Raw genomic sequence first — 142099 nt, 5'->3', positions numbered from 1 at the left:
ATAAATACATTGAGCTTATATTAATGAGGATTTAATACTTCTGAGATTTTAGAAACTTGCTTAGAACAACTTTTCAAAAGAAGGTTTTTTTGGGAAGTTTAATGTTTTCACTAATTTTGATAAGATATTCTGTTAAGCATGTTTTGCTGCCTTCATAATGAGGAATGATGGAAAGGTTTTTAGCATGGCTTTGCCAGAATTAAACTGTGCTGGAATATTTATTTTATTAATTTCTATAGTGTCTATTGCCATAGAAATGAGGTTGATTAATTATAGAAATTTTCAATAAAATGTTACTTTTCAGGGAAAAAAACCCAAACTTTGACACACATAAAAGCAAAATATAAGGATCTGGTATGTGAAGGTGTAAATAAGTATTGCTCCATGGAAGCTTTGAAGTGACATTGATTTACATCACCAAAAGATCTGTCTCCTGTTGTCACTAACAAATGACCTGAGCATTTTCACAGGAGACAAAGCCATGCCTGGATGACCTAGAAAATAAGGACTGGGGTGTTGGGATGATAGAGGGGTGAGGAAGAGCAACAAGGGCATGGGGGTTTTGACCAGCCAGTCTTCAAAGGCATTTTTTAAGGACTTTTCAGAGTGCTTTGCATGACAAGGTCTAAGTTAAAGCATACAATTTCTGTATCTGTATGAAAATCATCATAATATTCCTTGAGCTGTGTTTGCAAAAACACTCTTCCATCACACACAGGGTGGTAGCACAAGATGTGGGCTCTGATGGAGGTGGCACGTGCCAGGTGTGCTGTGGTGACTTCACAGAAGTGAGACAAAGATTTACACTTTGCAGAAGGTGCACCTTTACAGAAGGTGCTTTCTGTAGACAGACACAGAGATAATAATTTTGTATTTCCCAAACTGGGGGATCCAAGTTACACACCTGAGGCCGATGTGTAGCACCTGTGGATGAGGATTTCCCTACCTGAATTTGTAAACAAGAATTTGCAAGGACTCTGAATACCTGAACTCACCCTGCCTAAAATCCAATCCCTTATCTATGCACCTTTCAGTGGAGCCGAGTCCTCACCTTAAATACCCCAGGTTGATAATCCTGCCCTCAGGAACCAAAGATCTCATCTGATACCCACTGAAATCAATGGAACAATTGACTGTGGGTGGCTGTCCCAAGGAGCCCCGAAGGCATAAAGATCACAGCCAGCCTGGGACAGAGGCAGAGCTCTGCTGCCACCAGCTCCTCCCAGTAGGCACCAGCATGGACCAGTTGCCACCGAGCTGATGAGCCCAGAGCACTGCTCCTTGTCTCTGTGCACCTCAAGAGATTGGGGCAGGAGATGGAGTTTTATCAGTTCAGGTAAACTGGAGCAGGAGATGAGAGGAAGGAGCAGCTGGAAAGGCAGAGACAAATTATACCTCCAGTGATGAAAGCCACCTTGACTGCAGCAGGGCTAAGACACTGCCAGGATGATTGCCAGGTAAGCATGTATTAAGCAAATATCTCTCCTTCCTTCCAGCTAGGCCTCCAGTGCAATTGCCTTCTCCTACAATTTACTGGATTGAAAGTGAATTGAGTGACAAAATTACTTTTTTAACGGCTGGAAAGAAAAAAAAAAAAGAAAGAAAATCACAAACAGTTGACAATTCAAGAGAAAAAGACTTTTAAAAAATTGATAGTGTTTTTTCTGTATCCTTGTCAGAAAGGCTTTCAACTTCCCTCTTGGAAAGCAAAGATGTGAAGGAGGTACTGGGAAAAGGATTTCTGCATGGGCACCTGCTGTTATTACCGCAAGCGGTGACAGGGAGCGGAGGCATTTAGGATTAGTCCCTAAGAAATGGTGATTATAGGACTTCTTTCTGCAGGACCTTTGCTCATTGGTCTTCGTGCCAGCCAGTAACAGGATTTGCACGACTCCAGCCAGCTGCTTGGGGAATGTGTCCCATTCCAGTGCTTTACCATATGCCATGGAGCATTCACGGCAATGAGCATGACTCATGAGATCAGCTCATGCCTGCATAAGGTTTTCCACAAATTTGGGATGATTTAACTCAAATACATGCAAGGCTCATGCTGAGCTCATATTCTAACCCAAATAGAAAGGAGCGAAGAAAGGCGACGAGAAGAAATTGTGTGGTGTCCTCAAAGCCAAAGAGATTGGTCTATCTTGGAGGTCCTTGACATCCCCCTGCTGTTGGAACCATCCACAGGTCTCCATGGGTCCAAGGCAGAAGAATCCATCCCTGCCTGGCTCAAGTAGCCCAAGAGGCGGCTGTGATGAAGGCCAGACACTCCCTGCAATAACGGCTCCTTCCAAGAGCCTCCCCAGCACGGGAGCCAAGGGTGCTCCTTGCCAGGATGTCACAAGACGGTGAGTCAGGGAGGATCACAAAGTTCTCTTCTCATAATGCAGCTTAATAACAGCCAGTGTCAAGGTAAAGGCACCTGTAAATGAGGCGGCTCAGAGCTTTACAGCCTGGCAATGGCACTGCTGGGCAGCTCCTGATCACGGGGCTCTGCTTTCATTCCATCCTGTCCTCAGAGCAGCTTTTTGGTCTGTTATTGCCAGTTTGCAGACCAGTGCTGATAACGAGGCAGATGACCAGCTCCTTCCTCTCCTCAGAGTGCAGGTTCCATTGGTGGGTGACAGCCAATGTGGAGAGTGAGGAAGCCCAGCTCTGCTGCCTGGGCTACCTGCAGTGAACACACTGTATGTCAGACTGGTCCAGAGCAATGTGTCCATGGGATCCACCTGGCACTGCCATGACCCTCTGGAATCCCACAGCTGGACCACAACTGGTACCTCTGAAGAGACTATCAGGTTCAGCCCTGGTAGATAGGCAGGTGAACCCCAGTGTGCCTTGTTTGCTGGGGTGAGGAAGACAATGCTGCAGTCACCAGTGTTCCCCTCTTGGCCTGACAGTCATGGTGATTTTAAAATGTCACCTCCTTCTCTCCACTGGTGGCCTCAGTGCCCATGAGCTTTCCTGATCTCCAGCAATTCTCTGGCTGCTCTCTCAGACTGCTGTGTTCACTTCAGATCCTGTGAGGGATGTCCCCTGCCCAGCTGTATTTGACACAGTTTACCTCCTTCCATCAGCAAATCCTTCTATCCTCCCCATCCTTCCACTTTACAGCTTCAGGAAAACTCCCCTTCACTCTTCTGACATCCAGGTGACACACCCAAGTGCTGCCACGTTCACCTGGACCCTTCCAGCCAGGCAGGAGGTCCATGAACAGCAGAAAGTCATCACCAGATAACCATGGCCAAAACTGCCCATTCCAGCACCTGGGTGAAGACATCTTGACTGAAAATTTTATTGCTGATTTCCCGGAGCTGATGGTGCCCTTCACTCCTCCCTGGCATGTTCAGGGCTGCATCCTAAGCATCCAGACAGTACCCACGAGATTTGGCACAAAAGGTGACCTTTCCCTTTGGAGTTGCTCTGGAAACCCACCCAGCTCACACCTCTGCCTTTGTTTGTCTCCTGAGCATCATTAGGGTTTGATAATGATCTCAGAGGTGCTAAGCTGATAATCACCTACCTCAGCTACTCCCAACACTTTGTCAGGCAGGTCGGTAATGAAAACACAAAGTGTAAAGATATCTCCTTCCCAAGGTAATGGAAAACCTGCGTGGAGATTGACATTAGAAACAAGATAGGCAGAGGGAGAAGCCAAGTCAAAAGGAGGAACATCTGGTTCCGTTTTCCTTTGTGAAATTATCTCACACTGACCAAGCAGTACCTTCTCTGAAGTATATAAACGCTGAAGACACACACACATGGTTGTTATCAAATGGTATTGTGCAAAATTAAATTGGCTACTTTATGGTGAAATGGAGAAGGAAAGCAGGCATTTCAAACACATGCATGTCTCTCAGCGAGGTCTGGAAGCGATCACGATGCAAGGATGGCTACTTTAAAATATCTACAAATAGTTAAGGCCATTCTGCGAGATGAATAAGCTGGGGCTGAATTTAATAAAGTTATCAAGGCCATAATAACACAGGGGCCAGTGCCTGAAACTAATAAGTGGTTTGGTGAGTATGAGATAGTTCATATGTGCAGAGCATTCCTCCAGCGTTGACTTGCAGAGGTAAAACACCAGGCCAAATTCCTCTAACCTCACCCAGATGTGCTGAACGTCTGCCCTTTGGCCAGCTGGGCTGCAGGGGACATTCAGCACATTTTTGGCCAAGGGACAGTCACAAGCCCTTCGCTGAGTAGAGCTGGTGGGTGCCCACAGCAGGCACGTGTTTGCCCTCAGCACGTGTGCTCCCCATGCCAGTCGGTAGCACTTTTGTGGTTTAAGAAGAGAATCAAAAAAACCCTCACCAGAAACAATCTGTTACTGCAAATTTTTATCTGATGTTTTTCATCAGTAGCTTCAGGGAAGGTTCCTTAGGGATTCAGACTTGCTGACCATCCCCAGCCACAGCCAGGGGATCTCACTGGTCCCTGGAGCTGGGAAAGACACAGGGACACGTCTGAACATTGGGTGTGGAGAAATGTTCTCCTTCGTGTTCTCCAAAAATGATAATTTCCATGAGTGGAAAATCCCACATCTCTGGTTTTATTTTTACTTTTGTTTTTCCAATTCCGAGGAATATTTTAGATATGAGAAATTTTCTCTGGATGAGAAATTCCATTACTGCACATGTCGGGAGGAAAGTGTTTAGTTTTTCCATCAGACAGGTGGCAGAGCAGGAGAGAGAGGGCTTGATTTTCCTAAATTTCACTCTGGAGAGTGGAGTTCACCAAGCCACACAGTGACTGCAACACTTTAGTTTAGATAAACCCACTTTTCCCACAGAGCTGCAAACCTGGGCAAAGGGTGAAGTAAGAACCCTACTTATTTAATTTTTTTGGTTTTAATTTCAGTTTCAGAAGCAGAGACCCACGAGCAGTGCTGGGGCTGCGCTTCAGGGAACACAATTCTCATTCCTTTGAAAATTCTTGTTCTGCTGGTTGGGAATTTTGTTCAGCATTTCCCTTTGCAGCTGGCATCGTGGGGCTGAACTTTCTCAAGGTGTTGACTGTGTGGAAAGAAATAAAAAGAAGGGCAGATTTCATCTAGCTTGGATTTACTCGGGGAAAGATTTTCTTCCAGAGATCTTAATCTGAAACCGCTTCTTCCCCGTGGTAGTTTACAACCCCTGACGGACATGCACAGGATGGACTCTGCTGCTGGGAGCACCAATGGGGCTGTCCCAGGCTCTGGGAAGAGGTGGATTGGCATTTTGGCTCATGAGATTAAGAACCAATTCTACTCCAGCCACAGACTGTGGAAACCACAGCATTTATGTAAAATCATTTGGGCAGAACTTACTCACCTATCACCAATTTTTCCAGAGTTTAGTTGAGATTCAGGACATCTCCCAGAGCTGGTTCTGTTGTGATTAATTTTAAAAGTCCTCACTACAGCCCTGTGGAAAGGTAGGAGAGGTGGCTGCAACCACATCCTTTGGAGCAAAGGGTTATTGAGGAAACTTTCAAAGTGTCTTGAGAAACATAACTCTGAGCCCCAAGTTTCAATGGAAATGCAATGAAGAAAAGCTCAAAAAGCAAACTACAAGCTCCTCTCCCAGATTTCCTTTTCCTTTCATGGCGCAAATTAGAGAATACAAACTTAGTGGAATTGCAAGCATCTAAGAATAGCTTTGATTTTCCTAAACATTTACAATTCTGTTTTATGTACATCGTCAGAAAAGAGCAAGGAAATAGAAAATGTAAATCTTTAAATGAACCTGAATACCAAGGAGACTTTACATATCTGCTTGGAACAAATGGGATGTTGCAGCTAAATATCAAACAGGGGAATCAGAGAGTTTCAATAGCCGTGGATGTGTGGAGTATGATCAGACATGGGATGTCTCGTGTAGGGTTCTTCTCTCCCTCCCTCCCTCCCCGCCTTGCAGGTTAAGAAAATTGTTGTAACTTGCTACAAATTTTGCTGCCTGTTTGGTTTCACAGCTCCCAGAGTCAGAATCCCATCTCCATTTCAGAGAGCAGCAACTCCATGCTAAGCTGGATGTCAAAATCCTTCTGGAAAGGGGCTGGGAAGGTGCTCCATGGATACTGTCCCCATTAAATGAGCACCAGGCAAGGTCTAATGAACCCAGCAGCTGTGGATCCGAAACACCTCCTGACATGGAAGATTTGCAGGAATTCCAGAGAGCCTGTTGGGTACCTTTGATAAAAAGTCACCTTTACAACAGGGATATTGTTCTTGGTTGTACCACAGTGCTGAGAAAAAAGTTGAATTTGGGGGAAGATATTAGCCCTTTCCTCAGCAGGACAGCCCTGATAGAGCAGAGAGCATTAAGAAAGCAATTTAAAAAACATAATGCTCAGGAAGCACACAATTTTACCACCAGCTGGGTGTTAAATTAATTGTGTGCAAGTCAAATGCGACACAAGATGGAAAAGTCAGGCTTAAAATGTGTGTCCTTTTCTGAGAGCAATTTTGTTTCTTGGTTGAAAACAAGGGGCAAATCTCAAGGAAAGCATCAGGTGATCAGTGAGTGATATCCTGATGGATTAGCCCAGCACACACTTGCCTGGAAATGCTCTGGGGTCTGCAGTGGGTTATAACTCTGTCCAACACTGAGTTCTGGGCACCCTTGGTGTGTATGGAGAGGAATTTTGGGATCAGGAAGGAGGCTGCCTATGGATGGGCAGAGCCATGACTCGCCTCAGCAGGCTGAGGGAGCTGCATTAGTGAAACCTCGGAGGCTGCAAAGTGTTACCACTCCCATTTTCTCACTAGGTAAACTGAGGTCAGCAATGCTTCTTGACTTGCCCAAGGTCATGCACAAATTAGTGGTAGAGCCAGAAACAAGACCTAAAAGACCCCGTTTCCTTTCATTGCCACAGTGCTTTCCATTGCAGATGCAGAAATGTTGTGGGTCTGTTGTTCAAAAAGAACCCATTACCCGTCTGCAGGGCTGGGATCAACCTCAAGGGAGATCAAATAGCCCCGTGGTGAAAAGGCATCCCAGAACAGCTGCCTGCTGCTGACTGGTTTTTAGGCTGAGATTTCCTCAGTAGCATCGTTTCTGGTTCCCACTGAACACTTAATTCAGATTGATGGAGCCATTCTGCAAAGCAAGAAACTTTCTCTTACAGATATGCAACTTCTGCACTTGTTCAAAACAGCCAGAAATGTTATTTATACCAAATTCACAGCTCAAAGCTATCAGCTGCTAGAGCCCCTCCCTGCCTGCTCCTTCCATCTTTTTGTTCTTCTTCTTTCTTTTTTTTTTTTTTTTTTTTTTTTTTTTTTTTTGTATTTTCTGGTCAGACCCTTGTTTTGGAAATACCCCAGACTGTAATAATTTTACTTGTACTGCATTGCTTGGCTTTGTTCATCTACTGATGAAGTGCCAGCTCTGAAGTGCTGCCAGATGAGAGTAGGCATCTTGCAGCACTGAAGGGAACTTTCCTGGGATTATTTACTGGTCGAGTCACCCTGCAAGTGCTCTGAACAAGGCTCTGCCCTCATGGGGTTAAGGTGGGAAGGTGCACAGAAAATCTCATGCACTGCACCCACCAAAGCCCAGGGAAGAGGATGCAGTTTCAGCTGGAGCTGCTCTGGCCAAGTGGATGAGAAAACGAGCAGCAGCAAAATTTTAGGGGTGATTCAGGTTCCCAAGCAAGGCCATCCACAGTGTGAAGCAGCAGTGGGAACAGGGGAAATCCAGCCAGCAGCTACCCATGGTCCCACTCCAGACTTGCCTCCCAGTTGCTTTGAACTCCAAACCAGGGTTAGTTCAGTTCTCAGGCCCAGATTCACTCCAAAGATCTGAGTCTTGATGAACATTTTAACTAACTTGGCCCAAACCCCCAGTTCATAAGAGAACACAAATCCAGGCACTTTGATGTGGTCTGAGGTTTTGTAAAGAAAGGTTCAGCTGGCTCTCGAGTTGACTTTGGGTTTGGCTGCTCCTCCTGGGTCACTCCAGCCTGCAAGGGCTGGTGTGGGCTGGCCCAGGGCTGCTGTCACTGTCACAGCTGGGGACAGACCAGCTCTTGTCACTGCCATTAAGGATGCCATTAACTCTTTGCAGGCTGCACTGTGATCTGCCACAAGGCCTTCTAGAATTTCATCCCCTGATGGCTTTCTACAAAGAACCCACCCTCTGCAACAACAGAATTTAAACAAGCAGATCATCTTACGTGCTTTTCTTGGGTTTGAGTAATTTTAACAGTTTAACTTGCCTCTTGGTAAGATCTACTGGACTATTACTGCAAAAATCAGAATGTCACAGTTCTCCCTCATTATTCTCCCCTGCACAGATTTCAGGGTGTAGGTGCAATATCTTAGCAAAGAAGAAGGATTTTTTTTTTTTTCCCTGGGAAAACGTGATGGACAGCAAGTGAAAATGAGCTCCTGGGGAGTGAAGTCCTTTGGGTACTTGTGGATGTCACTGCAGTGGCACCCCAGCTCACTGACCAGTAACTAGCTTGGTTGAAGTCTGGCTCAGCAGATCCAACTACAAAGACTTGCAGTTTTGAAGGACTCCTTTCTTGCAAGAATATATAAGAATCCTTTCTAAGTGCAACTGCTTAAGTCCCTCCTGTGATCTCCCACAGTAGACCTAAAAAGTAGATTAAGAAAAGTAATAAGCTAAAGGAAAAAAAAACAGTGCTTTGCTCATTTATTTTATACATTAAGGGGAACACTGACCTTCGAGATCTCTTTTTTCCCTAGAATTCATGGTGATGAATAGAATGTATTCTGACTTTAAATGAAACAGAGTGCTTTGAAAAGACAGAAAATTAGCAACATATGGGCCAAAGGACCCAAAGAGATGAGAAAAAAGGAGGGGGAAGAAAATGAAGGGAAGTTTCAGATGTCGCTGTGATCCTGCAGCAGAATATTTTAATGTTTGTGCTATGAGGGGAGGTCAGGCCCCCTTTGGACATCCCCTGGTGTTGTGATGAGGCCTTTCTGTGTGCAAGGCAAATAGAAATTGCACTTCCTCCACTGCAAATGCTCCTTTAGACCGAACCAGAGGATGCCACAGAGGAAAAGGACAGCAGGATCTTACAGACAAGGTGATTTTCCCTTCCTTATCCCCTCTCTGCTGTCACCCAGACATGGCTGATTGTGTGTGATACAATATCCCCTTCCAGATTCCACAAAAACCTTGGAGTCCTGGGGTTTGGTCCTGGTTCTTAGTCCTAGGCTCAAATGTGCTCTGCCCACAGGAGGACTTGGGCATGAGGCAGGAGAATGGATGTCTTTGGGTGTCCCTGAGTGTCCCTGGGTGTCCCTGGATGTCCTTGAGTGTCCCTGGGTGTCCTTGGGTGTCCCTGAGTGTCCCTGGGTGTCCCTGGTTGTCCTTGGGTATCCCTGACTGTCCCTGAGTGTCCCTGGATGTCCCCAGATGTCCTTGGGTGTTCCTGGGTGTCCCTGGATGTCCCTGGACATCTTCACACTGCAGAACAGCCACCACCAGCTTCCCCACAGGGAGCTGTAGTGGGTCAGCTCCAAAGGGTCACCAGTCCTATTAGCTGGCCACCAGCAGTGCTCACAATCCCATTTTCCACAGCCCCTTTTTCCATAGCCCAGCACTTCCTCAAGTATTTGCCCTATCCACAACACCCCTGACACTTGCACCAGGGACAGGCCCTGCTTTGAACTCACCACTGACACAAGCATTTGCTGATTTTTATTCAATTAAGTCAATTTTTAAAAAATCATATTGCCAATTATATTCCTACTCTAACTGTTCCTTAACTTGCTTTTTTTGGAGGGTCAATTTCCATGTTTTTCTCAAAAGTATGTTTGAAATATTCCATTTCTACAGGAGCAGGCAGCAGACTCTGTAAGGGGTGGTTGGTTAAAAATGGCTTATGAGCCAATCAAATGCTAATTACCTGAGCCTTTGGCATGGCTGGGAATCTTCATCCAGTCAGGAGTTAACTAAAGCAGGAGCTGCAGAATCAAACTCCTCACAGTTAACTTTGTGTAATCACTTAAGTGTCTTATTAATTGAGTCAATATTCTTAATCAAATTAAAAAGCACTCCCATTTTAATTAAGGTTTGATTGAAGCCAACCAGAGCAAGGGAACTTGGAGTGAAGGCTCCCAGCTTCACCCCTGATGCTGCTGCAGCACATGTGCTTGGAGAGGCCTCGTGCTGATAGGAAATCTCCCCAGTGGAAGGGAATTAGTGCAGAAAAATCCAACCTGGCCATTCCTGTCACTGCTGTGGTGACACTGGCAAGTGCCACATTTATACATTATGCAGACAACTATGAGAAACTAAATGTTATTATTTTTTCCCCAAGTGAAACCAAATCTGGGTAAAATTAACATTCTATCCTGTGAGTACATTTAGTCCAGATCCAAGTCTGCTTATTTTTTCCATTCTGCCTCTGTCATTTTATCTCATTTGTCTCTCAGCTGAAAAAAAAAAAAAAAAAAGTGTGTGGGGGGAACTTCCCTGCTGTTGCACAAGCATGAAAATTGTTCTGTGCTCCCCAAAACACCCCTAAGTCCAGGTTACTCCTTCATATACAGTAATATATATATATATACACACAACACTTAGGTATTTGCACAGACCTGCCATCATTTTGCTTCCCCCCATATATTTTGGAGTGTCTGGTTAAAAATTACTAAATTACTTTGGGCTTTGCTTCTCCTCTTGACCATTGTGAAGCTTTGCCTTTGCACAGGATGCACAAATATTACTATAAAAGTCTCTTTTCTTAATTTTTTTTTTTTTGCAAATGCTGCTCCTTCCTTCCAGAGCAGCATGTGCTTAAATCAGCAGAGTGTTAAAGCAGTGAAGTAAATAGGAAGCTTGTGAGTGAAATGCTTGATCCAAGAGCTCTTGCAGTAATAGCATAAACCCCTTTTGGCATTAACTGTGGCCCACTTTGGGGAAGGACAGGAGAGAAATTAAACCCCTCTGGGCTTTGGCTTCTGTGCCAGGCCTGCCTGTTAAGGTCCTGCTTTGTGTGAGGTTGTTAATGGCTCATGGATTATGGAAATCCTTTAGCAAATGGGCTCTCTGAGCAGGTCTTGGGTGTTTTTCAAAGAGGAAGTCAAAGTCCTGGGACGGGGTTGAAAATTACAAATGCCAGGCCCTGCCCAGCACAAACTCCTCCAGATGTTGGTGGGATAAGTCATGATTTGAACACTGCTGTCTCTTACAGAACTAAAAGTTGCTTCTCAGTGTTTTGTCTGGTCCAAGCTCCACCTGCCTCCTGCAGTGTGGAAAGAAAACCCACCTCAGCCCCTTGTCCAAACTCACCTGGATATCCACGCCTAGGATAAAACAAGTGAGGCAAGCAGCACCCTGAGGTCACGTTGTGTCACCCAGGTCGAGGGCTCCTGGTCCCAGCTGATTCCAGCAGGAGGACACTGGCAGCCTGGGGACACCAAGCCATAAATGTGACCACAAAGTGACATCCTGGGCCCTGTGACTCGGCCTGTCAGCAATGGCAGCCCCTGAGCCTCTCCCGGGGTGCTGTTGGACAATTTATTTGCAGATGGGCTCATTTTCAATGAGGTGCTGGCTCTTCCCACAGCCCAGTTCACCCTGCCTCACCCAGATCTGCAGGTGACCAGAGAAGAGACCTTAAAGCTCATCCAGTTCCACCTCCCTGCCTTGGGACACCTTCTACCCCAGGCTGTGCAAGCCCCATCCAGCCTGGCCTTGGACACTTCCAGGGATGGGGCAGCCACAGCTTCCCCGGGCCTGATTTTCCCCTCAGGCTCCCTCACAGAACCCGAGCACTGGGATTTCAGCTCTATCTGCTCTCCACCACTTTCTCCTCTGCCTGTCAGGTCCTGCCTTGTGGGCCAGGAGGGCTTTGGGCCCAAGTGCAATGGTGCCCTCACCCAGCTGAAGCTCCTGTGGGACAAATATCCCCAGCCAAGCCTCCTCCTCACCTTCATCCCCACACCAAGCACTCCAGGAGCAGAGGACACCAACCCCAGCTGGCCTGGGATGTGGTTATGTATCCCCTCTAAGAAGGGAGGCCCCACAGGAGCTTTTTTCCACTGGCTGCCTTCCCAGCTCCCCCCAGCCTTTCCACACCATGCAGCACATGGAACATGGAGCCCTGAGGGCCATGCCCTCAGATAATGAATTTTAGGGTCAGACAAACTCTGCCTTTTGCTTCCCCTTTGCACCACGAGGACCCCAGAGCCAAGAGTGGGGCCAAGAACACCAGCCAGAATCTCCCAGCCATGGAATTGAAGTGACATCATGACTTTGTCTGGGGTTTTTTTTGTTTTGCTTTGGTTTTTTTTCCCCAAAGGAGATCTTTCCAAGCTCACCTCTCGTGGTTCCTTGCACTGATGTTGCTGGAAGAGATAAGGCTGGGTTTTGGCCAGAGTCCAGCTCAACTGTTGATGGAGCCGTGCAGTTCAGCGCCAAGCTGCAGGACTCTTCCTCCAGAATAAAGGCTCCTTTTCAGTTTATAGACACAAATACGTGAATAAAAGCATATTTCATGCGTGATGTCTAAGTGTATCAATCAGATAACTGGAACTGGTGTGCGTGTGGAGAAATTTCTGACGTAATACAACTTGTACAAAGAAGAAAGGCGCTTTCATTAATCTGCTGCTTGGAATGTCACTTGTACACCAACGAGTGATTCAGTAAGAACTTGGAAAAACAAATGAAGCCATCGCTTTCAAATATGCAGGAGCCTCCCATATTACAAGAATGACTGAGTGTACAGGATTCACAAGCAGGAAGAGACTCCCAGATCCCAGAAAGGTCCAGAAAAATAACTGGAAAATGCAGAGCAGGTAGGCATAAATGATGCGGATGTGTCCAAGAGAAAATAAATCAGTTCATATTGTTCTCTCTTTTTTCAGGAAAGGAGGAAATCACCACAAAAAATAAGATCCTGAGGAACAGAGTTTGCAACAATCCTCATGCAAATTGCCTTTGTAGTGTGAGTACAGAGGGGACTTGAGGACTCCTGCCAAGATTAAGAGTCTCCTGCATTCAGATCCCATGTCCTGTTGAGATTTACAGCTTGTCTGTAAGATGAGGACAGTCTTCCATCATGTCCTTGGAGCCCCAAGAATGCACAATATTCAAGACTCATTGGGACCAGCTCACACAGATACAGGTGGATCCACACTGCCAAATTCAGCTCTGGATATGGATTTAAATGCCCTGAAGAATGGCGAGTTTGGATTTACTAGGAAGCACTACATTAAACTTATATGGAAGGTTTTATTTGAATTTTTTTTAGATGGAAATTCCACCATCAAAAATTTCTGCAGTGTGTTTCAGTGTTTTGTCACCTACAGATGGGTAAATATTGTCCTGTCCTTGGACATCTCCACTCTATCCTAAGCGACTTTTGTGTAGGCACAAGATTATATTTAATAATATTATTTAATCTTAAGTGAGAAACAGCTTCTTTTCTCTGAGAATGAATGATTTCCTATCATCTTTTTTTATTCCTCACAGGTATTTATAAGGTGTCTGTCACACAGGTAGCCAAGTGCCAGGTTTTTTTCTTGTAAAGAAAAGTGAAATTCTTTGATTATTTTTTTAAAGGTAATATCATACCATGCAAATGAAGCTTTCATTTAAGAGGTATTAAAGGAATAGTTGTAATAAAAGGAGGAAACACCTCTCCAGGGATAATGAGAAAACTGTATCTGATTTACAGCTGTTATGACCCATTCCAGTATCTTCCCAAATGTGGTCTTGCACCACTGATGATCCATGGAATATTTGCTGGAGCAAATCTTGGCAGATCTCGGCTCTCTTTTCCATTTTCAGCTCCTGAAATAAATATATATATATACATACACTATAAAATTAAAAATACACATTATTCCTTCCTAATGCAGCTTTCCACTCCAGCATCTTGACAGAGGGAAGTCTGTTGGTCCTAGTGGGGCAGGCATGCAGTCAGTTCTACTACAGGAAAGGAAGAAAAGGGCAAGGAAATCTGGAATTTAAGAGATAACTGGGGGTAATGGACATTTCCCCCACGACAGGTTGCTGTCCATACAGGAAAATGAAGCTGTCCCATTATTGGGGTCTGGTGGCACCATTGGCTCTTGGAGGTGATAAGAGAAAGGGACACACCCAACATGAGCTCAGAGTGTCCCATTGGAAAGTGGCATTTGCCCACAAAAAGGAAAAGAAACTCTTGAGTGCCTCCCCTGTTTTGCAGGGTAGGTGCAGAAAACGGGGCTCCAGCTACCAAAACCATCCTTGGTGCTGCATCCTTCTCCAATGAGGTGTGGAGTAGCAGTGACAGGATAAAGGAGTGCTGAGATAAAGGGAGCCGGTCAGCAAAGGGTTAATCTCCCAAAGACCAGCGCAAGCGATAACAGCACCCTGCTAATGATAGTGCTGGGATAGCAACTGATAACAGCGACACTGGCCATCCAAAAATATGTCAAACCTGTCGGTGCTTTGGGGTAAATTAACTGATTGTAGGGCTGCACCTCACACGTGGATAATGTTTTGGTGACTTTTACGCCATAGAGAGGGGAGCAGAGGAGAGGGGAGTTTGCAGCTTTAGTGCAGCCTTTCTTTTCCCAGGGAGGATGGAATCTCAGTCTGCCAGGGGCATGGATGGAGCAGCAGCTCTGGAGCCTCACCTCTCCCTCAGTCCCTGGTTCTGATCAATGCCACCGCAGAGAACAGTTTCCAGCCAAACCCTCCCATATAAAGGTTTAGCTCAAGCCCTGTGTGGTGTTGATAAACATCTCAGAGTCACTTGGGGCATCTGCATGGAGGAGGGGACATTTCCCTGCTGCTGCTCTGGGTTTGCACAGGCTGAGTGTGGAGTGCCCAAGGACCAGCCCAGCATCCCCACAGATTTATCCTGCCCGTGCCATTTTGTCCCCATTCACAGAGTAGTGACATCCAAAAAACCTCTGCCCATTCCAAATGGAAAGGTTAACAATCATGTTCAGCTAATCATATCCTGATAAAAACACCAGCCTCATTATTCCATCCCAGTTCATATTTTCACATCTAACTTCTGTTTATTCAAAGTAAACACCCTCAAATTATTATTATTATTATTATGCTTTCTTAAAATACAAAACACCCCAACCTTATTTTCAGGGATACATGTACATTAGAGATAAGGTGATTTTAAAAAAAAAGTCATTTTATACTGTTAATTGTAAGCAGAAAACAATAAGGTCCCCATGAAAATGCACAAATAAAGCAACACACAGGCCTCAAATGCTAGAAGTTCAGTAATTGCTTTTCTGATAAAATGTTTTCAACTTCTTAATATTATTTTTATGGCTGGAAAACTCAGTTTCAGACAATGGGCTAGGAGCTGGCATTCCCCACATGTTTTAGACAAATAATGCACTCCTGATCGAATGCAATGGAAGAATTGCTCCTGCCTTGTGGGTATTATATTTTTTAATCTACCAATACGTTTGGTTTTTCTTTCATTTTTTTTTTTTAGTTTTACGGAAAGTAATTCCAAACTGTAAGCCACGACTGACCTAACTACTTATTAAAAATGCTAATATGCTTTTGTGCTTTGATGTCTGGTGAACAATAAAAGGGAGAGAGTTACTCTGGGACACTGTAATCCTTTATTTGTCACTAAGTTATGACACCCAGCAGAGCTGTGTGACAGTCCAAATCAATCATCCCCCGTGCACTGCAGGCCTTCTCTGCCTCCTGCAGAGTCTATGCAGTTTAATTAGCTTTTTTTCACACTAGCATAATGTACATCTGCAGCTTCAGCAAGAAAAAGAAATGGAGGATAGTTCACTGGGATACGGTGCCTTAAAAAAAGTTCATATAAAAAAAAAAAGTCTGAAAGAAGAAACATCACAATCCTTTGTAGTTTACTTCAGAGGAGTTTGCGGTAGAAATCTACAGGACTGGGTACTCTATATTGTTAAATGTAGATTTTTTTTTTTAACCTAATAAAGGGCTTTTCAGCTAAAATCTCAGATGGCATTTAAAGCCTTGTTCTTTTCTAATGGTCTATATCTTTTATACCTTCTTCTCGCCGTTGATCATGCAGCAGCTCATTATCTGCTCCTCTCCCCCTCCCCACGGTGGGCTGGCACAATGGAGGCTTCAAACTGATATTTGCTGGTTAGAACTCACTGCCCCATTGCTGGCTGAAGGAGGCAAAGCCCTGCTCCCTCCCACCAGCACCGACCCCATGGCCAGAGCCCGCTGCATGTGCTGGATCCACAGTAAATAAGAATTCCCCACAATCAGCCCATGGGAGCGTGGGTGGAGAGGGGCAGTCGGGGGCTGAGCCCGCCTGGCATCCCCTCAGCCGCCCTGCCCGAGAGCAAGCGATGTCAGGGGAGAGAAAACCTTCAGATAAATGGGATTCCGTCGTCCCAAGGAAATATTTCTGGCCTTAGGCTCTTGGTCGGATCTGATGACTCTTGGTCGGATCTGATTGACATTCAATCAAATGAAACCGACTCAGGCTCTGCCTCCTTTCAGAAGGGCAGTATCCCTTTCCAGCCATTCCAGCTGAGCTGATAGAAGCTGGTAAATGATGGTGCAGGCTAAACTGCCTGGCTTTTATTTGTCTTTTCTCCCCTCCATGTACGCCAAGGAAGTTTAAAGGCCGGAGGGACCCTTCCTCGTGTTGTTCCTCCGAGCGTGGCCACAAAGGAGTCACCTGCAGGACTTGGCAGTTGCTTTATACAAATGCTAGATTACATTACCAGAGGCTTGTCACTCCTAATAACCTCCCAGCAGAGAAATGCATCTGAGGAGACGACGGGTTGGGTTCAAACGGGAGCGCTCCACAAGAGCCAGCGCTTCCCATCCGCGGTTTGAGGAGCTGGGCCGCGGTGGGAGCGCCTCACAAAGGCTGTGCCTGCGCATGGATGAGGGCCAGTGGGTCACCCTGGTGGAGACCACCACAAAGGCTGGGGAGCAGTCAAAGACATTTACCAGCCTCTTGATTTTGAAGCAGAACTCTGCCTTCAAATAGGAGCAATTTGCTTAAGATCTCTTCGGACTGCTGATGTTCCCCTCCAGCGCCTTCGCTCCTGAAATGCAGACGTGATGCACCAGTTCTGGGCTCTAATGAAAGAACAAGAGCACTGGCCAGACCTACTGTCAAAGACCCTTTCAGAGCTGTACCTGAAACTGTCTTTTTAGCAGCACCTCTCTAATCCTTCAGTGCAAAAATACTTTATCCTCTTGTGGGAATTATACATATTTCCCAGTTCAAAGAGGTATAAAATATAAATGTACGTCTGTACAATTCAGCATTAAGAAGAGTAAATAGTGTACAGTGCCTTTTCATCTTTAGATTTCAAGTTGCTTAAGCATTTAGAGACTACAGTTGGCATTTCTTGCTGTGCTGCTTCTTGGTCTAATGCTATTATTGAAAATACTTTTATCCTGGGCCTTGGCTGGGGTAATTCCTTTGAAAAATCTTATTCCACACTTACGCCAGCAATTCTCCTCTTTTTCCCCCTTCTAAAACAGATAATTCATTAAAACCATAATATGCAGTTTTAACATATTTCCAGTTTAATGTTTTATGGAGTGTTCCAGTTTGGGGTCTGGTGGACAAAAGCACTGGATTTCTTGCTCAGAAATGAAACATTTTGAAATTATGACAATAACCCAACTGAGCTCCCCTCTGTGAAGAGCACAGAGCAGCCATGGTCTTCATGAGAGAGTTTTTTCCCACAGGGCCCTCTCCTGGGTGTTTCAGTGCAAGAAACCTCTTCCCTCCCTCAGCATCCCAAAGATGGATCTTCAAGGACTTGGAGAAAGACAAGCAGAGGAGCAGCCCATGTCTCATCAGCCACGCTCTCAGCAGACCAGAGCACATTGGGCTCCTCAGAAACACGACCAGAAGGAGACACACACTCCTCCTGCTCTTTATCCACACACCAGGGGACTTGCAGGGACAATTCATCAGCCAAAACCTTTCTCCTGGCCCGTGTGCCCAAACCACTGCACTCCCAGCTCCTCTTCCCAGGGAGAGCCTGCGGGTTTTTCTTTTCATTTCCACCCCCATCCTTCCTGGCCAGAGGACAACCCTCACCCCAGAACACGCTCCAAGACAGGTAGTGCAGGGTGCCAGGGAGTGTTGTTTGATTAGAGGAAAGGATGAAAAGTGAGATGAAACCTCACTCCTTCCTGTTTCTTACGCCTTGTTAGTGGAAATCTTTTGGGGATGAGGAAAACTGAGAGCTTTAAGGCTTCCCTGGAAGAGAGAATTTAGAGCAGAAAAGAATTTTTCCTTGTATTTCAGCAGGTTATACATTGAAGTGAAAGAGTTCCTAATCAAATAATAAAAAATAATTTGTGAGCCATCTAATGCCTTGCCTTTTGCAGGAGAAGCATTGCTTTGGTGAAGAACAGCCTGAGGAAGAGGAGCAGAGGCTGGTTCTGGGAAGAAGATGAAGAGATTGATTCTGTTTTTGAGAAAGGGGAGGGTGGTTGAAAGCACTGCACTTCCACTGGAAGATGCCCCAATTACACATTGAAGACAAATCATGGTATTTCCCTCATTTGCCACACCATCATCTTCTTCAGGGAGATCCAAAAAGCAGAATTTTCCTTGTTAGGGCCTCAGCAGGTGGGATCTGCAAGAGCTTTCAATGCTGCTACTGCCCCATTCTCACCTTGCCCTGCCCCTGCAAGATGTTCCTGCTCCTGTGGCACAGGGGAATCAGAGGCTCAGCCCTGCAAAATCTGGGAGAAAACCCTCCCTCCCTCCCTCTCCGTGGAGCTGCTGGGCTTCCCCTGGAGAGCTCATGGTGCCAGCACAGCTTTACCCTTCCAGCTCTGCAGGGGAGGGTGGGCAGGGGTAGGACAGAGGGAAGGGGAAGTGGGGGTGTGATAACATCTGCAACCACCCCAGCAGATTTGCTGGGATTCACCTGCCAGCCCCTGAGTCAGACAGGAGGTCAGTGGGATCCATCTCAGTGGTTGGGTGATTGCCTCCAGCAAAGCCAGGACCTGCTGTTCCAGTGAGGGAGCAGCACAGGGATCCCACCCCGGGCCTGATTTTGGAGCTCTCAGTTTGCTGACACTGGAAAGGCATCAGAGAAGATAGGAGGATACTTATGCAAAGACTTCTATCAATGGGGAGGCCCATCTTCAAAGCTTTGATTTTACCAGGTGCTGGCACCCCTTCTGAGAGCTCTTCTTGCTTGGGGGGATTCCATCTCAAAGTCTTCACATCACAGGAAGGGGAGCCCGGCTTTGAAGAGCCTCACCAGCAATGGGCCAAACCTCCTATTTGCATTTCATTTTTGGCTGTGTGAAGCTGGTTGGCACCAAACAAGCATTTTGCAACCTTTTTAAAGCAACAAGGAGCAGTGTTTGCTGACACAACTCAACACCAGGACTTGTACATGTGCATACAAATGGGAAAGTCACCAGCAGTCTGGGCAGGTGTAGATGAGCGAATTAGAGCTAGAACAAAGCAGTGGTGCACTTGGAGTATGCCCATCAAGTTGCAACAAGCTGAAGTTAATGTTAAATTAAGGGATGTACTTCCAGCATTTGCACTTGGCAGCTGGTTTGATTTCTGAAGTGAAGCCATGAAGAGAACTTTAAATTGAGTTTATTTTAAGGCTGTCTTGTTTGAGTGGCTTTGCTGATGGTCCTGGGAATCTGTGTCACATTGGACTCCAGCAGAATTTCTGCTGGATGCTCAGCACAGCCAGTGGGGCCTGCCTGGGCAGGGAGCAGCATCTTGCAGTATTTCAGAAGCACAAAAGGCATTGCCAAAGGCCACTCAAACTTGTTTTTAACTTCAACTTTACAACTTTATCCAACTCAGAGATTCTTTAATTTCCTAAAGGTTCTTAGAATATAGGGCAGCACTGACATAATCAAAGCAGCCAAGTCTCCTGGCTCAGACACAGTCTTTGACCTTTCCGTGGTTCATTTTCCCTCTGTCACTTACTTTTCAGTGGAATTGCAGAGCTTCACCCTCTAGTGTCTGAGGAGGAGTTTGGAAGGCATTTAAGAAATGAAGGTCATTAGACCTTACCTTTCCTGCTGCAAGCCCTTGCATGATGCACAGAGAGGATTATTATGCCCTTGCCCTTTGGTGTAAACAAACCTTGGAGCTGTTCTCTGCCATGTAACCAGAACAAAGCCCTTTGCATCGTTAAACCTCCAACATGAGAGACTCAAGGAAAGCCTATTTACCATGCAGAACACAAGAAAGGTTCCCAAATAATCCAAGACAAAACGTCTGTGCTGGGAAAGTACAGAGGTGGGACTGCTGGTTTTCCTTTTATGAGGATCCCCATATTCCCCAGCTCCCCGCTGGGCTGGCACAAAGAACCTGGAGCTGCTGGTCCTCCCTGCTCTGCTCCCTGTCCACAGAGGACTTCAAGAAGATGCAGCAAATCTTACGTCATGCTCAAAAATACTTTGTGTAGTGGGTGATCTCTTGGTGCCTGGGGACAGGTTGACAAAAAAGAGGGTTCCCAGGGAGGCAGAGCTTTACACTGAACCCTTAAGACATAAGAAACTACTTTGAACTGTGTGTGACTTGGGTTCTGCTGCAGCACAGATTGTCTGGTTGGGCTGAGGTTGAAGCCAAGGACTTGGTTCAGGTCAACATACCCATGGAGGGGGTCAGAGCCAGCTCAGCTTCCCACAGGGAAGCCAAGGCCAGAATGTGGCTGCTGTGCCAGCAGGACTTTGGGAACTTTCCAGCCTAATGCTCATCCCAGCACCCTTTTCGTGCGCAGCAGTTGTAAGCACAGAGGTACAAACCAGAGCTCCTTTTGCCATTTCCCCAATCCTTCCCCTTGGCCATCCAAGCAGAGCTTGGCTGTGTGGGAGCACGAGGAGGCAGCTCTGTTTGGCTGGGTGTGGGATGTGGCTGGCAGGGACTTTGCAGGGCTGCTGCTCTCCCCATCACACGCGTGGCAATCAAAGCCCCGCGCTCAAAGCCCCGCGCTCGGCTGAGGTGCTGCCCGCAGGGTCTGCAAGGGCAGCTCTCCTGCTTCTTTGTTTAAATGCTGGCCCATTTGTTGACTCGGAGGCACCCACTCCTTAGCAGAGGCAGCAGCTCTGAAATCGTGGCTCGCTCTAATGAGCGTCCCTTCAATAACCATTGCCCTGATTTTTGATACCTGGAGAGAAGATGCACCAGCTAGGGAAGAATTTATCAAAAACACGCCACTGACTAGACATCAGAGGGAACCTCAAAGGGACAGTGAACTAGAACAAAGAACAAAAACATTTACAGAAGTGCTACGCTGAAAAAAAGGGAAAGGGAAAAACCGTACTAACAACAGTAACAAGGTCAGCTATAAAACCAGAATTAAAAGGCACTGCTGGGGAAAAGACGACGACTCAAAAAAGCACCAAGAACTAAGAACACAGCTTGCCAATCAGATCTACACAGATTCCCCTTGATATCTTCCCACTAACAGGCTTTCCTGCAGGACAAGTAAAAAGTTTAAGCGGCCGGCTCTGTGAAGGTGGGCTGGAAGCAGGAAAGCAGATTCACAGCTTTTAACACAGATTCAGGTTCTCCATCAATGGGATGGCTCAGAGGCTCAGGGGCTTGGCAAGTGGAGCTGTGCAGTGGCCAGGAATGTGAGCAGCCCTCCAGCAAAGCCCATTTAGGGCAGTTGGAAAATTTGAATAATTATTAATGGAGGTTGACACCTGAATGGATGAATGGACTGGCTGGTGCTGCCTCTGCCACTCACAGCCCAGGGCTGGGGGGACACTGCTGTAAATCAGTACAAATACAGGTCCAGCCCTGAGCTCCACTAAACTGGGACCAAAATTAGGATGGGTTGAAATCCTGCAAAAAAAAAAAAAAAAAGCACTTCCTGCAGAAACTGAAGTTTTCTACTCCACTGCAAAATTATTTAATTTCTTTTTTAAATTTCAGTCTCTGGTAATATGAAAGTTTTCCAGGAAAATACCCAGGGGCTTTTCTACACAGAAAGGTCTTTGCACAGCTGCTCTCTTTGTCTCCTGTCCAGATGCACTCATGCCACCTTCAGTGCATCCAACCAATGCCATCCAAAGGGAGGGCATTTCTCTCCCTCCCACCCTTATTGGTACCACAGAGAAACTCTGGTTCCCTATGGGATATTCCCAGGTATGCCCCACATTAAAACCAGTGGAAGAAAATCAGCTTGGGATTTCAATCCTGAATTTTCCCATTCTCTCGTTGCTGAAGGGATCAAAAAAGATTCATGGCCAATACAGGCACCAAATTGTGAATATATGAGCACAGATAACAGAAACTTTCAGAGCTGGATCAGCTTCTCAGTCTGGACCTGTACTCTGGAATCCTGAATGCTGCCTACAGAAATTTCAAGAAAACTGAGTGACCTTCCCCCAGAAACAAGAGATTTTCAGTCTTCCAAGGCCAGATGTGTCTCCATCACATCCTGCCAGCTCGTCCCAGCTGGGGTGGAGCTGTGCTTGCACAGAGATGAGCAGATGGAGCCCTTATAAGCCCTGGGGCACTTCCCTGACCTCTGCACACTCCACGTCCCACCAGCTGCTGTTGCACCCACCAGGCTGGGCAGATCTCCTGAGTGACCTGAGGAGTCCAGAATGGCACGAAACATCTACACTGAGGTCACAGAACAGCTCAGGAGATCACAGAGCTTGAACTGTCTTCCACAGGGGTGCTCACTGCACAATCAGGGGAGCTGGTTACCCAGGCTGATCAGTGGGGATGGACAGGTTCCTCTGGAGGAGAATGAGAGCAGGACCTGACCTCCATCCACTGCTCCTAAAGGAACCCCTCTCTCCCTGGGAAGCTCTGAACACCAAGACCAAACATCAGGCACTGTGAACACCCTTTAATCATATGCCTCCCACCAAGAGCTCTCCAAAATCAGAACGGCTTCTATGGGCTGGGCACTAATATTCCATTTTTAAAGCAGGTCCTGGCTGCTTTTTTCCCAGTCCCTTCCCTGTGAAGCTGTGCTTGTTAGTGAAAGTGAAGAGACTTTTGATTTCTAAAGCCAATGTTAGAATGAGCATTTCCCCGTGAGAGCACCTGGTTCTCATGTTTAATGAGTAAACACAAGGAAACACAGGCTTGAAGAATGATTGTTCCCAACATCATTACTTCTGAACCCGACATTAAAGCAAAGTAAAAGACAACAGCACAGCAGTTCTTTGTTTTTCCACCACTCTCCCTAAAAAATATCTTTAATGAGACACATTTGAAGTCTAACATGGGGCCGTTCTCCTAGATTATAATTGATAAATCTTCCAAATTGGTGTGGGGGGAAAGTATTGTGTAATAATTACTTGTTCCTTTTGAGGAAATAAATAAAATATGAAAAATGTAATTACTAACTGGCGAAATGCAGCGAGCGGGTTTCCCGCGGCTCCGCCGACCAGAGAGCGCAGAGCCGGGATTTCAAAATCTCTCTGCGAGTGCAGCATGACACACAAGGATGTTGCTGCTGCTCGTGTTTGTTTTCCAAGTGCCAACTTCTCCAGTTGGAGTCACTGGCTCCTTTGAAGTCCTCGCATTTACTCCTGTGCCACAATTAATTTCTCTTTAAAAGGGAACAAATTGCTGCTCTTGTCGGGCGGGTGGTGCAGAGCGCGTGGGGAGGGCTCTCCCGGCTGCCAGGGAGGGGACAGGGACGGTGTGCCTGGGCTTCCTGGGCATGTGGAGGTGCCAGGGCCCTGTTCCCCTGGCACGGTGGGAGATGTGAATCCCACTGTGCTCAACAGACACATGGTTTTCCCGTCATGCCAGCTCCTCCTTACTCCACTCCCTGCACAGCCCATTATTTCAAATTTTCGTGTAAAACCACATTGATTTCACCTAAAACCACCTCCAGCATGTCTCATCTGGGGCAGTCCCCCATCCTGCTGTGTGTTTTGGGGGCTTAATCCCTGATCTTGCCCTGGGAGAGATGTGCCCACCCACTCAAAGCCCATAACAGCAGCTGCCAGAAATGGTTTTCAGGTCCTTGTTTTTGCGCCTCTCCGTGAGGCAGCAGAGACCTGCTGGTCTTGGCAAGGTCACCATCTCCCTCTCCTTTCCCTGGAGCATAATTCTTGCTCCACCTGTTTAGAGAGAGGCAAAATTTACTGCAAAGGTGCCTAAAGACACCTAGACCTGAGAAATTCGCTGTTTCTCGTGAGACAAAAAGATTTTCCTTGAACTTTGAGCAAAGTGGATTCACTGCCTCGTCTCTGGCTCAACTGCATCCAGTATCTTCTGGGAATGACCCTCTTCTTCCCTCTGCAGCCTGGAAAGTTCATGCTCTGCCGCAGTCATTAATCATTCAGAAATTCTCAGCCAACCCACAGATAAAAGTTTCGTTCAGCCCTAAATTAGTTCAAGTTCCAGACTTCTGATTCTCAGATAAAGCTGTCAAATATATATTCAAATATCTATATTCATGCCTCCTAGACCTTTTTCTTTTCTTGCTTTTTTAACCATTGCTTTGAACAACAACATGAAAATTTAATGGATTTAGAAGATTTCAAGCCAATTCTCCCCTTCCTAATTTTGTAAAATGTTATCATAAATGTTTAATGATGTTTAAAAAAAAAATAAATCGCTCCTTAAAGTAACAATTTGAATTTTTCATGCACAATGAAGACCTTTATCTTATTCACAGTTGTCATTTTCTGTTTAGCATCACAACACAATACTAATAAAAAAATGCATTTGGATTGCCTTAAGCAGTTTTGCTGGTTTTAATGTATGGTACAGCCTTGTTCATGTTATTCCTTTCTATAGAGCATCCTTAGATCTTTGTTCTCCAAGCACATAATTTATTGGTTTTTAGGGAGGGCAGGTTACCTACAGAGCGTGCTTTTCCTACAAAATAAAGAATTTAAAAAAAAAAAAAAAAGGTGACTTTTTGATTCAAATACTAAGTGGTAAAATTCTAGCAAAGACAACCATCAGCACATTACTGTCATTTTCTGAATTATAATCATTCAGTTTGGTCATGAGCCTGCAAACTCCAGCCTGATTAATACCCAAGAGCAATTTTCAGCAAAGTGGTAGAAAGTATTTCACTACAAACCTAAAATATTTCACTACAAACCCAAAATATTTCACTGTAAACTCACTGCTGGCCTGACATGCTGTCAGCAAAGCAAACTGCTCTTGATTGATGTCCCTCCTCATCTGTTGGTCAAGAGTGTTTGTCCATGAATAAAGGTGGAAAGGCCCAGAAAACTCCTAATTTAAACCTGAACTGGAGGTGAATTAATCCTGGAGTGCCCTGAACACAGGGCAGGGTGAGCAGCACACCTGGCATCAGCCTCAGCATCCCAAATCCCCCTGCGGGGCTGAAGGGAAGGAACAGATCTGTTGGGTCTCCCCACTGAATAGATTTGCAGCTTTCCAGGCTCTGGGCTCAAAAGTGCAGCTCTTTCAAGTTCCCAGGCAGCAGATTTTTCTCTCCATCTTTTGCTTTTGAGAATTCTAGGAGCATCTTCCATTAAACACGAAGATGTTTAGCCTTTTAACCCTCTAAACGCGATACCACGGGCTCGAGTGATCTATTGTCAGTTAAATTCACCCTCTACACTCTCTACTCCAGCCTCTCTCTTGTATTTTCCTCCCTGCTGTGTGCTCTTATCCCTGCATTGAAAATATGCTTTTAAACTAACACACACTATTAGTTATTTTTAGGTATCAAAGACATTTTTCTCAAGATCTTTCTTCATTAATTCACTAATTCACTTTTTTTTTGTCTTGATCCCGTTTGCCCCATGTTCTTTATTGTCTCTTAACCCTGGTGCTCAAAAGGCATCAGCACAGATTAACAGGGAGCCTGAGAGCTTCTGGAGAGCAGCATTTCATGTTCTCCTGCATCCTTTTAATCAGGTTTAAACTCTTGTGGCCTTCTGTTTAAGTTCAGTTTGAAAACGGCTAGCAAGCCTCAAATGAAAGACCAAATAAAACACATCAGCATCCCTTTTTGTTCTATTTTGACACACATTCCAAATACACAGCAATGTAATGGGAGCCAGGAAAAAAAAATGTAATGAGAAAGTTTTGCCCTTTCTATTAGACCTGCAAATAATTTTGCTTGAGCTGGTCAATAAGAGGGAGGTATCATAATGCTATGACAGAGAAAATCCTCCTGTCTCTCCTCCTGAATGGTAAAATAAATACTGAGGGCAAGAGATAAGTGCTGCAGAAGATGTGCTGTAGACCTCTGGAACAGACATCTCTGGGAATCCACAGTAATAGATCCCAAACCTCAAACTGAAATGCTCCTCTGCTCAAACGCTTCTCCACACTGGGGTTTTCAGTATTCAATCCCAGCAGTGCCTCTGAATCTGCAGCCTGAGTCCATCTCAAATGGCAACCCGGTCCTAAATAATACATTATTGCAAAAACTGTAACTCTATCCCCCACAGACTGCCTGCCCCAGTAATAGCTTCTTATTCCCAATTGCTTTTCCCATACCAGAATGAGGAAAGGCTGAGCTGGCAGTTAAAGCAGGGGATTGTGAGCTGGGGGTCTGGGGTCTAATCCCTGCTCAGCTCCTCATACACTTTGGGAGAACACTTTACTTTTCTGACCTGAAAAATAAGGTGGCACTTCTTTATGCTGGGACTTAGTTCACCAAACTTTGCAAATGGATTTGAAATCCATAACTGAATAATACTCTAAAAGGTCAGAGTATAATTAGGAAATAGCTAATAACCTCTTCTCATTTTCTATTGCTGGGTCTGGCATAAGAAAAATAATTTAGATTAAAACCTCAGGGATCTCAGAAGACCCATGAAAAGCCTGAACTGGCACAAGTTTTTTCCCTATGGATGTCCCAGCAATTGACTTGGACTGGTGCAGTTACCTCCTTTAGAGTTCCAGGATGTTTCCCAAGGCAGGGAGAATGAAGAGATTGATGTGAAGTGGCTTTGCCTTTAGGAAAGGGACCAGCAATGGAAGAGATGTGCAGCCTTGGGAAGAGAGGAAATTTCAAAGGGAACTTCTGCCATTATTGCCTGTTCTGAGCAGGGCCTTGGTAGTGATGGCAACAGATCTGAGCAGACTCTGAAGCAGAAGGAGGCAGGAGGCACTCCGGTCAGCCTGGGGTCTGTGATCTGGCGGTCAGTGCACAGAGCCAAGGACATGCCCGGGCTGCAGGGAAAACGTGTCCTCAGAAAGCACCAGCAGCCTGTTGGAGCAATGGAGACCAGGAGTGACTTCATCCTCAAGCTCAGGGCTGAGCACTTTGGGAAGGCCTTGCTCCAGTGGGGTGAGAGAGGCAGAGACCTGCTGCAGCCCCGCTGTCCTCCCCGAGCCGCCGCCCCAGCTGCCGCTGCAGCTGGTTTGTTGGTATCCAAAAAAAACAGAAGAAAAAGTCTCAGATTATGCTAAGCAGCAGATCCTTGTCACCCCACCTCTGCCAATCACCAGATAAAAGGAATCATTATTTTAAGACCCCTGCAGATGTCTGTCTGTCTTTTGTAATGAACCCATGAGCAGCCGCGATCGCCGTGGCACCGTTAATTGGAGCACCCACGGTGCCGGCTGCTGGAAGGCTCCTGTTTGTGTCACACGAGTGATTCCTCCTCCTCCAGCAGCTCTGCTTTACAGGCAGGCACATGTCTGCACACATTTGGATCCACGGTGGCTCCTGAAAGCCAGACCAGGCTCCTTTGGGAGGGCAATGTCTTCCAGAAACCTGCTCTGTGCCTCCTCCGGGAGCTGCTGGAGACAAGGTGTCCTGTTGGCTTTATGGAAACCAGTGCAACTGGCCACCCAAGCACTCAGCTCCTGACTGCTGCCACCTGCAGCAATAAACTCCATCAGGTATTTAATCCCAGCCTTTGCTACCTGCACTACTAGATCTGCTACAAAGAAGACGGTTTTGTTACTTTTTAAAGAGCTTTCATGTGGTTACTGGGGCTTGTGGAAAAAAAAATAAAAATCCTCACTGCCCCCCTACAGCAGTCTGTACAAGTTCCTTTGTATTTTCCTCCCCCCATACCCCCTTCCACGACTTTGGGGCTTTCAAGTCATGTAATGTTTCAATGTGGCACTGGGAGAACAGTGCAAGAGCAGAATCATCACAAGGATGTTTGAAAACTCTACAAAACTCTTCAGCAGCAGGGCAAGGTTAGTTAGCAGCTTTGTTTAGTTCAGTTTCATTGTGGAATTTATTTACCAGAGAAAATTCAGGCTCAAGATGCCACATCTGCTTTTCCAGTGAGGGTGTTCCAGCATTTTTTCCTTTTCCAAGAAGCAAGGAAAAGGAAAAAGCCCAAACCTGTGGTTGTCCAGAGGGAGCTTTACATGGCAGCTGGCCTAGGTTACACATCCAGCCAGTGGCTTAGTATTAAATCAGAAAAATAAGAGTTTTCCTCACCCCATTTCCATCACTACTTTGCCCCTTTCTTCCACCTCAATCCCTGGGCCATCCAGTGCTCTTCTTGGAGAGCAGCAAGGCAAGAATTCAGAGATTTCCTTTCTGTTTAGGCCATGTGGTCTACTATTTCCTACCAGCCTTTGTGAGACCCTTAGAGATGTCTATTTAACAGGTAACTGATAACTCAGGGGCTTGGGGGACCTTCAAAGAGCTAAGCTGGACTCGAGACAGCCTCCTGTGTCCTGCTGGCCCACATGGACACAGCTCCTGGACACCTGGATCCCCTGTGGGATGGGGACTGGGGGACCTTTCTCTCATGCTGCAGCACTGAGCACACACCAGGCCAGGGAAAATGAATGGAAAGGTTCTGCTGCTGGCCCTGCTGCTGGCCACGCTTGTCTGCATCCAACACACTCTGAGCAGTGGCTTTAAATCCAGCCCAGGCCCCAGGACACTGTGCTGGGATCTCCCTCCAAGTGCAGGGACCTCAGAGTCTGGGAAAGCCAATGCCTGTGATAGAACTGAGATCTTGAACTGGAATATCCTCATTAATTATGACTTTGCAGGGACGTTGCCAATGGGAAAGAATTTCACAGATGCAAGAGCTGTATCTTACTCCATCCCTTCCTTTTATGCTTCAAAAGATAGGCCAAATGATCTGGTAGCATATGAAACTTCTAATTATTCCCAAAGCCCTTGGCTCTGCCTGCATAACGGGCCAGAGTTAAATTCTCCCTGGAAAGGTAACAGAGCATGGATCCTGGCATGAAAACTGCCAAGAATGCAGGATGTTTGGAGTCTGTGAGAAAGGCCTGAGACCCTGTATGTCAATATTTAGAAGTCCATCCAAAATCCTGACTTCTAAGCTTAGCTCCAAACATAGCACATCCAGATCTGGATCTGTTTTGTTGCTGGCAAAATACATGTCCTGCAAATTTTTATTATTTATTCATCTCATTTGTTTTCCTTGGTCGTAGGATGGGAATTATTTTTCAGACAGGATTCTGGGTAGATGCAATTAGGCTTTTATCATTACAGGAAAAGGGTGTTCTGAAAAAGGGAGATTTGGAGAGAGGATATGAAGGCTTCCCAAGGCAGCCTTGGCATTCAACTCTGGCTGAGCAGCAGCTCCCCAGTGTGAGGGGACAAAGCTCTGGACCTGCCCAGTACAGTGAGTGTAGAATTTCTGAGGTGAGACAGGATTTTGGAGGCTGGCAGCTCTGGGATCAGGTCCTTGTCACCTGCACAACACAGCTGCAGAGTGGTGGATGCTGGACAGCCCACACAGAACACAGTCTACTTCTCTAACATGGCATTTTCACAGGATTTGCTGCTTTAACTCTGGTTTTCAGGAGTTCTATGGTTCTATCCCATGGATTTGATCACTGCAGACATCTGCCCAATGGACTGATGTCTTCCAGGATGTTTGGGAAGCACAAGCCTTGTCAAATACCAACTCAAGACATCTCTTCTCTGCCCGTTATCCTTTGATTTCTTCAGCACCAGAATCAAGCAAACTTTGACCTGAGAGCAAAGAATGACCTCAAAGCTCCACTAAATCTTCCCAAAGAGAGGCTGGGCTGCTCCAAGGACTTGCTGGAGAAGGGGAAAGGACAAACACTGAATGTTGGTGGCTGCTTGCCCGGGTGCATCCAGAATAGCCCACAGCTGGGCAGATGCTCTGCCCAGGGGTGTGATGGAATTACAGGAGTGGCCACACCAGCCAGAGCACAGCCCAAAGCAGACAAGGAAAAATAATCTGGGCTCTGGTGGCTGAGGAAACCAACAGAGATCCCAGGATCCAGCCCAAATACAGACACAAGAGGAAATCCCACTGTCAGGGAGCAGGGGCTGTGCCACAGAGCACGGCCAGCATTGACAGCCATGGGCTGGACAGCCCAGCAGCTCCTGCTCTGCTGGCAACTTGTCTTTTCCCAGGCCTTTGGTACGAGGAGAGCAAGGGCTTGGTTCTGTTTTACAGTTCCCATGATATCAGGAGTTAATTGTAACCAGCACATTCCCTCTCCCAGTGCCTCCAAGGGCCCGAGCCAGGGCAGGGAGCGCGCTCGCCTCTCTTGGCTTCACGTTCCCAATGTGCCTCTGAAAGTATTTGCATTTCAGAATTTCTGTGCTCTGTTTGCTGGTGATGAGCTCAGCTCACAGACACCATGGGTCCAGGGCAGAGAGGGGAAGGAAGTCCTGGTGTGGTCACCAGGAAAAGCAAGAAAGCTGAGCCCAGTGTGCTCGAAACCACCCAAACCCAGGATGGGATAAAAGTGTCAACATACATTTGTGTCAGGAAAAAGTTTGCACTCAACACATAAAACTGATGAGATCCATTCAACAGCCACACATTCAGCATGGAAAATGTGGTGCTTTCAAGAGCTGCTGGTTAAAGCAAGTGGCCCATCCCATCAGATTGCAAGGACAGCTCTTCTGAGCCTTCAGCTCAAGGGGGAATGGAGCTGATAGGAGGTTGATGGACTAATATTTGTAATTCCTTTGAGAGTCTCAGATCATGAGTACCACTAGAGGAGGGCAAAACATTATATTAGCAAGAGCAGTTGTAATCCCTTTCTCTTGTGCTCTCTTGCAGGTGATGGCTGCTCCATGGATGGGCTCTTCCTGCTGCTCAGTATTTGGTTTCCTTTGGCTTTTACCCTGACTGAAATCTGGAGGCTGGAAATGCCAAGTGCCTGCATACAGAGGGATCCACTTCCCTGCTCAGCAGAGGCAGCGTCAACCTTCCCCACATCTCCTCCCTGCTCCCTTGTCAGTGAGCTCTACCTGCTTTAATACAGGCACAAGAAAGGGAAGAGCCTTGAGCTGGAGCACGAGTTCAGTCCAACACTTAGATCCTGAGAATGGAAAACTCACAGTCCCTCAAGAGGAGAGAGGCTGGGTTGTGGTTTCTGGAGGCAGAAATTTAATACAAGCTTGAAGAGTAAATAAACTGCAACCTCATCCCTACGTCTGGTGTGTGAGAACCTTTGGGCCAGGCAGAGGGAAAGAAACCCTGTCCCAAATGGAGCTGGAGTGAGGAGCAAAGTGAAAGCAGATGCAAGGCTGGGATGGGCCCAGGCTGGTGGGCATGAAGGGCACTGCCCCTGCCCAGGGACTGGCTGTGCTCTGCTGGCTGCTGCCCTCTGCTAACCCTGGAACAGGGAATGGAATAGGGAATGAGATGGGGAAGGGGATGGGGAACGGGATGGGCAATGGGACAGGGAATGGGAGGGCAATGGGATGGGCAATGGGATAGGGACAATGGAATGGGATGGGCAGTGGGATGGGCAATGGGATGGACAATAGGATGGACAGTGGGATGGGCAATGGAATAGGGATGAGTCTTTCCATGCTGTCCCCTGCCAGTGGGATCTGACCCTGGTGATCACTGTGGGTGGGGCAGCAGGCAGCTCAGAGGGGCAGGGACAGGAAATTTCCTAAACCCTCTTTTAATCACAAGGACACTCAAGTGTCACAGAGCAAGGATCAGCCTGCAGAGCATCATTGTTAACTTTCAAAATACCCACCACAAACTTCCCCAGCTAGAGAGGACTGAGCTGAAGTCATCTCAGAAGACCAGAGTTTTAAGTTGGTGGCCAGCTCTGTCAACTGCTGGTCCTGGGTTTAAATTTCCTGAAGTGTCTCATTTCTCTCCCCCACCAAAGGGAGCTGGAAAAAAAATCCTCTTTCTCCCTTTCTTTCCTCCCTCTTCACAGTTGCTCTTTGAGTAGGGCCATACCTAACAATTATTCAGGAAAACATTATGTTGACATTACTGCTTAGAAAATAAAAAGGGGTTTTTAAAGCTAGAGAGTAACATCGTGACCATATAGCACTAGTGAATGATTAAAAATTTAGATGACTGCCTTTGAAACAATAAAAAGCTTTCGAAGCTTCTTAATGAGCAGCTATCAGAAATAAAGCATTTAAAACTTCAGAAAGTGCCTCTGTGGAAATTTCATTGTCTTTGATGCTGTAAAATAACTGCAGGGTGGATTCATTTCAAGTTCTTTTTAGCATACTGGTCGTTTAGAAATATTGGGAGATATCTTTCTTAGCAATATGTGGGGAAAACAATGTCTTGGTCGCTTTCATTTATCTGCAATTTGACAGGAGTGCAGTTTATTAACTTGAAAAGAGACAGATACATTATCTGAAACACAGAGAGTATAGTGGGTATTGCCTCCTTTTTATACCAGTGGGAGTCCATGACACTTTGAACTTGCTCACCATTAAACGCCTTCCTGAGTTGTTGAAGAGGCCTTTAAAAAGGGAGCCTGTGCATTTATGATGTAAATTCGTTATTTTGACAGTCTTTGAAATCTGTCATATTCACGTCCAATTTAATGCACCGCAAAAATTCTTTTCTTTTAAAATACTTTTCTTTTAAGATTTCAAAGCCATTTTCATGTAGAAAACTATTGTTATACCTAATATATCCTGAAAGTGTTTTAGCAAAGGAACTTATATGATTCTGTTTTAAGTCATGTCAGGTTTTAAAACATGTCATTTCTTCAAATAAGCTTTGACCACACCATCTTTTTTTTTTTTTTCATTAGTTAAAGTGCACTTGATTTCCATGGATACAATTAGTCAGAATATCTGCTATAGGATCATCATTGGATCAAACAGGGTCCTTTCAGGCTGTATTCCACGGAGCAATTGCCCACATATCTGAGATCAATACAGCCCAGCACATGGGTAGGGAGATGCAGGGAGCTGAGGGCTGCTTGGGAAAGTGGAGGATTGTACTGAAGCACAGCACATTTAACGAGAACCTGGGCCAGTGGGAAAATTAAACAGCTCCTTTTAAAATGATGAGCTCTGAGTATTTACTCTGAATGTGGAGTGGGGCGAGGAGGAGCAGGACGGGAGGGGGCCAGGAGGCATCTGATGAAATCCAAGTTCAGTTTATTTCTGGTCAAACCCAAGCCTCACGCATTTCAACTCCATCTTCAATCCAAACAAACCTCCTTAGGCTTGCTAATCCTCATTACACAGTGGATTTTAGCTGTACCTGCACTTCTTTATCAGTTTGCAAGATATTTTCAGCCGGTACAGAGGTCTTCATGCAGCTCTGCTTCAAAGCCCTGTACAGAGGAGGTTCTGTGCACAGTTTCAGAGAGTATTTTCATTTACAGATGCCTTATCACTTTGGGAGAGGGGGTTGGTGGGCAGGGGAAACACATTCCTCCAAAGCTGCCCAGAATCATCCTAATCTAGGGAAACGATCAAATAAGAGTTTCAAAGATCTCCTACTACAAAGGAAGGCATTAAGCTCACTCCTTGCCTGCCCAGACTCCAGGGCTGTTTTGGAATACATGGAAATATCTCTGTAGCATGAAGGAACCTTCCACTGATGGTTTAAGCACCGTTTCACATGTCCCCAGTGGCTGGGTTTAAAATGCAGTGCACCATGAGGGAGATAAACCAGGAGAATCATTACTTCAGTGGCATTTAACCCTATAATTGGGTGGTTTTTTTGGGCCCTGATTTTATAAGGTCACCCTGTTATTTCCTTTGCTGGCTGGCTTGTGATGGTGCTCTCACATGTTATTACTCTCTTCCATCACAAGGAATGATATTTCAGGACTGAAAGGGCGAAAGATTTGTAAGGACTGTCCTTTCCCACACTGTGATTGTCTGAAAGCTTCAAACAGCCAAAGGCTGAGTGGAAATGTGCTTTAGATGGTGTCTCTGGGGTAGAAATCCCACCTGGTCTAGGGGTAGAAAAGAACTGTAAGGATCTGATTATTTCATGGTTAGATCGCCTCGTTCCCCTGCAAAGGGAGGATATCCTTTCCTGATAGAGCTTGTATCAGATATTAAACCAATACTACACTTGATCTCAGCAAAAAGGCCATTAAATCTCACAACTTGAAAAAGGCATCTTGCTCCTTGAAGCAGGGAATCCTGCAGTGCCTGCTGCCTGCTAACCCGATGGCCCGGCAGAATTCATTTCTGCTGTCATTTCCCCCGGTCTCGGGTTTCACTGGCACGAGCAAAACCTTGGGCTGCATGAGAAAATACTTTGAAATGGTGCCTAATTGACTTGGGCCTGGTTCAGGATATAGTACACCACACAAACCACCATAACATCAATCAGAGGCACAGAGGATGTCCCCATGTTTGGCTTAAACTACAGGGTATTTCCTTTGCCGAAAGCATTTTAATCACACTTAAGTATAGGTTTGCCGTGGCAAAAAAGACAGACCTATTCCAGTCCTTGATTTTTCCCACAGAAGGAAACTTCTGTCAGGCACCCCAGGAAACGGCCCTGGGTTCATTGCACCAACTGCACTGACTTCACCAGCCTTATCGTGCCTCTCCTCTTCTCACTCCCACAAAAAGTCCTGTTTCTGTGCTCTGCAAGAGGAATATTTCCATCCAAGTCTGATGGCATTAAGCTTAGCCTCTGGGATCTACTCTCCCCCATTTTCCTCCTGGGTTTTGTGCCCTTTGCCCTCACTCCCCCTCTCCAATTAGTGCTCTGATAGTGCCTCTCTGGTAGAGGAGAAACAGGAGCCAGTTGTTGAGGATATTAAAAAAGTTATTTCAAGGAGGCTACTGAAAACAGGCAAAGCCTGTGGTTCTCCTGGGCATGACTGCCCTGCTCAGCAGAGCTGGTCTGCACCCAAAATTACGGCATTTTCATGCCTCAGCACTGTCACAGATGAACTAATCACTTCTTGAACAACTATCTGTGTCAGACACGACTGCTGGGTTTAAATATTTCAGCTTTTGGTCATGCAAATGTCCACACTGAATATTTTCACTAAGCCTTGAGTAACCTCTGTGAAAACCTAATCTAAAGAATCACAAACTGTGTTTGGAAATCCAAACTGATGGGCTAGAAATAAACCAAGGGCTTGATCCCCTTTAGAGCAGCAACTCAGGGACAGCAGCACCTGTGTTTGGGCAGGTTCCAGGAGAAGTGAGGCTGTGGACTGTGCTACCAGAGAGCATTGCCAGAGCTGGAACTAGCAAGAAATTAAAGTCATGCCTGGGCATGCTGGGAACAATCATTAACAGCCATTTCAGTCACCATCTCCATTGCTCAGTGCACACAACAACCTCCTTCTTTATCTTTGACTTCATGTAAAACGGGCCAGATTTCCTTACAAATATCAGCAAGAGACAGAGGAGGAAAAAAGGGGGAACAAGCCCATGTTGAACCACTCTGAGAAATCAGACATACAGCAGGGGAAAGGATGAGATGGTGCATGAGAATAAAAGCAGCACTCTCTGAGAAAGCCCTCTGAAACCCAGTCCTGACAAGCTGTAACTCATTGTCTTGCACTGGTGTGCAGGGAGCAGAGCAAGCACATAAATGCCAATTAACATCACCAGCCTCCATTTCTGACCCACTGAGATGCCACCTTTGGGAATAGTCATGAAATCAGCGTTTTATTGGAAAGAGGGTTGAGGGGTAATTCCAGCTGGACAAAGCTGGCAAGTGAATCACACACACATGTCAAAGGGGGGAAGGACACTGCCCTGGCAGCTTCAGCCCCTGTTTCTGCTCTGCTGGCACAAGGGGGCTGGGCTCATATGGGAGGGCTCCACGGCATCCAGGACAACAGGAGCTGATCCTCACATGCCTGTCACAGACATATATAATGAAAAATTCTTTCGTTAGCATCTTTTCTCCTGAGAAGCTGAGAAGCTTCAGCTTCCCCATGTTTTGCTGCTATAGAATGTGATTTGGAGAATTGTTTACCCAACATGTGAAATTGTTTTTACTTGATGACCAATGACAGCCACCTGTGTCAAGGCTGTGGGGAGTCACAAGATTTTATTATCATTCCTTTCTATTCCTTTCAAGCCTTCTGCTGTCTCCTTTCTTCTATTCTTTAGTGTTGTTTTAATATATCATTTTCTTTTAATATAATATATGTCATAAAATAATAAATCAGCCTTCTGAAACATGGAGTGAAGATTCTCATCTCTCCCCTTCTCCTGAGACCCTTGTGAACACCAGCACACACGCCCAGCTCCAGGCTGGCTGGGATTGAGGAGCTAAACCCACTGCCCTCAGTACTGCATGAGCCTGCAAGTGCAGAGCCCTGCAGAGCTGTGACAAGAAGCCCTGCTCAGGAGGCAGGCCTGAATCCTGCCCTCCATTTCCAAATGGCCTCAGGCACAGCCAGTGCCCTGTCCTGAAGGGAAAACCAGCTGCTTCCAGGGACAAGCACAGGGCACAAACGTTCTGCTGTGGCCCTCTGTCCCAGACTCGCGGCCGTGTGTCCCCACACAGAGCCCAGGGACACAGGGCACTCCTGGGAATGGAAGGAACAACCACTGGCCCTCATCTGGGAGAGAACAGCTCAGCTCCATGCAAGTATTTCCCAATTATGTGAAAGGGCTCAGTGCCTCGGACGCACGGCTGCAATTCCTGAAAGAATCCAAGCCAGGCAAGATCAAGGAGTCCTGGTCTGTTGGGCAACATCAGCCAGAGAACAAACCCAAGGAGTCACTGAGGAGCACCACGGCACTGGGACACTCCAGGACATCCTGGTGGAGCAGCTTAACTGTGCCTAAGGGCAATGGTGGCAGAGAGGAAGCTGTGGAATGGCCTTGCACACACTTGCCACAGCTTTGTGCTCCTCTGTTTCCTGATCCCCACCTTCACCTGCACAAGGATGCACGTGCCCAAGCCAGCTGAGATGGTTTTGGTTCAGCCAGGCTCCCCCAACATCCCTTCTGCTAAAACTCACTTGATATTTTTGCTATTTATTTGTCATCTGGGGGCTTTTTAATGTCCCCTGAAACAGTCTGCAAATGTAAATCCTGCTGTTAGGATTGTTGAAAGAAATCAAAATAAAAAAGTAAAAAAAAAAAAATAAAGAAAAATCAGAAGGAAAGCATAAAAAGTAAGAGGCAACGAAATATCTCCCAGACGGAAAGGGAAGAGTAAAACTGTAACAGTGGGTTGCAAAAGCAAAATCCATTGAACTTCACAATCCTAGCAACACATCCCTTTGTTTATGAACCATCTGAAGCAAGTTCTACCCTGCAAACTCCATGGGGAACCTTGATTTCTCTAGCCAAATTAACTAATTTTCCTAACACACACTAAAATCTGCCCATTTGATCTGTCACTCAAAGCCTGTCCTCCAAGTACATAAAAACACCCCGGAGTTTTGATGCCACAGCAGCCCAGAAGGACAGTGACAGCATCCCCAGCAAACTGGGCCCTACCAGGTGTGTTCCCCACCTCTCTTCCAGGAGGGGCACCAAGAGCTCAACTGTGCAGGAAATTAAACACATTAAAATATACATTTAATTACAGTAAATTCAATTAAATACATTAAAATAAAAATTTAAATTTAAATAAATTAAAATTACATAAATAAACCCATTTTTATATATTAAACAGATTATATCTTTATACCATATATAAAAGAATTGTCATTTAAAGTCTCAAGTAGACTGAGGGGTAGAGTGGGACTTCACTTCCTTCACCCTGGAACCCCTGTGGCACCCAGGTGCTGTTTCTTCCTCTGCCCCCAGGTACTGAATAACTTCAGCTACAGCTGGAAAAACCCACACAAATGGTCATGAACACAGGCTGTGCCAGGGGTTTACATGCAGCAAAATCTGGCTGTAAATATCATGGAACCACAGACTCATCTAGGCTGGAAAAGACCTTTAAGGTCATCGAGTCCAGCTGTAAATCCAGCACTGCCAAGGATGGACTTCAGAGGCACAGGAACCCCACAGGTCTCACAGGATAAGGTCAACTCAAAGATAATTTCCCCCCCATTTTTCCTACCCAGTGTCTATTTACTAACCTTTGAGAATTTCACTTCTTTGATTCCAGATAAATGCTGTGCATCCCTGAGCTGCCCCAAACTGCCCAAAATAGCCCATGGAACCCACCCTGGGATAAGGGCTGCTATGGGGAGGAGGTAACCTCCATCCTCTGCCCCAAGGGGGAAAACCCTGGGCTATTCCTGCTCCACAGACTCAGAGCAGCCTTCATCCAGCTCCTCCCTGTATCCCCTCACGAGTGAGAGATTCAGAACTTCAATTTGATGCCCCACTGGGCAGGCTCCATCCCATTGCTTCACAAAAAATAAGGGAAAAAACCTGCAGAAAGAAGAAATGATGCTTTGGGGGGTCCAATGCAGCAGAATGACTTAGTGACACGAGAATTATGGTCCAATTTGTGTTTTATGGGATCTGAAATTCAACAGGTTCAGAGCTGCTTTCCCATTCTCACATGAGGCCCCCAACAGCTGTGAAGCTGCTGCTGGAGGTGTTTGCTTTCTCTAGGAAAGCTTTTGTCCACCAAGACCAGATGGAGATCCCAAACCTCACTTGCAATGAAGATAAAATGCCAGAGACAACAAAAAGCAATAACCTAAATGGAAATGCTGATGATGGTTTAAGTTTTAAATATTCACAACATCACTGCTGTCACTTCATTGTCAAAGTCTGCAGGCCCAGACAGACAGACAGACAGGGAGTACAGAGCTGTGAGAGAGCCTGGCACATTTTTTATTTTATAATTTCCAATTGGGTTTATAATGTTTCAATTGTTCATGAATTATTTTTATACCAGTGTTTCCCCAGCTCCTAAGACATGACTAACTACAGAAGAGGCCTGACAAAAGCTGCATTATTTTGATATTAGGAAAAAAATTGTCCCTGTAAGGGTGGTGAGGTCCTGGCACAGAGATTCTGTGGCTGCCCCTGGATCCCTGGCAGTGCCCAAGGCCAGGCTGGACAGGGCTGGGAGCAGCCTGGGACAGTGGAAGGTGTCCCTGCCATGGCTGGGGTGCTGGAATCAGATGATTTTAAGGTCCCTTCCACCCAAACCATTGCATGATTCTGGGCAGACTGGGGAATGCTTTGCTGCATTCACCCATCTTTGGGTGCTCTTAAATTTTGGATTAAATAAAATTAGATTAAATTTATGTAGATTTAATCCAAAAAATGCACAAAAATTCTGCCAGCTTTAAAGAGCAGTTCCCAGCTCTGCCTCTCACAGGGGCAGCTCAGCACAGCTCCCCTCTCCAGAGTCTGGGTGGGAGGCTCCCTAATACATTTTACAGCTTCATGATTGTTTAATGATGATTATTTTATGGGCTTTTAGGTAAAGCTGCTGCTCACCTGTTTGAAAGCCCTGCCTGTGACACACCCCAGGTGCCTGGTGGCAGAACCTTGCAGCCACTGAGTGCCACCAGCCCAGACAGTGTCCCCTGCTCCTGGCTGAGCCCCTGTGCCCTGCTGGCACCACAGCATGGAAAACTCCCCAGGCACAACTCCTGGGAGAGCTGCTCTGCTTTCTGCTTGTGGGGCCTCTGCTGCACAAACACACCAGCTGAGCTGGTGAACAAAGAGATCATTAGAAACAAGAGGAGGTGAACAGGCTCCTGCTTGCACAGCCCCAAGGAGCAGCCTGGGGTGGGCAGGTGCTGTCCCTCACAGCCACCCCAGCCTGCCCGAGCTCAACAGGCACAGAGGAGAAGTGGAGGCTGCAAATCCCTTCCAGTTCTGAATGGTCATGAATATAAATTCTCATTTCTGCTAAAGGCTCCTTAGCTTGGCAAAGTGATCAAAGAGGGGGGCAGTGGAAGGGGTAATCATGCTCATACTTTGCTGATCAGAGCAGGTGAGCTCATAGCAGGTTGTTTCTCTGCAGGACTGTGATCCTGCACAGGCTACCAAAGTTGGGAGCTGCCAACCCTGTTCTGTTAATTCTCTGGTGTTGGACTTCTGGTCACTGAGAATTCCAGACTTTCTGTGCTGCCAGGCACTGACCCCCAGAGAACACTGCACTGACCTGAGGCTGTGGAGAGGCTTCCAAAATGGAATGGCAGAACTGGGATTGTGGGTGTGGAGTTTGAATAGAAGTGTGTGATATCACAGGGTGGGAAACTCAGAGTTGAAGGGTTTAGAATATTGTAAAGATGGAGGTTTAAGGGTAAAGGCTGGTCCTTTTTCTTCACCTTCTTCTCCATGGGTTTGGGTGGTTTTGTGTCATTGGATTAAAAAGTCCCCATTGCAGGGCATGGGTGGTTGGTTGTTGAGTTAAAAGGAAATATAATTTAGGTGTCATTTCTTAATTGGACAGTTGATCCTTAAAAGGCCTTGCAGAGAGAGAGATGGGGCTCCATTTTTAGTTTGTTGGAGTGAAGTGCTGTAGAACTCAGGGTTTGTGAGACTGTCACATAGATCAGAACTAATAAACATCTGAGTCCCAACAAGAAATACCCTCCAGCACATTTAATCCCAACCCTGGCATAAAGAAGCAAAGAATCCTCCCTCTGGGAGCCACAGCCAAGGCACGATGCAGGTGCCTCCTTACAGGAGCAGCACCCTCCCAGAGCAGTGGGCAGAGCAATCCTCACTTTGCTCTTCCCCAGACAAGTGGAATGGATCATTTACTTCAGTACTGGGCAGTTATTCCAGTTACTCCATTTTATTCTATATAAGCAAAATTGTTTTCCTCAGTTCTGATGGTGCACCTGTGCTCTGCTGTCCCCACCCTGTGTCACACCTGGCTCTGCTCTCTCTTCTCCCCCTGCCTTTCTCTCCAGGTGTCTCAGGGGCTCCTCTCCTATGTGACACAAAGGGAAATGTGCAGCTCTGGGGACCCAGGGCACTCAGATCAGGAAGCTGCTCGTGTGCAGGTTGAAAAGGCAAAGGAGCAGTGCTGGTGGTGCAGACACAGCTCACAGCAGGGAATCACAGCTCCAAAGCCAACAGCACTGATCCAGCACAGCCCCAAGAGCAGCTCCTGCTCCCTCACTGCACCTACAGCCCCTTCCCTGAGCTCTGAGGGTGCTACAAAGCCAGAGGCATCAGCTGAGAGCAGGGACAGATTTCCAAAGGTGGCATTTCCCTGGGCAGGGGACAGCCCAAGGTTGTGACACTCGTGGCCAGGAGCTTGGGGAAGCCATGCCCTGCTCCAGAACAGCAAACAGGACCTGGGCATCCTGGGGACCAAAGGGTTTCACTGGCAAAACCAGGCATTATCAACCATTATCTATCCTTGCCATACAAACAATTGCATTTTCTCCCACTCCCAGAGCTCCAATGAGCCCCTCAGAGCAGCTCCTGTTTGATTCCAGTGTCACCTCCCAGTCTTATCCTTATTCCCTCTGAGCAATATTCAGGCACACAGTGTCCCAGCTTGCTCCCCTGTAATGCAATTTTATTTAAAACCTGCAGGTTTCACCTTGCCCTGGAGCAGGGACAAGCTGAGGTTCTGTCCCATCATTACCCCCAGCTTTTCTCAGGGGCCATGCACAGCCTTCTCCCTCCCATGGGCATGGATTTGGGAATTTTACAGCAGGCATGAAGGTACACAGCAAAAAAAAAAAAAAGAAGCAAAAAGAAAAATTGGATTTCCCTTTGCAAGGTCTCCCTCTCACCCTGCCTTTGCCAGGATCTGCTGAGATTCAGCCTCTGAGGTTTTCTTGTGGAAGGCATGAGGGAAGCATTTCTTTCCCAGTTCCAGATTTCCTCCTGCACTTACATGTTTGTCCATGAAAAAAAAAGTCCTCTATTGTAAAACTTGTCAAATGAGACCACCCAAGTGGCCAGAGGGAGGGAATTGGGAAGGAGGAAGAAATGCCTTGAAAACCATTTTCTTTTTGATGGTTTAGAAAGGGAATTGAATGTTATTGTCTCACTTTAAATATGTTCTTTATGAGGAGGTCATGTAGCAGGCACATAATTTTCTAATTACAACCATGCAGATAACATGGAAACAAAATATATGGAGATTTTCCAAAACAGGGGACGCTTTTTCAAACAAAATACTGTACAGTTCATCTTCCAAGGCCCAAAATAAAGCAGAGAGCTTTGCTCAGGAGGAACTAGATACAGTTGTAAGCTGCTAATCACTTCCTTTTACCCACTGTTTTATTGTCAGCAGAAAACCCAAACTCAGTCAGCCACCAGATAATAACTGGAAAGTGCTGTCTGAGCTCTGGTGGAGGTTTCTGAGGATGTGCTGGTGCCATCCTGGAGGAGCCTCCCTAACCCCACTCACAGCAGAGGAGGAATTCAGCCCCACTGTAACCCCTCCAAAACCCAGAGAGCTTCCCCAGCAAAACTTGCATGAAGGGAATTGCAGGATCACATCCCGTTAAATGGGCAGGAAATGAGGCTTAAGTGAAAATTGCTGTTCCTTTTCAATCATCTCTGGGAAAGGGTCCTGGGGCTCTGAGGTGGATCCAGGTGGGATCAGCAGCTCCTGCAATCCCCTCCCTCCGGCTGCAGGACACCCCAGCTCCTCCCAGGGGTGCTGAGATTTCTGGCCCTAGCTGGGGGTGAGGTGGCTCTGATAAAGTGATTTCAGCATTTATTATAAAAAAGAAAAGCTTAAATCAAGGGGGCCCGTGGGCCGAGCAGGAGCCATCCCGTCGAGGATGGAGCAGCGCCAGCACTGGGGCTGCTCAGCAGAGATGGCCCCAATGATGTCCTCGATGTCCCCTAATGTCCCAGATGGAGTGGCACAGCTTCCCTGGGTCAGGAGCCCCTTTTTATCCTATTTTTTGTCCCTCTGGATTGGTTTCTTTTGGGATCCTTCATTTGTGTGAAGGTTTAAGGCGCTTGATTGGCCCATGACAGCCCTGTCCAGGCTGGCTGATTTCACTTGGGGGAGGTCCTGGGTTCCTCCCGGACAGGTTCCCATGCTTTGGTAGTGGGAGTGTGCTCTCATAAAAATGAGAGCACACTCCCAGTACCAAAGGCGAGGATGGAGCAGCAGAGCTGCTGACCAGCCCGGGACTGCAGCATCCCCAGGGCACGGCACGGTGACAGCGGGTTTGTCACTCACAGCTCTCCAGCACACGTTTTCCCAGCAGACAAAAACCTTCAAGGGCCACTCTGGCTCCATCCAGCTGGATTTGACCATCATGAAGATCAGGGTTTTGCAAAGAGGGTAATTTCAATGTGTTTGCACTGCCAGAACCCCCCCTGCTTTGTTTGCCCAAGATGCTGGGGATAAGGGGATGTGTCTCTGGTCTCCTTGTAGTTGAAGGAACACAGTAGTAGATAATTGAGTGGATCACTTCTGGCCTAAACTGTCCTGCTTGCAACCCTGGATAAAGATAAATTAGCATGGAGTAAAAGGGACGAGGGTGGCCTGGATTTCCAGCTCCCTACCCTGGAAACAATCTCATTTTGGGAGCTGCCTCTCAGTTTCTTTACTCTGTAAAAAGCAAATCCATCCTTCTCCTTCCCCACATCTGTTCCTGATGCTCAGGCCTGCAAATTTAATATACACAACAGTCGAAGCAGCTGGGGACCAAGTACAAAATAACCCTTTACAGCCCGTAGTAACCAACCTACCTGGAGCAGCCAGTGCCCCACAGCTCTTGCTGGTTCCAGTTACAGCCCTGAGTAAAGCCCAAGCAACCTGAGTTTCCTTGTAACCTTTTCTTTTCTTTAGAAATTTTCACCAGGAATATGATTTCATAAGTTTGCTCCAGGATGAAAAATTTTAAAAACCAAAAAAACAAATGAACAAAAAAAAAAAAAACCAAAAAAAAAGGGGGTGGGGATGACCCACACTGAATGAAGTAAAAGGAACCCACGTGGAATAAGGAAATAAAAAGAGCAGCAAAGGACAGAGGGGGAAAGGCAGGAGTGACCCCAAAGCAAACCACTCCTTTTGTTTAATTGTTTTCTGTCCCAGCCTGCCCAGCAAGAAATGTCCCTTTTGAAAGGAGCAGGGCTGGAATTCACACCTGGGAGCTGGACCTGCTGCTCCTGCCTTGGGGAAGGCCACAAAGGCCGAGTCAGCTCGGATCAGTGTCAGTGCAGAGGGGCAATAAAGGGACCTGAGCCCTTCCCTTTCCACTGCAGTGCTCCAGAAGAAAGCTGTGTTTGTTCGAGGTGGGCTGGATGGGATTTGGGGGGAGTGGTTTCTTTGTTTTGGGGTTTTGGGTTCTTTTGTGGCTTTTTTATGTTTTGGGGGGATTTTGTTTCTGTTGTGGTTTTTGTTTGTTTTTGTTTTGGGTTTTGTTCGGGTTTTTTTTTAAGTATCCACTTTGTATCTATTTCTATCCCCAAAAGGGAGAGGAATTCTGCAAATCCACATGAAAGCTTCCCTGGGAAGCTGTGAGGAGCTGTGCTGAGAGAGGGGCCCAGCCCCCTTGGGCAGGAGCACAACCCACCAGGGTGCTCCAGCAAACCCATGCCCAAAAATCAGCTTCACCAGCTGCTGCCTGACCCAACCCCGAGCTCTCTGATCCCTCACAGGCACCACCAACCTGCTGGCTGCAACCTTCCTAGCCTGGGGGTGGAACCATGCCTGATGCTCCATTTCACATTTCAGTGCCCTCTTCGGGCTCAATCCTGGTCCCCATCTCAAGTTCAGAGCCAGGCACACAGAGAAAACAGGTGATTTTCAGGGATCCACCAAGCTGGAACCCCTCAAGGGTGAGTTATCAGGTGCACCCCACGGCAGGGTGTGTCTCAGGATCTATTTCCTCCTGATCCTGTACAGAACACAACAAGACCCCCCCAGATCCCATCCAGAGGCACTTTGAGTGGAGTCATTGTCCCAGCCCTAATCAGCTGCAGGAATTAATGACCCATCCATGCTGTAATGCCCGTCCTTAGCTTGGGACATTTCAAGCCCAGCATCTTCCTCATTCTGCACATTTCCTTCCACCACAAGCAATTCTAATGAGGTCAAAAATTATTTTCCTTCCTTTGCTCTAATCTCCTGGAAGAACAAAAAGAAGTATGAAAAGAAAACACAATATTTATTGTAAATCAGTGACTTCTGCATTAAAATGATCAAAGTGTGTTTGCTGCACACTTGAAGTTCAGATGCAAAGGGATTTCCAACTTAAATAAATAAAAGATTGTTTTTCTGTAATGCAAATTGTGAGGCACAGAGTCGTCAGACACGCTCTGCACAAGGCCTGGCCCGCTCCTGCACCCCACATATTTTGCATGGATGATGCTCTTCATCTTTTCAAAAGCTCCACCACTCCACCAGGGCATGCTAATGTGAGCCAAGGGGGGAACTGGACTCTACTTGATGTCTGATTACAATGTGCAGCTTAATAATATAATTTCTCAGCTCAGATATTGATCCTTGGGAGCGAAGCAGTGTTGGGAATAGAGCAGAGCAGGGGGTGGAGAAATCTCTGCTGCCTGTTTTCTCATCTAACAACTCCCCAAAGAGACAGAGCCTTGCCCATCCCACATAGCCAGGCATGACAAGAGATCAAAACCCACTGGGGACACGCTCTGTGCCTTTCAGGTAACTTATACTATTATTAATGATCATAAAAGAAGCTATCAAGGTATTTTACATTCCTTTCATCTGGCAAGCCTGTGAGCACGTTTATTAATTGAGGAAGCCTCACTTTTCTGCAAGGTAGACTTTAATATTTCTTCACTACAAGCAGGAAGCAGCAGCACGGGGGTGGCTCTGCCCCCAGGCAGGGCACAGCAGAGCCACCACAGGGTGACATCAGCCTCTTGGAGCAGGAACAGGGACTGTCCTGCCCCCCAGATCAGGGACAACATCCTGCTCTGTGCACCCAAAGCACACCTGAACCCAGGCAGGAGAGCACACCTGAAGCCAGCCTGCTCAGGTGCCAGGCTGGGCTGGTGAGAGCCGAACAGAGCTGCTAGAATTTGGAAAATAATCCATATTCCTGAATAAAAGAGGCCTTGTGCCACCTGGCAGTGCCCTCCCTCAGGTGCCACCCTGCTGCACAGCCAGCAGCCAAGGCACAGGGGTGCAGTTCCCCAGGACTGTTCACTCCTCAAGCACAGCCAGCCACAGCTGGGAATGTTTCCCACGTGGCAGTGGCACTCCAGCCACGGTGATGTTTTCCCCTTTGTGTGTTTTCAGAAGCTGTTCTGGTTAACCCCATGACCAACACAGCTACTTGTGTGTCAGGAGCACTCAGTCATCTCCAGGAGACATCTGGACCCTGGAATCACCAGGGAAAATCCCCACTGGAGATTAGGGACATTCAGAGATCCAGGTGTCCAGGGGCAGGAAGGGGATTAGAGCATCAAAGTGACTGATTAGGGCAGTTGCTGGAAGAAGAGCAGCTCCAGTTCGAGGGATGTGAAAATGGAAGCTAAACTCTTTGTGGCAGCCTCTTGGAGGCTGTGAGAAGCAGCACATGTTTGGCTGTGTGTGAGTGAGCACTCCTGCTAAGTGTGGGAGGCAGAACGTGTGCTTGAGTGTTTGCAGAGTGCAGAACTGAATCTGAAGCTGGTGGGGTCAAAATCTGAGGGGAGTGAGTTCACTCACCCTGCACAGCTTCAAGTGAACCAAGATCCACCAAGGAAAGGCAAAGTTCAGCTCAAGCTCACCTGTACAAGCCCAAACTTTGTCAGAACTACACCAGGCTTTTAGCTCCTTGCCAAAACCAGGAGAAGGCCAGCACAGCTCCAGGCCCTGGCCAAGGAACTCTCTGCAGAACTTGGATCCAGACTAAAACTCCTCCAGATTTCAGGAGTCCTGTGTGGTTCAGAGCTCCACAGCAGCCTTGCACTGACCTGCACAGTCTGTGACAGCCTTGAGGTGTGTTGTGTGCTCCCTTTTTAGGTGACCAACTCAAGCTGAGCATTTTTAAGTCAGCTACAGCATCACCTGCTGAGTTCCAGCTGGCAGGATCAGCATGGACTCGGCTCAGCAGGATGCTGTTTGTTTAGCTGGAAGTCCTGAAAACATCTTCTACTCATGGATCTGGGTAAATGGCTGTATTAAAGTTCAATTTTTCTCAAACAGAACAAAAATAGACACTCATATACAAATTAGCCATTGCTTTATGTATATTGTGTACCCCGTAATTAGCAGGTAATATTCAGTCTTTAATTGAAGAAAAAAAAATTGTTATGCTAAATAGGAGGATTTTTGCTAAATTACAAGCTAATCCTATTTCCTCAGAACATGTGATATTTTCTTATCTCCCCAACTGGAAAGGCACAGTTGAATGGGGGTATGCTTGTGTTCCATCCCATGCCCCACAGATTCCAAGGGATCTCCATTTTCTGTGGGGCTGGAAAGCAGGAGGGCAAGCTCTGAATCCTTCCAGCTCCTGGGGAAAAGAGGCACCTTGGCTTGGCCAGTTGTGTCCCTCAAGGTCCCCTCTGAGGCACCCAGGGTTGGCATCTTCAGCCCAGGCACACACAGGGAGTCCAGGCAGCCACAGAGGATTTTCATGGACACCTCCACTACACCTTAAGGTAAAACAAACATCCTGCTCAATGTCCTTTATTGCTCCAAAGGCACTGGGAATTCTACCTAAACCTGACAAAGCGAGGCTGGGAGTGCTGAGGTGCCAAAAAATGGGTGAGAGGAAGCAAGGCCCAGAGAAGCCAAGCCCCAAACCCCGTGCAGGATCAGCAGAGGGGCTGAAAACAACGCCCAGCCCCGGCTGCCACCACTGGACTCTGGTGGCTTTTGTGTTTCTCTTTCCATTATGCATACCCTTCCCTTTTCCCTTAATGATTTAGTGATGTTTGTTCCCTCACACTGCGTGCAGACCTTGCAGATCAAAATAGCCAGTCATCTAAAAAAAATTCCTTCTCCTTTGTTCTTCAAAGAAACCAAATAATCTCAATCCTTTGAGAGAACTCAAAGGGTGAAGGCAAAGCATCAGGACTGATGAGAACAATAGCAGAGCATCCCCTGACGGACCAGCATCTCCAGTGCTGTGTGGTTATTAAAAAAAAAAAATCATAATTCCTCCTAGTGAAAATGCTTGGGTCAATTACTTGTTGCCACAGGGAGATTTCCTAGGAATTTTATTGTTATTATCAGCGTTGGGTGATTATCTGTAGCAAAACAAAGGTGAATTTTGATGTGAGGAGATGCAACGTTTGGTAAATCTTAAACAGCAGAAAGTAGAAGGGGGTGGAGTGATGGCAGATCAAAGTCCCTGTGATTCCTGTAAGGTTTTGGAGCCAGTGCTGGACATCCACTGCTGCTTTCAGGGCTCTGAAGTGTTTTTTCCTTACTTTGGAAGGTTAAACAGTGAGAAAGAGGAATTGGCCATATAACCACAGCCTTTAATGACAGTGCAGGGTCTCACTGCCCATTCCTCACTCCTGGAGGTGGGAAAGGAAAACCCTTTAGTCCCCAGGGGACATGAAAATCACAGTTTTCCAAAGCACACCCCAGACTCATTTTGGGAAGGACACACATCTCTCTTGGCCCAGGACCCCATTTCAGAGCATCACTTTCCTCCAGCTTGGCTTTTGCCCACCACATTTTGGACCCCTTCACCCTCCAGTGATGGGAGAGGCTGTGCCCACACCTCAGACCTCAGCTCCAGCTCCCAGAAAAACAGGAACAAATGCAAAGAGAAGTGGGAGATGCTCCTGCAGATCGATTCCCCCTCAGCAGAGAGAGCCTTTTGGATCCAAATACAAACCACCTACAATTAATTCCCTTTTCCTACAGGTTTGCACACAGGGAGCAGCTTCCTCCAGGATGTGGCAGGGGCAGAGGCTGATTTGCTTTTTCTTTGTGACCAAAGGCAAAAGGAAATGTCAGAGAGGGACAAGGCTGAAGCACTTCCCACACACTGGATTGGTGCCTTCCTTCGACAAAAGTAGAACAGTAATTCCAGCTGTCTTTTTAAAAATGAAAAACAATATAAAACCCACCATCTTCCCCCCTCTGGTGTGAATTGCTGTGGATTTTCTGAATTGCTCTGGGTTTCCCAATAAGAAATGTTCACACCTGAGATCTGCATGAAGGGCCATGCCTGACTCAAAGCACTTCTGACAACCCCACTGAAGGGTTTGAGGGTCCCAACCCCCCTGGTCTGATGGACAGCCAGGCCTGTTCTGCTCCTCTGCTCAGCATTGCCCCACCACACAGAGATGGACAATTTGTGCTCCCCCCACAGCTGGCAGGAGTTTGGGGGTTTGCTCTGTTGGTGCTGCCACCACACAGGACTAACACTTTTCCCAGTAACTCCATCCTAATCCCCCACTCCTGCTCAGAACAGAATTTACACATCTGAGTGACATCCCAGGGGATCCTGGGGTGCCTGCAGTTACTCACAGAAGCAGAGGCACTGCCATGGCAAGCTGGAAGAAGGAATGGCTCCCACTGAACTGGCTGCCTGGAGAGAATTAATCCAGTAAATGCATGTTCTGGAAAAGATACCCTGATAGGAAATGCTACCTGGGTATCCAACAGGAGGCTGAAATGTGTCTATCAAGCCAGTGCTCTTTGATCAGCAGCAGTCACTGGTCATTTACACATCACAGGAGGATGCTCAGCTCCACAAGGTGCAGTCAGCCCAAAAGGAAGGAGGATCAGCTGAGTGTTTGTGTCTTAAAGATGTGCAGTGATTAAATAAATACCAAAAAATAGCCCAGTCAGCTTCCCAAGGGCAGCAGCACCTTCCACTCAGACAACTCACAGATCTTACACAGCTTTCAGCCCCACTGCTCACCAGCGCTCTTTTCATCCCTCATGTCAGAGCAATCTCACTCCCAGTTCCTCTTCCAAACCCATCCAGGATCTCTCCTGTGCAGTTCACAGCAGGACAGAGCTGTGGAGACAAACTCTGGGTCCAGGGATGGTATCCTCACCATTCAACCCACACTTCAGCAGCACAAGCACCTGCAGCTCACAGACCAGGACCCAGACTGGGGCTGTGGGGAGGAGAAGCTTTCCTGCTCCTCCCCAGTGCCAGGACAGCCAGGGAAGGGTGTGAAACACAGATTTGCTTTGCTTACACACCCAGAACTCGGTGCCAGGGGTGGGATTTTTAGAGTATGTGGTTAAAACCACCCTTAGAGCAACATAATTTAGGTTCCATCAAGGAGCAGGTGACTCAGAGGAGGGCAGAGCCCTCGGGCTGCTCTTGCACCAGTGCCTGGCACAGCAGCTGCTCTGGGCACACAACCATGGAACAGGCTGGGCTGGGAGGGACCTTGAGAGGTCATTTAGTCCCATGGGCAGGGACACCTCCCACTGTCCCAGGTGCTCCAAGCCCCATCCAGCCTGGCCTTGGGCACTGCCAGGGATCCAGGGTCAGCCACAGCTGCTCTGGGCACCTGTGCCAGGGCCTGTCCACCCTTCCAGGAAGGATTTCTCCCCAAAATCCCATCCAAACCTACTCTCTGTCAGCTTGAAGCCATTCCCCTTGTCCTGTCTCTTGTCCAAAATCCCTCCCCATCTCTCTCAGAGCCCCTTTTATGTGTTGGGAAATGTCCAATATGAAATCCTGGGCTCTCTTGGATCCTTGCAAGTCCAGAGCTCAGCTGAGCTGTTCCCAAAACCTTTTGCTTACGTTTTCAACCCCCTTGAGCAAACCTGGTCCCAATTTGAGTTGATTTGAACTCCATTTGAGCTGATTTATAGTTCAGCATTAAACAACAACAACAACAACAACAACAACAGCTCTTTAAAATGGCAACTTTGGCCATAATTCATGTGAGGCCAGATGGAACTTGTTGTTTTCAATTAAGTTTCAGCTGGATTTTGTAATTTTAGGGGCTTTTTTGTTCAGAGCAAAACATGAAAGAAGGAATGGAAAACATCAATTAATTCACACCAAACTTAATGGGAGGGTAGTTCTACAAATGTCTGGGAGCAGAGCAGTGTCCTTCCAGGTACATCCAGCTGCAAATGGAACTCAGCAGTCCCTGGATTTCTCTCCCAATGCCAGACCTGACTCTGTAGTCCCTTGGATCAAGTGTGCCATACACAATGCTGCATCCAAGACATTTTAGCACCATCTTGTAGCTACTTTCCTTGAGATCCTGGTATTTTAATAGCCAGGATTAGCTCACAGCAAAAGCTGAACCTTTGACATTTCTTCCTTGCAAGCAACTCACAAATTGATGCTAATATTTGGCTGTGCTCAGCAGAGACCCAGTCAATACTTACAAAACTCCCTCCTCCCTGAGGTTCCAAGGCTGGGTATTTTGGTTTTGTTTTGGTTTTTGTTTTTTTTTTTTTTTTTTTTACAGGGGGGAATATCTGGAACCTTTTAATGGATTAAAAATAAGTTGCAGTTGATCATTTGTTTGCGAGACAGAAAAGGCTTCAAAGATGCACAAGCGGATTAGGCGGGAGCGGCGGGATGATTCACAAGCTGATCCAGGCCACCAGGCAGGAAGCGTCTCAAATGACTTGTTCCTTTGTGCCCGCTTCAAAGCACCCCCGAATGACTGGCAGCCCCTCTCCGGGGACACCGAGGTGGCAGCAGTGACAGTGCCAGCAGCGAGGTGTGTGTGCTTTGGGGAGGAAGAAGGGCATTTGCCTCTCCGCTCGCCCCGCTGCGCTGCGCCTGCAGTTTCTGGGGAAGCTGGTGCCAAAATGTGTTTTACAGCCATAACCTTCCCCTCGTGCTGTTTTCCTGCCTTGCTTTTCTTTCTTTGTCTTCTCATCCCTGCTTTATCTTCTCTTTTTTTTGGGCTGGGCAGAGGAAGAGTCTGTGTGTCAGAGCCTGCAGCCTGACCGAGTGTTCCCTCTTGTCCCTGCCCTGTGCCCAGGCTCCTGAGCCAAGGAATGCCATCCCAGAGGGACCAGGGGTGCCTGGTGCTGAGGGAGAGGGCAGCTGAGGGTCACCTGCAGGATTTATGGCCCACTAAAGACAATGGGAAGAACACCCCTGACAGAACTGGGCTGTGCATGAAGCCTTGGGCTGACCCATGCCGGAAAATCTGAGTAAAGGGCTGGAAGAGACAATTAAGAGTTGTAAAATTGCAGCTGGACCCACAATTGCCCCCCTTTTCTACCTTTTTACTCTTATTCTGAAGATTCTAGGGGGTAAAAAGGAGCTGTCTGCAGCACCAGTCCTCCAAACCTGGGTGGGGCTGAGCAATAGTGAAGGTGTGGGATAATTCCCAATTGCAGCTGCCCAGGAGCAGGGCCAGCCTCGGCAGCTGTGGCTCAGGAGAGGGTCCTGGCACTCCAAGGGACACCTCCTGCCTCAGTGCTCTGAGTCTCTGGGAGCTGGCATTTCAAAACCTGAAGGGAGGTCCAACTTCCCATCACTTGAATTTTCCCAAACACATCTCTTCCCTGGAAATATTCAAGGCCAGGCTGGATGGGACTCTGGGCAACCTCTTCTAGTGGAAGATGTCCCTGCACGTGGCATGGGGGTGGAACAAATGATCTTTAAGGTCCACCCCAACCCAAACCAGTCTGTAATTCTATGAAACTTTTACTCAAAGGCTGCCAAGGAAAAGATGGACCACAGGGCAAGAGGCAGAGAGCTCAGTAGATCCTGGAGGCCAAGGATTAAGCCCATTGATCTTTGCAGAAAGGCTGCAGGAGATGAAGGCTGCCCACATTAATTCCAGGCAGATACACAGGCAGCAGCCACATGCACCATGTGGCAGCAAAACCTCCAGAGTTCATGGCAAAGGCTGGCAAGGATTTAAGGGAGTAAACTGTGAAATTAGCTGGGAAAACTCTGCATAAAGGGAGGAGAGATATTGCATATTCACGTGTGGGATCATTATATTACAGAGATTTTCAACGCCATCTCATAAGGAACACTGAAAAAGACCTTACAAGAGACTAAAAAAAAATCCCACACCTCTTAACATCCTGCACTTTTAACCAAAGGCTTAACTTGCACAGAAAGCACTGCTTTTCATATTTAAATCCCATCAGCACGATGGCAGGCCAGGAGGAAATGTATCCAGGCTTTGGAGCCCAGCTCTGAAGGGGAAACATATGAAAATGGGGTCAGCTGGGAAAAGAGGCTGACAGACATCCCAGGGTGGCCACCAGTGGAGTGTCTGGCTGTGAAAGGCAGAAGTCACTCTGCTTTACTGAGTGTCCTTCGTCCTGACCTGGTGCTGCTGCTCCAGATGCCCCATGGAAGAGCAGGAGCTGCTCCCACACCCCCAGGAGAGGCAGACCCCGAGCCCTGGGCTTTCAGATGCTTTGTGGCACAGCTGGGTGCATCTGTAAAAGTGATGGGAGGTCCTGGAGCGCTGGGAATGTGGTCTCCTCTGCCATCCCAAGGGATTTCTGCCCCAGACAGGGCACACCAGGGGGCTGTGGTCTCAGTGCCTGCCCCTCCTGCTGCCCTGGTGAAGGTGCCCGTGCAAAGCCAGCACAGGAGCCAGCAGGTCCCTGTGCCTGTCCCTCTTGGATCCTTATCCCAGGGTTCTCCTGCATTTTGGCACTCCATCCCTGCTTGGATCCCTGCTCCCAGTGTTCTCCTGCATTTTGGCACTCCATCCCTGCTTGGATCCCTGCTCCCAGTGTTCTCCTGGATTTTGGCACTCCATCCCTGCTTGGATCCCTGCTCTCAATGATCCCTCCTGTATTTTGGCACTCCATCCCTGCTCCTCTTGGATTTTTATCCCAGTGCTCTCCTGTGTTTTGGCACTCCATCCCTGCTCCTCTTGGATTTTTATCCCAGTGCTCTCCTGTGTTTTGGCACTCCAGCACACAGGCAGCTTCCAGCTACTGGAGCTGTGGCTGCTTTCATTTGCTGCCAGAGAAAACTCAGAGCCCGCAGCCCTGACCAACCACCAGGCCTGCAGCTCCCAGCCCTCAGAGGCCTTTCAAAGCAGCTCTTTCTTTTGAGTTTGGGGGAAACCACTGGCTTTGGTGAGATCTGCTGCTTCCCTTTGGGTCTGGGGTGTTTCCTCACGTGTGCACAGCCCCTCTGCCCGTGCAGATGGACTCACAAGTCCCCCCTTTGCAGGGAGGTGGGAGAGGGCTGTCCCAGCCCCAGCCCTGCTTTGGGGCTCTCCTCAGCAGGTTTCTCACAGCCAGGAGGGTGGCCAGGCTGGAGATGGACACAGCTCTGCTCACATCCTGCCTCAGCTCTCACACACAGACTGGCACACAGCTCCCTCCCCCAGTCAGCAAGGGGACCTGTCTCCAACATGTCTCCAAAGTTTACCTTTCCTAACAAGGCTGAAAGGATGGCATCTTAATTAGATGGGAAAAGTACATCAAGCTCATTAACTAATTATGAGGGAAAGTCCCTACAGCAGATGCCTGGATTGCCTAAAGTACTGCTTACTCTTAACTGCTAACTTTGAAAAGGATTCTGCTATTAAAGCATTATTTTGTTCCAAAAGCACAACAAAGTCATTTATTTTTTATCGTGCCTCTCCAAACTAATCCCTCACAGCTTCTACGCAGCATTGTGTGAGAGAGACAGCGGCTGGGGGCACGGGAAATCATCCTCAGAGATTGCTGGGACCCTCCCCAGGGGCACCAGCTGCCTTTGGAGGGACAATCCTGTGCCTGGCATTTCAGCTGCCTTCAACTGGTGCCTCTACAGCCCTGTCAGGAGCAAAATATTAAATGACCAGAGGGATGAGGGCTGGACTTATCAAGCAGCCAGGAATAAACTCAGCCAATAACCTCCCTGTGATCAGCAGGAGACTGTGCTCCTTTCCTTTCTAGTGGGAGCTGATAAAGCAGGAGAAGGAGATGGATCTTGTGGCTACTCCTCATTGCACCAGATAAGGACATGAACCAGAAATGCCATTTCTATCTCTGAGCACCCATCCCTGCTCCTGCAGCAGCTGGAGGCACTGCTGGGGTGCTGGGCTGCACTTAGAGGTGGGATATGGGGGAGAAATCCTTCCCTGGGAGGGTGGGCAGGCCCTGGCACAGGTGCCCAGAGCAGCTGTGGCTGTCCCTGGATCCCTGGCAGTGCCCAAGGCCAGGCTGGACAGGACTAGGAGCACCCTGGGACAGTGGGAGGTGTCCCTGCCATGGATCTTTAAGGTCCCCTCCATCCCAAACCCTTCACCCCAATGACATTTCCTCCCCACTAACTCCCAATGAGAACCAAAGAAATTTCAGAGGACTGCAAAAAGGGACACAAATCTTGCAACAGCCCAAGCCAAGCTTCCCAAAGCCTGAGGAACCCCAAATTGTCCCTGAGGAGCAGCAGCTGGAGCTCAGCAGCACCCCTTGGGAAGGAGGCAGTGCTCCCCATGACCACCCCTACACAGGAGAGCTCTCCAGGTGTCTGCTCCCCAAACTACAGACAGCAAACCCTAAATATCTTCCCTCCTCCCCTCTGGAGGCTGAAGGAATGCCTCAAAACATTTCTAATTGTGCAACCTCAGCTGTCACACGACCTCAGCAACAGAACATGGCCAGATTCAGAGGAAATTCTTTGCCTAAACCTCTCATTAACTCTTCCCCCCACACCCCCCGACCCATTTTAAACAAACAAACAAACGAAAGACCCTGCAGCCCTGTAGGGGTGTTGCTGTTGTTTTCCTTTCCCTGGAAAGCCCGAGGATTTCATGGCCAGGGGAGCCCAGCTCTCTGAGGGTGCTGTGGCAGCCACCCTGCCCCATCCCTGTGCTCCCTCCCTGAGCATTGTCAGCCTGCAGAGCCATAAATCGCCTGCAGGACAGGAACCTGGAGACCAAAGCCCTGTAACTCAAACAGGCTCAAAGCAAAGGATCCCTTTAGTGTGAGGGTGGTCTGTGTAAAGTTAGGAGACACCTGCTAGCAAGCCCTGAGACACAAGCATCTGTGTAAACTTGCCCCCTCCCTGCGGCCACAGCCCTTAGAAGGTGTTGAATGAAGCAGTTTTCATGAAAAAGGCTCTGTTTGGGGCAGCTCTGAGGCTGCCATGCACCTCAGCCAAACAGAGGCAGGGCTGTGCAGCCCTGGGTGGATTACCAGGGAGCACAGGGAGGTCTATTAATGCTGGTGACACGCTGATCTGGGGCTTGGGCTGGGAGTTGGGGTGATAAGAGCCCGCTCTGTGAGAGGGGCTGGGGCAGCACAACAAAACCCAGGGGATCTGGGGAAACCAGAGAGGGAGGGGGAGCCCCAGTGAGCAGATCCTGAGGGCTCAGAGCTTGGGGGGGTCAGCCTCACAGCCCTGCACATCCCTGGGCCAGGAGTGGGTTGGCAGCACAGATTTTTGCCATCCCAGCTGTGGTCCTTCACCCCCTCAGATCAGCAGCCAGCAGGATTTGAGCACTGATTTATTTTTAATTGGGAAGCAAAAGCTAAACAGTGAACCCTCTATACACAAGGCCATCACACCTTCTTATGAATTAAACAGTGGAAATGCTTGAGCACTGGCAAAGCTGAAATCTGGAAATACCAATATTTCACCAAAGAGGTTTTTAATATGCAGAAGTGTCATACACATTGCTCTGAAGTTCCTAGCTGTAGGTGAAATCTTCTCATCATCAACTCTCAATATAATATGTGCTTATCTTAAAGGACATTTACTTTCCTGTGCTTACAGCCTGTATTTGAATTGTCAAATGACACTTTGCTGAAATTATTAAAACCTAGAGGTCACAGGGAGCCCAACTTGAAAGCAGGAACACACATTCTTTGGTCTGAGCAAAAGTGCATATTTGGAATTTTAAATGCAAATTTTTTTTTGGAGGAAGAATCGCTTTTCTGGCAGCCAAGCACAGATGGAACATTTGAAAGAAGGTTCTGCTTTAATTTTTGACAAGTGCTGTGAATAGACATCCTGCTCTCCTGGGAGAGGGGAGGGATGGGGCAGAGCCCCAGCCCCAACAGGAGCCTGGTGGGGCTGAGTGGGGGTCTCACCCTCACCCAGCCCTCTCTGGTGGGTGTTTTACAGCAGGTTAGAGCACACCAGACTGCAGCTGAGCTGGCAGCTTGGTGCCTTGGGGAGAGAGGCACAACAGGGAGGGCTCTGAGGGTGCTGGGTGCTCTCCCCCCCAGACTCCAGCCTCTGGCTCTTGTCCCTTCCCCAGCAGAGAGCAAGGCTCTGGCTGCTGGGATGTTCAGGTTGCTGGGATGTTCAGGCTGCTGGGGTATCCAGGCTCTGGATTCTGGGCTCTGGATTCTGGGGTACCCAGGTTCTGGATTCTGGGGCACCCAGGTTCTGGATTTTGGGATATCCAGGCTCTGGATTCTGGGGTACCCAGGCTCTGGATTCTGGGGTTACCCAGGCTCTGGATTTTTGGTAGCCAGGCTCACCTGGATTCTGGGATCCGGACTCTGGATTCCTGGGGGTACCACCCAGGTTCTGGATTCTGGGGTACCCAGGCTCAGATGCTGGGATATCCAGCTCTGGATTCCTGGGTAACCCAGGCTCTTGTTTTGGCTATCCAGGCTCTATATTCTGGTATCCAGGCACAACAGGCTCTGGATTCTGGGATATCCAGGCTCTGGATTTTGGGATATCCAGGCTCTGGATTTTGGGGTACCCAGGCTCTGGATTCTGGGATATCCAGGCTCTGGATTTTGGGATATCCAGGCTCTGGATTCTGGGATATCCAGGCTCTGGATTCTGGGGTACCCAGGCTCTGAATTCTGGGATGTCCAGGCTCTGGATTTTGGGATATCCAGGCTCTGGATTTTGGGGTACCCAGGCTCTGGATTCTGGGATATCCAGGCTCTGATGCTGGTAGAATCCAGGCTCTGGATTCTGGTGTACCCGGGCTCTGGATTCTGGGATATCCAGGCTCTGGATTTTGGGATTCCAGGCTCTGGATTCTGGGTTACCCAGGCTCTGGATTTTGGGATATCCAGGCTCTGGATTCTGGGGTACCCAGGCTCTGGCTGCTGGAATCCCTGCACAGTTCAAGCTGAAGGAAGGCAGGCAATGTCTGGCTGATATACCCTGACTCCAGGAATGTTTTCTTTCTGAGGGATAAGGCTTATCTGTTCCCCTTGCTCCTACTTCCTTTTAGGGTGTTCCATGAACAGATAGCAAGGGGAAGTGAAGATGTTCAACACCTCTCTCAAAAAAATCTCCCAGTCAAGCACCTCACGTGTTTTGCAGAGTAACCATAACCTCCCTGTTGTGCAGAGGCTCTCCTGAGGGTGGGCCATGGTGCATTCCAGGACATGCCTTCCTGTGAGGCCAGGCCATGCCAAAAATACTCAGGCAAGGAGCAGGGAGGTGGCAGCTAGAGAGGGGAAGAGAAGCCACCGTGCCCAGGTGCAGAGCCAGGTGGGTGCCTCTGTGGGGAGCTCACCCTGCCCGAGCTGTGAGGATCTGGAAACAAAATCCCCTGGGGCTTTGCAGGGCAGAGCCTTCCTGACAGCTCTCAGCTACCCCTGGGCTGGATTTTGGTCCATATTGCACCAAAGCTTCAGAAAATGCTTTTATTCTGCAGAGCTGCAGGAAGAGCAGGAGCAGTAACACAGGGATGATCCTGACCCTCCACCAACCTCCTGCCCATCCTGGAGCTCCCTTTGCCCTGAGGGAACACTGGGGTGGGAAGAGCTTCCACAGGGCAGCCCATGCAGGGCTTGGCCCGTGGTCACCAGCTGCGAGCAGCAAGGCCAGACCAGCAGGAGCCAGCAGCCCCCTGAAGCCTGAAGTGCCTCCCTGCCTGATCAACCAGATCCCATCTGCAGGGTCATCCCTGCCTGTCCTCTCCTGGGTGAAGGTGCTTGGAATTTGAGCTGGGCTTAGCTAAACATCTGATGAAAAGGACTCAGCTTCCTACAGCCCTGAGATGAATCTGGTGCTTCTACTCCTCACTGACAGGATCCATGAGGGGAGCTCAGTGACAAAAACCTGCTGCAACCCCAACCCCAGCACCTGGAGGTGAACAGCAGCAATGCAGAGGTCACTCTGAGGAGGAGGGGGTGGAGGAAACTGCACCTGCTGGCAGAGCAGGGAAGAAATTTCCTTCCATGAAGGGCTCTTGTCTGTTTTGCCTTTCCAGCACAAACAGAGGGTTGAGGTGTGCAGGCTCACAGCTGGTGGCTCCATCCTGGTGCCTGCCCAGAGAGGGGGACACTGCCTGGCAGCTCCTCAACCCCCTCTCTATCAGCACAGCTCCTCAGCCTCTTCCCATCCCTCCTGGAGAGCTCCTTGGTGCTGATCTGAAGTTTGGATGCAGTGTTGTTTTTATATATAAATGACATTATGACAAATGATGAAGGATTAAATTACACTTCAATCAAATCATGCCAAACCAGTAGGGATTGAGGTCCCAGTGGAAAGTATACATGGAGTTCCTCAGCTTCCTGATTTGAATGACTTTGTTCTTCTTCCAGAGAAAAGGGGAGGGGGGGGACGAAGGAGAAGAGAGGGAAAAGGGAGAGGAAGGGGGGATTTGGCCTAAAATGAAACATTTTCCTTTTAAGTTGAACATTTGAAAATGGCTGGGAGGAAAGAGCTGAAACACTGTAATGGCTGATACTGAAGAACAGCCTGGGACTTTTGCTTTTCGAGAACAGAAGCCAGGGAGAGAGCTGTGGTGTGAAAAAGGCAACGCTGTGTGCCTTGAAGGGGAAGGTGTTTGCAGCAGCCCACCTCCTGCAGACACTGAGAGCCCCCTGCAAGGCTCTAACCCAATTAGCTTTGCTAGAGCTGTGCCGTGCAAAGGCAAAGGACTGACAGTGGTTTTGGTAAAGGCTAAAGACAGCTTCCCTCTGCCTTGCACTCCATCGGAGGCGCTTTGTTAGCTTTGTGCTACCACATCTTGCAAAGGTTGGCTCCAGAGCCTCCAGCTCTGCAGCTCTGTCCAGCCAGAACCTCTCTCCTCAGCACTGTTGTGAAGAAATCCTGCAGAAACAGCCACTCCAAGGATGAGTTTGCCTGGAGAGAGACAGACAGACAGATGGACAGCCAGGCAGACACTGCGCTCTTGGGTTTGCTTTAAGCACTTTGCCCTGAAAGCTGCATTCAATACAACCCACCTCAAGCTGATTTCTGGGTGCAAATTCACAGAATTCACAGAATTCACACCAATCTTGGGTGTTGTGTCAAACAGAGCCTGTCGGTGATCAGCCATGAGGATATTAGGCTCAGGGAAGTGGTGGAGCCACCACGGAAGTGCTCAAGAGGCATCTGGGTGCACTTGGGGTTATGGCTGAGCTGCTGGGTGATGGTGGGACTGGATGATCTTGGTGTGTTGTGTCCAACAGAGCCCATCAGTAGTCAGGCATTGGGATGAGCTGCCCAGGGAGGTGGTGGAGCCACCATGGAAGTGCTCAAGAGGCAACTGGGTGCACTTGGGGTTATGGTTGAGGCGCTGGGTGATGGTGGGACTGGATGATCCTGAAGGTCTCTTCCCACTGTGATGATTCTGCAATAGTGGAAGCCCAAATAAGTCAAGCAGAAGACACCAGAGTCCCCCTTGGATTGATAGTTGCCACAGAGGAACAATGGGGTTGATTCAGGTGCGACACAGTCCAAGCTGGCATCAGTCTGATGAGCTCAGGGCAGCTCAAAGCCACCCCAGCAGAGAAGAACAACATTCCTGTGAGTCCTGAGGGCTGTGGCTCCATGCCTCCATAGCTCCAGAGCCTGTGAACTACAGGGCCAAAGAGGGTACAAGACCTTTTCCCACCTCCCCATTGGATTATTTCTGTCCTCAAACAACACACATGACCTGCACGTGGTGTCTGTGATGGACAATTCCTCTCTGGTCACATTATTACATTATTGCAATAATCTAATCTTGCCAAAATTAAAGGCAAAGAGAGCACTCCAGCAGGTCTAAAATACCACCCTGAAGGCAGGACAAGGAAAATTCCACAGAGAAAAGAGCAGAGCCCACAAAAGCACACATGTGCACACTTCTACAAGCATGCTCAGGCACACACTTGCACCTGAACAGGATAAAATCAGATCATCCCTTTCCCAAAGTCCTTTTGCTATGATTTTTCTCCTCATAGTAAAAGGCTTTGCAAAGTATTTTAAAGAACAATCCAGCAATAATTCCCAGGAAACCATTTGTTACCTGTGGTTAATGTCCAATCTGCTCACATGGCAGCTCAACTTTCTGACACAGAAATCCAGGAGAACACTTGGAGAAATCAAGACCCAAATTGGTTCAGCCTCTGAGGATAATAACGACTTAGAAATATGTATAAATTTAAGTGGTTTTGAATAAGGACAGCGTTTCAAAAAGCACTCGAATTGTTACTTTGAAATAAGCCATTATTTTCTGCTTTTTTAAATTCCAGTCTTTAATAGGGGATAAGATCCAGACTGCCAAGAACCAAGGAGAGTTTTTGATGCAAATGAAAAGCGGCATTTAAGAAGTGCAAGTATCCCATAATAGAGCCCACACCCCATTGCCAGCTCCCAGGCCTGCCTGGAGCATCCAGGGATCCATCCAGCCTGGGACACCAGAGCAGGGGGGCTTAGAGGCCCCCTGACCTCATGGCTGACCTGGTTTGTGCTGGTGAGGCCTCAGGGCTCACACCACAGCCACACATTCAACTGTTTCCAGTTAAAAACACAGGAATTCCAACCTGGAGTCAGATCCAGACACTCACAGGCAGATGTGGCCATGCAGGGAAGGGATGAGCTCCTGAAGGCTCCTTGGACTGGATTTATTGATCCTACCCCTGCCCAATGTGGGTAGGCTCTGTGTTTCAGTGGGAATGAGAAGGAAGGGCCATACTTGGAGAAAAAATCCTCTGGCAAAGAATGATCTGGGACCATCACTGGGATGAACACAAGTGATTCACACACCAACCAAGGAGCTGGGGATCTCCACACTCAAATCCCCCATGGACACCCACTCCTGGCAGTGCCAGAGCTCCCCAAGCCACTGCCTGGTGGATGAGAGGAGAAGAAGCAGTTCTTGGAGAAGGCAGCAGCAGGAGCCAGGTGCTCCCTGTCCTCCCCACACAGAGGGAAAGGAGCAGGACGTGCCTTCCTCAGCCCCAGCCGTGCCAGAGGCTCCTCCTGGGTGCCCAGGACACAGTTCTGCCCTGGCAGGAGCTGAGCTGCTGGCAATGAGATGGCAGACAGGGGGTGAACCATGGAATCATGAAGGTTGGAGAGACCTTCAGGGTCATCAAGTCCCCATGACCCAGAACCACCACTAACACAGGTGCCACATCCATGTGGTTTTTGAACACTTCCAGGGGTGGTGACTCCATCAGTGACTCTGTGGTGACTCTGCCTCCAGGGGTGGTCACTGTCTACCTTGGGTTCCAGGCTGTTCCATGCTTTACAACCCTTCCCATGACATATTTTTGTAAATCTCCAACCTAATCCCACCCTGGTGCATCGCCAGAGGATGAGGCTGCCCCTCATGCCAGGGGCAAGTGGGAGGGGGGAAGGTGGGAGCAGGGAGGGGCCTGGCACAACGGGGGAGTGACAGAGCAGGAGCTGGCCCTGGACAAAAGGCCCAATTAAAGCGTTCTCCTGCAAACAAACATCCCCACAGCCCAACTTTTTCAAAGATGGCTCAGGAAAGAAAAGGGCCACGGGATCGGCGGGATCAGCCTAAGTCATGTACATCTATTTAACAAGAAAACTCATTGATAAGCAAACCACCTGATGCTTGCACAGCAGAAAAGAAAACACCTGGTTCTGCCTGTGGGTTGATAAGCCAATATCTTTAATCTTTTTTTTTTTCTCTTGATGACTGAAGTACACACTCTGTGCGGCCCTATGCTCCAGCCACATTGGTAATAGTAACAAAGCTTTGATGTCCCCCTCATTCAACAGAATGTTGTTTAGTTCAAAGCGAAGAACAGAGGCAATTCTTTGCTTTTAAATTATTAGCTCCCTAAGTCTTCTGTAATGATATAGTTTGACTGAAGTGTGCAGTTTATTAACTACATAAAGACGATATTATTAGAGCGGAGAAAGGCAGCCGAAAGTTTTGCCTTTCAGCTCAGCAGCAGGGGTTTTTGATACTTTGATCTCAATCAATGCTAAATGTCTTTGTGAGATAGAGGGAGCAGCAGAAATTACCTTTGGCACCATGACTACATCAATTATTTAGTTCTTTTTCTTATAAATTAAAGTGTTCTTCAACTTTTACCCCAATTTTTTCTTCCTCTTCCTCCTCTTCTTTTTTTTTTTCCTTTTCCCTTCAGTTATTGGTGTGTGGGGGAGAAGCTGACTGGGAGAAGTCTGGCTGTGAGTATTAATATAAATTCCACTGACCTTTCCCAGTCCTGGTCTGGGAGGGTCTTCTCTGTGTGAGGAGGTGGATTAATGGGAGCAACAACAGCAGAAGGGGGACTCAGGGTAATGTGCTGTTTAATCAAATGACTGTGTAGGCTCTTATTCCAAATTTGTCTATATTTAGCCTAATTTCCTTTTTTTGTTGTTGTTTTTGTTTTCCCCTTGGTCTTTTCCAGTATTGGACAATGGGATACCTGACAAGAAAGGTGGAGGGAGACTATTTGAGCAAGTGGTAGCAGGACAAAGGGAATGGCTTCCCACTGCCAGAGGGCAGGGTTAGATGGATAGTGGGAAAATATCCTTCCCTGTGAGGGTGGGGATGCCTTGGCACAGGTTTTCCAGAGAAGCTGAGGCTGCCCCATTCCTGGAAGTGTCCAAGGCCAGGTTGGAGCACCCTGGGACAGTGGAAGGTGTCCCTGTGGGACTGGATGGGCTTGAAGGTCCCTTCCACCCCAAACCATTCCATGATTCCAGGACTCCTGAGGCTGAAAGCAGAGCTTGCAGAGAGCCAGACCTCAGCCCCTGGGGCTGCAGCAGCTGCCTGCACTCTGGTGCTGGATGCAGGAACTCTCATTAAGGCCACTGGTGTCAGGTGATCCCACCCAGAGCTGTCACCAAACCCTACCCACACAGAACTCTTGTCCAGCCTGGAGCTCATCCCCTAAAGCCAAAAATAAACCATTCCCACAGCTGATTCATCCCATCCCAAGAGGGGTGACAGACTCCTTCCCTGGGACAGAGGGAATCCAGCATGATGGGACTGGAGGTGAGCAAGGATAACATAGCTTCCCTTGGATAACAACAAATGAGTGGATGTTTCAGTGGCATTTTTGCTCCTTTGGTACTTCAGGACAGAGGCTGGAGCAGAGCCAAGGGAGGAGGGTATCCCTGCAATCTTGGGGACAGCAGCTGGTGGCTAGGCTCAGCACTGTGGTGCACCAGAGTGTGTTAGAAACCACTGGAACCAGAACCTTGGCTGGGAACACGAGCAGCAGGACCACAGAGGTGCTGAGGAGATGCCTTTAAACCAAGATTCAAAACACTGACCTCTGGCCAGAGAAATTCTTTGTGAGTAAGAAATAAAAGAGGTCTTTGCAGAGGTGTTGAGGCATGAACTATGGGAACTTCAACATATTTATGTATAGAATGTGTTGGAGAACAACATAATTCTGTTTTCATGGTGATCAAAGTTTTGCAAGAAGGAGGACTTGAGACAGTGTGCTGAGCTGCTATGGCAACATGAATTTTAAAAAATAAACTGACTTGCAAGAGCTTATCTTTTCCTCTTTAGTGTGGTGCAGAACAGATCTGGGAACCCTCTACCTGAAAGGGATCCTGTGAGGTGCTCACCTCTGCTTCTGGGTCATGTGTATTGCAAAATGCATAAAACATATCCCTCGTGGCAAGGTGAAAATAATCATTCCATGGCTGGGTTTGCACCCCAAAGAGCCAAGTCACGGTGATTCTGTCACTGGGTGTTTATCACAGCTCAGATACTCAGATGTTGGGGTGGATGCAGCAGGAAGCACTTGGGCTGTGCTGGCATCCTATTCTGGGAGCAGGGTGGGCTGCCAGGCGCTGCTCAGGGGTGAATTCCACCCACGGCAGGCGTTTCCAAGAGCGCCATGACGTGGGCTCGGCTTACAGCTCGGCTTTCAAGCCACCCGCACAAAATGTAGAGGCAGCGGTGTCAGGAACCCTTCCTGACAGCTCCTTTCAGGAGGGGATGCTGTGAGGAGCTGTCACGCTCTGAGTCAGCTGTTCTTCCAGGGCTGGCATTCCAGGCAGGAAGAGCCTGCTTGAAGAACCATCCCAACCACGCCGCCTGCCAAAACCACACTGGGAATCCCATGGGAACCAGCCCTCTCCCGAGCCAGCTGGTACTTCCTGCTCCCGAGGCCTGATCCTGCTGGATGCTGAGCATTCTTTGTTCCATTTTTAAATTAATGAGGCTCGAGCAATGCACGGTCCCAGAGCCCAGGGAAGAAACAGCCCCTCGGTGTTTTCAGCACTTTGGCCGTGTGGCCCAGCTGGAGAGGAGAGGGAAATGTCAGGCTTGACGGGAGATATGAGAGATGCCTGGAGAACAGATCCATAACCTGGAGATTTTAGCCAGGTTCTCTGAGCTGGACATGCTCCCACACACAGCTCTCCTCCCCAGCGCAGGCTGTGACTCCCAAAACTGGCAGCCCCATCTCTCCAGAGAAGGATGAGGATCACCAGTGTGAGATTTGCTCCCATCCTATCCCAACAGTGTCCCCTTGAGGCTGGTGGCTGAGGCAGCCTGGGAAGAGCTCTCAAGGAGCTGCAGGGGAACCCCAGAAGCTGCTCCAAACAACAAATCCCAGCAGCTGTGGATCAGCCTGAGTGAAGGATCTGGAGGAGCCCACCCCACAGTGGGTGTGGGACCTCCACACTTGGGAGTGGAGCACTTGGAGAACCACTCAGGTAAGAATCTCCTTCCAGCTTCACTCTGTGAATATCCAAAGCTGGACCACTGCAGCCCATCTAGCAGCACCTGCGGCGTGGGAGCTCCTCCAGCACTGAGGAGACAGAGTGGGAGGGTCTGTGCAGCCATGGGAGGCTGGAGAGAGGAGCCTCTGCAGAGGACACGAGGCTCCCTCGCCGCCGCCGCCGCTGCTGCTGGAATCTCCTTTCTTCTGGCAGCCAAGCAGCAGGGAGTTTTCTGAGAAACTGCCCACAGGGAGCGATCACTTTTTCCAGTCATTAACCTTCCACATCCCTCACATTACAGGAATACCTTGGATGTCTAAGTTGCTGCAGCGAGCTAATTCCTCCAGGTGACTCCAGGCAGCGATAAGTGGGCTCCTGCACAGCGAGGGGTTTGAAGTGCCAGAGCTGAAAGCGCTCCCAACTCCGGCACGCCAGGCCTCCAGCAGGGGACACAGCCTCAGATGTCACAGCACGGGGGCAGGAGGGGCCCAGAGCCTCTGGAGCTGTCATTTGCAACCTGCATTTCCAACCAGGGGAGCCAAGGCAAAGGGAGGAGGACCAGGCACAGGCTTGAGATGCCCAGTGCCCCCAGGGAAAAGGGCTCTGCTTGAAGGATACTGGGGGAAAAGATAATTAGAAGATATTGGGGAATAAAAATCAGTGCCCTGAAGGGATAAATGTTGGGAACTGCCAGTGCTGGCCTCTGGGAGAGGTGTGTACCTGGCTGCACTGTGTGTCCCAGCCCTAGCAGAGCAGCAGATTTGCATCTGAACTCTTTCCTCTGGTGTGGAAGATGAGCACGAGGAGTATTCAAAGGCAAGGAGGTGCCCAAGAGAAGCCTAAAACCAATGACTGAAGCATTTACAGTCGGATGGCTCTTATCATATATACATAATATTAAATATAATATTCTTTTCTCTAACAAATCACAATGTGTTCCTGTTGTGTTTCCTGGATTACACATCACTAGCATCCTACCAGGAGTGGCTGAGTAACAATACTCACACAAAAAATTGCAGAAGACGCCAGATTTGTCTCTTATCAATAACAGATGCCCCTGTCAGTGACAGAAGAGCAGGACCAGGTCCCTCTGACAGAGCAAAGCCACTGAGAGCCATTGTGTAATTGTACAAGAGGAGCACCATGGCAGTGAGGGCCAGCAGCCTGGGAAAGACTTTTTGGAGACAGAAGCAGCCTTCTGATTTTCCCAAATTGCCCTGTGATGGGAAGTGTCAGCCAGACCTGGAGGAAACAGGGAGCACTGAGTGTGTGTGAGGACAGATTTAAAATCCACAGCAGAACTGAGCACGTGGAGCCACATCAGCCAGACAGGAAAGACTCCATTTATAATCAGAAAGTACAAAACAGCAGCATCAGAAGTCACAGGTCATGGCCAAGGTACAGAATAGGGACCTACAGCACACACACACTGAGGAAACTCGTCCAAGGAATAAAACAACCACCTTCAAACACTGACACAGGGAAGGCAACAATCCAACACTCAATATCAGCACTGCCTGTGGCAACACATCAATCCCAGCTTGGAGGGGCCCAAAACACCAACAGGGATTTGGCTTGGATCTCCCCAGGTGTTCCCAGGTCGAGCCATGGCTTCAAACCCATGCACTGGGAAGCTGGAGCAGGAGAGCTCTGCACTCCTTGATGCCTCTGGGATTATGTTTGGTTTGGATGAAGGAATGATGCTTTGCCACTCAGCACACAGCATCTCATGAGGGACACCCCATTTTCCCCAGCCTCTTAATCAGCACGCTTTGAAATTAAAAAATTGTAATTAATAGGAGGTGGGCCCAGGCTGGGGACACAAACAAGCCCCAGTTTTGGCACTGAAACCTGAGTCCTGCCCTGCCAGCCCCTCCAGCCCTGCTCCAGCTGTGCTGTGTTCAGTGTGCTGACACCTCATGGCCAAGGCAGAAACTCCGATAAGAGCCCGTTTCCCAGGACATCACCCACACATCCTCCATCTGCTCCAAGGCATGAAACCAGGCTCGTTTATCGACGAGTTTGTCATGAGCAGAACTGAACACACCAAAGACAGGAAAGAAAACCAATCCAGAGAGGCTTGGAGCTCTTGGGTCACAAACAGCTGGGCACACCAGGGGCTGTTATCCGGAGCTGTGGTGGTCTGGGTGTCCCTGGTGCTGGAGGATGGCTCCAACATGTGCTGGGCCATGCATGGCAAACACTGCGGTCTCAGGCAGGAGCGTCTGTGTCGGGGTTACCCCGCTCTCCCCTGCCCTGTGGGGGTCTCCCAGGGGCAGATCAGCTCCTTTGCAGAGTCCTTCCGAGCCCGGGGCTGCCTGTCCTCTCCCTGCCCGGAGCTCCCGGGGCAGGCTGGGCTCTCCGGAGGCGCGGCCGTTCTGACTTGGAAGAAGCTGCGTTGGGAAACACAAACTCATCACACACACACGGCGCGTTTTGATGTGCTCCGAGGCAGCCAGTGAGCTTGGCTTTGAGATTTCCACCATTCCAGCCCCAAATCCCAAAGCAAAACTCCCAAGCCCGAGCCCACGGAGAGGGAGGACGAAGGGAATGTGCGCTGCCGCTGCTTTGAAGCTGCATGGCCGTGTGACAGAGCTCCGGAGCACGGAGCCAGGTAGAGCAGGAGCCCTCAGGTTTGCGCTTTGGAATTTATAATGTAGACTCATCCACTCGGCCAGCAGCAGAGGTGGGTTAAATGGGATCAGAGACATGCTGCTCCTGGTGAGGGACATGGCCAGGGTTTGGTTCCTGCAGGGGCAGCCTTTCCAGGCAAAAATCCCCCATCTCTGCCCTGGAACGACAAACACTTGGCGACTCTCGACTCTCACTCAAGATTTCCCCTCCCTCGTCACTTCTGATTCTCCTCTGACTTGAAATCACTAAACCAAACTGAAGTCAGTGCTCAAGTACACTGAGGTTTTCAAAATTCAGGGAGTAAAAGTAAAACCTGGGGTTTTGCACCCTGAACAGGAGGTGTGACAATAGCAGAGGCACTGCCAGCACGGGCTCCTGGACTGCTCCCATTGGAAAACCGAAGGAATGGAGACAGGGAAAAGCCTGGGGTTTGGGGCAAGGGTGGCAAAGGTGACTCTCAGACAGGTTCTCAGGGAGCTCTCCCTCTACCTAATCCCAAACCGAACTGGCCCCGGAGCCGAGCCCTCTCCATGCGGGTGTCCGCGTGTCCGTGCGCTGCTCACCTGCTGACCGTCCTGCTGTCCGGCCGCAGCCGCCGCTCCCGCCCGCCCAGCGGCTGCACCTTGCCGTGGGGCACGGCCGGGCACCGGGCCGGCAGCGAGGCCAGGCTGGCCGGGCTCCTGCAGCCCCTCCGGAGGAAGCGCGCCCAGGCCCGGGCGGCCAGGCGGGATCTGCGGCCGCCGGACGGGAAGGGGCCGGGGCCGGCAGCCCGCGGGTCCGGCCGGGTGCCAGCGGCGCTGCCCAGGGCCCGGCCCATGGCTGAGGGACAGGCTGGGTCCCGGGGCAGGGCCGGGGGCCCGGGGGACACGGGAGGCACAGCCTGGGGCAATGCCGGGGTGCCGGGGCCAGCGTGGGCAGCCGGGCCAGGGGAGCAGGAGGCCAGGTGGGCTGGCTGTGGGGAGGAAAAGGAGAAAGGCTCGGTCAGGTCTGGGAGTGACACCCAGGGCTCCCCTGGCTTCTTCATGAGGAGAATCCCGCTCCTCCTTTGGTGCTGCCAGGAGAGAAGGGCTCAGCTGGGAGGCAGGTTGGCCACCCCAGCCATGCCTGTGCCCCTGTCCCTCTGTCCTGCAGCTCTGTCCCCCCAGCCATGCCTGTGCCCATGTCCCTCTGTCCTGCAGCTCTGTCCCCCCTTGGCCATGCCTGTGCTGGTGTCCCTCTGTCCTGCAGCTCTGTCCCCCCAGCCATGCCTGTGTCCATGTCCCTCTGTCCTGCAGCTCTGTCCCCCCAGCCATGCCTGTGCCCGTGTCCCTCTGTCCTGCAGCTCTGTCCCCCCAGCCATGCCTGTGCTGGTGTCCCTCTGTCCTGCAGCTCTGTCCCCCCAGCCATGCCTGTGCCCATGTTCCTCTGTCCTACAGCTCTGTCCCCCCAGCCATGCCTGTGTCCATGTCCCTCTGTCCTGCAGCTCTGTCCCCCCTGGCCATGCCTGTGCCGGTGTCCCTCTGTCACGCAGCTCTGTCCCATTCCCTGCCCTCCCACTGACAGAGCACTGGGGTGTCACAACTTGCCTGCAGGGTCACTGTTGCCACCACAGCCCCAGTGGGTGCTGACAGATCAGCCCCACACCCACTGGGATGCTGGAGGAGACCCCTGCGGTGTCAGTCCCCCACCCACCGGGTCCTGCACCACCTGTGTCATTCCTCACCACATTAGCTGCAGGCACGGAGGAGGCTGTTCATACTGGGAATGTGATCTTGGTTATGAGCAGCACCACCATGTCACACCCACGGCACCACAAGGGCTGGGAACAGACCCCTAGTACCAATGACATCTCCTGCTGGAACCCCAGTGTCCCTGGCTGGGGCTGGGGAGGCACCACGCACAAGGGCTGGGAACAGACCCCTAGTACCAATGACATCTCCTGCTGGAACCCCAGTGTCCCTGGCTGGGGCTGGGGAGGCTCCAGCACAGCTCAGCCAGCCCTCAGGACAAGCCCAAGCACAGACTGGACAGGACAAGGACAGCACATGCTGCATGCCACGTCCCCTCCCATTTCTCAAGGACTTAGTCCCAGCTAAATGAAATGCAGCTCAAGTGTCCAGGGAGAGGAGCTGAGAGCAGTGTCACACACAGGACATGCACACACACATGCAGAGATGGCACAGAGAAGGATGAACACACTGAGACACGACAGAGAAGGATGAACTCGGCTCTTTTTTTGTTTTCACATTTATTTTTATTAGACACATGAATGCATGGAAGCCATGGCCAAAAAAAATTAAACAACACATGGAAACAAGCAATTTCTTGGCTGGCACAAAGTGAAGTTCAGCTTGTACCAGACAACTTTTCTCTTCAGGGACTGAGCAGCAGAGGACGAGGAGGCTGGGCTGTGACAGCTCCATCAGCCTGTGGCAGGGCAAAGACAGCTCCTGCCTGGGTGTGAAGGATGGCTGCTTGTTCCACAAGCACTGACTGGTGTTCCACATGCAAAAACCAGTGTTCCACACGCAGTACCTGGTGTTCCACACGGTAACTGGTGTTCCACAAGCACTAACTGGTGTTCCACACACAATACCTGGTGTTTCACAAGCACTGACTGGTGTTCCACAAGCACTAACTGATGTTCCACATCAGTTCCACAAGCACAGTGACTCTGGAGCATGCAGCACAACCCATGGCAGGGGAGCAGTGATGCCAAGCAGAGATGATAAAAAATCAGAGAAAGGCATGGATACAGAGAACATAACAAGCAAAGCAGCAGACAAAATAGGAGTAGAATCAGAGGGACTGACGGGAACACACAGATTTGTTATTTATTATTTATACCCTGACTTGATCTTCCACATGTTACTACATACTGGCAATCCCAACTTGCTCAGTGCCCCATGTTACACAAACTCTGCAAGAGAGCATCATCACAGAGCCCAGGGGCTTTGGGCCAACCCTGCCAGGTTCTGGACAGTCTTCCTGTGCTCTGATGTCTAAGTATGCTGAGGGTGCTCAGCACCTGATGTAACAAAGCCTTGGGGTTTAAATTTGAAAAAAGGCAGCCTGAGCCTGCTCCCCTGTCCAGCAGTGCAGAATGTGCCTGTGCTTCCACAGGAGTGAGAACAGACTCAACACAGACATCAGATCAGAGGGAAGGCCTGGGGTGACTCAGTTTGAATTCCTCTGAGGAGCTTTATCACTGATGGGGTAAGGAAGGGCAAGACAACCTCCCTGGCTCAGCCACACCAGATCAGAATGTCCAGCCCTGATCCTGCCATGGGGAGGGCCAGGGTAACTATTGGGGACACAGTGACAGCATGACTGTCCCCTGTTCACAGGGAGTTGCCCTGCAAGGACCTCAGGGCTCCAGGGGCCTGCATGCACCCCACTATCTGAGGGCTCCCATTCCCTGCCAGCTCTCCAGAAGCTGCCCCATCCCTGGGGGTGTCCAAGGCCAGGCTGGATGTGGCTCTGAGCACCCTGGGATAGTGGAAGGGGTCCCTGCCCATGGCAGGGGGTGGAATGAGATGAGCTTTAAGATCCCTTTGAATCCAAACCATTCTGGGATTCTATGATCTCCTATTTCCTGTAAAGTCCTACCACTATTAAAAAGGGGTGAACAATGTGAACAGGAGAGAGACAGCTTCCCAGACCTCAGTGCTTCCACCCAGTTCCTTTGCTTCCCCAAAATTTTAACAAACAAGGAAGCTTTTTTGTCCCTTCAATTCCCTTTACTGGGCTTTGCAGGAATCCTCACACTTCTGGTAACCATTGGCCTGCTCCAGGCACACTGGGCTTTTCCAGCAAGGCCTGGAATCTCCCTGAGCTCTTTAGCACTAGTGTGGTATTTCAGCTTGCCTTATTCTACAGAGCAAAAGAGACAGAGCAAATGAAAAAGAAAATACCACCTAAAGTTGAAATCTGCTCTTAACACCTCTACCCTGTTCTCCCTTGCCTCTGGGCTACAAGCCAGAGACAACTGCAGCTACCTCCTGTTGGATTTTTAACAACAGAAAATAGAAGAGCAGGAAAAAGACAAGACAAGAGGTGTGAAGGATTGGATAAAATCTCTCTTGGCTCTGGCAAGGGGCAGCTCTCTGCACCTGCACACCCAACTCACAGCACAGGAGTCACAGGGAGAGCAGAGCAGAGCTTCCTGCTGATCATCTCCAGCATGCCAGGGGATGTGGGAGCCATTCAAAATCAGAAGGTCAGCTAAACCTTCAGAAATGCTCCTGATACTGCTGCCACAAGCAGCTCTTCTGCCTGTGGTGCTGGCTGGAGGTGCAGGACTCTTGGAGTGGGGGTCTGCTCCTCTCAGGGGGTACCAGGTGCACCCCCTGGGAGGGTGCAGAGCCCCCGTGGGGATGGAGGCCAGCAGGGACACTCTGGGCTGGGTCACCTTACCCTGCTCCCCGCGGGCTCATCCCCCTCAGACCAGGGCAGGCTGGTCTGAACCTGCAGCACTGGGGCACAGCTCTGCCCTGCCCAGTGCCACCCCACTCCTGGAGCAGCAGGGACAGGCAGCCGGGCTGTGCAGCCTCCCGGGGCTGTGGGGGCAGCAGAAGGCATCTCCCCTCCGAGGTGTGCGGGGTGCTGCCCCCCGAGCCTGGCACAGCAGCAGCCTGGCACTGCCCGGGAAGGGACATCTGCTCTCCAGCAGCCATGGCAACGTGCGGGAGCTGGCGGAGGCAGAGCCGGCCGGGAAACCTAAAGCAGCACTGACACCTTCAGGAAGGGGAGACGAAGCTCAACACCAGCCTCGCCTTGTCTTTTCCCTGCGGGGCTCAGAGCCTACTTGGGAGGAGCTTCCTTCTGGAGCTGGTTCCTGCGATCCAGCTTGCTCATGACCTGCGTGATGTCCACGGTGTTGGCGGCTTCCCTGGCCTTGGCCTCTTCCTCCTGCTGCCTCAGGATGATGGGGCTGGGGCTGGAACGGAGGTGGCGGCGTCCGAACAAACCCGTGCTGGGCAGAGAGAGGGGAAGGACAGGGTTACTGAGGAGAAGGGCACCAAAACCAACCCCTGGCAAGCAAAGTGACCCAGCAGGACAAGCTCGGACACAGAGATGGCCAAAGGAGTGCAAAGTGCTTTAAACAGCACCGGGTGAGTCAGTGTCACACACAAGCTACAGGACTGCTAAAAGTGACAAAGTCCTGCTGCTGAGGGACTCCAGGGCACACAGACACTCATCAGTCAGACCAGAGCCCATCACTCAGACCAGAACCACATCACTCCTTTGTTGTGTTTGCACATAACTCACACTCAGGGTGAAGCCAAACTCCCATCCGTGGAGTTTTCTCCAGTGCCCTCGGGAAGATCAAGGCAGGGACCAGTGTGGGTGTTCCTGGTGTCTGTGATGCCCCCAAAAAACACCCCCTGCCTGCTTCAGCAACACCCAGCAGTGGGAACAGCTGCTAACCCACCTCTGCATGAGGCACAGCTCCAGCTTAATGGGATGCTGAGGCTTGGGGGGTCCAGAACAAGCACTGACAAGCACAAAGGCAGGATCACTGGGATCAGCCAGGTTCTGCCAGTGACCTCAGGGAACAACTGACCTAACCCCAGGCCAGGCAGCAGCAGGGCTTTTCCCACTGACTTAAAACAGGCTTTAGATGAAACAACAGTGTGAAAGTCCACAATTCCTCTTTCTTGCCTGCTAGGTTGATGAGTGGAACAGAGAAAGAAACACTACACAGTCTGGCACTGCACACTCAGCTTTAGGAGCAGCTGCAGCTCAAATGGCCTGAATTTCCTGTATAACCTTCATCTTGCTGGGAAAAAGCCACTTCCAAGGCCATCCACCTTGTGCCAGCTGTCACTCACAAGGTGCTGCTTATTCCCAAAAGCCACCTTCCCTGACACCAGGGGTGAGCTTTGTCCAGGCAGAGATGAGCAGATCCTGTGGATTATCCCAAACCTTGGGTCTGTCTCTGCTCTGGCAGCCAATGTTTCATGGACAGGAGCCTTCCCATGCTCAGGACACCAGTGCTGTCTCCTTCCAGGAAAGGAGCCATGAATTAATTCAACAATCCCAGCCCTTCTCAGCAGACCCAGCAGAGAAGGCAGCTGAGCAATCAGCAGCTCCACTCCTGTTCACAAGCCTTTTCCAAAGGGCTCATGAATAAACAGCACCATCAGTCTCAAACCAAAGCATCTTCTCAGTGCAAAATTTTATTTAATTAAGAGAACATCTAAATCATAGTAATTTTGCTGCAACTTGGGCTTTTTCTACCCTTGCTACAACAAGAAAAACAAACCCCACAATTACAGCCAGTTTCACTTGCCTTTTTTTGACACCCTCTTGTGGCACAACAGCCTTGGCCAGCATTTCCTTGTATATTGGAGACTTTAAATAGCGGCCATAGGAGTCCTACTAGGAGAAAAAAGAGACACTGGTAGTTATGGGCTGCAAACACCCTTATTAAAATCACCACCAAATACAGCTGCTCAGGAGCCAGGGAGGCTGGGAACTGGATAATCTCCCCCAGCAGCTCAAGGGACTTTGCATCTTTCAGGCAAATGTAGCTATTTAAACCAATATCCTTTCATCTGGCTGTAAAATTCCCAGGATTTTCCATCTCACAATAAAGCTTCACAGGTAAGACCCAGATCAAAAGATCTGAATGAAGCTTAGCCTGGGCCAGCAGGGTCTCAGAGTCACTGCAAGGTGAGGAACTTGTGTTCCAGGAGCCAAACTTTTCATCAGTGGGTGAAAATCAGTCCAGTTCTGCTGCTTTCAGTGCATGAGCTGGTGCCCAAACTGGAATTGAAAGCAGGACTTGCAGCAGCCACCTGACCCCCATCACCCTGGGGAGAGGCTGAGAGGGAAGGAGGAGCAGCAAAATACCAATGCCTGAAGCAGCACTTGCTTCACTCAGCAAATTTGAGGGATTTTCAAACAAAGGCCCCTTGAAAGGGACAGCTGATAGCACGCAAAGGCACTGGAAGGCCCAGAGGGCTGGAATCCCCCTCCGGCTCTGGCAGCAAATAACAAACCTTTTTCATCAGCATGTAAATGTGAGTCTGAGCAGCATCTAGAACATAACGATGAGGGTGCTCCAGGCCTTTGACTGTGATGCCCATTGTTTTGCCATCGATGTTAATCCAGCGCCTTGCTCCTGGAGCCAGGAAGAGCCTGCCAAGAGGAGGAATCAACAGTGCCATTAGCAGCTGGAGAGCTCACAGACTCCTGTCTATGCATGAAAGGAAAAGTCCCTTCAGCTCCCTGCTGCAATTTGCTGTCCTGATCTTGGGCAATCAATGTTCTCTTCATCAGACTTCTCTTCATCACTTCCTCTTGCACATAATATAAGCCAAACTTTAGCTCACTGGAAGCAAAAAGCCTCTCCCCACTTTGCTTGTGGCAGCCTCAAGAACTTTGCTGTTCCACACTGATATTTAAATTACATCCTAAGACTGAGATGTAGCAGAGAACAGAGAGGAAATGTAAATATATATATTAAAAAAAACACTTCTACTTTCATCTCCAAAAGCTCCTTTCCTATGTGGGGACAAAAGACAGCCACATCTGATAACAGCCTACACATAAAAATCTTAGGAATAAATCATTTGAGAATGAGAACCTATGGAAGGTGATGGGACTCACGCACAAAGAGTTAAAGAGTGGAAAATTTTCACACTCACTTGTAGATTTCTTCTGCTTTTTCTTTGACCTTGGATTGGTCTCCATACTTGAGATCCTCACAGGCTTCCCAGAAACCCAGATTCTCTCCTGCATGACAAGGACACAATCGGCAGAGAGTGAGACTGAGGCAAACACAATCCCATTTATTAACTCCTGGATTTGTTTGGCACAATTTGCTGGCCCCAAACCAGTCTCTCCAATTGACTGAAAGTCACTCTCCAGTGACTGAAAGAGGAAAACAGCTTTCCCCTGTTCTCTGCCCACTGACACCTCTAAGAACTTGTGAGCTCAGCCAGTTCCAGCTTCTCTGGGAGCAGTCAGAGAATCATGGAATGCTCTGGGGTGGAAGGGAGCTGAAAGTCCATCTCACATGGGCAGGGACATCTCCCACCATCCCAGGCTGCTCCCAGCCCTTTCTGACCTGGCCTTGGACACATCCAGGGATCCAGGGGCAGCCACAGCTGCTCTGGGCACCCTGTGCCAGGGCCTGCCCAGCCTGACAGGGAAGAATTCCTTCCTAAAATGCAATCCAAACCCTCCCAGGCTGGGCTGTACCGTGTGTCCCGTGCCACTAGATGGTACCGCCTGCCCTGGCTGCACAGCCTGCAGTGTGCCATGTCCCTCAGCCTGGGGACACAGGGACACTGCCACCCACCACTGAACTCCTTCTTCAGGAAGATCTGGAAGTTCTGGCGGCCCTTGGGGTCCCGGATCAGCTCGCTGAAGTTGAAGGCCCATCGCTCCACACGCATCCTGGTGGGCACCTCCACCCTGCGGGGGAGAGCACACACAGCACCGCTGCTTCCTCTAATTAGCAGATTAATTAAAACCAAAATGCCCTTTGCTGCAGTGCCAAGGGACTTCTCAGCATTCTCTTGTTTTCCAGAGTGGTGTAATGAGCTCCTGAAGTCAACCCACTAAGTAAGTTGTAATTAAACAACTCGGGCCGCAGCGGGATGAGGATTTAACTGGGATTTATGCAGCTCTCACCGTGACAGCCCAGCCTTGCCCTGAGGTTGAATCAGTCCCATCCTGGAGGAGGCACTGGTTGCTGCCCAGAGCTTTGCTTCTCATAAAGGCACTCAGTGCAGGCATCCCCTGGGGATGTCTGATGGGATACAGCGAGTCCAGGATTGCTGCTCTCAGAACCACTGAGATGTTGGATGCTCCAAGCCCTGAGATGCCACCGTGTAATTAGCAAACCCTTTCCAAAGGGAAAACCAAGGGAGGCCTCAGAGAAGGGATGGACCAGCAGTGTGTGCCTCCAACCCAAAGCCTCTCCTAAGGAAGCAGCCTGAGGGGTGAGCAAAGAGCCAGGGGAGCAGCTGAAGCCTGAGCTGCTCCTGTTCCATTCCAGTGCTGGTCAAGGTGGGCTTCACTCATCCAGGATGGATCAGACCCATCCAGTGTGCTGAGTGCACACTCCCATCATCAGCTCAGGAATTTCTGTGATGTTATGGAAGGCTCCACTTGAAGAAGGCAGTGGAGAAAGTTCAGCACGGAGTACTTCCAATTTCAAACTAAGACTGAAAGAAAACACTTCTCTGCTCATGAGCAGAGATCAGACACCACAGTGAAAATCAGTGCTTCCCTTTCCTGATTTCTGTCAGTATAAAGGTCACTGTAAACCACAGGCTGGCAAAACAACAGAAATACATACAGCTTTGCATTGAGATCCCAAAAGTCAGGGTCATCTGATATCCAAGGGTTGCTGGGGAGACATCCAGACAAGATGGGATCATTGGAGAGGAACTGCTCAGAGTACTTCACAACCCTGCAACAAATCCAAAATCAAAATATGAATTTGGAAGCCAGAATTACAGCCAGCCCCATTATAGCCAAATAACAGACTACAGATCTCCTCAGAGGTGCAGGGATCTGGAAGGTTGCCCCTGCCTTCCCAGAAAAACCAATTCATTACCTCAGGTAATTTTTTCCATTTCCCAGCAGAAGTCTCCTTTTGAAGCAGTGAATTTGTCAATTCAAATACAAGGAGGTACAGGATTCTCTTCCATGACCTCCTTCTGCCTTTTCATTTTAAGGAAGAGAGATTTAGGAGTCTAAGGAGAGTTTCTGTCTCCTGTTCTCAGCTGGCCTTGGCCTGATCCTGCACTGCTCTGGGGGGAAAGTGTCAGGGAAAGGAACACAGGGGTTGTGCTCCCCCAGGTGGGCTCTCTGCAGCCTTCCCATGGGCCATGGGGGAACTCAGGGAGCTGTGGGAAAATGAGGGAATGCTGAGGGCTCATCCCAGCTTCTCCTTTCCTCCATCACCTACCACAGGGCTCATTCCTCTGCGAGTGGCTCTGAGGGCTTGGCACACAGCAGAGCTTTTCTCTCCCATCAGGATCCAGACAAACACTTCTCCTACCTTCTAACTTGGCCAGACTTCTAATTACAACTGATTTCACTAATGTCCTGGAATTTTAGCTCCCGCCTCCCTTTTTCATTCTTGGGGAAAAAAAAAAAATCCTCTGGTTTCTGCATTTAAAATTCCTTCCAGGCCAAAGTGCTTTCATGTGCTCAGAGCTGGGAGTGCAGTGTCCAGGAGCCCATTGCTAATAGGCACCTTGGCACTCACCCTGCAGTTCTACAATGCTCCTGCCCAGAGCAAAGCACAGGGCTGGCACACAGCTGCTCCATCCTGCCTTCCCACTGGGAATGCCAAGGCATCCAGCACCTGCATCGGGCACTCCAGCCCATGGTCAAGCAAATCTGAACCTGTCAGCTCAGGTAGCACTGCTGTGTGGTCTTGAAGTGCTTTGCAGCTTCTCCCAAATCACTGCAATGCTCTGAAGCATGCACACTGCCCAGCTGCTGCTCATATCCTCATTGATAATACTTGGATTTGGACCCAACCCTGCAGCTGACACTTTGGAGTTCCAAAGTTCCTGAGATTTCTGATCTAGGTGATAAGCATCATCCCACCAGAACTAGGGAGAGAAAAGCCCCATTGCCAAATAGTGAAACACCACAAAATTCCTGGAAAGCAGCCAGGGTCCCATAGTTTGGAGAATTGAGGCAGCAGAGTTTTAATTGAGCTGAAAGTCAGTGACAAAAGGAGCAGAGCTCTGGTGCCCTGCAAGCTGTAGCTCTCAGAAGACTCTCTCTTCAACCCACTCCATTCATCCAAGACTCTTCTCCAGGGAACTGGCCTGAGCACCTTGTTTGTGTCAGATGTGACAGGAATCCCTGGTGGCAATGGCACTGCAAAGCAGGCAGGTGCTCTGGGCTGCACCTCAAGGAGCTGGGCAGCAAGGCAGGTTCCAGGTGGGAATGCCTCTGGCAAACACAGTGCCTAATGGCAGGGCTGGAGGCTCCATCAGGAATGTGATCAGGAAACACTCCCACAGGGAAGGGGAATTGCTAATGAATTGCTTGGATGCTCGTGGGGAGGCTGTTCCCTCTGCAGTGCAGAAAAACCAGCATTACACAGCCAGAGGTGAGCACCACCATGGGGCAGGGACACCCATGGGGGTGAATCCAGCCCAGGGTGGGGACCAGTGACAGGAGGGTCAGTCTGTCCTGCTGGTTGCTCCTCCTGAAGGACAGACACACTGCTGGATCCTCCCTGGCTGCAGGGCTGTGCCCAGGCATCACAGCTGACCAGAGCAGTGACAGCATCTTCTGATTTCAGTGGGATTCTCAGCCCAGGGGCTGCTCTGCAGCAAAGCTCCCAGGGAGCCTCTTCATCCTGCCTGGGACTCTGATCCCTCCTCAGCCTCCTCCTCCCAGACAGCCCAGACAGCACTGGGCCACCACATGGATCCCCTGGCTGAGTCACCAGCTGCCAGAGCAGACAGCTTCATCAGCTCATTAGGAGATAAGCACTGAAGACTAATTAATGTGTGGACAGAAGGAAATCAGGACTTACCCTCCAAGAGAAACAGAAGATTTCACTCTGGTCTTCATGATGGCCTGCTGATAGTACATGATCTGAGGGGATCAGACATGGCCATGGTTAGGAGCAGAGAGGTTTGAAGATAAGGCCTATCTAAACCTCAGACAGGTTCTCTCCCAGGTAGTGGGGCTAATTACAGCAGAGACTGCTTCTTCCCTAATTACTGGATGTCCAAGGAACCCGAGGATCCCTGAACTGTCTCAGTAAAATGTCTGTTTTCACTGAGCTCACTGCAAACGTCAGAAACGCACTTTGCAATGTGCAAGTAATTAAAAAGCACTCCCCATGTTATAGAGAAATTGAATAATAGCTACCATCCTCAGCACCTACAAATGCTCTGGATGATTTAGCATGTAATTATCACTGATTCTTGGCTGTCTCTGTGCTGGCGCCACCGTGATTTCCCCACCACTAATTCTGATCTATTGGATTTCAGCCCTGCTGTCTGTCCTTGCCTGAGCCTTCCCGTCACTGGGAGAGCTGCAGTGGGAGGGAATGTCCTGAAATTACATTGATAAAAGCTCCATGAGGCAGGGATTCTGCTTTTCAAAGAGCCCATCCCCTGCACAGAGGGCTCTGAGCAACTCACACAGGATCGACACTGAGAAGTGAGGGAAGCACCACTCACCTCTCTCCTATAGAATTCCATCGTATTTTTCTGTAAAACAGATAAAAAAGAGAATCATTAAATTGGGATGGGTGCTTACACTTGCTTTTTTTTTTTTTTTTGAGCCATGGAAACACCGTTGCAGGGCTGCTGTTGTGCAGAGTTCTCCAATTAATTCTGATTACAATTAAAATCAAACATAGCAGCTGAGCTAATCAGGGTATCATCAAAGCTAAGAGCATCCCCACACGGTAAATTGTCCCATTAGCTGTATTTACTGTTTAGCATTGCTTCTCCCATCACAGGCTGCCTGTATGCCTTCAATTAAGGGGTTATTCTAATGGAGCTAAAATAGATTCATTTACAAGACACAGATTAGATCATTCAATATTAGCTAAAGGAGACAGGAACCAACACATTGCAAAATATAAACACCACAATTAAAAGCCTCAGAAGCAGTATCTGCTGTGCAAAGGGTGTTTAGGTTGTGATTTGAATAACTCAGCCTATGTTACATGTCATCCACAAATGAGCAGGCAGTCGAAGGCGAGGAATTAACTGCAGGGTGTTTATTCACACAGCTTCCTTTGAAGCACAGTTATTTGTATGGAATAAACTGCAGAAGGAAAGACAGGCTAAGTCAGGGATGCTCCCAGCAAGCCTTTAAAGGCTCAGGCAGGGTTTCAGTTGCTCAGCTCTTGTTTCAGTCAAGACCTGCATCCCAAAATTATTCTATCAAACAAGCCCTGTGGCAGGTGGGGGTCTGCAGAGTGCCTTGGAGAAGTGCAGTTTGTGAGGGATGAGGGATGAAGATTCTGGTACTGAATGCCACAGACAGCTCTGCTCTCCCCTCACCTCCCCAGACCCTGCATCCCAAACTGCCCCTGTTCTGGGAAAGGCAAGATGCTCCCCCAGGGCTGCTTTGTGAGGACACTGATCTGCTTTTGCACTTGAACCATCACCAGTCCTGCTCAGGAGGGAGAAACTCTTCTCCACAAGGCAGAAAAACACCCCCATTTTGGTTCTGGGAGGCCCACTCACCATTTCAGCAGCAGAGCCCAATCCCTACAGCAGCACCACAGAGCCAGCCCTGACCCTGACCCAGCCTGGCCAGTGGGACACCAAAAAGAGTCCTCACAGTGGGGTTGTGAGGGGAGGAAGCTTTTCCTGCTGGGAATAGCATGAGCAGCTCTGAGGGGCAGCACAGACCATCCCAGCAGGGACAAACAGGGCAGCAAAACCCAGCAGTGATGCTGTGCTGGTCCCTGTGGGAGAGGGGGAAAGGACTGACACATCAGGGGACAGAAGAAGCTCTAGGACAGCAGGATCCTTGCTCACAGGGCTGTACAACCTTCCCTGCTGATTCACTCCTGGGACACCCTGATAATGATGGAGGAGCTGAGGAACAGCTTTTCAGCCTTCTCTGCTCTCAGCTGCATCCCTAATTCCAGGCCACCTTCCATGCAGACACCATTTCTTCCCCTCATTTCTAGGGTGCCATTGGTTCAGACAGACTGCAGAAATGGAAGGGGAAAATCACCTGCTTGCACAGAGAAATTTATTGTATTTACTGCCCTAAAGTGTCCTGTTTAGAGACCTGTGTTTCTGCCCTCCTGCACAGCAGGAGTTCAGTGTCTCCCTGGGGAATCTGAGATACAAACCAGGCCACATCAGATTTACAAGTGCCAGCTGAAGGGCTCTGTTTGATGGAACTTGTGGCTAGAGCAGTGATTTCAACACGTTAAAATCATTTTTAAAACCCTATTTTCTTCCACTTTTTTGTCAACTGGAGCCTCAGACAGGCCTGGTGCAGTGGGGAAGGAGAAGTGGGTGCTGGCACAGTGGCTTGAAGGCAGCTCACGTGGCAGGAAAGTGGTGTTATCTTCTAGAGGGGCCTGAGAGGCTGGCAGCACACCCCACACACACGAGACAAACAGCTGTGGGAAAGAGAAAGAGAACACAGTGAGTCAAATGTTATACAGAGACAGAAAGGGATCAATTAAAATGCCATCACAACAGGAAAATTATATGTGGGTGAAGAAAAATCAGCAAACAAGGGAAGATTTTTTTTTTAAGTGCCCCACACAGCAAGGATGCCCTCCTGGCACAGTCTGTGTGGAGGTCAGTGTGGTGGGCAGCTGCTCCTGGGAAAACCAGGGGGGCTTTGCTGGGGTGCTCCAGGTGGGGAGGGGATTTGCCAAGGCTCCCCCAGAAAGGGGCTGAGCATCCCTGAGCAGTGGCACAAACTGAACTGCAGCAAATCCAAGGGGAGCCCTGCTGAACACCTGGGAGGCTGCAGGTGCTGGCTGTGCTCAGCCCCTTCCAGTTCTCAAATTAGAAGTAACTGGGAGGAATCTCAGCTATTTCACCCCAGAGCTGCTCATAATTTCATTTCCCTTTCTCCCACAGTGCCCCCAGTTCAGAGCTGCTGCAAGTGGCCCTGGGCACTCTCCACATCCCATTGAGCACTGCCAGCTGTGCCCACCACCCACCCTCCCTGACCCCCACTACTGACTGCAGCAGTGCTAAAGTGCCCTGCACCACCCACCCACCCACTCTGCCTCATTTGGAAGGAAATCATCTTTGGAACAAAGGAGTGGTTTCTCATAATGAGATTAATTTTGCAATGCCCTTAACGAGTGACTTATCGCAATTCCTGCGGCTCAGCTCCAGCCCTGCAGCCTCCAAACCAACATGGCAATTACTGCAAGGCCTCAGTCAGTCCCAAGTGAGTGCCACGAGCTGTTCCACATCCTGTGACACCCCCAAGACACCCTGGCACTGGGACACCCTGAGTGCCCTGGTCACACCCCGTGCCACCAGCTCTGAGCTCCCTGGGCACTGCAGTGCCCAGCTGGGAGCCAGCCAGGAGCTGCTCAGAGCCCTGCCTGGAGCTGATCCCCGGGGCTGAGGCCACCAGCTCCTACAAGAGCTGGGAGATCTGCTCATCCCAGCTACCTGTTTGCTCCTCTGCCCATGGGAGACTTCCTGACCACACTGGGGAGATGATGGTCATGGTGGTTTTGCCTCCCTGTTTATAGAGCTCATAAGCACCTGGAAACAGCTTTGGGTGGGTGCCTGGAAGGAGCTGGGAGTGAAGGTTGTGCAGACAAAGTGAAGGTAGATTGAGCAGGAACAGGGACACAGATCAGAGCTTGGCCCATTCTCTCTGCTCACCAAAGGCTGCTAAACACAGGTGTTGGGGAGAGCAGCCTGCAGAGGACAAAAATAAAGTCCAGAGGTGGCTCCATGAGGGCTCTTGGCTGTCTCTTGTATTCTCAATCACTCTTTTCAAAGCAAAAGGAGGAGCAAGGAGAACCTTCCCTCTTCAGCTCAGCCTCCAAAGGGGAGGCACAGCTCAGAGAGCAGCTCAAAGGAGAAGGGCAGGGAAGTCACCCCAAAGCTGGCATCCTTGGGCTTCTGCCCTCCTTGGAACCTCCCCTGATGGGGGGAGCTGCCCCTGTCCCTTATGGCCAGGGGGAAGTGGGCAGAGATCCCTCAGCTCCCTACCCCTGTGCTACCAGGCAGCTGGCAGCTCTTCAGACCGTTTGCAAACCTAAAATCCCTTCCATGTCAGCTGTAAAACTGTGGGGGAGAAGTTGGCTCACTCCTCTTTCTACCCCTCTCCCTTTCCACTACTTCTTTACTCTTAAAAAAAGAAAAAAAAAAAAAAGGCTTTTCAGCAGCTGCTACTTACAGCAAGAAAAAAAATAAAATACATCCCAAGCCTACACTTTGCTCCTTTTCAGTCTCTATAGCAACAGAACACAGCTGGCCAAAGCAATTATCCTGCCTTGGCTGGAGATGTTTAAAGGCTGCTACAGGAATGGGAAGCTGTGGGCACTGGGAGTGTGGTGGCAGAAACATTTGCATTGGATTGCTGAGAGATGTTCTGACTTTGCTTCCAAGTGAACACTGCCAAGGGCACAAAGACAGGATCATCTCAGAGGGCTGATGGAGAAAGGGAACAGCAGCTCCAGCTCCCCATCCACTGACTGGACCTGTGTGATTGCAGACCAGTTCACCCAGTTACAGCCCTCACACTCTCCAGTCACTGATTCTGTTTCTTTATGGTCTACAATATGCAGTTTTGGCAACATTTTGTGTCTCCTATCCACCACACCAACCTAATCTTCTTACCACACATTAATTACCCCCTGGGAAGTATTCTGTAACTTGATTTTAAACCTGGATCTCTGCACTGACCCTTTACACCCCACAGAGTTCATTCAGCACTCATACAAAGGCAGCAAGGAGCACCTGGAGACAGAGGATTCCTTAGTTCAGCTTCACCAGCAAAGAAAACATGTCCTGCAGCCAAGCACTCACTAACTGGTGTGGCAAGAAAGCTGACAAAGTCTTTTCAAGGCAGAAGAAGCTGCCAAAGCCTATTTTGAGAGCCTCACCTCCTGGGTGAGAGAGCCTCAACCTCTGGCCTGTTCAGCTGTTAGAGCTGAGCTGACACACTCAGCCTGCAGTGCCCAAAAAATGACAACCCCAGGGACATTTTCTGATCCTCCCAGACAAATTCAGTAGGTGTGGAAATAAAACCAGCCCTGTCTCACCTGGTTTACCTTATTTTCACTGGGATCTGTGACTCTGTCTAATCCATACTCGAGGGCGTTCAGCATGCCTGGCTGTGGTGAACAACAAGCAGAGCTCTGTAACTCATTTGGTTTAAAGGCTGTGCATCACACAAATGCAGGAGGAGACCCCCAGGCCTGCACTGGCAGCAGCTCCCAGCCAGCAGTGCCTTGGGAACCCCCAGATTTGGGAATGCCCCTCTTCAAGCTGCAGCTGGACCTCTGTCCCTTGCAGCTTTGAGAGCAACCAAGGAAAGGTGGTGGGGGGACTCAGGGCAGGTCTGGGTTGGCCCTTCCCTGGCACACAGCCCAGAGGTTGTGTCCTTTCCACATGGGAGCTTGTCCCAGGTGGCTGCAGGGAGGGCACCACGAGTCACTGAAGTCACCCTGTCACCCTCTACTCACAGGAGTTCTGTTCACAAGCCAGTAGGCTCTCTCCTGGCAGTCCAGGGCATACCTGTCCTCCTTCTTCCGCTCCTTCCCTGCCCTGCAAAGCCAAGAACAGGGGAATTCAGGAATTTTGCCCTCCTAAAACCAGTGGGATGAGAAGCAGGGCACACCTCCAGCCTGCAGTGCCCCATGGGTCCTGGCCTGACTGTGCCACCCCTGCCCACATCCTGTCCTGGCTAATTCTGGGCTCCACATCATCTTCACATGGCCACACATGACTCTGGCTTTTGAGAAATCATCATCTTCCTGAGCTGAGCTGGGAGCAGACACATCCCCTTCTGCTCAGGCACACAGCCCTCTGGGAGCTCTCTGCTGACCTGCCCTCAGTCCTGCTGCTTCACCTTTGTCCCTGTCCCATGTCCCCAAGGACTGCCATCCTGGACATGTCTCATCCCTGCCTCTCAGTAAAGCAGAGACATTTCTCAGAGAAGCTGCTTGGAAATGGTTCTGAGGAGGGTTCCCAGGCACTAAAACCCAAATCACCTCCAGAATTTAACAGAAGAGGCACTAGCATGGTTTGGGCTTGGACCAACTAATTCTTTCCCAGAAAAGTCCTGAGCACAATTTGGGACTTAGCATGGGGAAGGGAACATTCCCAACAGGCTGTTTGCATGTGGCCTCCCTGCTGTGGTTACAGGGTGGGTGCTCTACACCAGTCTGCCCCAGCAGCACCATCAAACAGCCTCAGACAAGTTTAATCTGCTGCTTCAGACACGGGCTGGGGATCTAACTTTGAAACTGCAGTTGGCATCTCTTAGCCCAAGTCTGACCTCAATTTACAAGAACAACAGTCTCGTGTTTAATGAGAGTTATCTGATGAGCTGCACTCTGAGGACTTGGCTGCCAGCCCAGGGAACACAGAGGCTGCTGAGCAGCAGAGGCACTGCCTGCCCTGCCAGGAGGTAAAGGAAGGTAAGAGGAGTCTACAGAAGCAGGATAGATCTCTAAAAGAATATTCCCATCTCATGTTCACCAAGTTTTCTGGGAAGTTGAAGGTTTCGGTTCCTAAAATCAAGTTATTGTAGCAGGGTACAGAATTATGCACTTCAGTTTTCTCCAGAAGTCCCTGCTGGGACCATTTACTGCTTCTTGATTCTCCACTCAGCTGAGAGATGTGCCAGAAACTCCTGACCCAGAGCAGCAACAGGCCCAAAGTCCACAAATACTCATGGGGAACACTGAGCTAAATGAAGTTGTTTCTAATTAGGGCTTGCAGCAGCAGAACCCAGCATCTTCACAGAACCACATCAAGTGCAAAATCTAAACCTTCACTCCAAGCCATTTTAAAGCCATTTTGGTGTTTTTAATGTGTGATTGAACTGTGCACTGAGCCAGCCAAGCTCTGCTCCTCACACCCTCCCCAGTGATGCAAACAAGGCAATGCAATTCAACTCACTTATACTGCTCCTTGGCCTGCATAATGACAAAATCCCACTTGTAGTTTATTTTTTGATTGAGCATGTTGTAATGTTCCTGGAATAAAAATGAAAAAGCAGTTAGTGTCAAAATTCTGACCAGGGCACTCCCATGCTGGGGTTTTCTTGACTCTCCATAGTTCAACAAGGCCAGGCTGGCCAGTGAGCCAAGAAATCTGGATTGTTCTGCACGTAATTACAAGAATTGCAACAGTTGAAAAATACCATTGCAAGGAGAGCAATTACCCCTGCTAAAATTATAATTGACTTCACAGGAGTTTTCTGTACTGGTCGTTTTTTTCACTTGCAAAATGTTGGCTCTTGATACTGCTGGAGGAACACCTCCTGCAATTGAAGAGGTGATTTTTTTGCTGTGCTCCACTCATTAGCAACAAAGGGCTCAAGTTGTAGCAAATGAGGGTCCTGTAATGGGACAAGTGCAGTGTCTCCTCACCTTTTCATATTCTTCCAAAATCCCTTTCCTTTTAATGTTCTTCTTTGCTAGATAAATTGCTGTGGAGGTAGAAGCAAATTAGCAGTCAGTTATACAACAAGTCCAAGAATAATTATAAATTTACCCACATTACAATCACAGGAGCCTTTGTCTGCTACAATATCTTCCCAGGCATGAGCTCCAAGCTCACCAAAGCTCAGTGAAAAGGACTTGGTGCTTTTGGGATGTCAGAGATGCCCAGGCAGGGCAGGCAGCGTGTGCCTTCTGCCACCCTTCCCTGGGGCACTCAGCCAGGCTTCCACGGGTCAGGGGACACTGGACCAAACCTTCCAGGCTCCTCAGAGTTTGACCTCCAAGTTTTCTGAGCACAGGCCAGGGTTTTTTGCTCAATTTCTAATAAAAACATTCCAATCTAAACCAGGTTTTTGTATTTCCTCAGGAGATCTAGAGCATAATGCAGGTAAAAGCAACAGAGGACAAATCAGCCTGGGAACTGCACAGATCACAGGAGCAAACCCAGCTGATCAGCCCAAGATTCATGATCAGCTCTACAACAAAAAGCATCATAAAGGCAAGAGATTTATGTGGAAAAAAGCATCAGGAGATATTGGAAGTCACTGTGCTTTCTGCAAAGAAAGAACCATCTCTGAATGCAGGGCTTGATCCAAACCTACAGGAAGACAGCCTTGGGCTCAGATCCAGGAACACACTTAACTGCTCAGGAAATCTAATCTTGTGTTTAAAGTCTTCCCTCCCCAGCAAGGTAATTCAGATGTGCTCCTATGTGATGGATCTTAGTGGAACAGAAGAGCTTAAGCACGTTCCTCATCAAGGCCACCACAAGATGGTCACCTCAATTCACCATCACTGAGAATTATTCACAAAACAGCATGAAAAAATTGCCAGGGCTGGTCATTGTGAGTGGAGATGCAGCACAAGAGCAGGAAGAGCAGGTGTGGAGCAGGACTGTGGGACAAACCCACACCCCTGGGCACCCCTGGACTGTGGGACAAACCCACACCCCTGGACAGTGGGACAAACCCACACCCTGGGCACCCCTGGACAGTGGGACAAACCCATACCCCTGGACAGTGGGACAAACCCACACCCTGGGCACCCCTGGACTGTGGGACAAACCCACACCCTGGGCTGGGTGACAAACCCACACCCTGGGCACATGCAGTGCCACCACTCACCATAGTCTGTGTCATCAGCAGCCCAGCCCTGCACTGGCCAGAAATAAGGAGTCTGCAAGGGAAGGAGCCTCCTGTTAGTGCCCTGAACTCATGGAGTCCTCATTCCAAGTACCAGGAATATCCTGATTTCCCACTGATTGAAGTGGAAAGAGTCCAGCCATGAACCTCAATACCATCCTGTTCATACTGTGCTTTTTGAATATTCATTATTCACATCATCTATGTCCAACCAGCAATTCCATTTGCTGCTTTAAGATCTGGAAGGGAACACTCTTTGGAGGAAAGCACAGCTATTTTTAGGCTGAACAAGTACACTAATTTCACTGAAGGAACCATCACAGTCTCCCTGTAAATTGCAATCTCAGTATTCTCCTTCCTCCTGCACAGCTACACAGCTCCTGGGAGGTGCCCCAGCTGCCTGCTTTTAATAAAAACTAGTGCTGAACTCCCTCTCAGCAGCTTAGAGGAGCTGCAACTCACTTGAAACCTGTAGAGGCTGCCATCTGCCCTCAGGGTGAGGTTCTTTGGCTCCTGCAGAGGGTAGATATATCCATATTTGACAAACAGGTCTCCCAGGTGGAGTGCCTCTGAAAATGGAGAATGCAGATGTTTTCATTGCACAGAAACACTTCACTGGAATTAAGAGTGAGCTCTTATGCAGGGAAGAATTCAACTAAAAGGTTTTGCTGCTTGAGAGCTTAGTTTTATGACTGGAGGGTGAGAGAGGCTCAATTTTCACACTTTTACCCACCTTCTGCAGTGATCTGCAAGCGCTGAAGGATCCACTGCATTATATCATTACCTGCAAGGCAAAGCAAAGGTCAGGCACTGAACTCAGCAGTGTGCCCAAATCCACAGGGGGAAAGGAGACCCTCCAGTCCTCACCCCTCACTGTGCTCTGGATCCCACCAGGGCACAGCCCTCTTTTCTGTAAATGTGCTTCCAAATGCAAGGAGGCCCAGGTAAAATGCACTGCTGGGCCCCCCCAGCCTTGCTGGCACCGCCAGGGCACCAGGCAGTGACCTTGGGATGGCACAGAGAGAGTGGCACCAGCTCACGTGGCCTCAGCAGCAGCCAAACCCCCATCAGGGGCTTAGAAAGGGCTTAAGGATGCAACAGCTCTCTCACCAGGGAAGGGCAGGGTTTGCTCCACCTTGCCTGGAAAGATTCACTGCACAGAAACTCCAGAGCCACAGAGCACAGTCATGTCTCAGTTTTGTAGAAGTCCAGTGCCTGATGCTCTAAAAGTCCCTTTCTGGGCAGAAGGGATGTCCAAATCTCAGATCCAAGCTGCAGTGATTACAGGATTTATCAAATCCACACACATTTTATCTCTCCCAGCTCTTCTGTTGGACTGTGAGCAGTTGTACCCACCACAGGCAGTTTTAGTTTTATGTTCTGGGGGGCAAATTTCAGAACCTCCTTCCATTTAAAGAGGGCAAAAAGGCACTTGTTCCCTGAGCAGTTACTGGCCTTTTCCTCCAAACCTCCCCCAGGACTGCAGAGTGAGGGCCTGACCTTTCTTGACATTGCAGTGATGACTTAACTTTCTAATAGGGGCTCAGAGCTCTTATCCTACTGCCTGCTTCCTGAAATAGATGAAATTAAAGGATTATCTCATCACTCATTTCTAGACAGCTCCCTCTGGAAGCACTTTCCCCCAAAGGTGCACATCTAACATCGAGGTTTATTTGTGAGCCATTTTACTGACTTTCACTGAATTTAACTGGCACCATGATGTTTCCTGAAAAATCCCTTTGCCAGGATTTTTCTCCTGAGGAGCTGAGAAGCCTCAAAAAAGCAATGTAAACAATAATTATCTGATTGCTTGGAATGCAGTCCGGAGGTTTGTTCCCAACAGGTGCATCTTTGATTGGTTCCATGTAAATTGTTTTTAATTAATGACCAACCCCAGTCCAGCTGTGTTGGACTCTCTGGTCAGTCACAAGATTTTATTATTCATTCTTTTCTAAGCTTTCTGATGTATTCTTTTCTCTATAGTTTAGTATAGTTTTATAATATCATATCATATAGTATAGTATAATATAATATTATATAGTATAATGTCATATCATATAATATCATATAGTATAATATAATATAGTATAATATCATAAAATACTAAATCAGCCTTCTGAGAGCATAAAGTCAGATTCCCATCTCTCACCTCATCCTAGAAACCCAACACCAGCACATTTAACTAGTTAGCTTCCTGCACAGGCAGAGCCAGGCTCTGTCCAATGGATCTGTGTCCCCTGCTCCAATATCTTCACCACACCCTCACCAAAAGGAACCAATCTCTTTTGCAACACCCAGGAGCCAATCAGTATCCATGCAGCACTAAAAATCTCAGTTTAGAGAGGGATGAGCAGCCCACAGGGGGAGTGGAAGTCACTTGCCTCTCAGAGGTGGACCAGAATTTATGACTTGAGCAAGAGGGAACTTGGAACAATTCGAGTTAAGGAAGCAGAGTAAAGCAGATGGACAGTGAGGCTCAGTGCCAAGACATCAGACACCCAAGGACTTTTAGGAAGTGGGGTTTTAGGCTGGGCAGACACCAAGAGAAGCTCTCCTTCCCCTGCACTCCATCTGTGTGAGATGTCATCCTCAGCACAGGGAATCTCCTCCTCGTGCTGCCCTAACCATTCCCTGCCAGCTCTGGGAAGCTCCTTTGGACAGGTGAAGCCTGCAGCCAGCTCAGCTGTGTGTGAGCAGTGTTAGCCAGGCTGTGGTCTGACTGCAGGGCATGGAGGGTGCTGCTGGAGCAGCCTGACACACTTCAGATGTGTCCAAGCTCTCCTGACCCTTCCTCTGACTGCCTCTTCCCATGGGCAAGTGACTTCAGTGCCTCTGCAGCCTCATTTAAAACAAAATTGGGGCAAACAACACACTGAGCCAGCCAGGCTCTGCAAACAGTGGGGAATTCTCTTGACTTGCCTGGAGCAAACTCACTTTGTTTCAGTGGGAGTTTTTGTTCTGAATTTCCAAGTGCTGGAGAAGGATGGAAGCAGGAGGAGGATCTGGAGTATGTGTGAATATTTATAGCAGAGGATTCCTCACAAGAGCTTGTGTGGAGGCTTGGAGAGCAGGGAAGCAGAGCACTGCTAGTGCCTGGTGAAAGGAGCAGCAGGCACAAGGAGCTGTGATAAGAGCTGCCTGTAACACTGCACATGACACAGCTCAGCTCCTCTCTGCTGCTCCTCCAGCCCCCTTGAGGGAGGCAAAGCTGTCATTTACAGGCACAGAAGTGGGCTGAATATTTTGTTCTTTTCCTGCCTACTCAAGAAAAATTATTACTTGCAGTAAACATAAAAAGGAAGACTAATTGTTAATTGCTCGTTTCTGAAGTACCATCTTTCAGTCTGCCTCCAGGCTGCTTGTTTTAATTGGATTTTAATATTTATCTTTATTTGGGATCCAGCCTCAGTGGGAGCATGAGAGGTCTGGAGGCTGCAGCATGTCCTCACCTCTGTGCTAAGGCAAGGTCACTTGAGTTAACCCCCAGGAGACAGCTGGAAGTGCCTGGGGATCAACTTTTGTCTGATTCAAAGAGCAGGAATGAAATGAGACAGGAGTGAGAAGGAGATCAAGGCAGCAGGTACGTTTCAAATGATGAACAGCTGATATTTCCTAGGAACAGAGCTCCAGCACACAGCCAGGCACTGGCAGCCCTGGCCAGGGGGGCCACAGGCAGATTTTCTGTGCTGACCTGGGCCCAGTCCCTTCCCCCAGGGCAGCTCTTACCTGTCACAGCGTGGGGGATGCTGGTGACCGTCACTGTCTGTGTCTGTGTCTTGATTCCTGTGTCAGGGCTCTGCATCTCCATCATGAGAGCTTCAATCTGCAAAGCAGGGGAGGGGAGGGGATCTGTAGCCACATTGCTCTTCACAGAGAAAAGCAAGGCACAATCCTTCCCAAGGATATTTCTGAGATTCACATTCTCTGAACCTCAGAGAAAGCAAAAACAATTCTTATCTCATTTGCTGTGCCTGTGTTTGTGCCAAAGCAGAATGCAATGTGGAGATTGTTTGCCCAGAGTGATGGGGTTTGTGTGTTGGGACTGTTGGGTGACAGCCATGAGATTCAGAGCAGTTGTGTGCAGAGTTGAGTGCTTGGCAGATTCAGATTAGATATAATGTAATATAATATAGAATAAGAAATATAATATTATATAATTTATACTTTTATAATATTATATCATTTATCATTTATATAATAATTAATTAGCCTTCTGATAAGATGGAGTCAGATGCATCATTCCTTCCTTCCTCGAGGCATTCCCTGCAAATTTGACAGGGATGGATGTCAGGAGGGGTCCCAGCACTGCAGAGGGTGGGCACTGGTGTGCCACAGCCCTCTCTGAACCTCCCCACCTCCAGCCCATGGCAGCTCACACTGGACACACACACAGCCAGGGCTAGCACAGGAGGGACAGGATGGAATCACTCCATGAGAGCTAAGGAAAAAAATAATAAATTAAATCTCTGCTACCCAGACCCCAGTTCACACAGAAAGGTTCTTCTCTGGCTCACTGGGCACTTGGAAAGAAAAATGGGGAGGGAATAAAACCTGTGCTTCTGTTAGGAGGTGCAAAGGAGGTGTGTGAGGGGCTGTCTGACCATTCCTGTGCAGGGCTGCACTCCCCCAGCCAGGTCCCAGCCCCTGCAGGGACAGGGCAGGCACATCCTGCTCTCTGGGGGATCACCCACCTCCCACCTGGGACTCCTCAGGGATCCTGGTGACTCATTTTTAACACAGGGTGAGCCTCACACTCAGGGCCAGACAAATTTTATTCCTCATTCCCAATTATCTTTATTTCTTTTTGAAAAGATAAAGATTTTCAAAGGTATTTTCCTCCTCTTTGACTTCCTACCAGCACCATTCCCAAAGCACAAAGCTGTTCTTTCACTTGGGATCTGTGCTCAGGTGGATGGAGCTGGGACACACTGCTCATCTCCTCCTTTCTGATTATCTGAGTGCCAGGAGAGCTTTGGGCAAGATGTTCTTCTTTTTGTCTTCTGCTTCCAGAGCTATTAAATCAAAACTGGTCCAACAGGACCAATTTGGTCTCTCCACACATCTGTTTTGGGTGAGGCTGGAGCTTTTTAACTGAGAGCAGAGGATTTAACAGTGTGAGCTGATGACACACACACATAATGGAGGGTATTGTCTCCACAGGCACCACAGTGACTTTGGTCCCAAGTCTTGCCAAGTTCTGTGAGGATTTAAGCTGTAGTGACAGGATACACTCTGGGCTTGTCAGTAAAACTGGATTTTCAACTGCTTTTAAAGGCACTGACAAATTAATGCTAAAATAGAGAAGCCTGGTAAAATTTAACATAAATATTTGTATAAATACTTATAAAATATTTTAAAAGAGCAAAACTGGAGCAGAAGTGATGGAATATGAAGATTTTTTTTTTTTAGGTCTTTTAAGAGAACTCACAATTTCAACCTCAGGAAGTTGAGCTGTGTGGGATGAGGTGAGGCAGGCAGGGCACTCTTTAGGAAACTGGGATTCTGAGCAAACCCAGGTACCTTGGGAAGTGACTCTCTGTGACTGCACAGTCCCTTCCCAGAGAACAGAGATCCTGGGGGCAAACACAGCCCTGCTCACCCCCCTGTCCCTGTGTAGTGAGCACCTGGCAGATGCAGGCAGGATCTGTGTTCTGGGCAGGCAGCACAGCACATCCTGCTCTCCAGGTGGGCTCAAGGCACATCTTCAGCCAGCTGAGAGCAGGGAATTGGCTCAGAAAGCCCCACAGCCCCACAGCACAGCATGTTCCCTTCCTTTAACCAGCAACTCTCGTGGTGTTCACACTCTGCCACACTCCCTCTTGTCACTGGAGAAATGACAAATCTATTAAAAAGCAAGGAGCTGCCTAGCTCTGGCTGCAAACCATCCACCTTGCTGATCAAACCTCGGCCTGTCTGTGCCTCTTCTCCCAAGGGAACAGTGGATTACAGATCAGGAGCTGCTATCAGCACCAGGCTGCCAGAGGGAGGCCAGGAGGGCTGCTTCACACACAGCAGGAACACTTCCTTGCTTTGCTAAGGGCTCTAGTACATTTTGTCACGCTTTCAGCCAGGAAAGAGCTGTCTGGTTTGAATTTTGCAGAGCCAGAAGCCACTTCCTGACTGGTTGATGGGTGGAGATGCACACAGAGGTAAATATCAGGACTCCTGAAGGAGCCAGGCTCCAGGGAGAGCTCATCTCACACACACAGACACCACAAGGCAGGAGCCCCCTGGAGATTTCCCTTCAGACCAGCTGGGATCTCTGCCTGGAGGTGAAGTCACCCTGCAAGCCACAGAGGAGACAACAGGAAAACTGTCTGTCCCCTCTCTGATTGCACAAAGTCACAGGGTTCAGCTCACTGAGTGCAAAGCAGAACTCAAACTCCCATAAAGTCAGAAAAACCATCACTGGATTCAGGAGCCTGTGGGAAGCCCCAGGGAGAGTGTCCTGGACTGCCAAGCAAATGTTTTCTATTTACCATCTCTATGGCAGCTGTCTTTGTTCAGTGGGCAGTTTTTCTTATCTCTTCCACAACTGGAGGGACACCTGCTGATAAGAGGCCATTGGATGTCACTGCCTGACTGATAAGAACTGCAGCATCCCATTGGGAGATGCTCTCCCAGAGGGAGGAGCCAAGCATTCCTACCTGGATAGAATCTGGAGATCCTGGAACACCAGCACGGCTTCTCCACTGGATTTCCCAGAGGAACAGCAGCTGCCCCTGCCCCTTCAGAGGCAGAGTGCACCCTGCTCCAGGATCCCTGCTCCAGCAGAACCAGCCCTGGCACTGCAGGAGGGCTGAGCCACAATTCCAGTGGCACTGCTGCCAGCCCCCTGACCCACAGGGTGTCAGGCTGTGCTCTGCCTCTGCCAGGGCTGGTTTGGGTCACTGCAGTGCTCATTTTATCCTTTTATTTTCTTCCCTATTAAAGAACTGTTATTCCCTGCTCCCATATTTTTTTTCCTGAGAGCTCCTTAATTTAAAATTTATAGCAATTCAAAAAAAGGGGGGTTTACACTTTCCATTTCAGGGGAGGCTCCTGCCTTCCTTAGCAAACACCTGGCTTTTGAAACCAAGACAGAGAGGCCAATGACCACCAACTGATGGGATGCCCATGGTTCTGGAGGAGGAGGATGGATGCTTTGCAGCAGCATGGAGCAGTGGGGCAGTGATGGATCGCTTGGCTGAGTTACCCTGGGTGCAGGTTCCATCCCTGTTACCCCTTGGGCACCCACAATGTAGGAAAAACTAACTCCAGGTGCTGAGACTCAGAAATGCAACAGCAGAACGCTGCCAAGGTGAGGAGCTCAGTCCTTCTTAGCATCAACCCAGACAGAGGCAGCTTTGCTTCAGACATAAGAAATATTGATTTTCCCAGCAGGAATTTCCAGTTCCCAGCTAAGTGCACAGTCCTGGTGCTATAATGAAACATCTGCTGCTTTCCCCATCCTATTTGCCTGGTTCTAGCCCCCCACACTGCCTGCTGCTGTTTGCAGGGATCAGCCCTACCTGCTCTGATTTCCAAGGTAACACCACAGTCCTTATCCCCACTCCGGCCTCTGAAGGCTCATTCAATTGTTTTTTAGGTCTACAACTACCAACCTTGCTTTGCATGTTGATGGATGACCAGAAAAAAGAAGAAATGAAAAAAATCCATAGTTAACCAGCTAAAACTTCCTGCTTTTTCTTAATTAAAGCTGAGGGGAAGTGGCTTGTTCCCACTGAGTGATGCCTCAGCTAAAGGAAGCAAATCTGTGAGTGGGGAGGGCAGGGCTGTAGCTGGCTCTTCCCAGTCTGGAGGGGATTTTTTCCAAAGAAAAATGTGGCACTGGCATTTCCCAGCCTGGAACAAGGAAAAGGAGGACGGGATGAGGCTGAGCTTGGCCTAAGGCTCAGTTACAGCCATACCCAGGGCCTCAGAGAGCAGGAATCTGCTGGATTCCAGCAAAAACACAATTCAGCTGCTCACACACTTCTGGAAATGCCCAGGAAGATGAGGCCCAGCAGTTGCTGGAAAGTCTAAGCCTGGAGAAGCAAAGCCAAGCTGGAAAAGCCCCCAGTCTTGCTGCAGACCCTGGAACAGCCCCTCCCTGGCTGCTGCACAGCTTGGGAGAAGCCACCAGGGACCAGAGTGAGGAGGAGGCAGGGAAGAAGGCATCCATCAGCCCTACCCACAAGGTGTGAGTCACTGTGCAGCTCGTGTAGCTCAGCAAGGAAAAATACCCAGCCCAGGAGCCCCTGAGAGCACAGCCCAGCTCTGCCAACTGACGGCCAGCACAGCCAGACCTGGCTGCTGGAGCAGGCACAGGCACCAAGAGCTTGGGTTCATTCAAGCTCTCACAGCATTCAGCCAAAATCCATTTCAGAGGCTGGCTTGCTATCCCAACAGACTTTTGGGTCATTCTTCTTCCAGCCAAGATGGTTTAGAAGGGGATGAAAAAATAGAATAAAACTACCTAAGTGCTAGCATGATGAGCAGGTGTTACAGGGCCCTCTGATCCCTTCAGAGCTCAGCCACAGACCAAGCTGCACATCCAGCCTGAGTCGTTCAGAGCAGCCTCACAGCAAGAGCAGGGCACTGCCCACCACCCCTGCAGCAACCCCCTGTGCTCTCCCCATGTCCCAAGGCAGGATACTGCTGTGGCCACCACCTTCCTGCTGCAGAGACAGCACAGGGGGTGCTGGCAGCTGTGAATGCACACAGGGGCTGGCAGCATGGCAGGATTCCCTCCATGCAGCTGCAGCAGCCCAGGCACAGCCTGTGTCAGCTGGGGGCAGAGCGTGAGCACAGGCTTAAGCAATTAACAAAGCTTCTTTCTAGGATTTTAGCTCCTCATGGGCCTAAGCCTGTAAGGTGCTCGTGGGTGCATGCTGAGCATCCTCAGCTCCTGCCACGGGCACCAGTAAAGGTGCCTGGTGTTCCCAGGAGCTCTGAGGATGTGGCTGTCTGCACACAGACCACACTGCCATGGAGCAGCCAAGGCTCCAAGGTCCGGAAAAAACAGAGCAGGGATGGAAGTGGAGCTGAAAGCCAAGGGCTTTCACTGACCACCAGGAGCTTCCCTTCCTGCTGCTAACAGGTCCTGGACTTGCAAAGCACTGCAAGTGCTCAGCCCCCCTGGCTGCTCCTAGTGTGAGTGGTGCACACTCTGTAACAGCATTCGCTGTGTTTTGACTGATCTTCCCACCTGAGGAACTGGGAGTGCTGTGCAGAGCCTGCTGCACTCCCACGGAGCAGCTGAAGCACAGCTGCAGGCAGTTGTTTTCTCAAAGCACAGCTTCTCCTCCTCTGCACCCCCGCGCACAACTCCACCGAGTATTACTCAGTACAGAATCTGGCCTGGAGTATTTCCCTTGGCAGGGCTCCCCAGCCAAATTTACCCTGCAAGACACAGCACCAGGGAAAATACCCTCTTCCTCTGGTGTAGTAAGTGCTGCCAGGCCCTCGGCATTGAATATCCCCAAATTCTCCTCCCTTTACCCCTGGAATCCTCCTTAGGTTGTGGGCGTTGAGGAAAGCTAACTACAATTCAAACAGCAACTTGCTGGCTGTACTTGTCACTGGAAATTCAGTTAATTCCATCCAGCAGGATAAGCCACACTCAGGAGAGGTGGGTGGGAGAAAAGCTAGCTTAACACACTGCTTTTTAAAATCTGCCATGCCAGCTACACTACAACTGGCCATGCTTTGAATGAATGCTACAGGAAAAGCCCACCAAATGCTGCACAAAATTACACATTACACCCAAAAAACGTGGGCATGCATCATCCCACTCCTTCTACTGCTTCTGGCCACAAATACACTCATGTCTGAGAAACTGGAAGGAGGCAGAGAACAGGCGGTAATACACCCTCCGAATGTAGACATCAGCTGAAAGCACTGGGAACACACACTGGACCGACTGGAGCAGATCTACACTGAGTGGCCTGGCACTGCAGATGATGGGCTTTGCCCTAAGAACGGACGCGGCTTTGAGGGACTTTAAAAAAAAACAATGGAAAAGGGAGAAAACGTGTCAGGGCAACCTATCAGCTGAGATAAGCTACAAAAGATAAATAACATTAGAGTCCTATTTTCTCCATCACTTCAGCACACGCTGCCCCTCCAGGCTGTCCCCCGAGCCAGCTGGGATCCAGGGCGCTCTGCAACAGGTCACGGCTCCAACCTCCCGGGGAGGGGCTGTCCTCCCTCGGCCCCCACCTGCCCAGAGGTGCCCGGGGAGCGGTGGCCGAGCAAGATGCTGTGACCGGGCATCACCCCAAGCACCGCCAGCGCTGCCCTGGGCATCGCATCGCCCCGCCCGGAGCGGCCCCAGCGCCGCTGAGCCCTCACCTTTTTGAGGAAGGCCATCCGCGGGCGGTAGCGCTGTCCCTGGTCGAGCCGTGTGACGGTCATGTTGGCGGTGGCGGTGGCCGTGCGGAGCGGAGCGCGGAGCGGCCCCGGCCCGGCGCACCTGGCTGCGGACACCGCCACCCGCCGGGGGCGGCGCCACCGCCGCGCGCCGCAGCCAATCAGCACCCGCCGTCCCGCCCTCATTTGCATGAAGGCGGGGGCGACCGCTTGGGGGCGCTCGTGGGAGGGCGCGGAGGGGCTGGAATGGAATGGAATGGAATGGAATGGAATGGAATGGAATGGAATGGAATGGAATGGAATGGAATGGAATGGAATTGGAATGGGAACGGGAACGGAATGGAACAGCCAGGTTCTTGGGTCTGGGTTTGGAGCAGGCACAGAAAGGGATGGAGGCTGATGTCCATGAAGGGTGATGTGGTGCCCAGGGCAGGGGTGATCCGTGGTCACAGCATCCTGCTGGGCCACAGCTCCCCAGGGCGTGGAGGGTCCAAGGAATGACAGCCCCATCCCCCAGAGTTTTGGGTCATGACCTGTTGCAGATCCCTGTAGACCCCAGCTGGCTCCAGGGGTCAGGCTTGTGGGGGAAGCATGTGCTGAAGTGATGGAGAAAATAAAGGCATAAGATCATTCTGGAATCTGTGAAGTCACGTTAAAGAAGCTAAGGCCAAGGAGCTGTGGCTGAGAGTTGTGTGTGTGTGAGGGTTGAGCAGTGCTTTGGGCACATGCCCCTTGAATGCCACCAGCCTCAGACAGCTCAGCTGTGGATGCAGGAGCCAGATGAGCGGTTTGAGGAGTTGGTGGCTTCTTCACACAGGGAAATTGTGATGAAGAGTGACCAGAGGAAGACTATGTGGATAGAGCTCTTCCTCACAGGGGAACTGTTTCATACCATAGGGTGGGGGGGAACAGTACCCAACTGGCAGTGCTGGAAACCAAGAGCTCCAGCAAGATTTTGTCTGGTTCCTCCAGAAAGTGCCAGAGTTTCCTCTGCTGCCCTCAGCTCAGCTGCCAGCACAGCTGGGCAGGAGGAGAGGCTGAGTCCTCACTCACACAGAACCTGATTGCACTAGGGCTCAGATGATGCCTTCCCAGGAATTCTTGCCAGCCAAAAAGCACTACCCTTTACGTGAGTACCTCCTGCACACCCCAGAGAACACCCACACAGGAGTGTGTGCTCACACCTGTGTGTGCCCAGAGTGCCACCTGTACACATCCTGAGTGGGCACTCACGCCTCTCTCTCCATGAGCTGATCCCACCCAACACTGTACAGGAACAGATTGCACAGGCACATTTGTACCCCCAGCCATGTGTGCCTCACACACTTCACATCCGTGTTGCCATGTCACACGGGGAGCACTCACACCCCACACGTGTGCAGCTGTTTCTCAGGGCGATGCCTTCCCCACCAGGGTGTTTGTGACTGCTCAGGATTTAGGATCTGTGGTTCTCACACTTGAAGGGAGCAGGCTGGCTCTGAGCTGGAGCAGAGCTTTTCCCATGAACAGTAATGCCCTGAAGGCACAGGCTGCTTTCCCAATTGCTTTGCTGTTCTGTGGAAGTGTTTTATCTTTAGCTCTGCTCTTTCATAGCACCCAGACAAGCCAGTGCTTTGGAAAGCCTTTCCCCTGTGTCTGCTCAGCCCTTCCCATGTGGAATTCCCCTGTAAGTCACAGCAGCTGCTGATCAGACACTGCTCCATGCAGATGATGAGCAACCTGTCATTCCACACTGGTACCCAAGTTATCCTGCCCCATGCTTCAAGGCATCAGCTGATGGCCAAAAGGAGCAGGAGAGGAGTTCCTCATGTTTGCAGTGTCTCATAATTCAGGGTCTGAAGTGCTGTTTTGTTCTGCCAAACCAAGCTCAGATCCTGGTGCCCCTCTGAAAGGCCAAGGGTGACAAACTCAGTAGCACAGATGGTCCTGGAGGCAAATGGGAGGAGAAAGGGAGTTCACAGGGGAGTTAAGAAGCAAGAGAAAGGACAGCAAAGGCATGCAGGCATTTTGATGATGCTAGTGAACTAGAGTGCTTCCATCTTGTAGAGAGACCGACAGTGGCAGGAGTACATGCAAGGAATTCTTTGGGAGATAATATCACAGTAAGGAGCACATAAAAAGATGTAGCTCATTTTCTTGTTTGATAGGCAAAGTAGGAAAATTTGTCATAGTCTACAATGACTCCTCTAAACCATTTGCAGTTTAAAACCAAACTTGGTCTCGTACCCAAGTGGTGGTAAAAGGACTTAGAAATACTCCAGGTGTGGTGCTAACACTGGCCTAAGTAAAGGATCAACTACCAACAACTTCCAATGTCCCACAAACTTAAAGGAATAAAAATGGTCATTTCATCCCAAATGCTGACTTTACCAGTTCCACTGAGGAATATAAGAGACACATTTGAAATCCGGGTCTTCAAGTGAGTTCAAAAATAAAATGGTCTTGCAGGAGATCCTGGAAAAATAGCCTTGAGAAGCTCACACTGAGGTGTGAGCTCTTCAGCCTTGCTGAGCTCCAAAGATTCTGATAATTTTAAATCCTTCCGATCCCCCAAACACCCCCTCACAGGTCAGGTGTGGGTTTTTTCTATTTCTAGTCTTCTCTGACAAGCTATGATGAAGCTTATGGATATTCCTCTATTATAAAGCTACTTTGTGTAATTTCCACAAGATGTCCAAGGTAAATTCAACTTTATTAACATCTGTGAGTGACCCACAGCACCAAACACACATGAACTGAGATTTCACCTGTGCCCAGGTGAACCACCCCAGCAGTTAATGCTCTTGGGCAGATCTGCCACATGAAGCACGAGGCATTTAAATCAGATTATAGAGGCTTGTCTAGGGCAGACACTCCTGGAGGCGCCTCTAATCACGGAACCCACACTTGTGGAAAGCAAAGACTTCTCCAGTCCTTGACACAGCCTGGCTGGCTGTGATCCTTTACTTAGGCCAGTGAATTTTTTGGTCAAGAAAACAAGGGAATTGAACAGCAGGAAGAGTGGTGGAGAGCACCAGCAACAGCCATGCAGGTTCCCTCCAGATTCCTGACCCCCCACCTTCACCCTGGCCTTTCTGCCCCCAGATAATGCAGAAAGACATTCCCTGGGGAGTCACCTTAACCTCCTGTTTTGGATGGTAAATGCAGTGGTATTTATATAGCTGCAAGTTTCCATGGGTGTTCTACCCCACACAGAGAGTGAATGAGGCTATAGTGGAAATACACTTGTGGTCATCACATCACATCACATCACATCACATCACATCACATCACATCACATCACATCACAGGGCAACGCTGAGTGTCCATGGGCTCTCCAGAGCACACAGATCCCTGCCAGCCTCTCACACAGAGCGTGTCCAGGCTGGGGAAAAGTCTGCTGAAAGCTTTTATCCCTCTGGTCTCTTTGTGCAGCCCCACAAGCTGTGATTGCTCTCAACAGACCCGCTCTCAATTGTCCAGAGTTGCTCTTGTGGAAAGCACTGCCGAGGGAATCCCCCCTTGTCTTTAAAAGGTCACATTTCCTACGTGGTTGCCCCTTTTTCACACATCAGAAAGTTGAATCATCCAACACAAAAGGCATGTGATGAGTAAGCCACCTTTCTATGTGAGGAAGCTGGGGACGCCCTGAGGGGAAGGAAGGGGTAACAGTAAGTGAAGCAAGTGGGGGCTCGGTTTTAGCACGCAGTTCCTTCCAGGAAGATTTCAAAGCAGTTTGCCAAAAAAAAAAAAAAAAAAAAGAAAAAAAGTGTGAAATGTGGCATAGAGAGAGGTGTGACTTAAGCTCAGCTCTGCCAGCAAGGCAATGGTTAAAGGAATATCTCCAGAGTCCATTGTCCTGCCTGGTGGGGCACAAGCACTCAAAATGAGAAGTTTCCTTAGCAGCCTCATGGGAAGAGCTGAGTACAAACGGGCAGCATTTGTTTCCTGCCATTCCTGGGCTTTCCAGGAAAGCTAAGGAAAGCAGTGGCAAAGAGGAAGGAAAAAAGCCAAGCTGAGAAGGACCTTATGCACCCTGCCTTAGAGATGAAGCCTGGCTGTGGGGTGGGAGGATGCAGCTGGCCTCACAGCTGAGCTGGGTGGTGCTGAGCCCTCTCCAGGGAACACCGACATGAAGGGCAGGAACAGCCCCTGCACAGGGCAGGAACAGCCCCTGCACAGGGCAGCACGCTGAGAGCGAGCCAGGCTGCTGGGCCAGCACATGGGAATGAGCTTTGGAGAGCTCCCCAGGGAAGAGGAGAGACACGGGGAGGTCAAGGACTCCCCAGCATTTAACTGACCCAAACTCAGGAGTTCTCTGCAGCTAGGGAGGTGAGATGAGGGTTGAGTCAAATATCTTGAAACTTCATTTTAAAACTGAGACCAGAGCTCAGGAATGACTGGCTTCCACATCTGTACCAAGAGCACCAGGATGTGCTCCTTGTATTAATTTTATACCACATCCTGTTCTCCGATGAGAAATGGTTTTGGTTTTTTTTCTGGTAAGGTCCTGTGAAATCATTCCCATGCAGTTTATCTCTGTGTGGGACCAACCTAAGGTGAGAACACAGATGCCCATTTCGGAACACTGATACCCATTTCAGATTTTGAAGGTCCTTCCAGTTGATGCCAAGTGACATTTCCTTGTTCTAAACTCAGTTCACAATTTTCACATTTATTTCTTCCTTTCTAAGTTATGGTTAATGTTGGGGAAAGAAGCAAAAAAAAATTGAGGTGATAACTCACTAGATATCAAAGAGTAGGAGATGCAAGGAGAGACAATGTTTAATGCAATCTTTGCACTACGGTGGTGTAACTGATGGTAGTTAAAGTTAATTTATTAAACAAATGACTAAAAGAACAGCTGTGCTTAGGGCTGGGTTGAATGAAGTGTGGGATTTTCAGTCCTTAGGGTTTTCAGTCCTTGCAGGTCCCTCAGCCCATGAGCTGTTCTACCCCTCACATGCAGTTACCATTGAAAATAAGTCTTTGCTCCTTTAACTCAGTGTCACATAAAGAGTCCCACTCTCTTTTGCTCGCTGTGCCTCGGGACAGGTCGGCCCCAGGCTGCAGGGCTGCAGAACCGGGGAGCTCTTCTCAGCCAGGCAGAGAGGAAGGACGTGCCGATTTTTCCAAGTGTTTTAACAAAACGACTCTCTTTCTGCAGCGAGAACAAAACCTGCTTAGCTGGCAAGCACCATCCTGCCCCCCTGACCCAGGGCTGACCTCCCCGGGCCGCCTGCCCGGCAGCTTCCCTGCAGCCACGGGGCCGGCTGAGCCTGAGGCTCCTTTCCATGGAATCCAGATTTGTTAAAATTCAAAGGGACCTCCTAAAATCATCCAGCCCGACCCCCCTGCCTGGACAGGGTCATCCAGGAACAGGTCCAGGTGTGTTTGGAACATCTCCTGAGAGGGAAACTCCACAATCTCCCTGGGCAGCTATTCCAAGGATCTGCCCCCTCCATGGAAAGAAGTCCTTCCTCATGTTGAGGTGGAACTTCTCGTGTTTTAGTTTATGGCCATTGCTCCTCATCCTGTCACTGGGTACCACTGAAGAGTCTGGGACCATCATCTTAGCACTCACCTAGGAGATATTGATATGCATTAATGAGATCTCATCTCAGTCTTCTCTCCTAAACATACCCATGAGAAACCAGGGACAGGGACAGGAATAGGAGTGGCTGTGTCAGTTCCTGTGTCCAGTTCTGGGCCCCTCAGTTCAGGAAGAAGATTGAAGGGCTGGAGCATGAAAGAAATGGAGAAATGAAGGGGCTGGAGCACCAGGAGCTGCTGAGGGAACTCTGGGGGCTCAGCCTGGAGAAAAGAAGGTTCAGGGGGGACCTCCCCACTCTGTAACCCCTGAGAGGAGGGTACAGCCATCTGGGGATCAGGCTCTGCTCCAGGGAACAAGGGACAGGACACAAGGGAACAACCTGAAGCTGCTCCAGGGGTGGTTGGGGTTGGATATTATGGAAAATTTCTTCCTAGAAAGGGTAATTAGACATTGCAATGGACTGCCCAGAGATGTGGTGGAGACACCCTGGAGGTTCTCAAGGAAAGACTGGATATGGCAATTGGAGCCATGGTCCAGTTGACAAAGAGGTGATTAGTCACAGATTGGGCTGTATGATCTCTGAAGAGATCTTTTCCATCCTAATTGATTCTGTGTTTCTATGATTTAGTCTCTTCTGCCTGTCTGCAGTGAGAAGGCTGGTGGACATGGCCTCAAGATGAGACATGGGAGCTTCAGATTAGATTAGGGAAAAAAAATAAAATGACTGTTAGGGTGGTCTGGCATTGGAAGGGGCTGCCCAGGAAGGTGGTGGAGTCACCATCCCTGAAGGTGTTCAAGAAACATCTGGACCTGGTGTGGGTGATGTGGTTTTATGGATGCTGGGTGGATGGTTGGACTTGGTCTTAAAGATCTCTTCCAAACCTTTATGACTTCATGAAGTCATTCTTCACCTTAACTTTATTTCCCATTACAAAGCACTTTAAAATTATGATCATATGCATCTATAAATCTTTAACTCCATTACACTGTTCCTGAATGTTCTTTCACTGTGTTTCCTCGTGAGCAGCCAGGAGGTAGTACAGAAAGGATTCAGAAATACTCCAGAAAGGTACAGCCTGGATCTCCTCCAGGAACGGTGCTGAAAAATCGCAATTTCAAGCTCAAGTTCAAAGCGACTCAGGGGATTTCTTGAGGAAAAGCAGAATACCACAAGTAAATTGGCAGTCTGGTTAAAAAGCACGCTGCCTGCCAGAGACCAAGGAGGGTTCGGACAAGGCTGTGAGGCACCTGGGGGACAGCCGGGGTGGGCTGTGCAGGGCCGGGGGGGAGGGGGGGGGCGGGCCTGGCGGCTCCCGGAGCTCCCGGCCGCTGACCCGCCGCCCTCCGCTCCCGCCATTTCCTGTGAGGGGCCGGGGAGGGGGCGGAGCCCGCGCTGTGGGCGGGGCACGCGCTCGTCACGCGCCGGGCGTGGCGGGGCGCGCAGGCGCGGTGCGGGACGCGCGCGGCGCTGGGCGGCGGGCGGGCGCTCCCCTCGCTGGCAGCGCTCGCTAAGATGGCGGATTTCCTGCCGTCCCGCTCCGCGCTGTCCGGCTGCTTCCCCGGCTGCCTCCTCACCAGCGGCGAGGCCGAGCAGCAGCGCAAGTCCAAGGAGATCGACAAGTGCCTCAACCGCGAAAAGACCTACGTGAAGCGCCTCGTCAAGATCCTGCTGCTGGGCGCGGGCGAGAGCGGCAAGTCCACCTTCCTCAAGCAGATGCGGATCATCCACGGGCAGGACTGGGACCGCGCGGCCCGCGAGGAGTTCCGCGCCACCATCTACAGCAACGTGATCAAGGGTGGGTGAGGGCGGCGGGCACGGGCCGCCCTGCGAGCGCCGGGCCCGGCCGGGCCGGGGCGGGGAGAGGTGGCTCGGGCGGGTCCCGCGGGCCGGGGGAGCCGCGGGGCCGCCGCCGCCTCCTCCCGCGCTGTCCCGGCGCCTTATCCTTCCCCCGGGGCCGGCGCGCAGCCCCTCCGCGCCCGCGGGGTTGTCACCGCGCCGCCCGGGTGCGGCCCGCGGGGCGGCTCCGGCGCCCGGCCCCGGGAGCAGCGGTTTGAGCCCGGGAGGTGCCGGGCTCTGCCTTTGGGTGCTGCGCTGGAGCGAGGCCAGAGAAGGGCAGCAGAGCTGGGGAAGGGGCTGGAGCACAAGGGGCAGCTGGGGGGGCTCAGCCTAAAGAACAGGACGCTCAGGGGTGATCTTATCGCTCTCTACAACCATTGAAAGGACGTTGTAGCCAGGTGGGGGTCGGGCTCTGCTCCCAGGGAACCCGAGATAGCATGAGGGGACAGTGTTAAGCTGCACCAGAGAAGCTTTATGCTGGACATTAGGAAGAATTTCTTCACTTCAGAACGAGAATGGGCTGCCCAGGGAGGTGGTGGAGTCACTGTCGCTGGAGGTGTTTAAGAATGGACGTGGCACTTAATGGCAAGTCCGGTTGACAAGGTGGTATTCGGTCATAGGTTGAATGGTTGAACTGAATGATCTCAGAGGTTTTTTCCAATCTAATTGATTCCCTGATTCTGTGATTTCCTGGTAATGCGAGTACAGTAATGAGCGGTAATGGATGGGGGGAAGATGCACCTGGAAGTGCGTGAGGAGGAGCCCAGCCCTGTGCTTTCAGCATTTCGCTGCAGTGGAAGAATCGCTGCCGTTGTGTTGGAAACTCGGCTGACACATCAATTAACTGCAACCCGCAGGCAGAGCCTCTCTCATAGATGCTTTGCCAAAACCTCCACACATGGTTTAGGGGAGTAGTGGACGCTTGATTTCACTGCTGTCATCCTGACTTCATTGGTCATCCTCACTCATTTTCTCTCTTATCTAAATTGCTCCTTGGATTTTCAGTTTGGACTGTGTAATAGTTGGACAAAATCTTAATGTGGTTTCTCAAAACAGCAAAGTGTTGCCAGACTCAGTCCCTGAAAATCCAGCAATTCTCAAGGAGAGTTGTTTTACAAACCTGCTGATGAATCAAGACTGGAAAAACTATTGATAGCAGTAGAAGGCAGTAGAAATCACACATGTATCTCTACCAGGTTAAAGTTTGCATGTATCTCAACCAGGTTAAAGTTTATTGTCAAAGCTACTTGGTAATCTGTGAAGGTATACACGTAGGAACTGCACAGCTGTCTGGGAGGCTGTTTTCATGCTGTCACAGATGGATTTGACAGATACTGCCTTTGACAGATACCTGCCTATGACAGAGAGAAAAACCATGGAAAGGGAGTGAACCTTGACAAGACACCTTGGCACTGAATGAGTGTGTTACTGAACAGTCATTTGTTGCCACATCTTAATTTCCTTATATCTCTTCCCATGCCTTTATAGTTGCTTATTATTTCTGGAATTTTCTGTTTTTTCATCAGTAAATTTAGTACTAGAAATCATTTATCTGCATTTACCTTTTTAATATAAGCACAGTAGGTTTATATCCTTCAGAAGGACTTTAGAAAGAAGTTTAAAATACTCTTTTTCTTCTAGAGAATATTTACCAAAACAGCCACAGAAGTGCAGGAAAGCCTTTAGGTGATATAATTCCTTTGTACTTAGGCTATAGAAACATACTTTAAGTGAGTGAAATTATTTTAGTACATGTTTTAGTCTCTCTGAAAATATTAAAGGCAATCATAGAAATACTGACAGTGATAGAGATTCTTTGTATAATTTGATATAACTGGATACCAAGCTGATAAGAACACAAAACCTAGAGATCCTTAAAGCAAGAAATGAAGTGTTTTAACATATTTTTAAATAAAAGTTTTAAGTGTACTTTTTACTCAAGCCAAATGAAAGAGTTTTGTAGCACAGGTTGGATAAAGTTGGTAATTAAAAGGAACACTTTTTCAGGAATTGAATTTGCACTGTGGGGATAATCCTGTTGATGGTAGTGATGTTCTTGAGATAGCAAATCTGGGGTTTGCTATTACCTGTCAGTGTAATGGTTTGGGTCAGTTTTTTGGACACTTCCTGGTTCCCTATTGGGTGGATGTTCCTATTGAGCTTTGTGCAGAGTAGGTGCATTGTTCCTCTGTGCAGATCCGTGGGCTGGTGAAACAGGAGATGCTGAGAAACTGCTCACGGTGCCCTTCCTTGTCATTGCAGGTGTGCGAGTCCTCGTGGATGCCAGAGAGAAGCTGCACATCCCTTGGGGGGATCCTGCCAACCAGAGCAACGGTGACAAGGTGATGGCTTTCGACACGCGCGCGGTCACCGTGGTGCAGGGCATGGTGGAGACCGGCGTGTTTTTGGACTACCTGCCTGCCATCCGAGCCCTGTGGGCAGACAGTGGCATCCAGCACGCCTACGACAGGCGCAGGGAGTTCCAGCTGGTAAGATTTGCCTTTCAGTGTCTTTAAGTGCCCGTGTGTGATTTTGTTCCTGCCTTGCTTCTCTGTGAAACGCCGACCCAGCCGCTTCCGTACGCCTTTTTGAGTGGTTGGCTGTTACTCTGTGGTGTTGCACACAGCTGCATTTAGCTACTTCCCCCCCTTTTTTTAATAATAATAAAAGAGATTCTGATGTAATCATCCTCATTTCATATGTGGGAAAGCTGAGGTATTGAGGGCTTTTAAGTTTTGTTACAAAGCTGGTACCCACACGGTATTTTTACCATATGATTATTACCACCCTTTTATTAGCTGGTGCATCAACTTAAAAAACCAAACCAAGCAAAAAAAAATGGTTTGTCAAAAAGAGACAGCCTTAATAGTGGTGTGATTTTTAAAGAAAAGATATGCATGGGTTAATGAGAAGAATTTAGAAACCACTCCCTTCCCTATTCCAGTTTGAGCAATCTAGCAAACATTCCCTCTGTATACTTCCTGTTTAATTTTGAATGTCTGTGTTAATACTCATGTAATGAGATTTTTGTTACATTGAAGTTCTCAGCTTCACTGTAACTAAATGGAATGGAAATATAATGGAATACACAATTTTATTTTAGTGGGGTAGAGATGGAGTACACTAGTGGGGTTGGAAAGGAAAAAGAAACCTCTTGATTCTTGAGCAGCAGCTCGAACTGTCTGTGACAGCTGAACTCCTTTTGCTCCATTCCCATGCAAATGCTGCAAAAAGAAATGAAAAATTTTGATTAAATTTGACATAGGGTTTTCTGGGGGTGGGGGTTGAGAACCTTAAAATAGATTAAATCTGTTCTTGTAGGTCTCTCAAACATAAGTGGCTTTGTGTTTTTATGTCTTAAAAATAACCTTTCTCTTAGTGTGAATCCAAACAATAGCTCATGATGTCTCCTGTTGAGCTATTATGAATGATTGTGTAATCATAGCCTGACTTAAAGAGGTTGTGTAAATATTCTATAAATATGTATTGCCCTGATCATGGAATGTCTTCTGGAGATTGCAGAATGGGCAGGTGCTGCAGTGGCCTATCACCTGCCCAGCCCTGGGCTGAGCTCTGTAAATGAGTTCCTAAGGAGACCTGTTGCTCCTTGAGTTTCACCTTCAAGTGATCATAAAAGAGTAATTGCTCTTCTGTGGTCAGATTCTGGTGCAGATGTGATTTCTGCTGGTGCAGTTGCTGTGCTGGAGGGATCTGCTTAAAATCTGTTCAATAGGACAGTTTTGTCTCCCATTAAACATGTTTAGTGACTTGAGGCTGTGTAGCAAAGGGAAGGGAGCAATTACTGTTCTGTCATCTTGGGGCCCTGGGAAGTGGGTTCTTTCCATAACTGCAACATGTGCAGAGTTTCACTTTGAGTGGCTTGTGAAGAGGGTAGTGAAGAATTTGTTCTTCTGAACCTTACAGAAAGAAAGCTGTTGCTTTCTTTTGTAAACCCTTAAATCTGTGTAATTATCTGCAAATATATATATTTATCATGTTGTGCTTTAGGTAAAACTCAGGAATATTTTTTAGGTGATCTTAATAGTAGTCCTAATAATTTCTGAAAGCAAGGTAACCGCTTTATTTATTCTTATATTACTTTATTTCCTAAATCCTTTCAAAGTCTCAGCTGGACATATTTATGCCAAGTTATAAACATGAAAGAAAGAAAAAAAGGCAGATGAATGATGTCATTGTGTTGAGTGCAGGCACTGTGATCTGTGCTGGCCAAGCATGAAGTCTCAGTTTTACCCCAGTAAGCTTCAGCTTAACTTCTGCCAGAGCTCCATGTGGGCAGCAGAGCAGAGGGAATCTCATGGAGCAGTGTGGATTCTTGCTGTACCTGCTCCAGGCTTTGCAGGAGAGTGCTCAGAGAGTTCCTGTGCTGTGACAGGAGAGGGGGACACAAATGGTTAAGGAGGGAGTGACAGGCATGTCCCTGTCAGGAGATAGAGCAGGGGGAAGTTGGGAGAGACACAGACAGTTCAGGCGTGTCAAGTACTGACTCTTGAAGTGAAGGCTCCAGACTAAAAATTTTAACACTGTAGAATGGAGAAAAAGAGGAAAATACTGTTCTGCTTCCAGTTTAGCTGCTTGTGGCAAAAAAATATGATGAGAGTTAGCAGCAGTAGAGGGAAAAGTGACACAAAAGTAGTGTAAAGCTCTGGGGATGATGTGGTAGAGGAGCATTATTGGGCTGTATCTGCTCTAACTACTTTTCCGACTGTTGAGTGAGTTTAACTTTTCACTGGACTGAAAAACATGGCTTATGCTAAGAGAGCACAGGCAAAAACAGTAGGAAAGTGTTTGCCATGGCAATAGGACACTCTGGGACAGAGGTAGAGGTGAGCAAATGGAAAATGGAGCAGTGATGGGTAAGGAGTGAAAAATGTCAAAATTTACATGTAAATTGTGGAGGAAAAGCAGCAAGAATGTGTAGTGTAGAAGCCATTTGTAGCTTGGGCAGGTAGGAAGTACAGAGAAAAGGGTTTGAAATTGAAGTTTCTGCAAGAATTTATGTTGAAGTTGAAACTTCAATATATATGTATGTTTGTGAGGGCTTGTTAAGCTGCTCTTGCTTTTTTGTTTTTCTCCAGGATCTTTTACTGATGATGTTGTGAGCCTAAGGAAACAATGAGATCTTTTTATAGCAGCAAAAAAAAAAAAAAAAAAAAAGAACTTGGTTGTATTTTAATGGAATTAGGAATCAGCATTTCCATGTCTAGTTCACTGGAGTGTCCTTCCTCATTTTGTTAACTCAAGTGGTCATGGGAAAGCCAATATGATTTATTTTCCTTGGTATAAAAATAGGGGCCTTCTGGCCACTAGCAGCAGCATTTATGAAAATTCATTAGGTCATGCTTGTGTAGTGCTTTAAAACTGGAAAGAGCTAATTACAGCTTGGTGCAATATGTGCCACTTCAGTGCTTCCCAGGTGGTTGATGTTATAATCCCTCACATTTTATTACAAACCAGACTCATTCAGGTGCTTGTTCCGCTAGCGCAGGTAGCTGCAGACTGGCCTGGCTCTGTAGCTGAGGCAGTTCTGTAACTCACACTGGAGATTCTGGTCATCCTCAGGCTTCCTCTCCTCCACCCACCGGGCTTGTTTCTCTTCTGACCTCTCACAGTTGAGTTACAGATTTAGTCTGAATCAGCCCAACACCTGACACTTCATTAACATTTCACGTTTCCCCTCAGTGCTTGGTTTCCGGTTAAAAAATCTGAAGTGGCTTGGATAAACACAGCCATTCTGTCAGTTCTGCAGTGTGCAAGCTGGCTTACCTGGGCATTTCCTAGCTGTTCTGTGTGTGCTGCTGAGCTGTTCGGTGTGGCTGTAAAGGTTTGCTGTTCTCCTGGAGCTTTGCTCCAGGACACTGGCAGCTGAGCAGCCTTTGGTGCTGTGGAAGAACACTGAGCAGGGCCCTTGTGAGTAAGAGTAGCCTTGTGCTTCCCTCTCATGTCAGTCATTTGTTGAACTTGCTGTGAGAGCTGTTAAGAGAGAAGCATTTTGAAGTATTCTCCAGGAGTCTCATTGTTCTCTGAGAATGGAAGAGTGTGATGAGAGCCGAGTTGCTCAGATGCTTGATAAGCTTTGAATGTGTTCAGGGTTTGTTCTTGTTGAAGATAACTTTTGGGTGGGTTTTGATCTTTGCCACCAGCAATTGTTGATCTTCAAACAGATACTTATTGCCCTACTTGCAGTTTAAGTGAATGTTGTTGGGTATTTTAAAGCCAGAAAGCTGCAGAGATGTGAGATGACACTTTATTTTTGTCCATATTTGCATAGAACTGCAGGCACAGGTGATACAATAAGGATTATAGGATATGCACTCACCTCTGGATCAGAACTTTTTCTGTGACATTGTGACATAATCTGATCTAGCACTTGTGTCTGTAAGTGCTAGATCAGATTATAGAAGAGAGGAAAAGGTGTGTTCTGCTTGAAGTTACACTGATAGCTTTGCAGCAGCTTCTGTGTAGCATTTTTCTTATTCAGACAAGTATTTTTGGCAAGTATTGGTCAGTTTACTGGGAGATTGTATTGTATTTTGTCTTATTGTCCTTGGGCTTTTCAGGGTTCTGTCTGAATATTAGTGGGGCTGTTGTACACACAAGAAAATAATTTAAACTCTCTTGAAAGGATGAGTCCTCAGATGGACACTGCAGAATATTAGGTAAGTTTATTGTTCTTTCAACACATCCTGAAATGTGCCTGATCATAGAGCCTGATCCAGCAGAGGACAGTTGTGTATGAAGCCAGGCTAAGTTGCCAGATGTTGAGGTTTTCCCCATTTGGAGGGTGGATTCCCATCTTATGGGACAGCTGTGAGGTCAGTGCACCAAGTCCCTCTGAAGTCACAAGTGTGGAGCCTGGAAAAGGTGTCTTACCTGTCATTCATGGAAGCATCTACGTTGTGTTTGACAGTGGCTTTCAGAAGCCTTTCAGCAGCTTCTGCAATGTTTTCTCCCAGTGTTCATCTCTTTAACCTCCCCACATCCCTACTTAGGAAGCAGGCATGGCTTTCCCCTTGGGTCTCCCCTTGGATCTGGGATTGGGTATTCAGTGCTCCCACCCTGCTTGAAGGATGCAGGAGTTGCTTCTGTTGGGACATGAGTGCATAAACTGTTGGGAGGAGGTTTCTGAGACCTACAGGAGAATCTTCACTACAGACATGAGATCCAGCATTTCTCTAAACATTGACTATTTGGGCACTTAATCACATAATACAGAGTTTATTGAAATGTGGTGTTGCAATTACACTGACTGTTGCTTCAATTTCTGTTTGGAAACCCAAAAGGCTGGTGCTTTATATATGTTGAAGTATGAACAGTTTTTTCCCCTTTCTCTAAGCAGTACTCTGCCAAACATCAGATCACAGGATGGCCTGTACAGTGAGCGTGACTCCTTAAAGCCCTTGGAAAAGGCTGCTTGCCATCTCATGGTCTTCAGGTGAAAAGGATTTATCAATGATTGTTGCTATAACTATGGAAAGAAAAGTGTTATACAAATTTCTACTTTAAAATGAGCTGTTCATATCCTCCAAAGAGACTTGGATTTTTTGAAGATTTGCTGTTTTTCCAGCCCCAATGACAAGATAATGCTGGTTTTGAGTTGGTATTAGTAAGACTCCTTATAGGGATTAACTCTTAGAGTCCAGCAGTAGAGGGTTGAGTGTCCTTTCTCCAGATTTGTGACCAAAAACCCTTCAGAGTATGCCAGTGCTTTGGTGGTGGGGATTGACTGTAATATTTCACTCAAGCTGAGAGATCTTCAGGTGAATTATACTAACTTAACACAAAGTGCCATTTTTTATCCTTTTCCACATTGGGATTAGGATTTCTGTTTCAGCCTCAGAGCTGAAATGCTGTTTCTGGGACTGCCGTCTCCCTTTCCACCACTCTTCCTTTCATGCCTTTTTTTATTAGCAGCAAAGTATTGAAGTGTTTGGAGAGTGGACTGGTCTTTATTGCCAGTTGGTGCTGGTCTGGTTTTAATGGAGAACCTCTTTGCCATATTTTTTTTTCCAGAATGTTGCTATATTTCTTTTTTTAATTTTTTTTTTATTTTTTGTTGCTATTAAGCACAAATGTCGTTCTGGACGTGAGAGGTCTTTCAGCAGGAGCTGTCTTGATGTAGACATGTTGTGCCAGACTGAAGCAGGATGAGTTGTCTTCCAAGCAGGAATGCCTGTGGAGTCCTATGTGCTACACTTGGCTCGTGCAATCCTATGTTTTCTGCATGGTTTCAGTGCAATCTCTGAGGATGCAATTCCTAATTCAAATACACAATCCAGATACTGACTAACGTGGTCTAGTGGAAGCAGGACCATGGCAGCAGGTTGGAACAGGGGGATCTTTAAGGGCCATTCCAACCCAAACCATTCCGGGGTTCTGTGATCTGTTTATGGGAAACCTCTGCTTTTAAATGCACACTTGTACAATGCAGTGTGGGAGCAGAGGGATGTGTTGTTATACATGTGCCATCTCCAACAAGCTGTGTCCTGTTGATAGTCATGTGCCTTAGTTTCCTAAACATTTTGTTGCAGAAGACTAGAAGGTGACCTACTTCTTGCAAAAGAAGGGAATTCTGTAACCAAGCCGTGGTTAAATAAATATAAAATACAAGTGCCCTTCTGAATATGAATATTCACATCTTGAGCGTGTGAACCTCTTCTCAGCAGGTTGTTTGGAATCTTTGCAAATGTGTTAAAGGAGCTTTTGCTGCTTCTGCTGTGCAGTGTAAATTGAGCCCTTGGTGCAGACATTTATTGCAAGCTCATTTCCGTGCTCTCTACTCACCTGCAAGGTGTTGCATGTTGGTACCTGCAGAGCTGTCTCATTACAACCTTTGGAATTTACACAGCAGGGGCTGCACCCGTTCTGGGTCCATGCAGAAATGCTTTCCTGAACACAAACCCTGCACAGTCCCTGGGCTCGTGGCTGTCAGCAAATCCATGTGGGATAAATGCAGTGTCATCTTCCATGCCTGTGTTCTGCACCTGAGGCAAGGAGCAGAGAGAGATCTTTTCATGTGTAAATATGGAATCCTTCAGGACTGAGCTGCCATGCCAGAGGCAGTGTTGATTTGTGCTGCTGTTCCCTAATTTGAGTTTACTGTGACAAGGCTTCAGCCTTAGAGGCTGGTGAAGTCTGCTCTCACCTAGGTTGTACTGGGTGACTGTTTTGGCTCTTTATTGTCCCAGATTTCAGTTCATGGTGATATCTTTTGATATTTTTTGGGTTCAGGCTGCACCTCTTAAGAGAACTAGCAAAGTTGTAGTAAACTTCAGCTTGTGGTGGCTGAGGAAGTTGCTTAAGAAAATGTGAGAAAACCAAGTGCAGCTGACCTCACTCACTGCGTCAGAAAAGCAAGAGAATAACTGTAGTTGTGGGAAAGCAAGATAATCTCTGTGCCAGCATTGTGTCTGCTGGCACTTTCCTTTGCTAAGGATCTGAATTACCAAATTCAGTTGAGAAGTTTGAGGGTGCAGAACCTGCCCTTTAACAGAATAACAAGCTGTATACTCACCGTGCTGATGGAGCTGCCTGATATCAAGTGGTATCTTGTATTACTCTGGAATATGAAGCCTTTATTTATATCTTAAAGGTGAATAAATGAGTCATAGAACGTGAAATTAGTTAACTTGGCAGCCTTAAACTATAAATAAAATGTGTTTTATTGAAATAAAAATCTGAATAATCCCAGAGACTAACACTTATATTTTATCCCAGAGTTGCCTGATGAGTTGAATTTAAATAATGATAAAGAAAATGTTTAAGAGTACATCAGCAGCTAAAAAAGTCCTAAATTACTTCCTGTATCTTTTTAACTTGCATGTCTGCATTAACAAGAAACTACAGGTAATAGAGCAGGAAAAGTTGAAGAATTTTGAATACAGAAAACAGCCTGAATTATCATCACAGTAACTGACAACAGCTGCTTCAGAAAAGAAAATTTCTGAGCAGTGATAGGGAGTGAGCTGCCTTTTACAGCACTCAGGTCACTGTACCATGTTGCACACCTCTCCATCATAGTAATTAAATTTTTTTTCTGCCTTAAATTTCTTTTCCTTCAGAGTCTCCTCAGTTAACAAATGAAATATCATTCTCCTCTTCAGAGACCTAACCAAGGAACTGAAAAGATCTCAAATTCTTTTCATGGCTCGAGGGTACAGGAATATTTAATACCCATGAGTTTCTGTTTCTTTTTACTTTGTTTAAAGATGCTGGGGAAATGATTTTAGGCAATATGCTGGGATCTCTGCAGCCAGCCTGGGAGCACTTCTCTCTTTGGGCACATGATAATATTTTATCACCCACTGGTGACCTAATCAAGAGGATGCAGAATTTCCAGGGGTGGAAACAGTGCACTGGTGCCATTTGTATTTCAAAATATCTACACAAAATTGTGGGGGGAAAAAAAAGTAATGGAGGGTGATTACTGAAATTTTACAAGTAAGGGGTACTGGGACTCTTAATTGGTTTCAGTAGCAAAGTTATATAGTTGCTCTAATAATTGATTTCTGTTTCTTTCTAGTTCATAGTATGAAATTTTACAGGTGACATGAAATGCCTCTTGCTGCTGTTTAGGCAGTCTTGTGTACTTCACTGTTACTTTGAGCTCTTTTAGACACAACTGTTAGTATTTAAAAACACCAATATTCAGCTAATGATACAGGTAGATCTTTCACTAGACCCAGTAAATTATCACAGGATCTTGTCAGCCTGGAATAAGAGCTGGTTTATGAGTGCATCACTGGCTGCAAACAGAAAGAGCAGAACTTAATTGAAATGGATTCTTCTAATTGAGACAGAGGAAGGAACTAAAAAGCATTTGGTCATCTGGATTTCTCATGAGGCTGAAATAGGAACCAAATGTACTTTAAAACTGAATCCTAGAGAAATAAATGCATTGGGATCCAGTTCAGGGCTCTGATTTGGAAATGTTGTGATTTAGTGCAGAGTTTATGCAATAATGGACTTTTCAAGCATCTTCAAGTTCAGTATGGCCAGTTTTAGTGCTGATCCATTTCCACATGCCAAATATTTGTCATGCTTTTGGGAGCCTTTGCTGGTCTTGTACAACTTGGAAGCAAGTAAAGCTCTAAATGATGGATGGCAGATTTGCAGACTCACCACTGCTCCAGCGTTAGATTAAATGCAGTTGGAGTTACAAACACATGAAGTCATGGAGCCAGTGGGTCAGTGCTCTGAAAGAAGAGCAAATGTTTACAGTCTGGTTCCAGTCTGTTTTGTGTGCAAAACATCTGAGGTTTATAGAGATGCTGCCCAGAGTGTAAATAGTAACTGGGAGGTGGCAGTTTCTCCTTGGTCAGTGCATGTTTTCATAGGGTTTCTGGGGCTGTGTGTTCTGAGGCTTGGAGGATTGGTTTCATCAATGAAATGTGAAAATCTTCTGCAAGGTATTGGTGTCTTCCCTAAAGTAAACTTTGTGGAAGAAGAGTTTGGATTGTAAATACTTAGTGAGGGAGTAAAAAGACCTTTGAAGAAACAAAGTTCACCTGATCTTTGCTTTCATGGATTCATTTCTGTTCAGGTTCTGGCAAACAGCAGCCTTTTGGTTGGGTGCTCTAGGTCTGTGGTTGTCCCATGTGCCAGTTCATGTGTTCCTCAACCTGGCTGTGATCTCCAGAAGGGGCTGCAACAACCTTGGGTTTGCTTCCTATTTGAAGGCATGGTGATCCTAAAGAAAATCAGGGAATCACAGAATGCTTTGGGATGGAGGAACCGTAAAGCTCATCTTGTTCCTCTCCCAACCTTCCACTATCCCAGGGTGCTCCAAGCTCTGTCCATCCTGGCCTTGGACATTCCAGGGCTGAGCCAGCCACAGCTTCTCTGGACAGCCTCTGCCAGGACCTCACAGGGAAGAATTTCTTCACTCCAGGATTGATGCTTTGGGCTCTGATGGTTTTTAATTGTTGGAAGAAGTCTCAGCTGTCTCTAGACTATGTCACATCCCGGTTTCCAAGCAGTCTTTCAGAATTAGGAATACAATAGCAGAATGCCTGGTGTGGAGAAATTGTAGTTTTGTAGGCTTCAGTGGAATGCTGTTTCCTACCTAAAAGCTGTAGTGACTTTGCATATTTTTGAGCAATTAAGAATTCAGCAATTAAATTCCACCAGGAGAGGGGAGGGATACCTAACTAAGAAAACTGAAATGGATTTCTTCCCTCTTAGGAAAATAATTGAAAACTGGAACAGTTTGCTCTGTGGTATACTGGTATGCAGATTAACTTTTTACAGTTCAATCATGTTTTAATTAATTTAATTGGAGTGGCATGGTATATATGAAACTGTGTAAATGCTCTACTGATGGGAGACAATCTGTGTGAGTTGTGTGTCTGGCACTTTGAAGGGAGAGCTCTGCTGAACTGGGTGCAAGAAGGAGCAGCAGCTGATGCTGGAGCCTTGTTTGGAGTATTTAATTCCAGTCTGGCTTGGTGGCATCCTTCTGTCACTCTCAGGGTATGGCAGATGTCCCCAGCTTGCAGGTGCTGCCAGGGTGTCACAGTGCAGGCCCTCAGGTTGGCATGCTCTGTCTCCCTCTATTTGTTATCCACATTTTGAGAATTATGGATTAATTGGATTACACTAAATAGGGGATAATAGATTAAAGGGATATTATTGGGTTAAACCCCTACTTAAACCCCTTCACCTTTCTTTGTTAATGCCGTTATGCAAGATAAAAATGTCACTCATGAAATAAACTTGGGCTGACTCCTCTCATGGTGCTTTTGGAGTTGAGCACCCTCCAGCCAAAGTGATCCAGCTGTTGCAAACACAGATTCTGTTCTGCCACCAAAAGGTTTTACAAAAGATGGCTTCTGTGAGTCAGGACTTGAACCTTTCCTTTTTTAGGACAGATACTGAGTTTGTGGGACCAAACTGAAGGCAGGTTTCACTTCTGCCCTGCGTGACGCAGTTCTGATGGCTCTGAAAAAAGGCAAACACAGCTCGAGCTGCATGCAGCGAGTGCTGAAAAGGGGAAATGGGTCTGAGCTCTGAGAGCTGGGCTGAGCTGTGACGCATTTGTGATGTGGATTGATGAGGAGCAGCATTATTTTGTACTCTGTATCAGCAACTGTGTCTGAACTCTCCGTTCTTGCACAGAAACAGGAATTAATCCCAATGTGCTGAATTTTATCTCTGGAAACGGGCAGATCAGGTTTAAGTGACTATTCAAAGTTGAGCTGGAGAGAGAAGCTGGGAGATGTGAGATGTCTGGTCTTGACACACACTGTCTGTGCTTCAGCCTCTAAGAGACCGTCTGCCGCTGTGCTTCCCTGGGTGGGTGAAGAGGCAAAATCTGCCTGGGAGGTTCTGCTTAGTTACTTCAAGTTGTCCCTTCCTCCCCAGACAGTCCAAACTCACACATACACAAAAATCAGTTTCCGTTTTTGCACTCTGAGATCAGTTAATGAACCAACGTGACCCCAGCCTGTACTAGCAGATCCTGACACAGCCCTTGTAAGGCTGCTCCATTCATGCTTCCACAGGCAGCAGTGCCATGTTCCAGCAGTTTGCTCTTTGGTTTTGGAGAGTTTGGGATTAATTTCACATGGAACACTTGGCTGCTCTGCACATGGCCACAGTAATGCTCATTTGGGCATAAATGAGGACTGCTGTGCTTTGGCCATAATTAACACTTAGAGAAGGAAACCTCTCACAGGGAAATGTGTCTTGTGTTAGTTCACACTCAAATATTTTGACCCCAATCTTCAATTTGGGAAGGAAATATACTACTGCTTACCTGGGCTTTTTCCCCCAAATGCCTTCAGCACCATTATTAAAAATTAGTTATTGTATATGCTTATTGTAAACTTCCAGAATGCTGCTAATACTGCTTGAAGAGTGTGTTAAATCAAGTATTAGAGCATGGAGTGGCAATTCAGAAATCAGTTGCTTCCCTTCACTTTAGGAGAGGCCAATCAAGTTGCTGGATTGCTGCTGTAAAACAGGGAAATCATATTTTTAAAGTTTAGTTCCTTGAGTAAACAGGTTATAGGTATGAATGTGGGGAAGTTTTATCCTAGTCTATTGGCTGGGGCATCTTTAAAAGAGAAATCCTCTTCCAAAAGCACTGGGAGAAGTGACTGGAAAGAGAAATTGTAGAAACCTTAAAGCTGTGCAGGAACCAAAATTGTTTCTTTGCCTCCAAGTGTGAGACCAGCAAAAGAGACCAAACCAGTTGAATGTCGTGACATGAGACTTAGTTAAACCTGCTGCTCTAACAATCCAGACAGTTGTGGATTTGAGCTCATTAATGTAATTAGGATGTGCATTCATGGCATAAATATATCATCTGGATCATCTCCCTCCTTTGTGTAACGCTGTGCATGTTCCCTGTTTGGGTGGAGGAGGTTGTGCCCTGTAATCTCCCTTCCTCTGGGAATCTGCATTGATTGATTTGATTGAAACGTTTCTCCATTCATTACCCCTCTGTTTATTACTGTCATTTCAGAAGACATCTGCTAAACCTTCAGTGGCAGCACTATAGATTTGTACTCAGTCTTCTTTTAAATCAGCTTAGGGTGGGGTGGCAAGGAAAAAAGGTTGCTAAAGATTCTTTCCTTTGCCAAAATCCTCAGAAATGGATTTTGCTGGATTAAGCCCCTGTACATAATGAAGTGTGTGCTATAAGCATTACTGGGGTGCTGTAAAATGCAGAATTTTCAGACTCTGCCTATGTCTCCATCATCTTCCTTCAGGCTGATTCTCCAGAGTTATGGATGGTTTGGTTTGCATATTTAGGCATGTACACACCAGCCTAAAAACACTGCAATTACCTGTTCTTATTCTAAACTAGGCTTGTAAAAAAGCTTATTTTTGGTGGTGTTTTTGTTTCTAGTGTTTTTGTGGGTTTTTAATTAAATAAAATAGGAAATATTTGTTTCTTTTTTTCAAGAAATTCAAGTAAGGTCAGGAAGAGAAAATGTTTGGTGGTTCTTAGAGTTCTAATATAGAGCTACTAAGTTATATCTCCTATTTTCTTAAAGTATCACATTTATTATTTCAGACACTTAATAAGCCTTGTCAGTTCAGTATGTTCCACTGAACTTGCAGCCAAACCTAGATGGTTTGATAAATTGTTTCTTTCTTTAAACCTTGTGATGACTAAATCTTTATTTGATGCTTTTTCTCTATCTCTTTTTTCTTTTTTAAGCAATTGCTAATGGAAAAAATGCAGTGTCCCTGATCCCCTTGAAGAGCTAAAAAGCCATTTGGCTATGCTAAGGTTTCAGCAAATCATATTTAGATTGCTGACATTGTTTTCATGGAAACCAAATAAATTGGTGCTTCCTGGGTTTAAAAGATGTGTTCATCTAGCGTGTATTTCATGTAGGTTTTTTTTTTTTCTTCCCTCCCCAAAAATATTTTTGTGGTTACTTTGCTTTAGGCAGTAACCAGACAGTGATCTTTGTGCTGTGTTTTGCTTAGAAAAGATCCTTGCTCTGGTTTACTGCAGGTGACCACACCAGCAGGTGTTGGCCTGCAACTAAATGACCACCTCTGCTTTGGGAAAAGAATGAATTTGTAAAATGTCTTAGTAAAAAGAATGAATTATTGAACTGGAGATATTTCATTTAACAAGTAGTTTAATGCAAAGTTATAGGGGAAGCTGTTGTGTCAGTCACCTTGATAGGAGCAAGATTTCAGTGTTTTCTTGTACATTCATGATGAAGTGGCTTGGCTCTCTCAGGAAGGATCACAGGGCTGCAGGAGACAGGCTGGTTTGACTCAAACCTTTCTGAAAATGGAATAGTTGACAGTTATGAATAAAGTTACTTAACAGTCAACTTCCTGTGGCTTACATGCATTTCTGAATCAGGAGGAGGCTGAAGGGCCACAGCTGAGACGTGTATATTCCATCTGAACAAAAAAGGCCATCTTTCTCAAACATTGAGAAGGGACTGCTTTAAAATCCAATACCCTGATATAAAGTAATGAAGTTTAAAACAGCCAGAGCACCCTCCTGTAACTCCAGAAGGTCTTTGGAGCTGATGTGTGGGTTGTTCATTCTGCTGTATTGGGGTGTGCTCAAGAAGTTTGCTTATTGCAGTACCTCAGTATTCATTTGAGATGTGTGCCCAAGCCTGTGCTGGGTTTTGTCCTTGTATTGGCATCTTTGGGCTGTGTTGAAGTGGGCAGGGGATGACTTGGGCTCCATGGCATGGTTGGTTCCTGCAGGGTCACTGCAGCCTTCAGAGATTTGCATTTCCAAACTGCTCAACTGTTCAAATGACTTCAGATGGTTCATCTGCATTTGAAAAAGAAGGTTCACCTGGGACTGCTCTGTCACACAGAACCATAGAATGGTGTGCAGGGACACCTGCCACTATCCCAGCTTGCTCCAAGCCCTGTCCAACCTGGCCTTGAGCATTCCCAGGGATGCAGCATCCACAGCTCTGGGCAACTTGTGCCAGTGCCACAGAATCCTCAAAGCAAAGAATTTCTTCCTAATAACCAGTCTAAGCCTTCTGTCTGTCAGTGTGAAGCCATTCCCCCTTGTCCTCTCACTCCAGACCCTTGTAAATAGTTTTTCCATCTTTCCTGTATGCTTCATTCGGGTACTGAAGGCCACAGTCAGGTGACCCCAAAGTTTTCCCTTTTCCAGACTGCACATTCTCAATTCTCTCAGCCTTTCCTCGTAGGAGAGGTGCTCCATCTCTGTAATCAACTTGGTGCCTCCTCTGGACTCCCTCCAACAGGTCAAGGTCCTTCCTGTCCTGGGAACATCTCTGTATTTTTAGCTAATCTTTAAATTTCCGTCCTATGTACTCACAGAACGTGGGTGTGAAGACATCAGGAGTGTAATGGAGAACTGTGGGGGTTTTAATGGGGGCAGATCCTTCAGTTTCTCATTTCTGTCTAGATTTTGCCGTTGGTGTGGCTCCTTTGTGGTGTGGCACCACAGATTGATTGCTGAGCAGCCTCGTGGCAGGGCTGGACATGGTGAGCCACACTGGCATTAGTGGCACAGAGTGGGGAAACCCAGTTTCTTTTTTCTAGTCATCTTGGGTAAACCAGAGAGTTTACAGTTTGTCAGAAAGGAAATTTTAGGTGACAGCTGTTGTGTACAGCTATTTAAATATGGTCACTGTCATGGATTTACTGAGTGGGATCTGGTTCTCTGTCTACCAGGAAGAAGCAGCCTAACACAGAAGCTGTCTTTGGGGCTGTTGTTGTACAGGGATGTGAATGGGTCCTTTTCTAACTGATTTTTAAAAATAGGTGGCATTAAAGCTTTCCTCAGTTTTTGTGTGCTGAGTTTTTCAATGTGTTTCTCTTCATTATTGGATAAAATAAAGAGCTACACACTTTGGGAAGGGATTGAAGCTTGTCTGCTTTGTAATGCTGCCTCTTTGAAGCCCGTGTAAATGGGTCAAAACTCTCTGGTTCTCCAGTAGTGCATTCTGATAAAGATCTGTTCAGTGAGGTACTTTGCTGTTCAGGAGTGTCTGTAGTTAGCAGAGCTCAGCCTGCTGATAGCAACATGTCCAGGGCAGACGGAAAATTACCACTGGTCAGGCCCCTGGGTTGTGGCTGTGTGGGGTGGCTGCAGTGGGATGGGAGAAGAGATGATGAGTTTGAAACTGTTCTCGATTTTTAATTGGAATGCAGATTGGTAAAAAACAGTGAATGAACAACTTCTATCCTTGGTTACAGAGCTGAGTCATGTCCACAGCACTTGCTGTCTGAACAGATTTTTATGAGGGGAGAGCCCAAGCAGCTGAGCCCACGGTGTGGAGGAGGGAAGCTGGAATGTCTCAGCTTAATGAGCTGTGTTGTTGGACCTGATGGATTTAATAGTTCAGTCTCTTCAGTTTCAGCCTGGCCACCTTGATGTTTGTGTGCCATTGACTGATAGGTGACAGCCCAGAAGTGGAGCTGGCATCTCAGTGCTCCCTGAATGACTTTGCTGTTGGATGGGTGGCTCTGTTGCTGTCACTGCAGGCTTGTGCATTTTGCATTTGTGATTTCAGGAAATCCCCTCTTTTGGAAAGCTGCCTGTGGGGATGTTTTGTGACCTTTCCAGGCTGTGGTTTGCACGTCTGCTCCAAGTGCTCTGTGCATTGCAGTAGCTGCGAGCCCTGGGATTTAAAGGAGAGGTAGTAACTTCCACATTAACGGCAGAGTTAATGCTTCTTTAGGGAGTAGGTATTGCTGTAAGTTGTATAAAAAGCTGTCTGAGATTAAAATGCATGTTTGTATGCACACACACACACAAGTTCAGCCTCTGAGGCCCAGGTATTCCAGAGTAAATACCTGCAATTACTGAGTCTGAAATCTGCCTCATTGGTATGTAGCCAGCCCTGTGGGGAAGGGAAGGTTGCCAGCTCCTATTGGCACCTAAAAAAGAAATTAAATCTGACCTTAAATTTTATTTTGCCTTAGTATTCAGCTACAGACAGTGGCTTTAGCACTTGGAAAGCCTGAATTCTGATCTTGTTACTCCTTCTTGGGAAGCTTGATGGATTCATGCAACTGAGTTGTTTATTTTCTCTGAAATACGAAAGCTCTTCCCTGCATACCTTCCTTAGAGGATTGAGGCTAGAACAGATGATGGAAAAGATACAATACTGCTATCATTGCAAGCAGTTGCTGCTGTGTGCTACTAAAATGGTGCTCCTGCTGCAGTTTGTCACCCCAGAGAAAATCAGGACAGCTGAGCCAAACAGGAGTAAAATAAGGCAGTAGAAGTGTGTTAGGCTCTCTCCCTGCAGGTGTGTTGAGCACGAGGCATGTTCCAACCAGAGCCCCAGTTCTGCCTCATTAAACATTGATGTTCAAATTGCACACTTAAAGGTGTGGCATCTACTTGTATTATGTAACTTATTTTAGTGCCTGGAAACCTTGCAAAGGTACCTTGCAGATGTGTCTGCCAGACTCCTTTTTGGCTTTTATTTACCCTGCTCTGCTCAGGGTGGATGCTTAGATGACACAGTTGAATAGTGAGGTTTATATTCTCCCTAGATAAGCTTGCAGAGTTCAGATTGAAGTGAAGGGAAGTCATCATCAGGGTGTAGCTCCTGTCCTAATTCACTTGTCTGGATTAGGTGTAGTCACCCCAGCCTCAGATGCTGTTTGATTTTCTCATCCAGAAAGCTCAGTCACAATTCCTGCTCTCCCATCTGCAGAGTAAAAACACAGGTGGTTTCTTTTCTGCACTTACTGTAAAATGAGTAAGTTACAGCTGGTGATTAAGAGTTTCCAGAAGGAAGCAGATTTGTGCTTCTGTGAGGATGCTGAGAACCTTAAAAAGGTGCTTTCCTCTGCAGTGAATTTCATCAGTACATTCCTATAGCAAGTGAACTCAGGTGCAGCAGTATCCATGGCAGAATTCCTCCTTAATCCCAGCACCCTGATGGAGTTCTGCAGGGTTGACTGTAGTTCAGATTTACCATGAAAAAATCTTTAGTTCCACATTACTGGGGGGATTAAAAATTGCAGTTCCCCTTTGCCAGGAGAGGGATGAGTTGAACCCAGAAGATAAACCTGGATAGTAAATGTGATACCATGCACAGCAGCTCTGCTCATCACTCACAGTAAGATGTTCTGGTCCAGCTTGGTGTCTGAGGGGAAACTTGAGTAAAATGCTTTGTCTGCTGTGGTTTCTCATCCTGTGTTCTGCTCCAGGGAAGTACCTGTGAGCATGAGTCCTGTGGCACTGCAGTAGAAATGAACTTTCTCTGGTGATTAAATGCACCTGAATGCCTGTGTGGGCACACTCTGCTAAGCCTTAGAGGAATTAAATGTTTCTTTTCATAACCAAGGTGTGGCTGCTTCATTGATGCTCCCCGTGGATAACACTTGGATTTATTTATCAAGTCTAAACTTGGAAAGAATGTGACTATTATAAATGTGCCTTTTATGCTTTTAGGTTTAAATATGAACTGGCCTAAGAATAAATCATCAGTTGGGTTCTTAGGATAGCTGCTTTTAAAAAGGGCAGTGATTAAAGCTTACAATGCTTAAATGTAGGTTTCTGATAAATTATCTGGACTTCAGAATGTAAACTATTGAGATCAAGGATGTCACTTATTTAAATAACTGTTTGATTTGTTTTTAGGGGGAATCTGTAAAGTATTTCTTGGACAACTTGGATAAACTTGGAGAACAAGTAAGTCCTTTTTTATTTTTTTTTTCCAGTCTTGAGTTTTAAGTAGTCCTTGTGATCTCTGGGTTTTAAATAGATGAAATGTAATTAGTGTCTACTCCAATAACTTTGTCTTTAAACTCAGACTGTCGCATTATCTCAGCAGTTCATCACTGACATGTCAAAAACACAGGGCAGTGTAAGGGCCAGGAGACTTTCTGGAAATAAACCATCTGTCAAAATCAAACAAAAAACAAGTTACAAATGCTTGGCCAGGCAGGAGACTGTTAAAGTAGCTTTTCAAGACTAAATGACATCTAAAAATGATTGGGTTTGGGGTTATGTGCCCAGTTAGGAACTCTTGAGTTAAATCAGTCACAGGTCAGTGGTACCTTCCAGGAATATCTACTTTAACATAAACTCAGTAAAGAATAAAGTCTTTTTTCTCTGGAGAAAAACCTGAAATTTCACTAGAATACTTTTTTAATAGAACTGTTAATTAGCACTTGAATAATGAAGGTGTCTGCTGATGTTCATCAGTTGTGGATTGCAGAAATGGCTTATGGAAAAACTGCCTTTAAAACAAGAGTTTTTAATATGGTGCTTGGAGGCAGTTTCTCCATGGTCATTCCCAGTTGATGGTAACAAATGAAGGAATCCAAACCACTTCAGTGAAACCCTGTTACATCATGCATAATTTCATTTTTAACAGATTAAATTTTAAGCCAGGCTGTTTTTCTGCTTTGAACTGTCATTGTTCTAACTAAAGCACTGGTGGTCATTGTGCTTCCCAGATCTCTGGCTTGAGAACTCCAGCACCTGGTCTTTGAATTTGGATTTGGTCTCAAGATATAAAACTTGCACTTTGGGGATCTGCACTTGCTCTAATGAGCTTCTGAACTCTCTGCCAGTGGGGGATTTCTCATGGTCTTTGAATCAAGTGCCTTTCAGTTTCAAAGGGCTTGGATTTTTCCCCAACAATATTGGATAGAGTTTTGCAGCTCCATTTCAAAGTTCTTCAGGGAGAAACTTTGGTCCATTCTTTGATTAAAGTGTGAGACTCAGTCAGCAGTTGGGTCTTTTAATATTTTTATACATAAACACACTTACTGCAGGTCTGATGTTTCTGTGGCAGTGCTATGAATTACGGCTTTTCTGGCTTCAGGTTGGACCAAATGGTGTTGAGAATCAGAGAGACTCATCAGATCTGCTGGTGTAAAAAATGTTACCTCTATGAGGGAAAAAGCACTAGCTAGGTTTTGTTAGTGAAAGATTTGATAGGTTCTTCTGGTTTATTCTTATCTATATGCAAGATTATCTAATGATTGTTTCCCCAAATTGTAAATAAAAGTATTTGTTCTTATCTGATGCAACTGGGCTGACTTGCAACTAAATTGCTTATAAACACATAGATCTGCAATTCACGTGCCTCTTGCCAAAAGGGAGCTGATAAGAGCACTGAGGGAAAAGAACTTAATGTTCAGATTTAATCAGATCAGCAGAATAAGAGTATCTGACAGGCAGACGTGCGTGGGATCTCCTGGATTCCTTGCAACTGTGTGTTGCTATTTCAACTGCCAGTGCAGACTCTATGTATCCAAAATACCTCACAGAGAGACTTGGCTTTCCATCTTGTGATTGGATCTTAGTCATGCCTTAAATTGTAGTTTGAGCTAGGCAAACAGTGATGTGATAGCCAAAAGAGCTGCTGATAACCAAAGGAACTCCTTTAGAGGAAGCAGACTGCAGTGAATTGGAAGAAAGGAGATAGGAAAATCAGGAAGAAAGCACATGTTCCAAATCAGTATCAACGTGAGGATGCTTGAGGGGAAAAAGAACTTATTGGCAATGGCAAAACATTGAAAGAACTTGGAAAGTAACACTCAGTACCATCCAAGGAAAATACTCACCTTGTGCTGCAGTCTTCAGACGTGGAGAATGGGATCAGCACTGAGACAGGGGCAAGCTGCTTGTATTCCAAGGATCTGGGCATGAGGGAGGAAACATAATTGTCCTTCAGAAAGAGAATTAAAATTCTGGGAGAGTTGCTGAGAGTTGTGTTTGGTCTCCTGTAGCCAGAAGGTGGCTGGATACCAGCCCTGAACTCACAGAGCCCTCACTTGCTGCCTGTTGGATCAGAGTAGGCAATATCCAGGATATTGGGTTGGAGGGGACCCTAAAGATACCCAGTCCCATGGTAGAATGTAGAAGTAGAAAGCACTGGAAGGGATTCTCTTTGTGGCTTCAAGTGTGGAAGGAATTTTCAATGAGTAATAGTACTCGAGAGGGAATTTGTCAGGAATTCTGAGGATAAGCTTGTTCTGGAAAGCTTTACTGAATAAACATTACAGACCAACTCCCAGGAGAGTTTGCTTTGTGCCCTTGTTTCAATATTGAAGGTGCATGTGGCTTTGCCTATTATATTAGTTGGCTTTATTTATTTACATAATTTAAAAATTTCAGTCACTCCTGAGCTTTCCTAAGACTTTTTGCTTTTGTTCTGAGAAGCTGAGACTAACTTCCTGAAAAACAAAGAGTATGCATTCCCATTTGGAAGCTGGAATGAGTGTTGAACCTGTGACACTCTTGTCTACATGTTGACAGTCAGCTTTGCTCAAAATCCCTTCACACATGCCCAATGACATTTCATACAGTCCCTGCACTGCTCTTGCTGATTGTTCTCCTCTCTCTGATTTCAGTAGGAAAGACCCAAGATACATTTAACAAAGGGAAAAGTCTTATCATCCTTTAAAGTTGTCCATTAATCACATAAGGGGGTGACAGCACCTCTTTCGGTCAGTTTGGAGGGAATTCTCCTCTCCTCCAGACTTTGGTGCTGTGGGGTTTGCCTGTGTACAGTGCTGCAGCAAAGGCTGCAGGGTGGGGAGCCTGTGCTTCAGAGCTGCTTTGTAATTTGTGCCACGATAAAAATCAGTGCCTTAGTCATGGGCAGCTCGGGAAGAGGAGCCCAGAGTTCACATAAAGCCCTCTCTCTCTGGTTTCACTTTGGAACTTACAGGGTAAAGCAAAGTGATCCTTGAGCTTTTGAAATGTTGCACTCTTTTCATGATGTTTAAATTTTATTTTTGTGGTTTGAGCTTGCCCAGCTACCTTAAACTTGGGATACACCTACTGTAATAGCCATGGTGCTGTGTGCCTGTTCCCCCACCCAGCTGACTGGTTGAATCAGACTTTCTGAACCTTGCTCTTACATGTCTTGATAAAAGCTCCAAGTGTGGAAACTGGCGCTGTCAAAGGAAGATCATAGATCATTCACTTTTTAACAAGAGACTGAAATTCCAAAAGCTAAATAGCACTCTCTGAAAGGGTGAGAAATGCTGGAAAAATATGAGGAAGAGTTTCCGTAACAAGTGAACAATGAGGTTTTAAAGTCCAGCACAGGCAGCTGTGTGCTAGAGATGCACTTTGCAGATAACAGAAAGACTTGGACCATGGACCAAAGTGTAATTCTAGGAATGAAGAAATCCCCAATCCAAGTGTTGAATTCATGCTATCAAAAGCTGACCAATAAGAATTCCTCTTCATCTGCATCCACTGATGATGTTCATATAACAACTAAAAAAATAGTCTCTTGAATGCCTCTTAAATTTTGGGGAAAGGTGGGCAGGAGAACTTCAGGATACAGCTGTCTGTGCCTCCAGGCTGGAAAGACTCTGCTGTCCCCAGCTCTCAGTTTCTTCCCCTGTTCTACTCACTGCACAGTAAATTTTGGGCAAAGCCAGGCAGTGTGAGCTCACCAGTGTGCACTGATCCAGCAGGATGCAAAGATGCATGGCACAAACACAGGAAGTTGCTTAGGTTTTAGTTTTCAGGCATAATTGATTGCTTCAAAGTTATTTAGTGGAGCAGCTGGTTTGTTTCTGGAAGCAGTCATGCACTTTGCAGGAGAGCATGGGAGGGATGGAGAACCCACAGCTGGCCTGGGATATCCCATAGTTACTGGTTTGAGAAAGCTGGTTTAGAACCCATTGCAGAGTTGGCAGCCAGTGCAGTGGGAAGGGCATGAAGGAAGCATGAAGTGAAACAGAATGAAGGAAACTGGCAGGAGGAATTGTTCACCTCTGAGGTTGGTCATGGATCCTTGTCACGTGGCAAAAGGAAACCTTAAGCTCTTGGGGAACATGTTCTGGTTTAATATTGGGTGTGTTTCCTGCTTTGGCCTCCAGCTCTTTCCCAAAAGCATGGAAATCCACATCCATGTCTTTTTATTGCAAACCTTGCCCTGTTCCCGTGCAAGGTGCTCTCTCCACTGCAGCTCAGCTGTGCCCATGCCCATTATCACATCCTAATCACAAAACTCTCCTTTATTTCTAGGATTACCTTCCCTCACAGCAAGATATCCTGCTGGCACGAAGGCCCACCAAAGGGATTCACGAGTACGACTTTGAAATCAAAAACGTCCCTTTCAAGATGGTCGACGTGGGTGGCCAGAGGTCGGAGCGGAAGCGGTGGTTCGAGTGCTTCGACAGCGTCACATCCATTTTGTTCCTCGTGTCCTCCAGTGAATTTGACCAAGTGCTCATGGAGGACCGGCAGACGAATCGCCTCACGGAGTCCCTGAACATTTTTGAAACGATAGTCAACAACCGGGTGTTCAGCAACGTCTCCATCATCCTCTTCTTAAACAAGACGGACTTGCTTGAGGAAAAAGTACAGAAAGTCAGCATCAAAGACTATTTCCCAGAGTTTGAAGGGGATCCCCACTGCTTAACAGATGTCCAAAAATTCCTGGTGGATTGTTTTCGCACAAAACGCCGGGACCAGCAGCAGAAGCCCCTGTACCACCACTTCACCACTGCTATTAACACAGAGAACATCCGGCTAGTTTTCCGTGATGTTAAGGATACCATCCTGCACGACAACCTCAAGCAGCTGATGTTACAGTGATCTGCAAACAGACTGGTTTATTTCAGTAACTCTTGTGTGTTGTTTTTTTAACTAGAAGTTTACAGCAGGAGTAGAGAAATCCAGATCCTGTCAGACTTCTTGATATGTGGCTAAAAGCTGCTGCTGAACACATTATTGCCAATTTCTGCAGAAATTCAGGCTTAATCTCTTCCAGTGTAGCTTCAAGTTGACTCAAGTTGTAATTTTATAGCAGACCTATGTCTAAGTTACCTGTAAAGTGGTAAATTTGACCTTTTACCAACATATGTATTATCCTAGAAAATCCAGAATTCTAAGTCAAAACGTCAATGAAATTGTTGCAATTATTAGACTGTGGCAGTAATTTAAGGTGGGGGGGGAGAGAAAGAAACTTCTCACATTTAACTTCATTGTGAAGACTGTGATACCATAGCTGACTTATGATTTCTCAGGTCTGTTTTTGGTTAGAAATCCCATCAGATCCCTTGCTGGAATCATCTCTTTGTGGCCCATTCCTGGGTGTAACTTCCTGCTTAAGTATAAATCATGGCATTGGGTTGGAATAGGAGATGCTTCAAAAATATGGAAAATCAGGAGTTTCAGAGGTATCTGTCAGGAAGTGCCGAGTCCAGTGATGAGGGATTCATAGTTGGCACAGGACACGGATTCACTCCAGAGGCATCCACACCTCCTGGAGCCATGGCAAAGCACAGAGCACTCTGATCAATCCCTTGGCATTCTGCTGTGGGAAGGGGGAGCAAGCCCAGCTTGTTTTTTATCTTCACTGAGCAGATGTTACCTGTGGGTCACCTGTTCTGGAAGCGCTTTAACTTAGCACTGCTTTATTTGAACTCCCTGCCTCCTTCCCAGGTGCCTCCTCTGAGTCAGGAGCATTTGCTGATGGGGAAAGGACTTGCAAACCTAAGTGCCTCCTTGTGTTCTGTCTCCTCTGGCATTTTCAGTGGCCTTATGAATTCCCAGCAGAGGCCTTGTGTAGCTGACACCGTGCAGATGAATGTTCTCTTCTGAAAAAATTAAAGACCTTGTCCCAGCAGAATGTGCTTCAGCTGGTGAGGTTCTTTCTGAGACTTTCCAGTTGGGTCTAAGCAATCCTAAGTGTACTTGAGCCAAAAATGTTGCACAGCATCTTCCAGAGTGCTGCTTGTGACTATTTTACCCAAAGTCCTCTTGCAGTTTTGTTTGATTTCTTATGGGGAGTTGTTAGCGTTGCCATGTGATTAAAAGAAGAAATTATAATAATAATAATAATAATGAAAAATAGTGAAGAGAAAGCAATCCTGATGTATCCCACAGCACAGTGTAAAAAGAGAGTGAGATTGTGATATAAAAATCAGTGTCCCTACCACATTTCCCCCAGGCTGTAGTGGTGTGGGCAGCTCAGCTGCCACTTTGCCCCCTGGAATTGGCCAATTCCTGTGGATCATGCTGGTGGCCAATCCTTGAATACTTCTTTATTCTCATCCCACGAGCCAGGGGTGACATGGGGGTGTCACTGCTGGGAGCAGTGACCCTGCCAGGACATAGGAAAACTGCCTGTCTCCTGAACTTAGCCTTTACTTACTGTGATTGTAAGTTGTATTAACATCTCTGTACCTCGTTCTCCTGGCAGTAGAAGGGGAATAGTGTATTTTTATTTAGTTAGGTGCTTTGAAAGACCTCTATTTTTTTATATCATCCAGTGAATAATCATAGGTTAATCTGTGATTCTGGCCATCAGGCACTGTTTGGGGAGGAAAGAATTCTGAAAAGAGCTTGGGAGAAGTCACAGTGCAGAATCTAAACATAATCCTAAAGTCTGGACGCAGCACTGATGTCAGGAGGGTTAAAAGATGGGGATATTTAATGTAGATTTTGCCTCTGCTGGACATGGATTATTTCTGATTTGGTGTGTTCAGGTTATATGTGAGCAATTCAGGAAGGAGAATGAAGCAGAGGCCTCAGGAAAGGCTGGTGAGGCTCTTTCAAGGGCTGAGCAACACACCTGTGATGGGAGCAGAAGTTCTCTTTTGGGCTATAAATGCTCCAAGAACAGACACAAACCTCTGGTGGCCTCCAAGTCCCGTCTTGGAAAGCAGAAAACAAATTCCTGCCCTTGGTTGTCAACAGGAGGAGGAGTTGGGTTGGTTTTTCCTTTGCTGACAGTTGTCTGAACAAGTGTCTTTTCAAAACAGAGACTTTCATCTGATTAAAGCAGTTGATTTGGAGAGGCCTGCAGTAGGTGCTTTGGAGGGTGTCAGACCAGATGATTGCAAAAAAGACTAAAGACTGGTAGTGGATGATAGGGTGAGGACCAGGGATTTGTCTAAACTAATTTATGTGAAGTATTGATGAATTTTTTGTCAATGGAACCTGTTAATTTACTGAAGATCTTCAAAACTGATGTCAGTCTAAGGATGTAGCCAAGGTCACCAAGGCACTGGGCACTTCTGACCTTGGCTGAAGTGGGGAGATGGTCAGCAGCCTTCTCCCCAGAACCACCACAAAAATCCCTGTTCTGAATCCCAGATCACTCTCCCTGTGAACCCCAGGGCCTGTAAGAGAGCAAGGGGGACCCCAGTGCTGGGTCACTTGTAGGCCCTGGCAGATAAAGCACTCTATGAATCTCAGGCAGAAATGAATTTTTTTAATGAAATAACTGAGTTCAATCCCTCGGGTTTCCCACTCCCAGTGTGTGAGAGGGGTGAGGGAATGCACCTGGATGTTCTGTTTACATGGTTCCTGTGTTACCCTACAGCCAAAAACCCCAAGGGAACACCCTTGGCCATCTTCAGGCTCACTCTTTGTGCCCTCTCTGAGTGGAGCACACCTTGGGCTGTTGTATTTCCTGTTGGATTTGTTCCTACATAGCATTTGTTTATAGCAGGACATAAATCTGGTACAAGAGCTGAAGGCTTGATGCTCTGAGTTTTGTCCTGAAACAACCAAAATGACAGTCTGCTGGTGAGAGTGAAGCTTCCTCCTGGAAACCAGTCTGTGGTACAAGGTTGGGATGTATTCCTAGTGAAAGTGGGAAAGCAGATAGAAAGTGAAATGTCCCGGAAAATCAAGTTTTCCCAAAATTCCTTAGTTCTCTTTGCTGGAGTGAGCTGTGTTCTAAAGATCACTGACCCTATGGAGATAAACCACTGTCCTGTACAAGCTGTACTTGAAGGTGAAATTGGTGTTTTAGCAACTGTTCCCTGCTGCAGAGTGTTCAGCTGAGATGATTGATACCTAAAAACTGTGGCTGTTCATCAGGGCTTTAAAAATGTTACTCTTTTGTTTATATATATTGTACATGGGAGCATAAGCCATCAGTTTGTGTGAAACTTCAGCTTTCTCTAGAATAACTGCTCTTTAAAAAAAAAAGTGAAGTTGATCTCAAAGGTGTTTATGGGGCTTGTTTGTGAGTGGCTTTAAATTCAGCATTGTCCAGCAGAATGGTGGGGTGGGTGGGTGTTCCTGGGCTGGGGTTCCTGCTGGATCTGAGCTGTCCCCCATGCCCCAGAGCACCCCTGGCAGTTCCTCTTGCAGGGCAGTTGCAGAAGGTTCATTTTCATTTTCCAGCACCACTCCTGTTCCACACCCTGGGGAAGTCTCCTGCAGATGGTTCACCAGTTCACTTTACAGGTCTTGTCTCTCTGATGGTACCATTAATGTAGATTTAATTACACAGCATTGCAATACAGTGCCATTTTGCAATTTCTTTGCGTTGTACTTGAAAATAAGTTGAATTGCAGACTATTTAAAACTGCTTTCCTGCGCTTTCAGTAGCAGTGAGAGCTTACCTTATGTGAAGCCTTTATGTAAAAATATATTTTATAACAACCTCATAGATCTTTAACAAAACCAAGATTTGTATTAGCTTTGTATAAATGTTTGTGGCTTACAATTTTATATGTTTAACTTTTTATAAACTTTCCAGGGACTACTTTTTATTGTAAATTTTTTTTTCCACTCCTTGCTTTAGTTTAAGATTGGCAATAAATTATTTCTAAGGGAGGTCTTAGAAGAAAAAGCATCACTTCTTTTTTATAAAATGGTTAAATCAATTCATAGTTTCAAACCTCTTACACTTGCTTGTACATTGCTCTGTACATACTCTCCAAAAGTGTTGCCTTTCAGCTATTAATATTTGCCTTGTGTACAAAAGTACTGACGATGAATAAACATATACAGCCTCATGTTGGTGTGATGAAATCATTTTTTCTGGTTATTAACGAGCACAGGCAGCCAGCTGACTCTTTTTGTTGGTTGGCAGAGCCCAGCTGATTTGCTCCTGCAAACACATCTTGTATTTCAAATAAAATATGTAACAGAGTCAAACAAACTCTGCTCAGAAGGCTCCTCCGGGTTCTGCTCAGCCTGATGACTTTGTCCCCAGCAGGGAGGCACCAGGAAATTGCTGACTTGCACTTGACAGCCAGTTTTGTGCTCAATATTTAAAATATTGATGGCACTTGGGTGTGTTCTGCGACAAAGCTCTATGAATTATGGATCATGATATAGCAGAGTTGATTATTTTTTTTTTTAGCTCTTTTTGACTAAGCCAGCCTCTGCCTCCTGGAGAAGAGGCTCACTGGCTGCAGTATGAAGCAGGATTTCGCAGCAAAACATTGATTTTTTTCATCAGTTTTTATAGGCCTGAAATGCTTCATTTTCCACAAGAGCCCTTGGATTTGGCTGGCACGCTGTGGACACTGAATCCCCAGAAAGGCTCAGCCCAGGTCATCCCTGTTGGCAGAGCTGGAGCTCAGCACTGGTGCTGGGCCTGCTGACAGGCAGCAGGAGTGCAGAATTCTCAGTCTGGGTGTTTTCTGGGGCCTGGAGTCCTCAGAGCCACCTCTGGTCACTGAAACCAGTTCCAAACCTGCAGGATTCCCTGGCACTCAGCTCAGCTCCACGTGGTTTGTGTATTCCAGGTCCTGCCTTTCACTCTGGAAAAGTGAAAGGCATTCATCACACCAGCTGAATGCTGGGATGTTCCTCTGACTTCGAAATCCAGGGTTTTTTAAAGCCTTTTTTCCCTTTTTTTTTTCTGCATCCTGTTTCCTGAGATGCCACCTGAGGAGTAAAACCACGCCCATCTAGAGCTCAGCTTAACAAGTCACATTTGTTGGGGTTTATAATCCAAATATCACAGGTGTAACTGCATTGCCTTCACCTGGGCTGCTGGTGAAGCTTTTGGGGACCAAAGCCTGGAGCAAACTGGTCTGGTGGAAGGTGTCCCTGCCCATGGAACTGGGTGAGCTTTAAGGTCCCTTCTGATTCAAACCGTTCCATGATTCCATGATAATTCTATGAAATAATTAATAACCTATAAATAACTAATCATTTCTTCTTAGGAATGGGTCAGTGGTGTTGGACCATCCTGGGCTCTGATCACCTCACCACACTCATGTGCTCTGGGCTGAAGTGCTGGGAAGAGCAGAAGTGGGGGGAAAAAAAGCACATTTCAGGATTTATTTCCAGGAAGAAGCGAAGTTTCTTCACGTTTGCAACACTTTTGATTTACCAAAACACCTCGTTGCAGGGCTGAATGTAGGTTGGGTGTTCAAGCCTCTTCCTTCCTGTCAAAGTAACTCAGTGATTGCACAATAACTGACAGGAGGGATTAAAAATGTGGTGGGGCTGTGCCCAAAGTGTCCCTGGCTGCCCCCTGGCAGCAGGAGCTGGGTTCAGAGCTGACCTTGGTCCCTTTCCTGGGGAGCAGAGGTGACCATGGAGGGCAAAGTGCTGAGGAGCTGCTTCCAGGAGAGAGATCCCCTGGGGAATCCAGCTGGAAATGGGGCAGGAATCTGCTCTAGCCCAGCCCCTGCTGGGTTTGCCCTCTAAAACAGGACAGGTGATGGCAGGAGGTGCTTCTGGCCCCTCCACTTGTGTTGACACCAGCTGAACTGTTCTCAGTGTGTGTGAAGTGGGAATTACTTGATTAAATTGATAAGAAGGACCTTATCACTCTCTATAACTCTCTGAAAGGTGCCTGTGCTCAGCTGGGCTGGGCTCTGTCTCCAGCAGCACTGACACAACCAGAGCTCACAGCCTCCCCCTGCACCCAGGGAAATACAGGCTGGATAGCAGGGAAAAGTGTTTTACAGCAAGGGGATGAAGTTCTGGAATGTTCTGCCCAGGGAGGTGCTGGAGTCCCCATCCCTGGGGGTGTTTAACAAAGCCTGGATGTGGCACTGGGGGCCAGGGTTTGGGTGAGGGGCTGGGGCTGGGCTGGACTCGATGGGCTTGGAGGTCTCTGACAGCCTGGGGACTCTGGGATTCTATGAATTCTGTGATTCTGTGGATTCTGTGACTCAGGTGAATCCAGTCCCACAAGGCTTTGCTGTTGTGTTTTATTTGTGCCTAACTTCAGGTGCTCTTGGATTGCCTTTCTCTGCTTTCTTTCATGCACATGAGGAGCAAGACATCACTCCCAGCTGGAGTGCAGCTCCCACAGACAGCATTTCCCTGGACTCTGGGTTCTTGCTCAGTGCCCTGCTCAGAGCAGCTCCTGCCATTTCCAAGCCAGCCCTGCCTCAGGCTGTGGAGGGCTCCATGGCAGAGCCAGGGCTCAGCCTGCTCACAAACAGGCAGCAGATGAGGAATCCAAACATCCCCAGTGAGATGCAGGGGAGAGCAGTCCCTGCCCAGCCCTGGCTTTGATGAATTGCTGAGCACTGGATCTGACAAACCTGGGCTTGGGGCTCTGCTGGCAGCTCCTGGCAGAGTTAATATTTGAAGGCTGAGCACTCCCAAGCTGTGAGCAGCAGGTCGTGTTTGCTGCTCCTGGGGCAGGGAGGGCTCCCAGGCACTGCAGGGGAAGGCAGAAAGATGTTTGTCAGCAGATCCAGGACCTGAATAAACCCCATTTCCCTGCCTGGATGGCTGGAAATGGAGTGACCCACTAAGATGATGCTGATCAGTGCAGACTGGGTTTTATTAATTTAGGACTTGCAGAGCAGGAGGAAGCACAAGATCCTGTGCATCCAGCAGTATCCAAAGTGAGTTTTTCCCACTCCCAGTATTCAGCAGTGGATCTTGCCCGTATAAAAGATGCTGATGCCCTTCCTAGGATTCTGCCCATTGGCAGGCAGCATCTTAGAGCCCAGATCCCTGCTGATGTCCACATCTCTGTCCTTTCCAGCACCAGGCCAACTTTGGTGGCTCTTGGCCAGGTTGCAGGTGCTGTCCTGTCCTCTCTGCTGTCACCTGCAGCCTGGAACACAACCAACTTCTCTGACGTAGCAAAAAGCCACCTCTACCAGATCCAGAGGGGGAAAAAAGGAGAAGGACATTTAATTTAACATCCCCATTCCCCCAGGCAGCCTTTGTGCTGCTCAGGGGCTGTGACTGTTTCCAAGTCAGTGAAGTTTGGGGGGTGAGAGCAGCTGTGAATAACCCACCTCCAGGGAGTGACCCCATCCAGCTGTCCCTGCAGGGCCATCACCACCCCCAGTGTGTGCCTGGTTGTTGTTTTCAGCTTTTCTTGGAAGAAAAGCCAGCATCTATCAGTGATACAGATCTTTCTCGGGTTGCCTAGGCAGAATATTTTGCATTTTTGCTGTATGAGCTGATTCTCTTTTATTGATCCAGAATCCAAGGGTGGGAGCAGCTGGGAATTGATGACTGCTTCCTGCTCCAGCCTCCATTTTCCCTGAAGAAAAGGGAAGCAAGCGAAAGAACTTCAGTGGAATCAGCATTTTCAAAGCATTGCTAACACCAGGATTTGCAGGGGTGCAGGTTGAGCAAGGCTTCAGCAGCTCCAGCCTTCTTACATCACGTCTGGCATTTGCTGAAAAATTGTCTAAAATTAAGGGCAAAACTTCCTCTTTTGTTCTTGCAGACGACCCACACAGACTCTCCTTCCCTCTCTCTCCCGTGCCCACTTACAAAACTTGAGGAGAAAAGGGGATATTTCTCATTTTTTAAATTTTATTTTTCTTTTTATTTCTTTTATTTCCCATTTTATCCTCTGCTGTGCTCCACAAGCTGCCTGGGGAAGGAGCAGCAGCCTGAGGCTCTGCAGCAGGAGCCACTCCAGTCCCTCCCTGTTGATGGTGTTGCATCTTCTCCCCCAGCAGGAAACCTTTCTGCTGCTGCTCCTCTCACCCCTGCAATACTCAAGGTGAAATATTATTAAACACTTTTTTTTTTTTTTTTGCCAGCATGTGGCAAATCCTAAACCCTCCTCTCATTTCCAGTGCAAAGCTGGCTTTCACTGTGCTGCAATGAAGCAGTGGGGAGTCACCCCTGGTGTTCTTTGGGGATGTCACTGGGGAAAGGGACATTTTTGCATGTGCAAAAGCAGCAGATCTGTGGCTGTCTCCTTGTTCAGCTGGCTGACACCACTGCAAGGAATAATTGTGCTCTTCAGTCCCTGCAGGGAGCCTGAAAGAAAGATGGAAAAAAAAAAAAAATTTACAAGGGCTTGGAGTGACAGGACAAGGGGGAATGGCTTCAAACTGACAGAGAGCAGGTTCAGATGGGATGTCAGGAAGAAATCCTTCCCTGGGAGGGTGGGCAGGCCCTGAGGGTGCCCAGAGCAGCTGTGGCTGTCCCTGGATCCCTGGCAGTGCCCAAGGCTGGGCTGGAAGGGCTTGGCACACCCTGGGACAGGGGAAGGTGTCCCTGCCATGGCAGGGGTGGCACTGGGTGAGCTTCAAGGTCCCTCCAACCCAAACCATTCCATGATTCCTCCCTTTAAGAACACAACCCCAGTTGGCTGAACAGATTGATAAATGTTGAATATTTAGACATTTGTGATTCAGATGAATTGCCAGAGGGAGCTCCTCTCTTAAAGGCTAAAGGTAAATTCTTGTTCTCCCCTCTGCACAGCAGCAGGGATGGAATAGGAGAGCCCCTGGCAGCCCTGCAGCCTTCCTCTGGAGCCAGGCTTCCCACTCCTGTCTCCCTACCAAGACAAACACCTGGGATGATGCCAAGGGAAGAGGGCAGAGGAGGAAAACACAGCCTGGCACATGCCCTCCGTGCCAGGGGAGCCTGGGTGGGAATCCCTGCCCACGTGGAGGAGATGTTCCTGGGAGCTGGCAGCTTCCAGGGGCACCAGCAGGGAGAGAGAAACACCTGCAGAGAGCAATCCCCAGCCTGGAAAGGTGTCCCAGGCTGGTGGGATGGGTCACTGCCAGATGTGTCAGCATCTGGCTGCACTGTCAGTGAAGTGACCCCACAGCGTTGTGCCCCACTTTGTGCCCCCCTCCTTTGTGCCCCAGCCCCTGGCAGAGCAGGCTGCTGTGAGTGTGGGACTGGAGATCCTTGCAGGAAAGGTCCAGACTCGCTTCTTGCTGAGGGGGTTTCAGGACTAGACTCCCCAAGGCCCATTTGTGTCCGTATGCCCCGCCTGTCCGTGTCGCCGTACCGTCTGTCTCTGTCGCCACGCCCCGCCTGTCACTGTCCCTGTCCTTGTCCCTGTCCCGTGTGTCCCCATGACTCGCCTGTCCCTGTCCTTGTGTCCCTGTCCCTGCTGTCCCCATGTCCCTCCTGTCCCTGTCCGTGTTTCCCTGTCCCTGCCCGTGTGTCCCGGTCCCTGTCCCCTGTGTCCCCATGCCCCGCCGGTCCCTGTCCCTCCTGTCCCGTTTGTCCCCCTGTCCGTGTGTCCCTTCCCGCAGCCCCCAGGGGGGCCGGCAGGGGGCGCGCGCGGGCCGCGCAGCCGGGGGCTGCTGCGGGAACGGAGCGGGGACACGGAGGGGACAGGGAGGGGACAGGGGACAGGGGACACGGGCAGGGGACACGGGCACCTTCCCCCTGCCTGTCCCGTCTCCCCGGTGCTGCCGCCTCCGAACGCCCTCGGTGCGATCCCAGCGCGGGCGGGAGGGACAGGCGGGGGGCGATGGCTCCCCCAGAGCCGGCTCCTCATCCCCTCCTTGGGGACCCGCAACGGCTCTGGGCCTCGCCACGGGATGGAAACCGGGCCGCAGCCACCTGCAGGAGTGGGACTGACACCCCTGGAGCCTGCCCGGGGGTGGGGGGAACGGGATGGGATAAGGAGGAGAGGAAGAGGAAGAGGAGACAGATCCTAAGTGGGAAGGGAGCCACAAGGATCATTCCAGTCCAGCACAGAGCCAACAATCCCACCCTGGCAGAGCTGTCCAAACCCTCCCGGAGCTCTGGCAGCCTCGGGCTCGTTCCCTGGGGACCTGGGCAGTGCCCAGCACCCTCTGGGGGCAGAACCATTCCTGATATCCAGCCTGAGCCTCTGCTGACACAGAGAGCTTGAGGCTGCCACTGCCTCCAAGGTGACAGAGAGCCCAGGGCAGGGCGCCTGGGCAGTGACACGAACTGCACCCAACCTCTTCCTTCCTCCCTCCTGCAGCGCTGGGGCTGTGCTGGGGCAGCCAGGGCAGAGCCCAGCCCCTGCCCTGCAGAAACCAGTGTGAGGAGCACATCTCCAACAGCTTCTCCATCCCCGAGGCCTCCTGAGGGCGTCCTGCAGCCCACTGGGACCAGCAGGATGCTCTAGGCAGCTTTTTGGCCACTCTGCTGCCCTGCAGCCTCATACCTGGCTGGGTTGTGCTGGCCCCAGACCTGCTGGGCCCTGGCAGCAGTTCCTGGCCCCTGCTGGTGTCACCTGTGCCTGGGAACTGTCCCCTCTCACCTGAGACTGCATTTCAGCCCTCTCAGCCAGCCCTGGGCTCTGCCCTCCTGGCAGGATGCGTTTCACAACCCCTGCCTGGTTTGTGTCTCTGTTGCTGTAGATACCAGCAGCTCCTGCCTCGGTGTGTTTGCTTGTTTTTCTCATCTTTGTACGGCCTCACAGACACAAAAACTGCAGAAGCACAAAAGTTCAGGGTTTCCAAAGGAAGCTGTGGTCTGAGATGTGCAAAGAAATGTCAGTGGTGGAGAGTTACACTTGTGGTTAGTGACTGTTTATTTGTTTTGCTAAGTAGAAGCAGGTGTCAGAGGGTATTTGGGGAAAGAGGAGAAGGGCTGTGCT

At 48.2% G+C, this 142099-nt stretch overlaps 2 protein-coding genes and 1 long non-coding RNA gene across 4 annotated transcripts; 1 reads left to right on the top strand and 2 right to left on the bottom strand.

The window, feature by feature from the left end:
• Positions 1 to 66858: 66858 nt before the first annotated feature.
• Positions 66859 to 68776, bottom strand: LOC115484538 (uncharacterized). The gene is made up of 2 exons (XR_007779037.1): positions 68733 to 68776; positions 66859 to 67928 (listed from the first exon to the last, which is right to left on the bottom strand). It is a non-coding gene; the product is annotated as an uncharacterized LOC115484538 (long non-coding RNA).
• Positions 68777 to 70071: 1295 nt separating this feature from the next.
• Positions 70072 to 98887, bottom strand: RGS9 (regulator of G protein signaling 9). 2 transcript variants are annotated; one of them, XM_009094316.4, is made up of 17 exons: positions 98761 to 98887; positions 92152 to 92248; positions 89159 to 89209; positions 88888 to 88994; positions 88408 to 88459; positions 87212 to 87270; positions 86739 to 86815; positions 85298 to 85379; positions 84884 to 84946; positions 80331 to 80360; positions 79676 to 79737; positions 77465 to 77578; positions 76460 to 76575; positions 75804 to 75891; positions 75156 to 75294; positions 74444 to 74529; positions 70072 to 73123 (listed from the first exon to the last, which is right to left on the bottom strand). In XM_009094316.4, the coding sequence occupies exons 1-17, from the start codon at positions 98821 to 98823 to the stop codon at positions 72952 to 72954; spliced, it is 1458 nt and encodes a 485-aa protein (XP_009092564.2). In that variant the 5' UTR covers positions 98824 to 98887; the 3' UTR covers positions 70072 to 72951. The 2 variants fall into 2 exon arrangements, with proteins under 2 accessions (XP_009092564.2, XP_018774423.1); XM_018918878.3 differs by lacking the exon at positions 70072 to 73123 and having other exon boundaries at positions 74444 to 74532.
• A 6865-nt stretch (positions 98888 to 105752) lies between these two features.
• GNA13 (G protein subunit alpha 13) lies at positions 105753 to 135341 on the top strand. The gene is made up of 4 exons (XM_030232652.2): positions 105753 to 106107; positions 108411 to 108637; positions 126244 to 126294; positions 130606 to 135341. Exons 1-4 carry the CDS (start codon positions 105825 to 105827, stop codon positions 131176 to 131178), a joined length of 1134 nt encoding a protein of 377 aa, XP_030088512.1. The 5' UTR covers positions 105753 to 105824; the 3' UTR covers positions 131179 to 135341.
• The last annotated feature ends 6758 nt before the right edge of the window (positions 135342 to 142099 follow it).

This window comes from Serinus canaria, chromosome 18, assembly GCF_022539315.1.
Source record: "Serinus canaria isolate serCan28SL12 chromosome 18, serCan2020, whole genome shotgun sequence".
Taxonomy (NCBI): Eukaryota; Metazoa; Chordata; class Aves; order Passeriformes; family Fringillidae; genus Serinus; species Serinus canaria.
The sequence above is the reverse complement of the archived record's forward strand: the minus strand, read 5'-3'. Positions and strand labels throughout refer to the sequence as shown.

What these genes read in the sequence shown, in the direction of transcription:
- GNA13 (XM_030232652.2), top strand. Translation starts at nt 105,825, where the DNA reads ATGGCGGATTTCCTGCCGTCCCGCTCCGCGCTGTCCGGCTGCTTCCCC. An exon ending in CTACAGCAACGTGATCAAGG is followed by an intron (nt 106,108 to 108,410) that starts GTGGGTGAGGGC and finishes TTGTCATTGCAG; the next exon opens with GTGTGCGAGTCCTCGTGGAT. An exon ending in GGCGCAGGGAGTTCCAGCTG is followed by an intron (nt 108,638 to 126,243) that starts GTAAGATTTGCC and finishes ATTTGTTTTTAG; the next exon opens with GGGGAATCTGTAAAGTATTT.
- RGS9 (XM_009094316.4), bottom strand. Translation starts at nt 98,823, where the DNA reads ATGACCGTCACACGGCTCGACCAGGGACAGCGCTACCGCCCGCGGATG. An exon ending in TTTTGGAAGAATATGAAAAG is followed by an intron (nt 86,816 to 87,211) that starts GTGAGGAGACAC and finishes TTTTTATTCCAG; the next exon opens with GAACATTACAACATGCTCAA. An exon ending in CAGGCCAAGGAGCAGTATAA is followed by an intron (nt 85,380 to 86,738) that starts GTGAGTTGAATT and finishes TTGGCTTTGCAG; the next exon opens with GGCAGGGAAGGAGCGGAAGA.